The sequence below is a fragment of the Semicossyphus pulcher genome, unplaced genomic scaffold, assembly GCF_022749685.1.
Source record: "Semicossyphus pulcher isolate SPU_LCO1_2020_fin unplaced genomic scaffold, fSemPul1.0.p SCAF_25, whole genome shotgun sequence".
Lineage (NCBI taxonomy): Eukaryota > Metazoa > Chordata > Actinopteri > Labriformes > Labridae > Semicossyphus > Semicossyphus pulcher.
Genome location: NW_027211699.1, coordinates 8,794,877 through 8,916,539, shown reverse-complemented (window position 1 = coordinate 8,916,539; position 121,663 = coordinate 8,794,877). Strand labels below are relative to the sequence as shown.

General features: G+C 42.8%; 5 protein-coding genes across 5 annotated transcripts; 2 read left to right on the top strand and 3 right to left on the bottom strand.

The window, feature by feature from the left end:
* Positions 1–5,950: 5,950 nt before the first annotated feature.
* Positions 5,951–8,093, bottom strand: LOC138603969 (decorin). Its single transcript, XM_069675751.1, has 5 exons — positions 7,788–8,093; positions 7,520–7,665; positions 6,912–7,080; positions 6,662–6,824; positions 5,951–6,482 (listed from the first exon to the last, which is right to left on the bottom strand). Exons 1-5 carry the CDS (start codon positions 8,091–8,093, stop codon positions 6,190–6,192), a joined length of 1,077 nt encoding a protein of 358 aa, XP_069531852.1. The 3' UTR covers positions 5,951–6,189.
* A 3,130-nt stretch (positions 8,094–11,223) lies between these two features.
* pex12 (peroxisomal biogenesis factor 12) lies at positions 11,224–13,770 on the top strand. Its single transcript, XM_069676248.1, has 4 exons — positions 11,224–11,444; positions 11,786–11,913; positions 12,289–12,821; positions 13,091–13,770. The coding sequence occupies exons 2-4, from the start codon at positions 11,791–11,793 to the stop codon at positions 13,509–13,511; spliced, it is 1,077 nt and encodes a 358-aa protein (XP_069532349.1). The 5' UTR covers positions 11,224–11,444; positions 11,786–11,790; the 3' UTR covers positions 13,512–13,770.
* Positions 13,771–20,026: 6,256 nt separating this feature from the next.
* Positions 20,027–72,964, bottom strand: hdac5 (histone deacetylase 5). Its single transcript, XM_069675862.1, has 29 exons — positions 72,750–72,964; positions 62,829–62,980; positions 47,136–47,222; positions 44,693–44,943; positions 44,380–44,524; positions 44,179–44,284; positions 43,113–43,246; positions 39,589–39,720; positions 39,341–39,450; positions 38,830–38,946; positions 38,563–38,674; positions 37,438–37,551; positions 37,142–37,335; positions 36,949–37,067; positions 36,661–36,856; positions 31,545–31,656; positions 29,361–29,494; positions 28,317–28,437; positions 28,052–28,101; positions 27,844–27,951; positions 27,703–27,758; positions 27,498–27,585; positions 25,403–25,522; positions 23,728–23,825; positions 23,018–23,136; positions 22,784–22,917; positions 22,126–22,207; positions 21,857–22,034; positions 20,027–21,334 (listed from the first exon to the last, which is right to left on the bottom strand). The coding sequence occupies exons 2-29, from the start codon at positions 62,848–62,850 to the stop codon at positions 21,295–21,297; spliced, it is 3,279 nt and encodes a 1,092-aa protein (XP_069531963.1). The 5' UTR covers positions 62,851–62,980; positions 72,750–72,964; the 3' UTR covers positions 20,027–21,294.
* Positions 72,965–78,382: 5,418 nt separating this feature from the next.
* cyb561 (cytochrome b561) lies at positions 78,383–87,090 on the top strand. The gene is made up of 6 exons (XM_069675792.1): positions 78,383–78,673; positions 80,211–80,418; positions 83,915–84,013; positions 84,127–84,230; positions 84,332–84,489; positions 85,521–87,090. The coding sequence occupies exons 2-6, from the start codon at positions 80,214–80,216 to the stop codon at positions 85,711–85,713; spliced, it is 759 nt and encodes a 252-aa protein (XP_069531893.1). The 5' UTR covers positions 78,383–78,673; positions 80,211–80,213; the 3' UTR covers positions 85,714–87,090.
* Positions 87,091–88,491: 1,401 nt separating this feature from the next.
* LOC138603996 (protein TANC2-like) lies at positions 88,492–117,038 on the bottom strand. The gene is made up of 29 exons (XM_069675791.1): positions 116,981–117,038; positions 116,773–116,880; positions 108,304–108,341; positions 107,053–107,196; positions 106,377–106,545; positions 105,990–106,301; positions 102,829–102,954; positions 102,476–102,742; positions 101,432–101,571; positions 101,103–101,334; positions 100,825–100,997; positions 99,796–99,876; positions 99,510–99,710; positions 99,260–99,394; positions 98,741–98,937; positions 98,550–98,658; positions 98,329–98,451; positions 98,115–98,252; positions 97,940–98,038; positions 96,264–96,455; positions 96,076–96,169; positions 95,800–95,933; positions 95,573–95,696; positions 95,281–95,456; positions 95,021–95,153; positions 94,184–94,275; positions 93,960–94,094; positions 93,709–93,809; positions 88,492–92,929 (listed from the first exon to the last, which is right to left on the bottom strand). The coding sequence occupies exons 1-29, from the start codon at positions 117,036–117,038 to the stop codon at positions 91,048–91,050; spliced, it is 5,913 nt and encodes a 1,970-aa protein (XP_069531892.1). The 3' UTR covers positions 88,492–91,047.
* Between the last annotated feature and the right edge of the window lie 4,625 nt (positions 117,039–121,663).

The following is a 121,663-nucleotide window of genomic DNA, read 5'->3' as shown; positions in this document are numbered from 1 at the left end:
ATATTTGATTATCCAAAGCTATCATCAGACAACAGCTGACGTGAGTATTCAACCACTTCCTTGCTAACATCACCGTTAGCGCATGAGCCTTTCCTATAATATTGTACAGCACTATTAAGAGGTAACCTTAGCATTGAAGCACTTCCTAGCTAAAAGTAATATTAGCTACAATGCGGCTGAGTGCTAACAATACCTTTTGAAAGTTTTAAATAATAGAAAAGAAAAGACAGGTGTTAGATATGATAAAAAGGCATAAACAGACTTAACTTTGTGAAAACAAAATATTTGATAACCCGTTAGCTTCCATCAGACAACAGCTTAATTTTCAGCCACTTACTTGCTAACATCACTGTTAGTAAATTAATCCTTTCCTATCAAATTGTACAACACAATCAAAAGGTAGCGTGAGCATTGAGGCACTTCGTAGCCAAAAGTAATATTAGCTAGAATGTGGCTAACATTAGCAGTTGTCTGATGGTAGCCAATGGGTTTTCGAATATGTTGTTTTAACTTAAATCATGGCCAAATGTCCCTCTCAATTTTACTATCCATTGTTTTTTAAGTTGCATAACACTCAGGGTAAGATGGAATTATGTATTTGTCTAATTCCAACGACCAAAAGCACAAGGACACAGAACAGAACGAGCTTCCCATTAGCATAATGTTAGAGGAAAATGGCTGGCGTGTGAATATAGTCAAACTCAGCTACAATACTAGTTGGAAATAATAAATGGTGAACAACAGTTACTTTAACTAAAATGACTGCAAAACAGAAAATATGCACAACTAGGCTACCAGTCTGGTCTTAGCTTACTGTGGAAGCTAACAGGAGGAGCTAGCTACAAATTAGCATCAAGCACATTGCACTCTGTTGTAGTTTGGTGCCAGGCTACCATGCAGATCCATCACACTTGTTGAGGTTTGCCCTGCTGCAATGTATAAATACATTTAAGGGATGCACATCAGGCTAAAGCATAGATTCAACATAAGTACAAATCAGGCTAAAGGGTCAAAGGTCAGCTCACTCACCAGCTTTAGAGAGCCTGCTACAGTCAAACACAATACCAACAGAAGAACAGAAACAGAGCACACCTGTAAGAGAAAGAAATATAAAAATGGTCACATCCAACATACCAGATATGACAGACAGAATAACTGACAGACAGACAGACAGACAGACAGACAGACAGGTACCTTCATGGAGCTCATCTTACTGCTGAGAGCTGTACAGCACTGATAAACTCTGCCAGGCTTCTGTTGAAGTGTCTTTGTGCCCAGTAGGCAAAGTCCACCTGCTGCTGCTTTGTTACAAAATCAGTTTGACCAACACAACATAACAAAAACATTAATAAAGTAAAACTGGACATTAGCTGAAGTTTACAAAGTGGTTAGGAGGCCTTATGAACAGGTCAAATGTGTTAAAACAGCTTTATTTATTTTTAGTCTTGAGACCAACCTCCAAACAGGAACGATTAAATTGTTTCATTTAATGCCCCAAAATGACCTTTTTTTACATTAAGTGACTCAGCCCTCTAGTGGCCATTCTGATTATAGTGGGAGCATAGGAAGGATTCAGGTGAGCGAGAAGCTGAGTGAGAAGGTCAAAGAGGTTGGATAGGGCAACAAAACTTTAACATGGGAGACCGCTTTACAAAAGCTTTTCCACATCTTAAACTAAATTACTATTTTCAGCAGGAGTTTTGTTTTGTTTTGGAGAGCACATAGGATCGCAAAGGATCTTTTACTGCCAGTACTGCCTCAGAAAATACATCATGATTTGTTATAATTTAGAGGACTTGTTGGTAAATGTATTAAACGTTACAACATCAAAGTAGAGGCAATATTTATATTACTGTATGAGCATTTTTCTGTCATACTAACACTCTCCGTCTTGTTAATTTTACAGGTTTAAATTAGTCAGATATTGGGCATTTTTATCTACTTAAAGTTTTGATTTGGGTGAAACTGTCCAATGTGGCAGATAACAAATACTATCAAGGGAAGGAAACAAAATACATTGGAATGTAAAACAAACTTATAAAGGGGAACTTGGTTTAAAAAAGCAACCCAGGGAACCACTAGAGTCCAAGTTTCAGAGTTCATATCAGGCACCAAGGGGGATTCACAGAAAGCAATGCTGGATGTGATGCATGTTATGTGATTATATGATGACCTTAAAGAGAGAGCACTGACACAGTTAGCATCCGTTTAGAGAGGAGGTTGAAGGAAATTGGAGTTTGACCTCTGATGAAACAAAAACAGTCTGTCAAAGACCTCCGACCCACTGATGAGCAGCAAACAGAGGAGATTTTTCGTGGATACAGAAGTTCAGATCAGGGAGGTCAGTCCAACATCCAGGAACTAACAGGGATGTGTTTAAAGCAAACAGCAATCTGTGTCCCAACTGTTGTCCCTCCTACCTGTTGTTGTATCAGATACTTAAGCTTTCAGTGACACAGTAATACACTCCCTGGCTGTACAACGGTGGGAGGTCGAGACTGTTAGCTTTGAAAAAAGGAGAAATTACTACTGGTAGTCAAAATGAGTCTAATTCAAATGTGTCATGTTCTAAGCAGATACACCAACATTAAAAAAGTCTGTTCAGTCCTGTTTAGAGTTGTAAACCTTGCACTTGAGGAAGAGATGCTAAGGTTAGCTAGGTGCAGAGGCTTGAGGTGGAAACAGACTGTTAGCATCTACCAAAAAAGGAGAGTAGTTTCAAAGTTGTCCAATTCACATATGTAGCATGTTCTTAGCTGGTACGCATACATTAAAAAGTCACATTAGTTCTTTTTAGAGTTAGGAATATGTTAACCATGCAGCTGAGGAATGGCCTTCTGGGAGATGCTAACATTAGCTTGGCATATTGGCTTGAGGTGGTTGAGGTGGTTGGTGACTGTTAGCATCTACCAAAAAGTGCAAGTTATTTCTGGTAGTTCAAAAGGAGTCTAAATCAAATGTGGCATGTTCTTAGCTGATTCACCAACATTAAAAAAGGTCTGTTCAGTTCAGGTTAGAGTTGTAAACCTTGCAGCTGAGGAAGGGTATTGTGGAAGATGTTAATATTAGCTAGAGACTGTAAGCATCTACCAAAAAAAAAGAGAAAACAACTCCTGGTAGTTCAAAAGATGTCCAAGTAACATTTGACACATTCTTAGCTTTATGCCTACATTAAAACGTCAGTTAATTTATGTCTAGAATTGGAGGTGTGTTAACAATGCAACTGCGAAAGGGACTTCTGGAAGATGCTAACGTTAGCTTGGTGTAGGGGCTTGAGGTGGTTGGAGACTGTTAGCATCTACCAAAATGGAGAAATAACTTCTGGTAGTTTCAACAGTGTCTATGTGGCGTGTTCGTAGCTGTTAAAAACATTCAATTCTGTTCTTTACCATGCAGCTGTACAGTTACCGAGGCTAACGTTGAGCTAGCTAGGTTGACTGACTAATTTTTTGTTTTGTTTTCTCAGATGGTATTTTGAAATTCAAACAGAAGTTAAATAAAAAAACATTAAATAAAATGCGATATTGAAGTCACACATGAAGGACGATTGAATTGCAATCTTCTGTAAGGCCGGTCTGAACTCGTCTCTAACTCTTTAATATCTTTAATATCCCCCAACGCACACACAAATTTAGTAATTGTGTTCCAGTCCAGCAGTAATCATCTTGACATCTGGCCTGTGACCTCAATAGGACAGTTTCTCTCTCTTCCCCTCCACCCATCAGTCCAGCAGTAATCCCAAACATATGGTCCTACCGTCTCTTCTGCTTACTGCCTGTTGGACTGTGAAGTGTTGGCTGAATAGAGAGAGACTTGTTTTAACAATTGAACTCTCATTGATCAAACCAAATGTTAAGGGACTTTACAAAAATGATTACATGAGGCGTATTGTAAAATCTTTTCTCATGGGTAGGACCTTGTATTTTTATATTTTTGTACCAGAGGAAACTGTGTACTACGGCAGAGATCCACTGTATTTGGCCGATCAGCTTTCTCCTTTAGAGTTGCAAATATTAGGAACACAATATGCTCAACCTTCTCTAGTTTCATGGCTAAAATATGACCATGTGACTGTCATGTAATCGTTTAAGTGCAAACTGCTTTTAGTCTTGTATGATGTAATGTTTCTCAGTACCTCTGTCTGCACTAAAGCATCTGATGCCTAATTCTTCTGGGGATTTCCTGGGACTGCTGATGAAATGTAGCGATCTAGCTGAGTGCAGAAGAGATGATCTACTAGATCTACAGATACTAGAAAGAGGTGAAGACAAATCTATAATAAAACCTTAATAAGCTTATTTATTATTTAGAAATAAATAATAAATAAAGATCTGTCCCTCTCAACCGCAATAATTGTGATATTTCCCTAAAGGTATCACACATTAATTGTACAACATGCTCAGGAAAGTCAGCTGCACGATGTCAAATTAAATCTCTCATTGTATATTGTGGAAACAGCTCATAACTGTTATAACTAACTGTTACCTTACGAACCATTACAGGTGCATGTATTTAGCTGACTAGTTAGGTGTATGTGCATGGTTAAATTTTGTTGTATTAAAAGTGAATCAATGAGACTGTATGAACACAAGGCCGAGCTCTTCACACTACATCCCTGCTCTTCCTTAAAGGTGTGTGATCAAACAGCAAGTTGCATTCAAGGACATAACAACAACGTGCTAACTACAGTACAGTCATGCAGCCCCAGAGTTCAACTGAGTCGAACTGAAGTGAATGACTGATGAGTAAATTATTCAAGTACCTGTTCAGTAATTATGCTTATTGGAGCAGTTTATTGCACTGTTGATATCACTGAGGATGACAAGCATAAATGTCATAACATGCAAAAAGTTCTTGAGGTCTCGCCCATCGTTTGTACCGACTAAGAAAAGTGCTCACACAGTTAGTCTGCTACAAGAACTCTTAAAAGAAATGTCATTTTATTGCCTACCTTTCTCTAAAGTTATTGATTTATAATGTATATATTTTGATTGATTTATCTTATTATATTCCTATGCATTATGTCCGGCTAAAATGTTGAATGTATTACACCACTGAGAGAATATGATGCCTTAATGCTTATGTTCTCGTCAATGTTAAAGAATGTAAATGTTGACCTATTCAATAAATTTTTTGTTTTTTTTAAAACAACAGATATTTTTAAAACAAAAGCTTTTCAGATGTAAAAAATTTTAAAGTCGAGCTGAAACGGCATTTCGAGAGTATCTAGCTTCCATATCGTGACGTATTTCCGAGTGAAACAGGACGTGCAGGCGGGACATATCATTAGAGGGATTTGATTTGATCGTTGAGAAGTGGGCGTAGACAGACGTTCTCCACAGCGCAGTAGCTAGCTAACTGACCGAGCGTTCTTGGTGCTCTGCGGCTAAATGTTGCAGATTGATTGGTTGAAACTGTTTGGTGCTAACTTACGTAAGCACGCGAGAAATTTAGTTTTACCGGAAGAAAAAATGATTTTGATATAAGAATACGAATAAATGGATTTTCTGAATTTTTTTTTGCCTATATTGTCAAATAGATGCACAATATTACCGGAGATGTGATCTAAAGGATTAAAATGACATTTTTCATTTCACCTCGACTTTAAGTTGATATAAAATTCTTTTCAATATTTGCTTCCTGGTTTCTTCATTCCGACTCATCATTTTCTTTCTTCATTACAGGTAGTCAACTTGAAGAAGCCTTTTCTTGCTTTCTGTGTTGTTTGGAATTGAATCACATTGTATTAGCTGAAGATGACTTGATGGCTTTATTCAGCTGTTATTATTCTGCATGCACATTAAAAGACCCTTCAATATACACATAAACCAAAAGTGGACACAAAATAATGCATGGACTGCAATCTCTTTCTCTAAAATATTTTAAATATTTCTATATTTTTTTCTTTAAAGACATATTGTTTCATGTATTTTCTTCAAACACATGACAAAAATTAAATGTTTACACACTTTAAAGGTTCAGAAAACAGACCTGAAACTGCACCTGTAGTGTCCTTCAAGTCCTCTAGGCAAAGATTTGCTCTATTGTCTTTTTGAATATAAAATAAAGACCAACCGCATTCAAGGATCAGTCCTTTTGTGGCGGCCATCTTGAATGCTGAGTGCCTCCTTTTCAGTAGAGGAGTTTGAGTTCAGTCTCTACATCGTCAGGACTCGTCTGTCTCAGGTTCTACGTTTGTGCCTGTGACTCAGTGTCCCAGTTCTTCCCTGGGTTCCTCTTCCTGTTCCTCTCCGCCATCACCAACGCCGCCACCACAGTGACCAGCACGGTGACGGTGATGACGAGTACGGTGGCTGTCTCGGCCACGCAGAGCTGGCTGTCCACCCAGGCCAGAGAAGCCCCGGCCAGCTGCGGAGGGTCCTGGCACGTCACGTTGCGGTAGTCGTCTATGTGGAGGTGGCGCACGTGCAAGATCTTACTGAAGACACGGTGCAGCTCGCAGTCACAGCTCCACGGGTTACCTGGGAGAGCAACAAGAAAGGTAAATGTACAGTTAATTAAAAAACTTAATAGAGTAAGAAGTGTACAGACTGGCAGAGAACAGAAAGACTTCAACCAGATTTTACTCAACAGTTAACCATTACGTTTCACTTGACAAAGAAGGATGAACGTGGGAAGCAGAAGAAGTGATGGTGTAAACCTGATAACTGGATGTGTGTAGCTGTCGTATGTAGGCTGATGAAGGTCTTAAACTTGAGGTGTTGCAGGTTGTTTCCCTCCAGGACGAGGACCGCCAGGCTGTAGAGAGGAGCCAGAGCGTCGCTGTCTATCTGAGAGATGTTGTTGTTACCCAGCTGGAGCATCTAGAGGGAGAGAAGATAGACAGGTAATCAGACAGACAGGTCAACAACAGGCACCTTTGTAGACACACAGAGTCATTGAACAGTCACCTCTAGTCCGGGCAGCATATCCAGGCTCCCGTGTTGCACCACAGTCAGTCTGTTGTTGTGCAGGTAGAGCTGTCGGAGCCTGGAGAGGCCCCTGAACACACCAGGGCCGACCGAGGTCAGCTGGTTATGACTGAGGTCCAGCTTCTCCATGTTGTCCAGATACTCCAAGCTGAGAGGAGGGGGGGGGGCAATATTAAATAAAAATGAATGAATGAATTAAGCAGATCAGATTAAACTTAGTGAAAAATATTCACCATATTAACATGGCAGCCATTCTCTGCTTCTTGATTGATCAGCGACTTAACAAACTATAGCTGTAGCATTTAGCTAATTCCTAACTATCAGAAGTGTTACATTCCTCACTTACAGTCATTTTAGCTAGGGCCCAATGTCCCAGATATTTTCATTACCTATAGTGTTTTCAGTTGCTGGTAAATCAGGAAGCTGTTAAATGCTAACAAAAATGGTCAGCTAAAATTTGCAACCTGGAACAAGGCAGTACAACATTATCACAACATTTGAGCTTCCCACCCTGAGCGCAACATCAGGGGAAAATGGCCGCCATGTGAATAGGTTAAACTGGACTTTGAGGGCTAAAGGACAGGTACCTGTATCCAGATATATGATCTAAGCTGTTATGCTCCAGTCGCAGGTCTCTGATAGCAGACAGACTGGTGGAGAAGTCGACTGGTAGAGATGTTAGCTGGTTCCAACTGAGATCCAGTTTCTCCAGGAAGGACAGAGAGAAGAATGCCTGTGGAGACAGAAAGACATTTTATTATTTTTCTTCTTAAAAGGGGCACAAACAAACTCTTTCCTTTTCCTCGCCCCGGCTAACTGTTGACCAGTTTGACCCCGATTGATCCTCTCTCCTACCTGTGGTTGTATTTCTTTAATCTGGCTGTTGGTCAGCACCAGCACCCGCAGGGACCACAGCCCGGTGAACGCTCGGGTGCCAATCTCACTCAGGTTATTCCCCCCCAGCTCCAGCAGCCACGTTCCATGTGGGAGGCCCCTGGGAACGTGTTCAAACCCACGGTTGTGGCAGTCCACCAGGTCAGCATGCTCGTAACAAAGGCAGTTGTGTGGACACAAACGCGAGCCCTCAACGCCGGGAAAAAGGGATGAAGGGGGATAAAAGGAAAGCAGGGAAAAGAGAAATGGCAGAAGGAGGGGACACATATTTCCCTGGATGGTAAGAGGAGTTCAGAGGAGTGTTTGAAGTGTGGAAAGATGACTGAAGCTTTGTAGTTTAATTCTGCCGTTCTCTTTGGCAAGCCTCGAAGCATCTGGAAATAGAAAGGACAGTAAAGAACAGAGTTATAGTTATATTTAGTTCTATATAAATCAGTTTGCATAAGCATATGGCATCATAACAAGCTGACAAAAAGTAACTAAGTGTTTCTGGCAACTAGACTTTTGAGCATCAAATTTTTAGCTCTATTTTGGTCTCTAGTAACTCCTGAAGGACATGTTTAGCTCTTTAGCTGCTAAATGCTACGCTACATCCACCAGGAAGTTTCCAGCTTTGATTGTATACTGTGGTTTAGCCTAGAGAGGGTGTATCAGAGGCTGGAACATTAAGTCCCAGCCTCTGATACACCCCCCATATTAGCTACTCTTTCAAGTGGCTAATATGTGGTACTCTTGGCCCCGTCTGCAGCAATTCTTAGCTTCCATGTAGGAACTCTGGCCTTTAAGGTACCTTGTGGAAGTTTTGACTACAAGTAGTGCTATGCTAGGCTGCATGATGGTGCAGTGGTTAGAGCTGTTGCCTCACAGCTAGCTTGGGCCTTTCTGTGTGGAGTCTGCATGTTCTCCCCGTGCATGCCTGGGTTCCCTCCGAGTACTCCGGCTTCCTCCCACAGTCCAAAAACATTGTTAGGTTCATTGGTGACTCTAAATTGCCCTTATGTGTGATTGTAAGCGTGAAGACTGACTGGCAATCAGTCCAGGTGTAACCCCCCCCCTCGACCCTGAACAGGATAAGCGGTGTAGATAATGGATGGATGGATGGTGCTGTGCTGTAGTTCAATGGAGAAGTACTTTCAACCTCAAACATAAAAACAATGCCTTTTAATAAGAATATAAACATTTCCTGGTTTGATTTAATATTAAATTAATAAAATCTGACACAGCTTTAAAATACTTTTAGATAAGACTGTTTTATCTAACTACATTTTACCTACAGTGACTACATTTCATGAACTTTCTCTCAACCCATAAGTGTTTGAGAAATATACTTTCAACTGTAGTGATCAGACAAATTTCTGCAAAGAAAATATGAAATTTGAAAGAAGAAGAGATCGGAATGAAACACAACAGGAAGGGAACACAGAAACCAGCACACGAGGAAAAGACCAAATCCAACTAAAATTGAATTTCTTGAAATCTTAATGGAATTCCATTTTTCCAAGAGAACTAGTTTCTTAGCGTGCACAGAGCATGAAGCCTAATCAGTATTTATGCACCAAAACTTCCTAACTTATCCCCCCTTTCTTCCTCCAAGCTGTTTCTTTCACCTAGATTGGCCCGAGAAGAGAACACAATCACTAGCCGGCATCCAAAAACAGTTGCTAAATGTTCACGGTTATATAACTGACATACTTAAAGTCTCTCTGATAGTTGCTCAGCTTGTTTTCAACACAGGCCTCGTCTGATTTATCCTCCCTGTCCCATGCGAATGTAATTACATAATCACAGTCACTCAGAGCAGCTCGGCAGGAAGGAGGAGTCACTCAGTCTGTGCAATATAAACAAACATGGTGCAAAAGCCAAACTGGTATTTAACAGTAATTTATTATTTAGCTGTTTGTTATTTCATCAAATGTGTTAACTATTAGGACTAATTAATACAATTTATAATGTTAATCACTGTGAAAAAACAGCATACGGTGATTTCATTTGTGGTATTATTGTTGTTCTTATTGTTGTATTTATCTTACTGTGTATTCCTGAATGTTTACCCTTTAATATAATTAATATATTATATATTCCCTTATTTTATCCATGTTTTTCTGTCTTTATCGTAACTTCAAAAGCCTCTGAAGATTGTATTTGTCTGCTCTATTGTTGTCTCAGTACAACTGGTTTTAAATAAAGGAATAAAAAATTTAAAAAAGATGATAATGATTTTCACACTCACAAAAGTGGAGGAAACAAAAACAGTCACATTTTAAAGACAACAATTAAAATTCTACCCCCCAAAATATATGTAAAATGTGAAACTCACCTCCTCTGATATTGAAGAATCGAGGCGTCTTCACACCGGATCATCATTTATTCGTCCTCTGTCTGCACTGATGATGATGCTGGCCGGACACAGGCGAAGGGGATGCTGCTGCACACGGACGGACACAAACACAGAGGGATGATGCTGATGGAGACTCTCAGTGCAGTCAGCTGTGTCACTAATCCCCTAATCCTCTGCAATCACCAAATGTTTCCTCTCATCCACTGAACTCGTCCATCCAGCTCGTCTGATGATGTAGTTCGGTCTCCGTCTCTGCCCCCCCCTCATTCTGTGTTAATACCACCAGGGAGCCCTGGCCTCCCTCCAGCCGTCTGTTTCACCCACTTTAATATTATATAAAGGCTGTTAACATATTTTGAAGGGTTTGCGTGTGTGTTTCAGAGGGCGAGAGAGAGCAGACACAGAGTCAGAGGGGAGATAGACCAACAAGCATGAGTATGGCCATTCAAAAACATATCAGGATTTAATGTTTGAGCTCAAACGTGCATTTTAATACATAACTCCGAAGACTGTTCAAATGTAATTCATTTAATCTCTAAAATTAGGTATCAACAAGAGCACTCCCTGTGTTTCTAATCATTGTCTTAGTTCTAAAGAGGGGCCTCTGTGTCAAAATCCTTGCTTTAGTCTTTAAATATTTTAGTTTACAATGTGTTTACGTTTTGCATTTCAGTTCAACTTTATATATTTTATAAAAAACACTGTAGGCATGAGCTTGCCTCTTACATCATCAGATGCCACTGTTAATGACATGCATTTAAATTTTATCATTAAAACTCAATTAATTGACTAGTTTATTGATAATTTGTTATTAATCTGGTGTAATTTTCTGCTTCAAATTAGTAAAAAATAATCCGTCCTGTGTTCTGCATTTTCACTGTTTCTTTAAATGTTCAAATAAAAGCAGTTGTAAGCCTCCAAAAGCTCACATTAAATCACGCTAGCTTAAAAAGTTTGATTACTAATTTTACCCGGCTAGGAGCCCGATGGAACTGCCGGAATTACGTACATCTGCGTGATGACGTTTTTGAAATCCGTGCAATCGTCTGAGTGCGGAAGTGGTGGTTGTTTTGGTTTTGTATGGTGTGCATGGCGAATGGCTAGAAATAGAAGATAAATGGCAAATGTCCAGTCTATTTACCTTTGCAGAAATGTTCGGCGTAATATGAGGAGGGTTTCATTGCGCGTGCGATGTTGATGGAGCCGGAGGAGACGTCAGGAAACATCAGCGACGCAGTCCTGCTAACTGACAGCTAACGGCTAACAGCTAGGAGAGGAAGGTACAGTATGTTATTGGAAGTTTAACCACATGGCGGCATAAATAGGCCATTACAACGCCTGGTCACCTTATTTATACACTTTATTTTAATGTATTAGTATTTCCCATAACTTTTTGTTTAAACGAGGTTATTATGTTAAAGCTTAAATGGGTTAAAACGTTACGTGAAGTTACCTGACAGGAAGTTTTGGTGAACTGTAACCCCTTATGCAAAGATTATTGGAACCTATACTCTTTCATAAATTATGGCAGGATCATGAGGATCAAGGCAATGTTTTAAATAGCACATTCATTCATTATTTATTTGTTGTAGTAGTAAGTGTTTGTGTCCTGGTTGTACAGCAGCCATGGCTGAGGCCGGAGCTCACCTGACGTCCACCGCTGTGAACGAGCAGCCTTCCATCTTTGAGGTCCTGGCTCAGGAGTCTCTGATGGAGGCGGTTAAACCGGCACTGAGACATGCTGTCAAGGTGAGGGTCACTCAGTCATGATCATACCTAAATGCTAGAAATCAGCATTTTATGGGTTATAAATGGAACAACAAGCCAGCCATTGGTTTTAATCTGAACCTTGCAAGGCCAAAGTTCACATAAAGTTGACTGGTTGAGATTGAGTAAGTCATGAAGGATAAAGAACAATAATGTCCCCTAATAAATGTCACTGAGCAACTCCTGCTTCACACATCCATTAGCTACTAGAAGAGGACAAAGATAAAATATATCTGCATGAAGGGATGATTAATCAGTCTAAGTCCTGCTGTCGAACATTTGCATGAAGGGAATGAGTAGTGTGTGTTTGAGCTTCCTCACATTGCTGGCTTTCTGTGACCTTTGTAACCTTCTCAGGTTCTCGCCGAGTCCAACCCCTCCCGCTTCGGCTTCCTGTGGCGGCGCTTCGATGAGCTCTACCTGCTGCTGGACCTCCTCCTGCAGAACCACTTCCTGTCCCACTGCAGCGCCTCCTTCTCTGAGAACTTCTACGGCCTGAAGAGAGTCTCTGGACGGGGGTTCCCTGTTTGCCTGGGGCTGAGCAGGAAGTCACACTGGCGCTCTCTTCTCCTTCTGTGCCTCGTGCCATACCTGCGGGCCAAGCTGGAGGTGACGCTGGCGCAGCAGAGGGACGAGGAGGACTTCTCCATCCGGTTGGCACAGAGCAGGAGCCGGAGGCTGTACCGTGCGGCCGTGGCAGCGTATCCCTACGTCAGCTCAGCCTGGCAGGCGTGGGTCTTCTGCCAGCAGTTGCTTTTTGTGTTTGGTGTCGCCAAGACCCATAATCCTCTGCTGTGGCTCGCCAGGGTCAGACTAGCACGGCTTAATGCTCAAGATATCAGAGACTTGGAGCTGAAGCCAAGCAAAACTGGCAACCCAGCTGATGGGAGGTACGTCTGTCTGTGTCTGTCTGTGTTATCAGTGTAAGATTAGTGGTTTATCCAGTCAGCAGTAAGAGTTGTCGGTTAAGTGATTATTTATCCATTTTCCATGTTGAAAGTTGATACTGATAACGATAATGGCCGGTGTTAGCTTGTTGCATGCTTTGGTCGTAGTTTAATTAGGTCGTCAAATAGAAGAGTCACGATTTGTATTCTGAAAGTGAAGCCTTTAAGATATAAAAACCACCACCCACAATGCATTGTTCTTCTGTTTGCAGCCTGGTGCAGAGGGCGTGGTGGGTGATGTCACAGGCAGCGAGGGGTGCAGCCTTGTCCCTCTCCACCTCCCTCTCCATGGGCGTGTTTTTCCTGCAGTTCCTGGAGTGGTGGTACTCCTCAGAAAACCAGAGCACTGTGAAAACCCTCACCTCCCTGCCTGCTCCTCCGCCCCCCCTCCACCTGCGGCAAAACCAGAGCGGCCAGGACCCTCCACCCGTCTCAGCCAATCACAGTGGAGGAACGGAGAACTGTCCGCTGTGCTGGAGGCTGCGCACAAACGCCACGGTGCTGTCCACGTCTGGTTTTGTCTTTTGTTACCGATGCATCTACACGTACGTGAAGGCGAACCGCCGCTGCCCGGTCACCGGATACCCCACCGAACTGCAACACCTGATCAAGATCTACTCGCCGGAGAGCTAGACCGCGTCGCTCTGATCAGGTCGAGCATGTGTGGAGGTTCAGATCGAAAACTAACTTTAACAAACTTTAACTAAACTGTGGCCTTGTTTTGAAAAGTGAAACTCCCGATATTCAGGAGCTGCAGAATAATAACGTCTGCAAATAAATGTCTAATTTTTGTGATTACCCGATTGTGATGTTTAAGAAGTGATGCTGGAATTCTCTTCAAGGACACATCATGTGAATGCCTACAAATGAATGATCAAATAAAACTATTAATTTTTTTAAACTGCAGTGATGTCTTTGTTCTGTCTTCATGAAGTGTAATCTCTTATTGGCAATAAACAGGCTAAAATGTAAGCCGGTAAGTTAGCCAGTGACACGTTGAGAAACAGGTGTTTGAGTTTGTTCCCTCTGTGACAAACAGCAACCTGATACAGATAATTCCTTCTCGGCTAATTCCTGTATTGTAAAGATATAGTTTAACTCCAGCATGATGATGATAGGGAAGTCATCATTTTGGGAAACAGCACTATTTAAAAGCGTTGCAGATTTTCTTTTCTTCTTTCTTCTTTTTCTTTGTCTCTTACGGGTGTTTGAAGGCGACAAATTGGGCATCCTATATGACAGTAGACGAGAAGAATAATAAAGCTCTCATGTCTTTAAATGGGACATATTTTAGCTCTGCTAACAATTTTCCATTATTCTAATGTGTTTTTGAATCACGTTTATAAAGTTTGTTTTAAAAATTGTATACAAATTTAATTGAATGCTGAAACGAACGAGCCGTTTTGCCATTCAAAGGTTAGACCTTAGCCACGATTGGCTGACAGGATTTGTGTGCGATCCCACGTGGGGGAGCAGCCGCACTGCATCACTCCAACGTTGTAGAAAACATGGCTGCTCTAGGATCGGTTATTCGGCCATATATGTACGAGCCAGAATCACCAGGAGGTATCGGAATGGTAAGTTGAAATCTTGACTTTAACGAGGTTAATGACAGTGAATGACGATTGGTCGATTCCAGCAAAGCAAGGTTCTACGTAGAAACCTGCAGCTGTTCTGAATGGCCCGTTTCAGAGGCTACTTTTAAAAAAATATCATTCTGTAAAAACGTGAGAATATCCATTCAAAAGTCATGACCCCTTTAAGGTAAATATGAGGTAGCTTAGCTTAGCACAAAGACAGATATGAATGTAGTTTTACAGGTGCTGGAAGGCAGATTCAGTTAGCTTTGGACAGGTTGTTTAAATACTGGGAGATGCACCAGGAAGTCGGTGAATTGCTTTATTGAGTTTCCAGACAAGTTTAACAACAGGCCCACTTAAAAAAAAACAAACAAACAGATAATCAGGATCAACATCACAACATTACAGTGAGAGTAATAAAAAAGGGCTTCATTAAAATGTCCACAAACCCCTGAAATTAAACAGAGTGAAGAATCACAAGAGTCACCTTCCCTTTTTAAGCTCCTGCAACACAATTCATCAACAGGAAATCAGGACGAGAAGAAAAAAACAAAAAAACGGGCTGAAACTTCAAAAAAGGGACAAGTATCACCATCAATAATAGTCACAGTAATAGATTGCTCGAATAGCGTGTATTGCACGTGTACACATATATGCACTTTATATACATGTGAGTCAGCAAGAACTAGACACATGTTGTATTGTCGCAACAGGAAAGAATCGGGTTAAAACGACAGCACGGACAGAGAATAGTCAGGAATGTGCTTGTGATCAGTTCCAATAAAACAGAGGAGTTTTCCAATTTTTCAGTCACGAGCTGGACGAGAGAAAGGTAACAGAGAGAACGTGTCCCGTCGAAAAACAGAAGGAGGTCAAAGAGGGAGAGAAGGTGACAGTCCAACTGATACTGAACCTCCTCTGTCCCACCAAAAAGTCCAAAAAATACCCCCCTCCCCCACACACACACACACCGCATCATAGCAGGACACTACATTTACACCACAGTATCAAACATAGCAAGAAATATACAGTATTAATTCATGTAGCAAAATAGTGTGTGTGTGTGTGTGTTTGTTTTTCTATCCTGGTGGGGACCATAACCCAATCATGAGGTGGGGACCAATATTTTTTACGGGGACCGGTGCTCATAGGTGTGTGTGCATGTTTGTTTTTCTATCCTTGTGGGGACCATAACCCAATCATGAGGTGGGGATCAATATTTCTTATAGGGACCAGTCCCCATAGGTGTGTGTGCGTGTTTGTTTTTCTATCCTGGTGGGGACCATAACTTAATCCCAAAGTGGGGGCCAATTTTCTCTATGGGGACTGATTCCTTGTGTTTGCGTGTGTTTCACTGTAGTGTGTGAGTGGGTGGTAGCAACAGTAAAGCTGTGTGGCCTTTTGATTTAGGAGGTCCAAACATCCTGATGACATAAACCATCAGAACCGTCAGCACTTTTAGTGTTCAGTTGTTAGCGTTTGAAACATACAGGATATAAAATTGGCTGGAGCACATGGTGTCATTTTTCTTATAGGATTTCTTTGTTGGACAGAGGATGTCTCACTTTACACTAAAAAGAAATAAATTAGCATTGTAGCTAATCGCTAATTTAAAACTGATTGAAAACAAATTCCTTTATTTTTCAACATGGGTCCTATTTTATATGTTTCGGTGCAAGGTGTAAATGACAAGTAGGTTCAAACCGTTTGGGATTTGCCTCAGTAGATTGCATGGCTAGGTTGTAATGGCTACAATGTAATCCTTTGGGGCAATTACAGGCAAGCTTGTCAGGTACTCTCAAAGTGCTAGTTTTTGCAACAGATTATTTTCTTTATACCAGAAAATAGTAAAACCATCAACTCTACATTTGAGAAGCTAGAAGCTGGACGTTTATAGCATTTCTGCTTTAAAAAATGACTCAAAGATTAGTGGATAATCAAAGTATATATGGCTGCAGACCGATTTTAAAAATAAATACATTTGGGAATCAGTATTATCAGAGGGCTTTAAAAGAACAGTGAAACCGTACAAACCACCAGAACTGAGCTGCATAAAAATACTCTCTTAAAGCTTCAGTGAGAAATCTGTGTTTACGTGTGCCAGACCAAACAGCAATCCTCAAACTTAAAGGATCAACGTGTGACAATTCAGGTCTTCTTCTAATAGTTTTGGTTAAATATGATTACGCTGAACTCACCAAGATAATTCTAGAAATCTGGTCGTCATAACATGGGCAACATCATTACGACAATAAAGGACAAAGCGTCTTTGGAATTAATTAAATGTGTTTGTTAACTTGTCTAAAGCGATTGCGTATTCATAGCTGGCCCCACCCAGACTTGAAGACAAAAAAATCCTACTTTCAATGCCGTACTGATAAAAAAAAATCCCTCCAACAAAATCAAAATATTAATATGTAATATGATAATATAATATTTCCATTGAGTACTGTTAATATGAAAATTAAAAGTTGGGTAAAAGTTGGAGATTAACAGATGGTGGTACCAATTCTTATTCTAATACATTTTCCTTAAATGTCCCATGGCTGGGATTAAGGGGAATGACCTGGCTAACATCTGCATTCAGTAGAGATAGGTATCCAAATTTTTAGATGCAAGACGGGTAATAGGTGGCTGGTTGGTTATCCAGCTTTGCTTGCTGGTGAAATGAAGAAAAGAAAATTTGAGGAAAAACTCATCTGCAGAACAACGCACCACAATTTGAAAGTCACTCAATGGGTCAAAGTGATTGTAACTCAGACATATTCATAATAACATTGCTCCTTTTAAAGGGTCATAAACATAAAAATGGTTGGAAACAGCCATTTAAAGCTAAATTAAACATGAAATGTCAGCTTTGATCTCTTAGTGTACAGGAAAACAGTAGTGTCTGACTGCTTGTGTGTCTTTGTCTGTCAAAATGTAAGTTATAAAATTTCCAAATTAAATCGGTGAGTACAGCGCTCTTATTCGCTCTCGGAATGATAGCCAAAACTTCAAAACAATTAAGGCCCACGTTGTTATAAAACAGAATACAGTTTAAAACAATATATTGGCCACTACATGCTGCCCCAGTGCAAGGAAAAACAATAAATTCTCCATTCATGTTGTTGTTGGTCTTTTTAAAAATGTTGGGGAAATATTAAGGCATGTTTCGGGGATATAAATTGCCAGAATGAATTCTCAGTTGCTCATCCCACTACAGCTGTTAGTTTTGTTCCTGCATGAACTCCAGTCGAGCTCAGACGTAAAAACCTCCCAACACAACCATGTTTGACGGCTAATTTTCATCTGACTTCTTCATCTCGAGTTACCGATGACTGGTTTAGTGGACAAATGGCCTTAGTGTTTACATTAGTACAAAAAGCTTACACTGAACCGCCTGGAAAAACAGCTCAATAAATCAATCAATCAATACTCTGTCCATTCCACTTAACAGACAATGCACACAAACAGCACTCAACCACATATGTAAAAGCTAGAGGGAGCTCCACGAATGATGTAAGCTGTGATGCTGTCTGCAGTGTTACCATGAAAAAGCTTAAGCCAGACATTTGTTTTCTCTTTCTCTCTCTATTTCAGTCACTGCTGTCCTGCCAGTGTTATATTGCTTTGAACAGATGAGACCCAGAGGTAGCAGCGTGAGCTACAACACTCTCCACACCACAGTGGGTCCTGGGAAATATACTAAAGTGAGGTGTAAGTTTGTGACCGGGAGAGTTAGCTTACTGACGCCACTCGAAAGTTTCCTCCATTTTCCTCTGACGTCGAGCTCAGGTTGGGTAATGCAAATGCTGTTATGATGTTATAATGCTGACAGGTTGCAAAACATATAGAAGATGATAATCTGACAAACCATTATCATTTCACTGCTTTTTGATTGATCAACAACATCTGGCCTTATTTCAAGTTAAAACAACATATGTCATCATGTATTTGCAACACTTCGGTAACAGCTAACGTTAGCATTAGCTACTTCCTAGTGAACATAACTGATGTCAAGTCCCTGCTTACATTACCGCTACAGGGTCAGCCCATTGCTATAGTAGACTACGGCAACAATTTAGCTTACATTAGCCAATTTAGGCCTTTACTAGCCTTAGCTTTCCATAAAAAATAGCTAATAGGAAACGCATACATTCCTGGCTAACAGCTCTGTTAGCCAGGAATTTAGGCCTTTACTAGCCTTAGCTTTCCAAAAAAATTGCTAATAGGAAAAGCCTAAAATCCTAGCTGACCGCTAGCAAGCAATTTAGGAGTATTGTATTGTATTGTGGAACACTATCTTACTGTAATTTAAGCTAGGTATTGGTATTTTAGCTAGATATTGGTTAAATGCTAGCATTAGCTGTTGTATAATGGTAGCTTTTCAAATATGCTATAAAACTTGAAATATGGCCCAATTTCCGTCTAGATTTTCACTATCTTTGTCTTTTAGCTGCCGATCAATCAAGAAGTGGTGGTAGGATAATGATTGGTCTGATTCCCTGATGTTTATATGACTTATAAACCTGGAACACAGCAGTACGACATTATAACAGCATTTGAGCTTCCCACCCAGAGTGTGACGCCGCAGGAAAATGGCCGCTGTGTGAATATGATCAGTTGAGGTGGACAACAGAATGATCCAGTTCTGAAGCTTCGTTTCCAACGAGCACCTTTGATGAGCTAGCTTACATCTCGATTCTCTAATGTCATTTCTGACACAGGGAAAAGCAACATTTCAGATAATGTTGAGCTGTGCTTTAAAAGAAAAATAAAGTACTAAAAAATAAAGCGATGAGGTGAAGTTCAGAAAAAAAAGGCGAATGAACACGACCTCACTATAGCCAGCGAGTCGGAGCCATAGTCGCCAACCGTGAAGGAGATGTGTGCCGATACTAAATAAAGTTTTGAAACTTGACATTAAATTTCAAAGTTCGAGTGTAACTTAATTTAAGAGTCAGATTATTCTTACAAAGTTGAATTATCTTATTAGTGTTAACCATCTTATTAGTGGCTAAAACATTTGCAGACCATCAGGTGAGTTTAGAAATTTATGAAGTTGCAAAAATGTGATCAAAGTGTCCAAGTAACAGCTGGTGATTCATACAGTAACACGGTGTAACAATGAGTATCATGAGCCATGGATGGGTGAGCTAACTCCCTCTTGGACAACAAAGTATCATCACTGGACCATCCTGTTACCAAGACATGACCTTTGACCTTAATATCCACTATTCTGCAGTTGCTGTTGTTTGCCTGTGGAGGGCAGCGCAGCCCTCCTGGTCCTGCCAGAGGAACCGGAGCTCGCTGTCAACCTCCAACAACCACAACCACAATGACAACAACATCCAGACATACCGAACATCTGTCAACAAACAGATGGCGGCCTGACGACGTCAGACCGTGTGCTTTCTTCCGCTCAAACAACCAAACCGTTAAAACATCAAATCTCCAAATAGGATATATTCATAAATCCAATCTGATTGGATAAAACACTGTTTACATATGTATATGTATATATATATTTATATAGAATAATTTTTGTCTTTTTTTATACAAAAAGAGAAAGTATTTAGTGTTTTTATACATATAAGTATGTACAGATATAGAAAAGTGACCACAATGAGTCTGCTGTGACGTTACAGTGGGCGACAGGACATGAGACAGTATTTACACCAAACAGGAAATATCACAATTTAAAATAAAAAAAGAGAACGACCTGGTGGTTGTTTCAAAAACGACCCGCAGTCCCCCTCAGAGGAGAGGGGGCGGGGCTCAGGTCACATGACTCAACCAAAATGAGTGAAAGAGAGAGAGGCGTGGTCTGAAGTGATGCGGTTACATCCTGTGAAAACAGGCCCCGTCCTGAGACACTCACCAGATCCCATAAAAGTCTGACTGAATATCATCGTTAATATTCAACGGAGATTCTTACTGGAGAGGTCGAGAGTGTAGTGATGGCTTCAGAGGCTTCTTCACCCTGTTCGGATTACCTGCTGTGGATATTGTAAGATTTAAAATAAATACAATTCTTAGCAGTTTTAATACATTTCTGAATATAGAATTATTTTAGCTCTCATGATTCTGTCGCTCGCTGTCTCTCTAAAGGTTCCTAAATCGTGAGATAAGAACAAATTAAGGCATCCAGATGAAGAAACGAAGAGTCAGAAATGAACTGAAACAACAGCAGTATGTGTGTGTGCATCAGTGTGTCTCTTCAGTCCTGATTGGCTGGTTGGTTTGCTGAGGTGCTGTGGCGGTGATGTTTTGTGGTTTCTGATTGGACGGTTTGTTTTTTTAAAAAAGGCACCTAGTTCCTCCTCGTCCTCGGTTCATTTTAAAACATTATTCCATCGTCCGCTCGGGCCGTCTCTCTGCAGACAGACAAGAAGACAAGTCGTCCGCTTGGTGTCTGATATTTTGACCCAAATTCAGCTTTTCCACAGTCAGCATCGTCCCGCTGTGGAAAGTCGGAATAAAGTAGAAAGAAGAGTGACCGGGATGTGGAAGGGAAAAATTCAGTGGTGCTGTGTACAGGTGGTAAAGTATACATGTCACAAGACGGCCCTCTCCTCCTCTGGCTTCCACGGAGGTGCTAACAAGTCGTCTGCTCCTCCTCGGGCTGAACAACCAATAGGAAAGAGATGTGTCCATGTTTTTCACAGGCCCCGCCTTCTCCTGCCTCCATGCTGTTCTCCTCAGCCAATCGGAGTCCTCTGCAACGGCAGAATTACAATCTGCGTGTGTACGCCGACACACACTCTGTGCAGGAAGAGGGAAAGGAAGAGGAAGAGGAGGAGCCACAAAGAGGTGAGTGTGGAGTTTTTGTGCCGTCCGTATTTATGCTCCTCCTACAACACGGGCTCTTCCTCCATTGGTTCCTCTGTTGACCTGCAGGGAGTTTAAAGTCAAACATCACATTAAAGAGCACCTTTAGGAATACAGACGTCACAATGTGATTATAAATAAGCTGCAGGTTTTTCTGAGACAAAAATGGTCTCATTTATTCCACCACTACATACAGCGGTAAAGCTATGTTGAAAGCTGGCTTCACTGAGATGGAGACAGGAAGTGACTTTTCTATTAAAAGCAAAAAATATGTGCAAACAGTAAATTTGAAAATAAAACCTTTCTGCTCATTTATTGGTAATGCCTTCTCACGGCCTACCTGCAGTACCTGTAGGGCCCAACAGGGGGCCGAAGCCCACACTTTGGGCATCACTAATGTCTTAAATACTCCCCTTGGCTGGTGAGAGAACAGCATGTCTACAAGATGTTGATTTACAGCGTTTCGAACCCTATTTATTAATTAAATTCAACAGTTCTACGACGCAACAGCAAATAAACCAGCTACATGTTGTGATGGCTGAACACCTGTGATGCTGCTGCTGTGGAGGAAGCACTAATGCTGACCTGCTGGTTTCCGTGTTGTCAGGAACAGAGCTCGGCTGCTCCACGTCCACGCTGAGGGAGGCCATGGCGCTGACAGTTTCTGCCTCGTCCTCCGATTGGCCCTGAGCCTCAAGGGGGCCGTCCAAAAGCGAGTGTCCGCTGGTCTGAGACAAACACTGGAGGCAAGGCCAGTGTTTACCTGCAGGGACAGAGAGAGGAGTGAGAATCGAACCTTTAAGACATGTTGTAGCTTCTCAGTATGTGTGTGTGTGTGTGTGTGTGTTTCTTACTCTGGATCTCTATTACTCTCTCCAGTGAGGCATAAGCTTTGGGACATGGCTTCTCCTGAGGCCACTGAAACACGGAGTCATCCTGAGAGAGACAGACAGTTCGAGCATTAAATCAGCCGCTGTGCTTTATGTTTGCAGGTCATAAATACATCCAGCAAAGGATGTTCCTGATACAGGCTAGCTGTTTTAACCACAGACAGTATAAAAAGACATGACAGCGCCCCAAAAGGAAAGCTTAAACCTCTCTATCGCCCCCTGCTGACTGGCTGCAGTACAGGTCATAAAGCCCGCCTCCTCCAAATTAAAGGAGCAGGTTGCCCCTGGAAAAAGCCCCTGTCAGTCAAAGCTGGTGTTCTCTGTAATCGACAGAAGCAATAATATTTGAAATTGGCGCCATAGCTGTGGAGAAAGTTGTACAAACAGCTCGTGGTTTTGCCCATTCTACATTCCTACAACACCCAGCGTGCATTGCACCCCTCCCTCTGAAAGGAACGGCCCAGCGAGAGACGCTGGAGTGAAATACTACCTTAACACTACAGTCATTGAATCTTCAATAAGCGTGAATATCTGCTTCAGACCGACACAAGAAGCTGCTCTGCATGTTTGAAATGAAAACATGAATAATAATTGCTCCGTCCTGACTCTCTCGCTCTCTTACCGGGTCTCCCAGAAGCGCAGACACGCAGGCCTCTGAAGCGTCACAGATGGCGGTGAGGTCATGACCCCCCTCCAGCGCCATAACAACGCGCCCCCCTGCCAGTCCCATCAGCAGCTGCGTCAGCTTACCGAAACCTGCACACACACACACACACACAGCCGTCAGAGTCAAGACACATGAATTAAACCGTTTCACGATCACGTTATTGACAGAGCGTGAACGTGTAGCACTTACACTTAGCGGAGACGATGTATCCTCCCAGAGGAGACTGATGACCCTCCACTGCGTCGAAGCCTGCAGACACCAGGACCACATCCGGACTGAACTGCTGCGCGATGGGCATCACCACACTCCTGCGCACACACACACACACACACACACACACACACACGCACACACGCAGAGGGACATTTCAAAGCATGTTGTTGCCCATGCTATCATTGTGTTTACACTGACATGTACAGCTTTTCGCTTTGTCCTCTATTGATTTGACTGTTTTAACCTACATTTACTTATTTAAACCGTCTTTACCATCCTTCTGACTTCTCTCTGCTGTGTTCTTACATCTGTTGTCCTTTGGGTTTAACTTAATCTCATCAGTATCTAAATATTGCAGGAATTTGATTTCTTTAAAACAGTTTTTATTCTCCAATGCACCAAATCCACCTCAGCACTCGGTACCAAACATCCCGGCACGTTTGTGGAATAACTCAGACTCAGAGTTCATTTCTTAGCTCCACTTCTTTCTGTTTTTTCCTCCAAACACTGTTTTTTTCTTGTCTTTTTCATTCATTAAGAAGTCAAACTGCTTCAGGATTTAAGACAAATATTTAGCGAAAAAGGGGAACATTTAAAGTCTGAGCATCATTCTGTATCCAGTGTCCACCTTGGTAATAAACAAATCAATACATTTCATTAATAATACGAACAATAAAAGTGTTTACCTAAAGGCTGTGAGGTACTCCACATCACCCATAGGCGGCTCCACTCCTCCGGTCCACGCAATGTTCACGTTAAAGCCAACACCTGCACCTGATCCCACCTGCAGAGACACAGAGAGAGGGATGTTATTATTGTGCATCTTTGGTTACTTCTGTCCTTGGTCATGAGAATAATAACCAAAGAAAACAGCTGGACTTCAGTTGTTTACCAGTCAATCACAGGGCTGACATATGAAGAAACACATTCAGCAATTCAGAGTCGCTTCTCGACCTAAACTTGCATTTTTTGGACGGTGAAAAGAGGCCCGAGGAAAACCCACACAGTCAGACAGGAAACATGCAAACGCCAAACTATATTTGAAATGAGCACATGATTAAGTTCACCCTCTCTGCCGAGCGAGTGATACGCTGCAGTCCTTGTCCTTGGGGGGGGGGCATTTGTCTTTATTAATAAAGACAGCTGAGTAGAGACAGGAAATGCAGAGAAGAGGGAGTGGGGTAAACATGGAGCAGAAGGCAGACGGTCGGAGTTGAATCAGGGGCCGATGCAGTTCGGACTGAGGCCTACCAACTGAGCTTTTCACTGTAATCAATCTGTTGTTGAAAGCACTCCAAAGGCATGCCTGCTTTTGGCCAATCATGGCAACTTTTTTTCTGCAAACTCACTTTCTTGTTTTTTAAAACATTGATCTCCTGAGATCGCCGATTGGTCGTAGCCGTGCTGATATTTACGACATCACTTTCTCTCTCGTGTGATATCTTTAAACCTTTTTCCATCTAAGGATATTATTATAACAATTAAGTGATATTTACTGCAAAACTGAGCAAACACAGAGGCCATATGATCCATGCAACACACACTTATCTGATACGAGCTGCTACCTGATCCCTCCTCCTCCGTATACAGGTAAAAAGGGTGCAGATAATATCGTACCAATAAAACAGTGAAAGTAAGCTGGGCAGTAAAGAAAGAGACCATACCCTCTTTGTGTTTGGGATGTAAATTTAATGTACCAACATCACAGAAGAAGAACTCTTCAGGTCAATGAGAGCAAAAAACCAAATCCTCAACAGCCATTTTTAGCATCCAACATGAGAACAATCATCTTCCCAGGGTTCAGTCCAATTGCATCGCTTATGTCTCTTTTAGCCATAAGACTCATTTAAATGAAATGGATGCAGCCTGCGTCGCCCTCCTTTAAAAATCAGAGATATGTGACAGTGTCTGAAGCAAAGATAAGACTTTCTCTTTGAGGATCCGAGGTTAAGGCCACCGCCATACACCCCCCCATGTGTCTGACTAACCGTGTTGGAGTGGGTTTGACTGTGTGTGTTGTGTGTGGCTGGGAGAGTCGTGTCTTCCTCCAGGCCGGATATCTCGTTCACCTGTGCCAGCTGGAGAAGTCTGATTGGTGTCGGCCCAGAACAACCCACCAATTCATCATTATAGCTATATTTTTACACGCAAAATATTTCTTTGTAATTGTGAAAAAGCAATAAACTGTTGTGAAGAAATGTGTCTTTTATAAGGAAAGAAATGCATTTTCTAGATGTGAAGGATTCAAGGTGTTTAGGTTAGACATATCTACAGTTACAGACTCTCTGCAGCTACACACTTAACGCTGCTTTTATCAGATAAGTGTTAATCACAGTCAGGGTTTTATGTGTGTGTGCGAACCTCCTCAGGAGCTCCGCTGCCGGGGAAGAAGTTCCCGTCGTCGTAGCGATGGAGGGAGATGTAGAGGACGTTGGGGTCACTGTAGAAGGCCTGCTGGGTGCCGTTTCCATGGTGAATGTCCTGCAGAGACGGGTCACAGCGGCATCAGAGAGAAGGTCAAAGTGATGTTACATACAGACACAGCGTTTGGTCAACATGTTATCACGAGTAGCTCGGCTGGCCTGAATCAAAGCGTGTACAGAGTAACTGCTCTCTGAGACCGGCGCAGATGTGAAACTGGGCCAAACGGGCCAACGAGCCAGCTGGGTGATTTTATTTCACAACAGGCAGCAGTTGTTCGAGAAGCTAAGAATAAAACAAGATCATCAAGAAAACATCCGAGATCTGCCGTGTGAAAATGAACCGGATTTATCGAGGTGGTCAAAAGTAAAATGTAAGAAAGGAGTCGCCTGGACGACTCAGCTTCACTGAGCATCGGCTGGTTTATGTTTGTTTGTATTAAACACATACAGTGCTGCTGTTCATGAGCGAGACATTGTATTTAATCAGATGCAGTTATTAGGACTTTCATTACACTGCAGCTGTGGTGAGATCATGAGCTCAGGGGTGCTTTTAATGCATTTTGCCACTGATGATATCAACAGTTATAACGACTGTTCTCATGTGAACACAGACGGAGGAACAAAACTAGAATCTTCCGTCATAATGCAACAGGTGCAGCAGCCCATCACAGAATTAAAGATAAGCGATTCATACATTTCTACCATAATTTCATCAACAGCAAATTTAATTTCAACACTGTTAAAATTAAATTTGAAGTGAATTACGAAACATTTTTAATTAATATTTAACATTTCCAGTTTGAGACACAAATCCGTCCCTTTAACAATTTAACCCTTTAATCATTTATAAATAAAAGTATAAATAAAGAAATAAAAGTATAAAATACATGTTCAATAATCTTCCAACAGGAGACGTTGGAGACGCAGCCATACAGATTTAACGTCTGCTCAGTTTTCAGTACATTGTTTGATTATTACAACATCATCTTTTTTTATTGGTCGGCTATTTATCCCGATGTGTCTGTTGTTAAACAAAAATACATATTTATTTCAGATTTCCGGATTAAGCAGAGGAGATTTAGAATCAGACTGAATAAAAAATGTTAAATGCAACATTACGTTTATAAAAACAACATCCTCATCAGTTTTTTGTTGTGACATAACGCGTTAGTTTTGCACTTCAAGTAATTCGTCATTTAGTTACTTTTTCATAAAAGTAATCTGTTACTGGAAAATAAATCGCCCTATTTCTCTTTTCTTTTTGTCGCCACAAAAACAGAAACTCCCTGAAGCTCTGTTTCTGTTTCTCTCCTCCTTCTTGGCAGGTCGCTGCGCACCAGCAGAAGGTAAACACAGCTGTGTCAGTGCGCGAGCGTAGCTAGCTAATTCAGCTAGTGAGCTGTCAGAGAGGACAGCGTTTACTTTGTGGACACATTATTGTGAATGTTTGGGTGAAAGGGACGAGAACAACATGACGGTGAAATGTAAGCTGTGTCTGGAGGAGAAGTGCTCATCAGCTGTGAAGAGCTCGACTTCAAATGTGAAGAAGCATCTGCAGCTAAACGCAGCTCCACAACACTGGTGGGACTGAGAGCCTGTGTTGTATTGTTGTCATTGAAACAGCTGTGCCTGATACTGTATGCTTCTGTCAGACTGTTAGCATCATAAAGAGCTGTAAAGGTTATACTGCATCTATCATTCCTGTTATCAGGCTGCAGAGTTACAGATTATGGGCTGTAAACGAGGTGTTGCAATGACGTTAGAGTCGGTACATTAAAAGGCAGACGTACAGTAGGCTACACGCCGTCCTGATGATAAAACACATGTGGAACGAGTCACAAAGGGGGTTTAATCTTTGGTAAATACTTTTAAAAGTAACGTTACCCAACACTGATCCTAACACATTTAAACTCCTTGCTTAAGATGACGGACACAGAGCCTTTCAAATAAAAGTAATTAAAGAGACGTGCCTCAGAGCTTTAAAACAAGGGAACTGACTGTGTTTTTTTTGTGTAGGTGTTAGTGCTGCTCACCCAGTCAACGATGAGGATCTTGCCCACTCCTAGTTTCTGTTGAAGCAGCTTGGCAGTGATGGCGACTGAATTAAAGAAGCAAAACCCCCTGTTCACACACACACGCACGCACAGACAACAGGAAATAGAAAGTGGTACAAACTGTTAGTCATCACCAAAATGAGACACAGTGAAATATGTAGGAAGCTCTTTGGTTTGTACTGACATGGCGGTGGACTCCTCCGCATGGTGACCAGGCGGACGCACGATTGCGAATCCATTCTGAAACAAAAAGCGAGCGACGGGTCAGACAGAGTGTTTCAATGTAATCATCAGAAAGCTGTGTTAATATCTCAGATCGAGTTACTTTGAGCTCTCCTGCGGCCACTCTGAAAGCCAGCTCGATGACTGAGCCCACGGCCATGCGGACGGCCGCCGACGAGTGCATCTCATTCCACACGGTGTCACTGTCCACCTGCAGGGGGCAGCACGGAGAGTAAATCCAGAGCTGAAACACTTATATACAGACAGATGGACAGACACAGATAGGCAGGCGAGCAGAGAGACAGTCTCACCCCGATTCCTCCGCAGGGAAGAACAGCGTACATCTTCTGGCTGATTGGACCTGAAACAACCAATCAGAGACGAGGTTACAGGACAGACTTATCCTTCAATTCATGGTTACAAGCTAAGAAGAACGTCACATGTGAGATTGAAGTCACTGCTAACACGCTAACGAGTCTTAGCTCTACATCTGACAGCACCAGATTTGATTGACTCTCTTAGTTTAAGGTGCAGAAGTGAGACAGCAGTCAGACAGAAAGAGACAGAGATAGTTACCCAGCAGCTTCTTGTGGTCCAGCTTGTGTCGATTCAGCGGGCTGGTTCCATACAGCAGAGTGTGGAACTCTGAATGGACTGACTGGATCTCATCCAGAGACGCTTTACGCCCACGAATCCTCTGCTCACACACAGAGACGGAGAGAGACACTGAGTAAGGAGTGTTACACTCGCACATAAGAAATAAACTATATTAGAATTCATTTTTAGCAGTCGCTAAAGTCAACTAACGATTAAAAAGCTTTTAAACATGAGATTTAAAATGAAAGTTTTGTGTTTAGATGCAGAGAGGATGTGTTTAAATGTGCTGGAAACAGATATTTACAATAAAAGACAATTTGTGCTCCTGTTCTTTGGTAGTAGAGGTGATTGTGTGTATGCAACATCTGACATTGAATAAGGTGTTCCACAAGGCAGCATTCTGGGTCCTATTCTCTTTTCTCTGCATGTGCTTCCTCTGGGTTAAGTAGTTAGTCATTACAATGTCAAATATCGTTGTTATGCTGATGACGCACAACTACACATCTCTGTCTCGCCTGATGACTGATCACCGTTCCTCCTCTACTCTGCTACTCGGGAACAGAACGCTGCAGGAGCCCCATTTGCCAAGAGAGCTGTCAATCATGAAGCCACGCCCCCTTTTTATAGCATCAAATAACTAATTAAAAGTAAAATTGTCAGAAAAATGAACACTTGGACATAAATCAGCATGATAAGAACTAACTATAATGGCAGAAAACATGTTTGAGAAAAATTTATTTGACGCATATTTTGATTTTATAGTTTGACTCATGTCCCATCTGTTAACATGGAGGAGGTGGGCTTTATGACCTATACTGCAGCCAGTCAGCAGGGGGCGATAGAGAGGGTTTGGCTCCACTTTTAGGAAGCTGTCATGTCGTCCATCTTTTTATACAGTCTGTGGCCTTGCCAGACAAACACAGAGCTTTAAATGCTTATTTTTACCTGTCTCACTGATATAAAGTAAAAACCTTGTCAGAACAATGTGTGTGTGTGTGTGTGTGTGTGTGTGTGTGTGTGTACCTCGCAGCGACCCAGCAGGCCCGTCTCCTGCAGTCTGGACCAGATGCTCTGCACTCTCCCAGCATGCTCTGGGTGGATGTGAGCGTTGCCACACACACACTGATGCTTCAACATCAGACTGTCATAAACGAGCCCTGCAGACAGAAGGGTGAGAATACATCGTAACCCTAAACAAAAGCAAAAACTTCAATAATAAATGAGCTACAAAGCAGTACAACAGCTAATACAGTGAATGATCCTCCTCATTATGTAAGTTGTAGTTTTAATGTAGCGCCACAAGGTGTCAGTAGCAACAAGTGAGATAAGTGTGAGACATGCAGGACACTGAATTTGCCACAATAATTCTTGTAACACCTGAGATATGACACAGTTTAAACGCTCTTTCTGAATCAGTTATTAATACCACAAATATACAAGACTCATAATTTACAAGGGTTATATGTGTGTGTGTGTGTGTGTGTGTGTGTGTGTGTGTTTTTTCGTGTGAACCTCTTCCTGCTAAATTCACACATTAACACACATATTGTTTGATTTTAATGTGTTGCTTTTCGTGCAGTAGATGAACAGTATCTTAAAAATAATCAACTTATAGTTGTTTGTGTGTGTGGACTAAATATGTGTGCTCATTATTTACATTTATTTTATTTAGCATTTATTTATTTACATGTTTTATTAATTTATTTTTAATTTTTTTAAACATGTATCTTATTATTGTGTTTATTATTAGCAGTACTTTTTATTATATAATTAAGTTTTATTTGACTCTAAAAAAGGTTTGCTTTGTTTTTAATAATATATCCTTACTACTATTTTAATTTCCCTTTTTTAAATACAAATTTAAGTTGATGGATTATTATAATTATCATTTTATTACAAGTACATTTGAATGTATCTGTGTGTAAAATATGTGTATCTTCACATATTTTCTTATGTGTTTTTATTTTTTTTTATATATATAAATTGTTTGTTTTTTTAAGATACTTTTTTTGGCCTTTTATTTTATTTATTTTATGCCTTTATTTATGGAAAGGACAGTCGATAGTGTTGGAAATGGGGGAGAAGAGAGCGGGGATGGGGTTGAACCCAGAGGCCGCTGCATTGAGGTCTGTAGCCTCTGTATATGGACCAGTGATTTGACTGCTGAGCTAAACCAGCACTAATATATATTTATTTAATCTAATGACAAATGAGCAGTATGCTAATAATAACAAATCTTTAAAAATGAATCCACTTTTAGATTGAAAGGCAGCTGACACTCATGGTACTGTAACACAGCAATTTGTTATATGGGAATTACACACAACTGACACAATTTCTTGGCTTGCTAAATTTGATCATTTTCTTTAACTTTATCAGCCTCATTTTAAATATTTTTAACACATTTTCGTCGTGAAGATTCACAAAGAGAACTTATCACCACGAGTCCTCCTCAAGGCATTAAGAGTTTGTACGTTAAGCTGCAGAGACTTTTATTTTGTTAAGGCTCAGAGGCGACTCCTAAACTAACAGAAGGAGCAACTTGACTCTTTAAATAAACACCACGTCGGCCTGTCTGGAAGAGAATTTCCCCACGTCTATGTGTGCTAAAGCAGTTGTGACTTTATATTCAAGCATGGTCCAAAAAGGTTCATCTTGTCTTCACTGAACTTATCAATACTTTTCTTATTAATAGACAAATGATCAAATCTGACAGGACGACCAAACCTGCATAAACAACAGCTGATAAGACACGTCACAGCAACATCACGTGACTCCTCTGAGGAAGACTGCAGGAAGACAGCAGTCGAAGCACATCAAGGTACAAAACACCTTCAATCATTCGTCTATTGATAAGAAAAGTATCAATATATTAAAGCCTGATCAAGAATCATTTAACTTTAGCTACAAACACATTGTGTAGCCTTTGTGAAATACTTTTATTTTGTCTTTTGTTTCTTTTTTTTATTGACTTCCTGTTTTCTTGCTGTAAATAGTTTCTTTCCTCCTTCTTTTGACGTTAATTGTGACGTCACCGTATTGTTGGTTGTGTTGGGCTTATTTATAACTTGTACTAAATAAAAAAACAAAAAAATGTAACAACAATAGACTGAAAACTGCTTAAGAATTCACAGTGTTTCAGCATGGTGACTGTAAGTAGGCGGTCTGACACACACACACACGCACACACACAAAAGGAGAGCTGACCGGTCGTGAAGAGGTGTTTGATGGGATTGACGGTGGCTGCAGGGGAGGACTGCGCTCTTCCCAGGGGTCTGTGGGGCAGCGAGGACTGGAACACACCCAAGTGCTGCAAGGCCTGATGGGAAGGGGAAGAGAGACGGAGCGAGAGAGGGGGGAGAGAGAAAGTTATGATTCATTGCAGGAGGATGACTCAGAGATTTATTCATTCAAGGAGTGTGTGTGTATTAAACATGACAGAATGCTTAACACCAACACCCTCCTGTCTCATCACGCACACACTGATAATGTCACAAAGATGTGTGTAAAACATGCTAAAAGTCCGAGTTACATACTGACTGATGCTTTCATTGATAAAAACAGACAGTCGGTCGGACTGTCCAAAAACTGTCTTTGTGTGTGTGTGTGCACTGCAGACACACACACATTCAGAAGTGTCTATATATAGGGGGTGTTGCTGTGCTCCCTGCTGCGATCGGTGTGACTCATCATGTGTGGGTGGACACTAACACACACACACACACACACTTGAAGATATACAGACATACAGGGACACACACACACACCCAGCGATGAGTCCAGTGGTTGAGTCACCAACCGGTGATGTCACTGCAGCGTCAACAATTGTGTGTGTGTGATTTCTCAGGTTCTCGCGCTTTGTGTCTTCAAGGAGTCTTTCCAAAATGTTTCCTTCCTTTCACAATAAGAGCGCGGGTATAGTATTTACAGTAAATAAGGGACGTGTGCGTCAAAAAACGCAGAAAAGTGTTACATTCAAATCCGACCTTTTCCTGTTTCTGTAAAATGTCAAAGCTTTCTTCCGATGACTCATCCTGTACTTGTGTGCTTACAAAAAAAATGTGACAATACATTTTGGATTGATTCATTCAACCCTCCCCGAACTTAAAGCTGCAGCATCCGGAAGAAAAAAACACCTCCGACAGAGAACGAAGGTCAGAGGTGCGTCCGGCTGCGATGACGATAAAACACGACGACGATGCGTCGGTCAGGATTCGAGGACATCATTTTTTCTTATCATTCATTTGCATTTTTAATTTTGTCATCCATCCCCCATGACTGCACCTGCTTTTTTCTCTATTGTTGCATTTGTTTTGGTCACTATCTCCTTCTATTATTCTGGCACGCTCTGGGGTCGACCGCTTATCTTGTACCAAAAACAAAAAGGATGGAAAGACGACATGTGACTCTCCTGTTCATGTTTGAAAGACTCACATGATGTACTCTTTTCAAAGTAAAGATTGAAACTGCAACTGCAAGAACAAGAAATTTCATGTCTTTTATTTAAGCTATTCTTATTTAATTATTGCCTACATTACCCACAATGCAAACTGACTTAATGCATTTGAAGGCACAAGCAAGAGTTGACCTCTAAAGTTGTTCCCAATGCATGTTCTCTGTATGTATAGCTTATTTCTCCTCTAAAGCCAACTGCAGGTAAGGTCACAGCTAGAAGGTTCCTGGTTCGAATCCCGGTTCAGATGTAGTTGGCCTTTCTGTGTACAGTCTGTATGTTTCCCCGTGCATGCGTGGGTTCCCTCCGGGCACTCCGGCTTCCTCCCACAGTCCAAAGACATGCTCGTTAGGTCCATTGGTGACTAAAATTGCCCGTAGGTGTGAATGTGAGAGTGAATTCACAGCCTGAGTAGATCGATAAAGCCGAACTGAAATGAGACGGTCTGGTCTGCGGAGGATTTCCTGTTTGCGTCACCAGATGTTCCCTTACCCACCAAACGCTGCTGCTGTCGCCTAGCAACAGGTAGCAAGTGGGTTAACTAGCTATAATAACTAACGTCAAGTAACTATTATTTTCAAGATAATTTGTTTCAAGGCCCCTTTTTTTATTGTATCTCTAGCTATTCGATTGAGCTATTGATTATTTCTCGGCCGTTAAAGAGTCCGCCATCTCGTTTTAATTGGCGCACAATGAATCTTGGGATATGATGGGCCGCAAAGGATGCACCCGATGGAGCCTTCGTGGCCTGGGACGCATTTGTCGGCTGCCTCTGAACGAGCCTTCAAACTGGGACAGCCGCTATGACGCAATCAGCCTTCAGATACGGCCACAGCCTATGTGGCAGCCCTGTGCTCTGCCCTCTTGTCTAATCATGGTCAGGTCTGGCTCACAAAAACAAAGATGGCTACCACAATAAAGCCAAACTCTAGGATTCAAACGGAACTCCTCAGCCCCAGAATTTTCTTTACTTTTCAAACTTGTCGTCTGATAAGTTTAGGTGGTAACTGCCCGTTAGTTTGTCTCTGCAAACAACCCCTTCCTCTTCTCTATTAGTCATATAAAACATCCGGTTTTCTCGTGATAAAGCACAGACATTTCCTTTGAAAATCTTTCGTCCTTTGCTCAGTTTTAGAACAGAAATCTGTCAAAATCTGATCAACAGGCAGACTTTTAAGTTCCTTATTCTCTGCGTCATGACTGAAGAAAGTATCTGTACAGTAACCCTGTGGATTTTTGTCTAACACAGACAATCACAAGATTTCAATTTCATTGTGTCTGAAATCTATTGTCGTGATCGTGACTCGAGTCAGACAGCAGAAGAAGAAGAAGCACAAGTCCTGTGCTAACAATACAGAAGGACATAGGCTCGGCAGCAGGGTTAATACAATAGAAATGTAAGCACTTTTCAGTGAGAGAAGATAACATACAGTACATGCTTTCTAATGAGCACACAGAGGACACAAAAAGAACACTCAGTTGTGCTTCCCAAACGAGCAGCAGCTCAGGATTTCTACGAGTTAAAACGATCACACAAGGGTGAAAAACTCCTGAAGCTGTGTCAGGTTTGGAGTGAGGTAAGAGGCCAACAGATAGCAGTGATGAATCAGATAACACAGAGCAACATCTGTAAGAGAGCAAACACAGTGAGAAAACAGCTAGAGGTCGGCCGATGATTCATCTGTGTGAATCATCCCTCTGTGGGATGATGCTGCTGCGTAACCAACACGCCCCGAGTTTAAGACGCAGACCTGAGAGCAGAACTTCACCACCTTTTTAATCCCCCACATCCCCATCACGAGACCCTTCACTCATCCAACCCATCATGTTGTAAATGTGCTTTTAATGGGATGTTAAGTACACTACAAAAAAGGGGATATTGTTCCAATCAGGGAACACGAGAACTTAAATATACATTTATACAGCCACTGTTCAAACATCCAGAGATGGACAGGCGGAGACGGACAATGGCACAGTGCGACCCATCATTTGTATCCCGAGCTCGGGCAGGTGCACTGCTGCTGCTGCTGCATGCTCCCCGACCCCCCATCCCCTCAAGAGGCTTTGCCTTTTGCCAGGCCGCCGTTGCAAATAAGAAGTTGTTCTTAATGACTTGCCTGGTTAAATACAGGTTAAATAAAAAAACAAAATCAATGCAGTGCCGATGATGACGGGTTGAAATTCCACACGGCCTGTGAAACTATCATCCGAGATCTCAGGGGAAATCTTCTCCGACCGGGCAAACACAATTCCCGTGTGGAGTGTGGCTGCAGAGCGTGGATTCTCGCTCCAGAACCGGATAAAAACCGGTTCAACTTTGCAAAAGCAGCGGAGCAGTTCTGTTCAATGAAGCCGCAAACTGACCTTAACAGCAATTTGACAAACGTGAATTTGTACCAACAAGGCTGTTTGTTTTTCTTTCTTAGACCTGTATTGGCTTCTTCATGTAGCTTAGTGTAAAGTTATTTTATTTCATTTGTTATTTTATTTTATTCAACGTAAATTAAGTGCAAAAACACACATTTAGGATGATGTCATGTATTCATTCATGTTGAATTAATCTCTATTTATAGATTCTACTATGTGGGCAGGGACGTGGATTTCCGGGAAGGCAAGTGTTCTGGTTTACGTTTGAACTAAGCTTGTAGTCTGAGTAAAACTGACCAATCACGTATCAGCAGGCTGCGGCGTATGCAGGAAAAACAGTCCGTGAGGAGAGCAAAAGCAGGCGGAACATTATCCGCCGTAATGCCATCCCGGCTCCCGTCATCGATTTACCTTCTTATTAATCTCTATAAACAGACGTCTGCATGCTAACAGCTAACAATCTGCTCAAGATGTAAAATTCAACTTGAGATGAATTCCCTTCACACTGTATCATGAAAGCCGCTCAGCGTTCAGATTTCCCGACTTCCTCGAATGCATCAGATCAATCCGACCTCCGTTCAACAAACAAGCTTTTTAAAAGTTTTTTCCTCTTGAGGACAGACCTGACAAAGCTTGAATTTTTACTTCTTACTAATCTGCATCTTGATGTTGACATTTGGGCGAAAGTGAGACCCGTTAATAATGAGTGAATCACAAGAGAACGTTTTCTCTTTCTGTAACAATGTAGCACACGGGAAAGGAAGTCTTGACGGAAAGTCGCTTACCTCGCGGCACGTTCACCGGTGACCCCAGAGGCGATAACGTCTCAGACTATAGCCTATGGGATCTGAGATTGATGTCGAATTACTTAGGCATATATGACTATTCAAAGCACATGGCCGTTTTTCTAAATGGCCGTCAAATAAAGTCTAGCGTAAACTCTGGTTCCATTATATAAACTAATTCAGACAATTCAGACAAAGGTGGTTTGTTTGTTTTGTAGTCATACGACTAAAACTTTAAGCTGATATTTAAAACAGTTTATCTCTTACTGTAGGAGCCAAAATGTGCATTATGCGTTGTGTGTTTTGGCCTGTGTCTCAGTTAAGAAGGCCTCTTAGCGACAGTTGCTACAATAACTTTTAGCTAACTTCAACTTCTCTGTCTGCTTGCTAACTTCACGCTCTTCCAATGGCAACACCTGGCTGGATTGTGTTTCGGCTGACTCATTTTAGCAGCAGGTGCCCCGGTGGAGTCAGCCCATTGTAGCTGTGAGCTTAATAGATACTGTGACAAAAAATGCACTTAAGATTAGCATCACAGCAATCTGTTATCCCATCTGGCTGCTTTTCTCCTCCCAAACATGGATGAATGTTCTAAATTAAATCATAATGTCTATTTTTCCTAATGAATTGAGCTACACAAACACACTGACACCTTTTCATGTACAAACTGCGGCACATTAAGTCTCCAAACAGAGGAACACTGCGTTCACACACAAACCTGCGTGTAGCTCCCCCTCTCGTCTTCGTCGCCCTCCCTCAGCTGGATGATGTCTTCATCCTCTTCCTCCTCGTCCAGCTCGCTCTCTGTGCTCTCTCCTTTCACGTGCACATCCCCGTGCTCCTCTTCGCCCTTTACCTGCACACAAAGTCGCTCAGAGGAGTGCGTGCTGTCGTCGGATCCCTCCTTCTGAAGCCTGATTGGTCAGAACAAACACAATATTCAGGTGACGTAGATATTTATACAGATTGATCAGTCACTGACTGATTGGTTGATGAATTGACTCACCTGTGTAGGGTTGCTCCTGAGTCGTCCTCCTGCATGTCATTGGTCTCTGTCAGCTCCTCCTCTGTCTCCTCTGGATGTGTGGGTGGCGGCCTAGGCAGCTCCGCCCCCTTCGATAGCATCTACACACAGCGTAATGTTAGTGTGTGAAAGTGTGCACCTGTGAGTTTGTGAATGTGTGTATGACTGTGTGTACCTTGTAGTGTTTCTCCAGGAAGTGCTGGTGTTGCTGTTGGACCACCAGCTGCTGCAGGGCCTGGGGGGACTGGGGCAGAGGTGCACTCTGGGTCCTCGCTAACGGGCGATGGCGAGGCAGCTTGTTGACCGACCGCATGCCGCTGGACACGCCTCTTTCTGCTGTAACCAAGGGCGACTGGCTGTACATGGGGACTGCAGCAGAAAGACAATGAGTTGAACGCCATGGGTGGACATTACTGTGGATGCTAGCATTGACTTTAGCCCGCTGGTGCATGTCTGTGTGTGTGCGCGCACCTGCTAGCATGGCAGTCTGTTGCCTGGCCTGCTCCAGCAGTAACACGTGTTGCAGTAACGAGGAATGTGCAGAATGAGAGCTGGGGGGCGGAGTCTCCACATCATGCCCCACCCCTGCAAAGAAGGATTACTTAATCCTTACTAGTTCAAAATAAAACAACACAAAATAAATTATTTTAAGTAGCATCTAATAAATATTTTCCCGTATACATAAGTAACCACGTCCAGAGAGTCGGTGGACAGACAGGGTTTCTCTCTGACCAGGAAGTATTGAATGTAGATGGATCCCTGCAGTCACCAAGTTTATCCTCATCTTTCGAGCCATTGCAAACATAATCCTTATCCAACATCCTTCTTCCTCCATGCGAGCAAAGGCTGATGTTCCGGCTGCTTGTCTGAACTGCTTGTTTCCTTTTGGGGATTTTAGAGGTGAAATGTGCGATATTCTTCTCTGTGCTATTGATTAGCTCCCGCTAGCAGGTGACGTTGTCCATCAGATCAGAGGCAAAACTTCAATTAGCACGTTTTAAACATCTGTTTTTCCTTTTCATGTTCTTTAAGGCAACTCATGACATGTTGTCCAAGACTGTTAGCATCTGTTAGCTAAGACTGTTCTACAATCTTTCTGGCCACATTAAGCTCTGTGACACCGTATTTCTTTACTGCTTGACAGTTGTTTAATAACTCTGCTGCATTAATAACCATTATCTTAAAATTGACATCATCACTCCGCCTCAGTTGTTGGTTAACTTGGCCGACTTTTAAGCCAGTTGTTCCGGACGATCACCGTGTCTGTCCATCTTTCATCCCCCTGGTGCTGTAGAGGGGTTCACTCACTCTACAGATAAGTGGCGCCGTCTACTGTTGTGAACGTATTTAAAAGTCTATACCCCGTATGTAAGACAATCCCACTTTTTCAGATGTATGTCAAGGGAAAAAATTAACAATACGGTAGTTGTAAATGTAAAAAAATTGTCAAATAACAGCAATTATAATTATATTTTTATGTCTTTTTATCTAGCACAGTGTTGAATTGAAGGAGGGCTGTGTATTGTACATGCATATATACAGTTTATATGATAAATAAAGTATACTAAGTCATTATTTTAATTATGGTAAACTTACCTGCAGGTAGGGAGGATGTAGAGAGAAACTTCCCTGTTAGAGCCCCGCCCCCTCGCAGTGATTGGATGGCTTGACGCTCAGCCTCTTGCTGGGTGGACAGTTTCTGGGGGGCCTAGAGGGGAAACAAATCAGATGTAAACAACTGATGAGTTTTAGCATCATTGAACTAAACTAGAAAGACACCACATTAGCACTATAAATAATAAAGTTATAATTATTATATTTATTGTACTACTGTATGTGTTAGTGTTCGTCTTTTTGACCCACCGTGATGTGCGTGTTAGCAGGGAGGCCCAGGGAGATATTTGGCAAAGAGGGCGAGGTGTAGAGATTCAGAGGACTCAATGTCCCATCAGCCCCCAGCGTCTGATGGAGAGACCTCAGCTGCAGACAGGAAGAAGAACACAAATCATGCAGGAAAAGTGAGTCATGTTTGATGACATTTGACGAATTAAACAAAGAAAAAAGAACAAATAAGGGAAACAATTTGAAAAGAAGACGAAATACAGAAACGCTGCAAGTTGCACAGAACAAAATGAGAGTTTTAAACCCCTCAGATCCTCCGCTCAAGACCGCATGCATTTTCTATTATCTTAACTCTCTCTGTCAGCATCCACACCTATCTCTACCTTCAAATTCCATCTTAAGACCCACCTTAAACCCCATTTTGCTGTTAATATGACTTTAAAATGGCTTTAATTTGATCTGTTACAAGTTTTAAACTCTTAATTCTCTTCCTGTTTTGACGTATTTTAAGTGTGTGTTTCTGTGTGCGTACCTCTGTCTGTATGTTGGGGACCGATCCCGTGTTCCCATTGGCGATAGCTGAATTGGAACTGTTGGGGCTGCTGGGACCTGAACCTGGAGCGCTATTACAGAGGGAGGACACTGGGCGAGAGACACAGACACACAGAGAGAGAGAGAGAGGAATCAATGTTCAAGTTAAGTCAAGGATGTTTAATGTTTTATTAAAGATGAAGATAGATTTAAACACCTTTAAATGACAGCATGTGCGTGTGTGTTCACCTGATATCTCTATGGCTCTCTTCTTAAAGGTGCTGATAACGGTCCCATCCTTCCTGCGGAGGAGTGGGGAGCTCCGCCTCTCCGCCACCTTCTGCTTCAACCGCGAACGCACCTTCAGGTTCGGCTCAGAGACTGGACGAGAGACCAGACAGGGAGAGAGAGAGGGAATGAACACTGCTCATAGTGATGGAACAAATAAACTATCACATCAGAAAAAGCAGCCAGTTTGCAGTTTTTTGATTGCACATGAAGTACACGCAAACATTGTTTGAGCTGCAGGTGGGAAAAGAATTTCTGTTAAATAGAAAACAAAATAAATGAAACGTAAAGAAAGAGCTCTACTGTCGTCCACAAATGATGATTAAATATTTGACAAAAACTGGTCACATGACTTGAATTATGTGGGAGTTAGTGGCAGCTCGGCTAGCAGCCTCCGACACGGAGATTCTGTATCCACCAAATACTGTTACAGAAACAGTGAATTTTCACCTGAGATCGCTTTATTTAGAGTTTCCCCCATTTTTTTATCACCTTGTCTGTTTGTTTTAAAGAGGAGGAAACATGTCTGGATAATTTGGCTCATGTTAGAAACCTTGTAAATGGTCAACACTAAAAATAAGATGAGATGAGATGAGATAGAACTTTATTAATCCTGAAGGAAATTATAGTGCCAGACAGCTCCAAAACATACCGTACAAAATTAGAAAAATACAAACTCAAATATAAGTCAAATATATTAAATGTAAAGTGTATGGGTTAAAGGAATCCTGAACTAAAAACAAGCTGAGCCCTTAGAGACGAGCTAATTCACGGCTTGCAGCTTATCATAACGTCCTGCGTCTGCTGAAGAGCATGAGAAAAACACTGATTTTTAACGTTTAACAGCTTTATTCAGTGATTTCACTGGTTTAATTATCGGGACCGTTTGTTTTTGATAAGAGGAGACCTCTGTGGATTATTCAGCTCCAGTTAAAAACCCTGAGAACGTTGAACACTGAAGGAATGCTAACTTAAACCAGCTGAGCTTCTAGTCACAAGATGTGCTGTGTCCACAGAAGAGCCTCAGAGACACACTGATATTTGACAATTTTATAAAGAGTTTACATTTTCTTTTTATACTTTAAAAAAAGAATAAAGGCTTTAAAATGTGTGATAGACAAACAAAGTTCAACCAATGAATCATCTGGGGCCGTTTCACAAAGATAGACTTTGACTTTGGATTAGATACAACAAATATTCAGACTTCAGACAAACGTCTAAATTCATCCGTGTCACAAAGCAGTTTAGTCCTTGACGATCGTAAGCAGGACTATGGTGCATTGAATTCTGGGTAAATTAAGGCTGAGTAACCGCATCTAACCGCTCAAGCCGGTTTATCCCAGCAGACAATGTTTGTCTACTGGAGGAATTCAACAGTTTTAACGACTGAAGAGTGAAACAACAACAACAACAAACTTGATATGGAAACACATTGCAGCAACAGTAAACTGTGTTGGTCCATCAAAGACGTTTGATGGTCAGCAGGTCTAACTGATTGTTACCATGGTAACATGGGTCTTAAGGCCAGTTCAGATCAATGACTCGCAGCGAGACTGGATGCAACTGGCAAAAGAATCCCCTGACATCTGATTGTAAGCGCTCTAAAACTGGGCCGTTTACATCAAAGCAACGGAAAACGCACAGCCACAGCTGACCGTCTCCATAGCAACGACGCACATAGCCCACTACTTCTGCATTAATACTATAACGTTAGTATTAGGCCCAGGTTACATGAATTATCTAGCTGGATTTCTGTTATCGTTATAAAAAGAAGTGGATGACAGTGACAGTGACGTGCTCACAATGTTAGCTGTAACACTGATTAATAAACGGTGAAGACAGAGTGCTTGGAAAGAGACGATCTGGAGCCGTCTTTGGCTGCTGCAGCGCCAGAGACAGGGTGCGTACGCTGATATATGCCGTTTCCTGATTGGCTGAAGTGAAACAGGTACATCATTCAGTTCTAAAACTGCATTTAAAGATTTGACAAGTCAAATCTTTTGCAACTCCACGCAGCGGCTTGAGACGCTCTGCAACTGACCAGGTCACACCGCTGCAAATTTTCTCTGCAACACTCTAAAACTGTTTTGTTGTGTTGCGAATCACTGATATGAACTGGGCTTTAGAGCTGAGTTAGGCTGGGGCTAAGGTGTCTAATTTTTTTGGTTTTAAATGAGTCAGTCTTTATTTTTTTGACTAATCTATGAGCAACATTCAGACTGGCCTAACACTAAAGACCAGTCTAAAACATCTTTGTGAAACCGGCCCCTGGTTTCTTCGGGCTTCCTTCAGTATCAGGATACACCTCAAACTGGCTGCATCATCAAATAACAGATCGTATAAATTTAAGACATCCTTCGATATAGAAACAGTTGACCATTCGCTAAGTCCCGCCCCCCCTTAGTTACTGTTGCTACGCCTGTCAAGCTTTCGCACCGGCATGTAAACAGTGAGAGATGTTCCGAGGGAAACAACAGGACATTTATGGAAAAATAGTTCCTAAATATCAGAGAGAGGTCGACAGAAAGGACGACAACACGCATCTGAAGGATCCATCCAGAATATAATCTGTCAGCGGAGTGTGGAGAACGAAGAGGACATAAAGCTATATAACTTTCATTGTCTAATATGTTTCAGCACATTGCTCGCAAAACTAAATTATGCCACTTTTTCATTTTGTTCAAAGCACGTCAGGATGTTGCTCGCATATCGTGGGCTTGATCCAAACAGTGGATCTCCTAAAGGCAGGACAGGAAAGCTCAACAAAATCCAGCACAAGTTTGCAAAAACACAACACCAAGCAGGGGCTGGTAAAATAAAGGCTGTGCCGATATCATCACTGGTGGTAGCGAAGGCCAGACAGGACCGCAAGCAGAGACAATTTGGCTTCCCCCCTCTAAACTTAATTTCTCCTTGTTCTGAAAGCTTGACAGGCCTCCCGCGCCTAGTTACGGTTGCTAGCATAGGATTGGACAGTGGCTGTTCAAGGGAGGGGCTTAGCGGAGGGTCAATTATCATCATCATGTTTCACTGTTAAGTGCAGTGTCCTGTTGAGTGTTTCACAGGGGTGGTTTAAGGTGACTGGTGTTGTGCCAACAGGAGACTAGCGGGACAATTCAGGATCACCAGCTGCTTACTAATCCTACATTACACTTTGGCTAGCTTGATTAGCAGCTACAGGTTGAGGGCATGAGCAGGAAGAGGAAAACACATCCAGGTTTTATTGGTTTAAGCCGCCTGAGGGGTGTCCAACAGTCCTAAATCCAGAACCAGGAAGTTTTGTGTCTGTTTACCTTTCCACTGTGTGGAATCAGGCCAACGACAGACCTGACTAAACAAGACCTGTGCACGGTCTAACAGCTCTTCAACATATTTCAGATCTTATATATTCCTTATTATACTGCATGTAAATATAGGACCATAGCAGCCTTTCTGCGTGGATCAGCAGCAGCTTCAGACTCTCTAGATTTCACACTCTCTCCTACCTGTCTTGCGGAGCGGGAAGTCGTCTTTGCCCTCGTAGTTGCCCAGCAGTGGGGGCAGTTTGTAGGAGGGGGGAGTTCCTGGGGTGTTACTTTGCGGAGGAGAGCCTTGATCCAGAGAGGTGTGCGGGACTCCCCTGCAGCCACACACACACACACAATCACATGGAGAAATCTTGTTAGCTGGCTGCTAAAATGGTTGCATAATATTAAGTGTTCCAGCATTTTCTAGAATGTCCTTCCTTTTATTTCCTGTGAGTGCGTTAATGTCTCTCTGTGTCCCTTCTCTTCAAACGCTCTCACCCAGTGTTATTACAGAATATTGTTTGGAGTCAAACATGTTTCAATAAGATGTGGAGATCGAAAAACAACTTGTGTGCATGTGAAAAAAGAAAGCACTCCGTATCTGGATGTGTGAAAAGTGTTGAGGCTGTGTTAAAAAGGTTTTTCTGCACAAATGTTTGATTTGATTTGTTTGTCATTTTGAGCAAAGTCTGAGCCGTGCGTTGGAGTCCATGGGCCGACGTAAACAACATGAAAATAACACCAAGAAGTTTTGTTGAAGAAAACCGATCGAATGAAACGACCTACGGTCATATCGCCGCTGCGTTCTGCACTCAGTGACACTTGAGCAGTGTGATAACTGATTACAGACGCTGCAGACCTTGTTGAATTTGCTTGCACTCTTTGTGCAGTTAAATTCAGCATTTTAGGATGAAAGCACTGACAACATGCTCAAGAGGAAAGCTGAGCGAGTGCCCCGACATAGAGTGTTGCTGTTTTGGGAAGGAGAACCAGTTACAAAGTCACATGGATAAAAGCTTATGTGAATGGTAATGTGAAAGTTCTGAAAAGCTCGTATGCATGGACATCGTTTTTAAAGTTGGGAGGACATCGACTAAATCAGGTGAGGTAACGGCTTCAAACATTACAGACTACAGCAGCAACTTTTGGTCCTAAACAGCTGAACAGAAGCTGCAGCTCACATTCACATTCACACACAAAAAGCACCATCACATGCACGATGTAAAGGTCTTGTTACAGTGATGTGACTGATCGGAGCTCTCACCAGCACTTTGGGGAGAAGGAATGGTTCAGCCCACCAAGACCCGGCTCTTTCTTACTGAGGAGGAACTCCTGCAGCTTCAGCTTCACCTCTGTGCTGGCAATGGCACCTTTAAAACACATTAAAGACAGAGGACACATGACTGACTGATCGTAAACAGAGCGAACATGTTTATATCATGGCAGAAGCAGCAGCGTGACCTACTCTCTTTGCCTTTCTCCTTGTTCCTCAGCAGCAGCAGTTGCTGCTCCAGTCGATGTTTCTCCTGCTCCTCGTGTCGCTGCTGCTCCAGTTTCCTCTTCTGCTCCAGCTCCTGCTGCCGCTTCGCTGCCAACAGCTCCTGTTGTTGCTAAAACACACAAACACACATTTAACTGAGTGTCAGGCAAACCAACTGACTGTTGCAGAAGCAGCATTTATCTGTAAAAACAACATGACACAGATGTAAAACAGTATTAAATGTATCTGTCGTGTGCAATAGCCAGCGTATAGGCCTGTCTAATTGAGTGAATAATACCTGACAGGCTACCTTCAGGTGTTCCTGCAGCTGCACTTCATGTTGTCTCGTGAGCACTTCGTGTTTTTTCTGGAACTCTGCAAACAGCAGCTGTTTCTGGAGCTCCTGCTGCTGTTTGAGAAGAACCAGTTCCTGCTGGAGCTGCTGCTCTCTTATGGCCGTGTCCACCCCGGCACCCCCGGACAGAGACCCCACCCTGGGCTCTGTCCGCAGGTCCACTGGGCCTCCTCCTCCTCCTCCTGGACCCCCGCCTGGAGAAGAAGAAACACAAACAAGGTCAGTTTAAATCCTTTAAAAATAATTTGCTCTAACTTTCATCACTGTATTTTGTACATACACTACAATTCCCTCCATGCACCTTGTTTGGTTGGGGACTCACGCGTTACGCTAACAGCCTGCTCACTTAGCCTGCAGTCTTAGGCAGAGACGAGGAGCGAACACAGAGGTCTTACAAGCTTACGTCTTCCTACAACCACAGAAATGTCTCACTTTTAAACCTGTAGTGTTAGCCGAAGCCTACTCTGACTTAAGTGACATCACTCGAGTCCTTTTACACAGCTTCTTCTGGAGACTCAAAGGGCTTAATGAGGCTCTGCTGCATGTCATCCCCTCTCTCTCTCCTCTACCTTCACTGACCTCTCTGCCTTTAACTATCAAATAAAGGCCAAAAAAGAGACTCTTATGGCAGCTTTGAAACATCCTTTCAAGTGACACAATGGCACTGTCGCAGACAAATTCACAGGACCTTATCTGGATTTGTTTTGCGTAATCTGATAATAAAACTCGGCTCAGCTGTCGGTCTTTCCTTGTCTCAACGTTCCTTTGAAATCAAACATGATAAAACATCACAATTTGAAGTCTTGGAAATAATGTCTCATGCAAGTAATGAAGTTCAGTGACTCGAACATTGTCAACAACTAGAATGTGCACTTGTTCCAAAGCCAAACAGGAAGCCAGGTACACACCAAACACTGAGCAGACTCCTTGGAGTCGACACTGAACAGAAGCACTGCTTGCACACTTGCTAGCTGCTTGGCTGCAGCAGCAGAACGCTCCAGTGAACCTTTGATTAAAGTTTGGAGGAGAATCTGCATTGCGCGTATCATTACTGCCTCAATCATCCAAGATAATACTAATGACTGCACACACACAGGGAGGAGGATGTGAATCTAGTTGTGATCGTGTAAATAGTGACCCTGCAAGATACTCAGTCCTTTCAAGATCTAGTCTGGGAAGAAAATGTCTTTCGAGGTGAGAGGGTGACGGACTTCAGCTTTTCAGAGCCTTCTAGTTTAAAAATACTTAAAGGTATAATAAGTAGGACTTTCCTAGAAAAATAAAATATAGACTTTTACAAAAATAAATCATCCCTTATGGGCCTCTATACATGTGTGTAGGTGAGTGTGTGTGCAGACCCTTGTGAGACCCTTCCCTCTGCATCTATTCTGTTTTCAAGAGGGGCGCTGTTGTGGTTCCCTGAGCCAATCACAGCGTAGAGGTGAGTGTGGGAGTGGTTCAAATTAGCAACTGGGCCCCATTCAGACCGGCGAACATGGTGAAAGAGCGATGCAGAGTTGGCCTTCTTTCTGTTGGACAGGTAGGTGCCTCAAACCGGGTAGGGCAAGCTAGCCAGCGGTTAGCATGCTAAGGCAAAGCTAACCGGCGGTTAGCCTGCTAGCGCAACGGTAACTGGCGGTTAGCATGCTAGCGCAAAGCTAACCGGGATGCTGTCTGTGTTAGCTCGGCGGGGTGCCCGTGTTCTTGCACGAGAGTGAGAGTGAGCTTCTGGTGCCGAAGAGCCCAGGAGGAGGGGCCCAGTTTGAATGTGTTGTTGACAAAATGCAAGGAAAATCCTCCTTATTAAACCTGTAAGGTGAGTTCACGCTTAAAGCAAAGCGAATCTTCATACACAGCTCAGTTAATTTTACCGCCTTCTCCAGGACGTGTGTCTGGATTAACTGTTCTGCTGCTTCCAGCTCCTTGAGGCTGACCAGTGCCTGGTTGGATGACCTATTAGCTCTGTTTCAGCTGCTTTGGGCCTGTCCATCTGTATCCTGTGAGTTTCACTGTAACTAGCGAGTCACAGAGAGGCTGCACCCTGGCTTACTACAGCAGAATGAAGCTCAAACAAACAGATTTTCTTGTGATTTATTCGTAGTAAACGTGTCAAAGGGAAGCCAAAATAACAACATCATGATGTAGATTTTGAAAGAAGTCAAGAGGACAAGCTAACAACTTTTAAAATGCTTGTTTTTTGACTGGGCTTTGGTTCTACAATTTGTAATGCAACCTCAGGACGTCGCTGAGGGCATATTCGCCCATGTGAATTTACCTCTCACCAGCGAACTTGTGTGAAAAACATGCTTCACTTTTACACAACACACTAAATCAACCCCCCTTTTGGAGACATGGAACCCCCCTGAAGGACTCTTAGAGGACTCACCGCCTTCACCTCCTCCTCCTCGCTGCTCGTTTGCTGCTCCTACTGGGCTCTGCATGCCCGACGGGAGGCTGCTCTTCACCTCCACCACTGCAGGACAGAGAAAGAGAGATTGATTAGTCTGGAAAACGCTATCAGACTATTACATCATTTATTGCACACTTGCGCACACACACACACACACACACACACACACACACACACACACACACACACACACACACACACACGCACACACAGTTCTCATTTCATCCAGATGAGTTGTGATGTGTTGTAAGAAGTGAGGGACACGGCGTCCTGACACCTAAAAATAACTACAACCCTAGCGTTAGCCTAGCTTTCGATAGCATTGATTTAGAATTCCCCCAGTGTTGCCTTAGCATTAGCCTAGCTAACATTCGGAGAGGCTGGGCGCAAGGACACTGAACAAAATGCTAACGTGCCACATATGTTAGGAAACCAGAGGAAAAGAGGAAAGACAGAAGGAAGGAGGGTTGCAGGAACATTCAGGACTCGGTTGCTTCACAGAAATTTAAGTAAATATGTCTGCTGTTTGGCGATGCTAATCCTCCAGTCAGGTTACAATAAACAATCACAGAGAGGGACGGAACAAGATGAAGAAAACATCACAAAGCGTGAAGCTGTAACTTATGCAGCTGATACATGAGGCCAGTGAGGAACAAACTGCAGTCGGTCCTCGGTCTCTATAGCGAATTTCTCCATTCATGACAACTGAACTGCTGAACTTCACCTCTCAGCTGTGTTTGTGGTGTTGGCTTTTTTCATGCAAATATTGGACAAATATTATGGCTTGGTCTGCCGTTAATTATAACAGGTATAGAATGTATAACAGTATATCAGGGGCCAGGAGCTGCTTGCATTACATCGCTGTAACTGCTGGTGGCGCCCCGTGTTGATTCTTCTGTCGACTGAAGCACTGGTACCACAGACGGGGCACACACACTCGTCCTTCACATTTATGAATAGAAACTAGCTCTTCCACTCGCCGAGCAGCTTTCAAGGTGCATTTATTGTCTGTGAACTTCTTGGCGAGCTACTAAAATCCAGGCCGCTCAGGAGCTACCTGTTGGAGACCCCCTCTGTATACATTTGCCATCTCCCAACTCCACTAAAGCTCCACCCTGATGTCCAAATATGGTCACTTCTGGCACCAAAACTCAAACATGGCTATGGCCATAATGCTGAACTCGAGGTTTCAAGATGGCCAAACCAGTGGGTGACATAATCCCTCCAGCGGGCTCTGGGTCTGCCCCGGGGTCTCCTCCCAGGTGGACGTGCCTGAAAAACCTCCACAGGGAGGCATCCTCATCAGACACCCGAACCACCTCAACTGGCTCCTTTGGATGTGAAGGAGTAGCGGCTCTACTCCGAGCTGGATGTCCGAACTTCTCACCCTCTCCCTAAGGCTGAGCCCAGACATCCTGAGGAGAAAACTCATTTCGGAAGCTTGTATATGCGACCTCATTCTTTCTGTCACTTCCAAAAGCTCATGACCACAGGTGAGGGCTGGAACGTAGATCGGCTGGTAAATCAAAAGCTTTACTAAAACACTGGAAGATTAAACGAGTCCAGAACTGAAAGAATGGGTGGAAACAGCATCTTATAAACGTATGCTTCGTAGATTTCTAATTTGGCGGCTTCAGCTCCTTGTCCCCGACTCTTCCTCGCATCTTTTTCCAAATTTGCGCCGGGAGGAACTAAGACACTAAAGTAAGGATAATTTGACTTTAAAAAACGTTGTCCTATTTTATGCAAAAAACAAGTAAAGTGCGTAAAAATAGAGGTGGATGGAAGGCAGATAATTAGGTCTTTACAGTATCCATGTATAAGCTAAGACTCGTCAGCGCTCACATCGGAAGCTTCCTATCAGCTTAGCGTCTCCAATCAGCTTACACTGATCACCTGTGTGTGTGTGAGACAGACAGAGAGAGAGTGAGACAGTGAGTGTGTATGACGTCATTTGGACTATTTCCTTACGTTGCGCTGTGCCAAAGAGGAAATACAATTAGCGTTTATCGACTGTGTAGTCTGACCTGTGATCTGTTTATACCCAGGTGCTCCGATTGGTCACCTCGGTCTTTGGCGCTCGCTCGCTGCTTCTGCGTCACGTGGTTTCTAAGATAATCAAACGGCAACTTCCACAATAAGGGCAAGCTCATTAGCCCTGTCCTCCTGGATTGGGACTCGTGGAGGAAGGAAGGTTTCATCATTACAATCTTTACTGTTTCAGTGACATTTAGCTGACCTCTGAGGACCTGTGGAATCTGTTCACAAAATTCAGTGTTCCCGTAAATCCTCCTGCTGTCATCGCTAACTGAGAAACTTTTCTGCATGTGTGACGTCCACGGTTGGCTCCGGTTGTAACTCTTGATTTTCCTGGCTGACGGTCGCTTTCCTTTTCAAACTGTTTGCTTCATCTGAGCGTCGAGTTTGTTTCTTCTTCTTTGGATTTTCACTTCTTGTATCTGTAGTCATCCATCTTTTCTTTGTTTGTTCAGCCATAGTAGATTACTGTTTACTCGCAACACTTGCAGAGACCGGAAAAGCAGCCGCTTAGATCCGCCTACCCTCTCTGGCAGACCAACCACTGCTGGCTGATGGAAAACGTGTCACTAACTGGGCGCTGCTTGTGATTTTTTCCGCTAAAGTCACCACAGACAGCCAGTCAAAGGCTTTCATCAGCGGGCCATAGGCTCAATCACCATTGTGTTACCTCATTCGGCGATAGAGACTTAACAGACATTTATTTACATGAAAATCTCTCACGCAGCGTTGCAAACACATTAAAGAAACAGTAAAACCTGTCCTCAGATGTTTAGATAACATCGCAGACCTCAGGAGATCAAAATGCTGAATATCAAAGAAGCGTTTGGCGACGTAAACGACTTCACACGTGCGGAGAAATCGGACGAGTGGTCAAATTTGTAGAAAAGTTTACTTTAGTGTCCCTCAACCTCGACACAGAGGAGGGAAAGTTCTGCGTCTTAGGAAAAGGGTCGCTTTAGACTTTACAGCTTAGATTTTATGTTTCACTAATTATTGTTGAATGAAGAGATTATTTTCCCCTACACACACACACACACACACACACACACACACACACACACACACACACACGCAAAGAAGCTGTCCAGTTCAGGTTTGCTGGTTAAGAAGCTCAGTCACTGTGAAGAAACTGAGGGCCGTGTGTGTGTGTGTGTGTGTGTGTGTCCGCACATGTGTGAAGCCACTCACATCTAAATCACCTAAACAAATATTCTGGCGTTTTACTGTGACGCACGTGTCTCCCCTTCCACTACAACACACACACTGTCCCTGTGCGAGTGTGTGTGTGAGAGGCCGGCCTGTGAGTGTGTGCGCAACCGTCCGTTTGGCAAGAGAGCAGCATTCCACAGCAGCCAGCGTCTGACGTCAAACCCAAGACATTTATAGCCTGGTAAACACACACACACACACACACACACACACACACACACACACACACACACACACACACACACACTAACGTACAGTCTGACAAAGAGGCAACATTTCGATCACATCGGCCTCTAACTGACGACGACGTTTCAGTGAATCCAGCAGAAACGAGCACAGAGTGGTGATTAAAGGTCTTTGAATGCATCACACTGATGCAGAAACACTTAAAATCACACGTCTCCACAGAGTCGACTAAAACTGTTTGTGTATAAATTATAAATACAGCATACAGTTAACGTCCATGCTTGCACAGGTTGACTCTAAGTAGCACTCTGGTCTTTCCCCACACAGATACTGCCTAAAATGCAGCATCAGTGTTGGTATTGGTCACTGCACCAATCAGATACCATCGTTTCTTAGCAGCTCCACCAAAGACCAACACGTTTAAAGGGAAATCATCATGAGACAACAAACAGAAACACTGCAGCACTAGCTTTCTTAGCGCGCTGGTATTGGAGGTTTTTCAGAAAGGAAAAAAATGTTATCAGAACATTTCTATCTTCAAAATAAACATTTTAAACCAACTATGAAGACCTTTCAACAGGTTACAGAGCTTCATTTGAAACTGATGCGTCAATATGAGCGAGAAAAACAAGCGAGACAATCAGCTACAAAACTATCTCTCTAAACTTGAATGAAAGCCGTGAATCTACTTTAAAATCCAAGAAATAATCTGGTGCAAAACAAAACCTCCAATCAAACAACTCTGATCAACACTTGAGACTCAGGTGGGGGACGCACTGGGGCGGCTTCACGCCGGCGTCGCTTGGTCTGGAAAGGCTGCATGACGGCGGAGCTTCGTTAGACTGCTGAGGAGGAACCGCCGTGCAAAAAGGGTTCGCCTATTCCTAATGTCTGTCACAGGACCGATCCCAACATCGGTTACATTTTGCAGGTAGTGGTATGTTCGACAGTTAAAAGGAAGCGAGAGGAGATTTTGACATGATTAGAAAAGTGGTAAACGTAGAGAACTGACGACGAACAAAGAAGATAAATCCACGGTTCATCTGTGGTTCGTTGTTCAGAAGAATTACAGTCTGACCCTGATGTGCGCTGTTCCTGCTACTTTTTTAACTTTTGTTCGGATGTACATTTGGTGTTTCTGTCATTCATCAAATCGCACTGAAAGTGATCCCAACGATATCCGCTGTCTAATTTCTACAACTTATTTATCGTTATCGTTCCTGCTGTGGGCGGCAGTTAGCTGTGCAAACTGGAACAGAGCTAGCTAGCTATCTCATTCTGGATGCTAATGCTACGCTCCTGAAACAGCAGTTGCACATGCATGTTTGGTGCGTTATTTGGTGGGAGGGGCTTAGCGGAGGGATACGAGGCAGCAGAGGGAGTTTCCTTTTGATTACATTTACCATTTATGGTCGTAACCAGAGGATGTTTAACGAAAGACAAAATTTGCTGATGGTGATTGTGCGATTGTTTCATCAGACACAAAGACGGAGGACAGAGGTGTGTAGTTTCTGCTTCAGTAGCTCGTGTGTTGGATTTCTGCTGCTGCTGGAGGTGTTTCTGGATAGCAATATTCCTCTTCTCTCTCTGTCTCTCTCCGTCTTTCTCTCCCCCATCTTGTTCGTTCTGCATTGCTAAAAGAAAATAGGCACTATGACATCAGCCCTGCAAAACACTAAAAAAAGCCCGGAGAGAGAGCGAGCGAGCGAGAGAGAGAGAGGGGGGAGAACGAGAAGACAGAGCGAGCGAGAGAGAGAGAGAGGGAGGTAAAAATAGTATAATGGCTGTGTGTACTTTAGACAAATTAGAAGCTTACAGAGAGAGGGGAGTCACATGTGTAGCGTTGCCATAGAGACCGAGGGTGGGTCAGGAGTATTATGGGCTGGCAGACTGTAGGTCATCCACAGAGGATGCTGTCTGTTGTGTTCCAGCAGAGTTTGTGTCTTTGAAAACACCTGGTTCAGGTGTTTTATAGGAAGGCTTAAACGATCAGCTGTTTTTTTATCTTTTAACTCACGTTTTTATCTTTTATTTGTCTTGTTTTTATCTGTTTCTTTTACTATCTGTATCTTTTGTGAAGCAGTTTGTAACAGGAGACGTGCTCCACAGATAAATGTGTTTTTATAATTAAATCCGTTAAATGGAAAGACGACATTTTGAATCAGATGTTTATAACAAAAAGAATAAAATAAAGCAGCTTTAAAGAATAAATGTGATCAATATCAGTAAAGAGAAAACACGAGGCTAATCAGAGGAAACACGCCAGCACGTTGCAACACAAATATTTAACTGTGTGTGAGGCTGCTGAACACACACACACACACACACACACACTCATACACTGACCCCGGGTCGACACTGAGCCAAAGCTTTAATTGCACCCGAAAAGAAGATTAGACTGAATTTACGTCCTGCTTGTACCTCCTAACGACCTGCTGGCATTGAGACGTGGCATCGGGCCACACTCAAAACTTAGCTCACCTCGCTCTGGCTGCAGAAGGAAACGTCACAGAGACAAAAAGCTCCAGGTAAACGGTTAAATTAGAGTCTCCTGGAAGGTGCAGCACTCAACAGTCGAGGCTCTGCAGAACAACAGTTTACAATATGTTCTTCAAGGTCTGAAAATGCTCACAGACAAAAGTTATTCACACTTCTGCTAAGAGTTCTTGTCCAGTATCTAATGGGAGTATTTGCGGTGAAATAAAAATAAGAAATACAGCAAAAGACGTAACAGGAAGTCACGAGAGGGTTTATGGAAAAAGCTCCCTGGGGCGTCGATGCCCTTTCCCTCTGAGCAAGTAAAGAGGAAACGTTGAGCCTGAAGGATCTACTTTCTTCAAGACTGCAGAATTAAATATCTTTTTATTTCATCAGCACCTGTCACACTTTAACTTAGAGATGATTTTGATTCTTTTTTTGGTTTAAAAATGTCTGAAGAGGAGCGGGTAATGTCTCTGTCTCAAAGTCTCTGTATTTTAACATCTCTGTCTGTAGGCCTGTGCACAGTGCTTCCATGTGCATGTTACTTTTGACAAGCTTGTTGTCGTCTCTGAAGCGTATGTTTGTGTGTTTGTACCATGACGATTTAAAACCAGTCCTTGTATGCTTTTGTACACAAACCTGCCATTAAAGCTGATTCTGAATCTGAATGTTAGTTGGTAACATCGTCTCGTGTTGTTCATGCTGTGCGCGGACCTAACATTGTTTTCTGGAGCTTCACATCCTTACTTTCTCTGCTGAGAGTTGCACATGCAAAACATGCAAAGCGACCAGGAAGTGACAAAACATAGCAAAATGGCGGCGGTCAATGCAACACCATCGTGTCCTAAAACAAGTCAAGTCTTAAAAAGGATCGCGTGCAGGGTCTGTGAAACACACCTTGTTTATCACGGGAGCACGTCAGTGATGCACGAGCATTTGGATGATGCAGACTCGCCCAGTCTGATGATTAGCTTCTGACCTAGCTAACGTTAGCTATCTATAGACAGAGTTGTATTGGCTTTTAACATTAATATAACACTGTAGTGCTACAGTAAGAACCTGACACATCTCTTAAACATCAACTTAACAGTCCAAAGTTTCAGCCACGCTGTGTGATGTTTCTCTCTTTACATTTTCAGGTATAATCTGGAAGATTTTTATCTAAATTAATATTAAGTCTCTATCTATCGCCCAATGAGGTAACACAATAGTGACTGAGCCTGTGGCCCACTGATGAAAGCCTTTGTATTTGCAGTATATAGTATTATTACAGACTGGGTGTCTGTGGCGACATTCGTGGAAACAAGCGGCGCCCAGTTAGTGATGCGTTTCCCATCAGCCAGCAGTGGTTGGTCTGCCAGAGAGGGTAGGCGGAGCTAAGCGGCTGCTTTTCCGCTCTCTGCAAGTGTTGCGAGTAAACAGTAATCTACTATGGCTGAACAAACAAAGAAAAGATGGATGACTACAGATACAACTTCAACAAGAAGTGAAAATCCAGAGAAGAAGAAACAAACTCGACGCTCAGATAAAGGCAAACAAAAATGGACGTCACAGATGCAACACTATCTGTGCTCCCGCTCGTACCGTTAATCGCCGCGGGTGAAACTGCCAAAGAGAACGAAACTGAGATCTTCGAGATTACAACTTTAATCACCTTAAACACTTCCTCTTTTCTCTCCTTCACATCTCGACCAGTCGACGAGCCACTTTAGTTGCAGCTCAAACAAGAACCATGTTGATGGGTCACTTTGAGCCTGATTTAAGTCCGACAAGTACTGATAATGCTTCATTAACACAGCCAGCATTAGTTAGTTTGTCATTATTGTTGTTTAGCATAATCATGCTTTAAGCTTTAGGACCACAGCTGCTGTGATTAAAGGACTTTGGGGGACGTAAACAGGAAGTATAACGCTGCTGTGGATTCAGCGAGTAAGCATGGAGCTACGACAAAAAGCCCCGTCTTCTTTGAGTTTACGTTTTGATAAACTGGCAGCTTTAAAAGAAAGCTAAATCATCTATTAGAAGTCAACATTTGTAATTTATTAATCAATCAAACAGTTGTTTAATCCTGTAGCGCCAAATGACAACGCTAGAGCCGGTGGAGACGGTACTCTGTGTTCAGACACCTAATAAAACTTCAAATGAATGAATTTGGACATAAAATGCAGCAGTTTGTTTTTAACTTCTGTAAAGCACACAGAGTTAATGAAATGTGCTGAAACGTACAAATAAAATTGAGTTTAAGTGACTTAAAGGTTTTAAAATAACCTTAAATGTGGCTCCTGTGTCGGATGAGCCACTTCTGCAGCTGCTGCTCGCTTTATAAAGCCAGCACGACAACAATGAGCGAACTTCTGTTTGTTTTTATAACTCCTGCATGCACCCGTCTCTTTCACCTCACATCTCAGGTGTCTCCTCACGAGACCCCCACGTGTTGACAGTTTGAAACCCCCGACCCAAACACACCGTCTGTCCCTCTTTCCCTTTCTATCAACACAACCTGCGAGCTCGCACACACACACACTTCTGAGCTTCAGTGAAAGTCCAAAACTCTCTCGCCTGCCTCCCCCTCTCCCTCTCCCCGTCTCTGCTGTCCCAGAGATGACTCACCGGCGGTGGGCATGGCGGTGCTGGAGCCCCTGTTGTCACTCAGGAGCTCCAGAGGCTGGTGGTGGCTGTCTGTGCTGGCGGAGGAAAAACACGACTCAGTCTCATAGATGGTCTGCAACATGGCGCACAATCCTGACACCGGAGGATGTAACAGCATGCCAAGACAAGAGGCAGCTCTCTGTTTGTCACAAAAACAGCAGTCAGTTCCTTTTCCGAGACTCTGGCATGGCTCGGTTTAGGATTCAAGATGCCGAGGAAGGAAACAAACACAGATGATGCTTTAGAAAATATTAAATCACAGTTTAATCATCTGGAAGTGAAAAGTTAAAAGCTGTCCTTTGGTTGGTTTAAATTCCTTAAAATATCCTCGGGAAGTCCATGAAAAATTCAGGAGCAAACTCCTCCGTGCTTTTATGTAATCCAACAAAGGTGTCCCGATCAGGATGCAGATTTCTGCAGGTGGACTCCTGCTCTTCAGTTCGTGTTGTGGTGACCAGTTTACACTTACACTAAAAAAATCTGTCTCAGATTCAGGATATCTTCCTGTTTGTCGTCTTAAAGAATATAGCAAGACAACAGAGACAGATGTAAAGCTTCAACAGTCAAATGTAGAACGAAACAATGCGACTTTCTGGTCTGTTAATCTCGTCGACATCACCTGGAGTCCTGCTCCGTGCAGGACACTCTGCTGGCTACTACAACAGTGACATCGGCTGGTACACTGCAGACGGAAGAAGAAAGTTTGCGTCCTCTCCGAGTCTTTACCAAACAAATGAATGAAGCAAAAACAAGACGTGGTTTCTCTGCTTGAGCTGAGAAGTGATGGAGGGGATCGGTCGGAGAGCGGAGCTGCTGCAGCCTCTTCACCACGTCCCGCAGCTCAAACAGCACATCAAAAATACAGAGACGAGGAGAAGCCGAATTCCCCCGCTCGGGTGCATCAAAGGATCCTCATGCTGTTCTCCTCCTGGACGACGAGAGGGAGACGAGAGGAGGAGGAGGTGGAGGAGGAGGAGGAGGAGGAGAGGCTAGGACGTAAATAGCTTTGGGAGAGCGCTCCCCGAGGTTCCATGCTTCCAAAATTAGAACGAAGCGCTGAGAGAATGACAGAGAGAGAGGGAAATGGAAGAAAGGAGAGAGAGGAGGAGGGATAAAGCGGTAAAAAAAAAAAAGAGGAGATGTTGAGAGGAAGACGAGCGGCGAGTTAGAATCCTCCCAGAAAAATGAGCAGCAGGAGATCACACGCTGCCCTCTTATCCCCTCGCTTGAGAACACACAAATAGAGGCGGGCGGCTGCAGAGCACAGCTTTGTACAGCGAGCAGAAACAGCTGCTGGTCAGACGGCTAATATTCACTGTCTGAGAGTCCTTGGTGTGTGTGCGTGTGTGTGTGCGAGTGCGAGTGTGTGGTGAGCGTCTGAATGAAGGCTAAGAGAGAGAGGAGACAGAGGGAGGAGGGTGAGAAAGAGAGAGAGAGAGGCTGGAAGTGGATCACTGGGTGGAAAAGAAGTTAGACGGATGAAGGGAGAGTCGACAGCAGCTTATTTCATTTCACAACAAACGGAGGCAGAAAGAGAGGAGGAGGAGGAGGAGGACGGTCCTTCATCGCCCGTCCCGTCCCTCCATTCACCTTCACTCGCTCCTCTCCCTGCTGCATGTTTCTGGAGTCAGATTGGCCGACTGTTTAAAAGATTAAAGAACAGGCAGGGGGAGAGGAGCGAGGAGAAGAGAGGCATTTACTAACACAGGAGATTGGGGGTTGATGGAGGGACTATAGCTGAAAATAGCCTGCCAGGGAGGAGGAGGAGCGAGGGATAAAAATAGATGGAGAGAGAGAGAGAGAGAGAGAAAAGAGAGCGGTAAGCCTACAGTGGTGGGGTGGGGCGGAGGGGAGAGGAGGGGGAGGCGTTCAGTGCTGTCATGTTTCTGCACCGCACTGCCTAGAGATCACCTGTCAATCAAATCTAGTGTGGGCGGGACTGTGACCTCGTCCTTCCTGTTTTGTGTTGATGCAGGCTGAGCTTTTGGAGGCGGAGAAAGTCCGTCTCCTAAACATGGTGGTGAAAACTGCAACACATTCATCAGCACTTAAAACAACTCCAGGGTGGACTGAAGGGTGCTGCAGCGTCGCAAAGGTTTCATTTATCAAGCAAATATGGCAACATCGATCGATGCATTGCACCAAATGTTGTCACCAACCAAGTGGATGAATCTTGATTTAAGAGAGGATCCTTAATGTTTCATGTAGCAGGGGCGTATCCAGATTTATTTAGGCTGGGGGGGCCCAACTGGTGCACTGACTTATGCAGGGGTGGCCTGATGTAGTGTGCACACAAACATATGTTTTATTAGCATTTATTTACCACTTTAGTACTTTTAGACATGTAGCTCCAAAAGTTAAAGTAAAGGTACCAACAAAAGAGGCTGTGGGAAGCAAAAGGAGTGTGCATTTAAATGCCACAAAAGAGCCTGTTGCAACACAGCCCAATTAAGATTTAAGTCCCGCCTCTGACTGGGCAGAGAGCCAATCATAAGCCCCTTTTACAGTGCCGGTGCAGCGCCGGAACAATAGGGTAAAGACACACATTGGGGCGGCTTCACGTCTCCGTTGCACTGTTCAAAGTAAAATGGCAAAGGCAGCGTAACGGCAGAGCTTCATTACAGCGCTGCTGCGCAAACGCAACGTGAACAAGACGAGGTCAAAACCTCGTGTGTGGCTGACCGCATCAGGTCAGTGTGCACTTTTGTGGGCAATGTGTTACAAGGACTGTCCTTATGAGGCTGATGACGTGTTTGAAAGCAGGTGCGCGCTGCGGACGTAGGTGAGGACAGCGGAGGAGCAGTGGAGGAGCAGCCCCGAACAAAGTATCCAGAGCCGTATAGACAGAGAGTCGCGTCAGTGAAGGTCCAATATGCTCCATGATCCACCATTGCGATGTCACAACTCTCTCTCTCTATGGCTCTCAAAGTACCGTCACTCACTCACTCACTCACTCAGTCACATACAGACCTGTGTGTAGGGCTGACCCTGGCGGTCAGCCAAAAGGCAAATGTTTATGCACCTGGGCTCAAACCACCCGAGGCCACACCCCAAAAAACGCCCCTGTGTGCAGCAGCATCAGATACAATGTTTATTTCTTCAATAGTTGGTTGTTTACGACCTGATGCGTACAAAACTGGTGAGACTCCCATCAGCCTCAGCTGCACGGTGCCTTGCATAAGTATTCACGGCCCCTTTGACTTTTTGCAGTTTATAACCTGGACATCAGATTTATTCAGGTGTGTTATCATTTGATTGACAAATAAGATAAATGCAAAAAGCAGACATCTGTTGGATGCACAAGTCAGGTTGTATTGTTCGTCTAATAAAGACACTAATACGGGCGTCAGTCTCTGACACAGCCTAAAACAGGTTGTGGAAATATAACCAATCAGCCCACAAAAATGGTTCCAGGTAAATGATCACGTGACAATAACAAACAACAGCAGTGTGGTGCGAGCAGAGAGTTAGTCAAAGCTAAAACAGATATGTCTGCAATCTTGTTGGTTCAGGGGTGCACACCCTGACTGGACAACCCGAAGTGGAAAATCTTGTGGCTCAAATTCACAAACAGTTTCTGCAGCCACAAAAACTTTTTACACATTTGCAAATCAGCTGCAAAACCTGAATGTGTGAGGACAGTCTTTTTTACACATTCACACATTTACAGAGATGCATGCGACTTTTTTTCACATGCAGAAAACATGAAATACACTGCAGGCTGCGAAATTATTTTCTTTTTGATCCTTATCTGACTCCATACAGACGCCAATCTTTAAGCACTGGCCACACGGGCCACCGTGTTGTAAAGTGAAGAAGGAAGTCTATTTAATAAAACTTTTTACAGCCTTCCTTTGCTGTGATAGGTCAGTTATTGAGACATTAACAAAAAAGAGAGTCCAGTAATTCGAGGAGTTGTTTTTACACTCTTCGTATGATCAAACCCAAAAACATGTTTTCATCCACCGGCAGACTTTCAGAGTCGTGTAACACCTAGAAAATGTCATCGCAGAAATGTGGCTTTCTACCTAAAAGCTGCTCCGCTCACTTCTGGCACTTTGCAGCTGTGTGGATATGATTAATTGAAACTGCTGGCTTCTATTTTTAGTGTTTGTTTGTTATATTCAGCAGCTCTGTCCTGATCTGAGCTGTGGTGTGAGGAAGCGCATTGCGATGGGAGTGCATGGATTATAAAAACAAAGGATGTGAATGAATCCGTCTTCATGTGACAGATGCTGAGACATGAAATGTCTCTGATACAATGCACTTTAAATAAAGGTGGACGATTCTGACTGCTGTGTATTCATTAGCGTCTCTGGGCTGATGACAGTTTCCATAAATGATAATATTTCATTGAATCATCTCATCATCACCTCCATCCCACCTCCTCCTCGTCACCTTCATCTCCCTCCTCATCCTCCCCTCCTGTGTAAACAGCTCTGTTTGTCCTCCAGCACATTTAGGGCCGCCTCGCTATGACTCACAGCTACAGAGACTAAATACACAGAAGAAGAGGAGAGGTATAAACGGAGCGCTCATTTGTAACGTCCTGTGTTCCTGCGATGCTTCCATCATGCAGCATGTGATGACTTATTTAACGTCTCTTATCTAACATCCTCCTTTTAAATCTCTCTGGCAGCGAGGCGGAGAGAGGGATGTGACTGACCAGACAACATGTCTGACATCGGAGTGCTCTCACATGCTAAACACATCTGCTAAAGGTGTGTGTGTGTGTGTGTGTGTGTGTGTGTGTGTGTGTGTGTGTGTGTACTGCAGTAGCTGAGAGGATGACTCATCTCTGCGTTTCTATTTGAGGCGCATGAACCCCTGGAGTCACACTGCTGTCTGTGTGTCTGTGTGTGTGTGTGTGCGTTATGTACTATATCTGTATCCATGACAACCAAATTACAGTCAGTCAAGCAGTCCGAGACAAAGCTGTCAAAAAATACCTGAGGAGGACTTACAGGTGTCTTGACTGCGTGCTTAAATTAATCTTTCACCCACAGATCGTCACTCTCGGTTCGGTAAATAATAAATGTGTTACATGCTGGAAAACAACATGGAGGACCGTCTGCGAATGCACAAAGAAACTCCACACAAGTCAATCCGATTTTCTGTTTATACCTTCAGCTGTTTGCAGGATGCAGAGCGACGAGGTCGTGTGTTACTCTGTGCTGATGTCAGATGAATAACTGCTGAATTAATCGCAAATAAATCCTGATCACGATGTTGTCTTCCCACGATTAAACAAGCATGATTGACGGCGATATTGACGTTCAAAATGCTCCGCCCGCAGAAAACTCTGCTGCACATCGAATGAAGCGCTCCCTAAACTAACAGCAACTCCCCCAGGGGGTGATGGAGAGGTTTGGCAATTCATTCCTGTGACTGGGAAACCCTCGGTGTGTCCGAAACCGCACACTATCATACTAATCATACTAACTGTGACGCAAAATTGAGTATGTCATGCGTTCCCATCTCATAGTATGCAATGTTGTGTATGCGAGAAATGCCCGAATGTATACGAGATCAGCCCGGATGTTTGAGTATGAGACGGGAGCTCACTGGTTGTACTCATCTGCCCCAAAATGCATTGCTGCTATTCAGCTTCTACAATGGCGGGGATGGACCAGAGATCAGACCGGGCATACGTAAATGATTAAGTCACGTGATGCGGAGAAGACGGCTCTGAGTATGATGCCAACAGCATCCTAATAGTCAGGTTAGGAGGCAGTATGCAGTACATACTGTTTGAGTATGTAGTAGGCAGTACGTTAGTATGCAGTTTCGGACACAGCAACTGTTTGGGACAACAGGTGTCACCAAGGTGGTTATGAACTTCTCCTCTTAACTCAGGCTTCAGGCTCTGTGCGCACTCACAGAAAAAGGGGCATGTTACGCGTCTTTTGATGTTTCTTCTGCACAAAAAGGAGCAATCATCGTCTGTCTGCTTCAGTCAGACTGTTTAAATAAGAAGTGATGATGAATTTATAAAAAGCGTTTACGGAAAAAACCAACACTGCTGCTGCAAGTAGAGAGGAATGTGCAGCATGTGCTGCTGTGACTGCACGGCTTCGTTCTGTGTCTTTACATGTGTAACGTTACGTTACAGAAGTTTCCACTAACACATATAACTTCAGCTGAGGATCTGTGATACCCGTGGAGAACATCGTCTGGACATAATTAATGACAGGGCGACGCTTTACAGCAGATTGAACCTGTATTAGGCTGATTGAATAAGTTTAAAGAGAGAAAACGTGATGACTTTTTGTTGACTACAATGTTTGGAGTTTTCGTCGACTAAAACTATAAAGGGTAAAATGTGACTAAATCTAAAATAGCTGACAACATTAACACTGAGTGACCGTGTTATTGGCGACTTTCAGCTGAATGCGTCTGTGGTTGTCACGGTTACAGCAGCTGTTGAAAACGGGGGGAGAATATGTCGCTGTCCTCACGAATGCCTCCTCATAACACCTTCATTACGATCTCAACATGCTCTTACCCGTTACGTCTCAGAAGTGTTGTTTGTGTCATTTGAACACTGCTGGTTGTTGAGCTCAAACAGGAAGAGAGCAAATCTCTCGTTAAAGCGAAACACCGGTGCACTGAAACGGCTCGTCATCAGGTGTTTGGAGGTATTTCAGGGTAAGTGATGTTAAGCAAGACAAAATAATATGCAAAGAGGTCATGAAACCTGCGTCTGCGCTGCAAAGCAACAACTAACTTGTTCAACCAGCTGAAGAAACAGCACAAAGTGATCAGGATTAATATCCGATTAATTGCGCAGCCACACTTAGAATCAACTGAGCTGACGAAGTGCAACAACAATCATCACAACTGAGTGATCCGACCTCGAGAACTAAAGGCCAAAGATTGCTTTTCTCACTTTAAAGGTCTAAAGTTTGAAAGAAGAGTTTCCTGCACACCATCTCTGGATAAAACCAAGATACAGAAGAAACAAACAATCAAAGTAACAACTTCTAGTCACTAACTCGTCTCCACCGCTACTCATGTCAACACCAGCCGACCAATCAGATACTCTCTCACTCCAGTGCCTCCAGTTTGAACAGCAGCAGATCTTTAAGACAGACAGAGACTTACCTGATGTGTGTGATGAATTCATGAACCTGGAATTCCCTCCTCAACCCTCCCGCTGTGTGTTTGTGTGCGTTAAAGTGGGTCCTCGGAGTCAGCCATGTGTATGAGGACAGACGATGGACGGGCGGAGGAGTCACGCTTTCTTCTCAATGTTTCTGCAAAAGAGAAAAATAACTTCTTAAGCACCTTGGAAAATATCAGACTGTAGAAAAAGATGGCCGACATGACAGCGCCCTAAACCCTCTCTATCGCTCCCTGCTGACTGGCTGCAGTACAGCTCATAAAGCCCACCTCCTCCATGTTAACAGATGGGACATGAGTCAAACTATAAAATCAAAATACTTTCATTATGGTTATTATTTCTGTCATTATAGTTAGTTCTTATCATGCTGATTTACGTCCAAGTGTTCATTTTTCTACAAGTTTACTTTTAATTAGTTATTTGATGCTATAAAAAGGGGGTGTGGCCTCATGATTGACAGCTCTGTTAACAAATGGGGCTCCTGCAGCGTTCTGTTCCCGAGTAGCAGAGTAGAGGAGGAACGGCGAGAGGAGACGTAACTAACACTAACACTACAGTCATTGAACTTTCCGTCAGCGTGAATATCTGCTTCAGACCGACACAAGAAGCTGCTCTGCTGCAGACTGAGCCCACCTGAGGGCTCCAACACGCCAAGGACACCTGAGGGCTCCAACACGGTAAGGACACAAGGTAAAGGTGTGTTTAGGGTAGAGGAAGGGGCGGGACTGCACACACTCTGGATACAAATCACTTTTGTACAACGAGAGGAGGTGGAACATAAACTACTTTATACTTTGTTGTTTAGCTTGTTGAATATTTTTTTACTAACAGGAAAAGTACTTTTGACAGTAGTCTTCTTAGTCTTCTTATCGTCTACATGTTTATGTATTTAATAGGTTAAACGTCTCCTGTGAAATGAAGTCTGTTAACTTAAATAATAAAAATCATAATTCAAACACTGCACGTGACTTATCTTGATTTGACTGTGTAAGAAAACAACGGTACTTCTTACTGCAGCTGTAACAGATCAGAGACATGCAGTCAATAAAGAAAAATCAACCTTGCCTCTGCTTCTTGTTAAGAGTTTTCCCAGTTTTATATTTTACTTTTTAATATTTTATTTTACAAATTTTACCTTAAAACACCTCCAAAGTCCAGAGTGAGGTCTTAAAACATCTTATTTTGTCCTATTAACAAACCAAACGTAAACAACAACGTTAAAAATAAACAGTTGAACAGATTTTATGTTTTAATTTTTGTATTTAATATAAAATATATATTTATGATTGTGTTTTTAATTAATTATGTCCTAGAAGATGTATTTTGTATCCACGTAGAAACCTGTAATTACACTGTATTATTTATATTACAATACACACACACCCTGCAGGGGTGGCAGGACTGCATTTTGGGACTGTTTTTCGCACTGCTATTTGCACAATGTACTTAAATATAGTGTTCATTTTATCATATAGCTTTAAATTTAATTTATTCCAGTTTCTCTTCAACATAATTTTTCTGTTTTCTTATATTTTAGTTTGTAAACGTCCGCTGTGGGAATCAATGAAGTCTGATCTCATATAATCTTATGTTTTGTACATCTTTAGATGCTTTTTCTGACTATATTACGGTCTTAAATTAAATCATAACACCTGACCTCACCTGGAGTCGCTCTGGTCTACTTGTCTGAATGATTCCTGTTTATTTTGAGCTTGAAACAAACGTTAAAACAGGAATCACACATTTAGGAAACAAGCTGCACCCTCTTTCTTACTGCAGCTTCCTGGTCCTCTGGCGCCACCTACTGGTCTATTACAGTACAACGTGTGTGTGTGTGTGTGTGTATGCGTGTAGGTGCTTTCATAGTTTATTTTTAGTGGTGTAATATTGATCATTTATATGTATTTGTGTGTAGCTCAAATATTTGATCATTTAGTTGAAAGTAGTTTGAGTGTGTGTGTGTCTGTGTGCGTGTGTGTGTGCGTGTGTGTGTGTGTGTGTGTCAGAGGTGAGGCTCAGGCTACTTAGCTGTAATGTGATTTAAAGGAACATGTTTAGCTTCCCATTCCACTCAACCGACAGCACACACTGTGAGTGGAAAGGGAGCACACATCATCATCATCATCATCATCATGTCACCTGGCCTTAAACTGCAGGTGAGCAGGTCTGCAGGAGCTCACAATACACTGGTTTACATTACCAGTTTAATGACCCGTGTGCAGAGAGAACTGCACCTGTTCTAATGTAATTCATACCAAAAACCCACCTGGTATTAAACCTATAACAAACAGACTCATCGATAGGGTTATTGATTATTAGTTTCAGACCTAACATCGTTAGTTGATGTGAATTCAAATCAAAGAGCTTCACAGCTCAGTAGCCAGTCCTTCTGTGTCCAGCTAACGCTTTCTTTGCTGCTTGTGGCTCTTTAACTCGACTTCGTCCAAGTCCGAGTCATTACAGAGACTCAGCGGGGTGCCGATGTAACAGTGTCAGGCCCGAGATAATGAGATGAAGAGTGTGTGTGTGTGTGTGTGTGTGTGTGTGTGTGTGTGTTTAGAGAGCTAACTAGCTGTGGCAGACTGACCTGCTGGCCAACTATTCCATTAGCCTAATGACATGCAGATCAACAGAGAGAGAGAGAGGGAAGGAAAGAGAGGGAGAGAGAGAAAGAAGATAGCGAAAGAAAGACAACGAGAGGATGACAGGAAGAAAGAAAATGAGGGAGTGAGACATAAGAAAGAAAGTAAAAGAGGAAGAAAAGAAACAGAAAGGAAGAGAGAGAGAAAAAGAGAAAGAACAGAAAGCAAGAAAAGGAGTGATGGCGAAGAAAGAAAGACAGGACATGAGAAAGAAAGAGAGACAAAAGATGGAAAAAAGTAAGAAAGACAGACAGACAGAAAAAAGGACAAAAAGAAAAGGAAAGATAGTGATGAAAGAAAAGAGGGAAAGAAAGATAGAGAGATAGAGAGAGGCCTGTTTGAAAATGTGTCTCAATGCTGCCAAAGCATCAATAAATATAAACCTCTCTCTCTCTCTCTCTCTTTCTCTCCCTCTCTCCTCCTCCTCTTCACACCATCACTTCCTAAAATACCTGGCCCCTCCCACTCTGGAGAGGAGTCGGAAGTGCTGCCTGGCAACCCGTGAGCTGGCTGCCGTGGTAACGGTTCACCTGAGCACCTCTTCCCTAAACAAACAGCGAAAAACGGGCGAGCGAGCGGACAGGAAGTAGAGTCAGAGAGGTAGTCGGTCTCTCTCCAAGTGTTTGTTTATAGTCACACACACACACACACACACACACACACACACACACACACACACACACACTCAACCATGACTATTTACAACATCAGCCTTCTCTCTCTCTCTTCTTCTTTCTTTCTCTTTCTCTCATTTTCTGTTAGATTTCTCTCTCTCTCTCTCTCTCTTACTATGCCATCTCTCTCTTTCACAGTCTCTTTCTTCCTCTCTCGCTTTCTTTCTCTTTTCCTTTCTTTATTCATCTCTCTATCTTTTCATCTATTACCTCATCTATCTCATTTCTTTCTTTTTTCTTTGCTCTATTTCTATCTTTCTTTCTGTTTTCCTTTTTTCTCTCTCTCTCACTCTCTGTTTCTTCCTCTTGTCTTTCTCCCCCTCTCTTTTCCTTTCTTTTTTCCCTCTATCTTTCTATCGTCCCCTCTCTCTCTTTTTCTTTTCTTTCCTTCTTTCTTTCTCTCTTTCTTCCTTTTTCTTATCTATCTCTCTTTTCTTTCTATCTTTATCAATCTCTTCTCTTGTTCTCTTTCCTTTTTCTTTCTCTCCCTCTTTCTCATCCACAAGGAGGCTCAAGGAGACAAGTACACATATTTTAACTCTCTCTCTCTCTCACACACGCACACACACGCATACAGTAGCTGCTCTTCCATATTAAAGTGGGCTGTTACACGTGGAGCTGAGAGTCTCAGGTGTGCTGCAGGGTAGTGAAGGTCACGGCCACACTAAGGTCCATCTGAAGCAAGCCGATCTACAGTGAAGACGTTCTGGTACCTTTTTATCCTTCAGGATTCTGACCTCAATATACTTTATTTAACTAACATTCAGCCAGAAGGGAAAAAGAACATAAATAAATAAACTAAAAATAAATAATTTTGTTGGAGAAGATTTTCTGTCACATCTTTTGCTCTCTCTCGTGTCAGCTGAAGCCCGTCAGAGGGACACTGACTTTTCTCCAGAAACTTCCTCATCCAGAGTTTTTATTTACCTGTTTGTTTTGGAAAAGAGGAGACTTTTCTGTTCCTGTTAAAAATGTTCTAAAGGATAAACCATGAAGAAACCCTCGCCTTCAAACAAGCAGAGAACCTAGAAACAAGCTAGGCTAATGTTAGCAACAGCTATGTGTAAAGGTTATGTATTAGGGGGAGCGTTATTTTACTGCTCCAGCTCAATAAAGTTAGTTTAGTACACAGTACACATTTAAGTACTGAGTATACTTTTAGATTACATTCTTTCTACGTACTGCTAGCTACCATACTTTAGCTTAGCCGTTAGCGATGGCCTCCCACTTCTTTTTCTCTCTCTTGCTTGCAATACATTTAATCTCTTTCTCTACCACCCTTTTTGACTTTTAAGCATGTAATAAAAATTGTTTATTTGCTGTATCGGTGTAAAACCTAACAGTTTTATCTTTATAAAGAAGTAAGTCAACCGGTGCAGTAGCTAGCGGTAGCTGACAGCCTACGGTAACGTTGATTGTTTTAAGGGTGGCGGCTGCAATGGCGATCATGACGTTGCATGTCCATTTAAAAAAATTGGAAAAAAAACCCATAAAATTTTACATAAAAATATTTATATGAAATATTAGCAGCAACATCTGACATTGATTTGAGGACACTGGGTCACATAACAAAAAAAACAATAAGGGGGGGAATTAACTGAGAACAAATTGCGCTGATTGCTCCATAAATTGCGCATCATTTGCACCCGATATCTGCCCCGGCTCAGGGTCTGATTCACATAGCAAATTGCACTGATGATATTCAAGAGCAAACACGGCCATAAAGTTTCGCAGGTCGGTGTAGTTTGCTCTTGTTTTGCATCTGATTGTGGAGAGAAGCTGTCTGCACCTGCACTCTCTGCTGCGCCGTTCTGCGCTCTCAGGCATCAGTTGTTCAAGTTCACCACTTGAGGTGTAACGAAATGTTAGCGTAGAACAGGAGATTTTTTGTCTCTCCAAACCAACAAGCTGGACAGAATACAGAATAAAGCCTCGTATAAAGAGTGGACACTGGAGGTAAAAGTTGCATGGCCTTTAAAGCTCTTATATAACTAATGGAGTGACCCTTGAACCTCAGGGCTTTAGTAAAAAAAAAACAACAACCAGTTCATGATGGAGCTGCAAATCCCCCTCCACCATCCATCCGAGCAGACTATCACCAGCTGGTTTAATGTGGGGTCAGGCCCTTAAAGGAGCTGGATGCTATCAGCTCAGGCATTAGCTGACAGACAGAACATGTTGGTTCGGGGGGTTTGGATGCTGTTATAACTTTGATTACTGATTCAGAAACTTACACTTGAGACACGACCGATACAGAGCACCCTTTTGATAATAGTGCGATAAAATAATAAAATATTTTTGGTGGGAAATAAAATGATTTCTAACATGTTGCTAGCTTTGACTAACCTTCTCTCAAGCTAGCAGTGCACTGTTGTTGTTATTGTCACATGTTAATTTACCTACTTTTAGGGGGGCTAATAAATAATAATATTATATCAGTGCATTGACTGTCACACTCAATGATACTGCATGTATAGGCTGTAACAGAGGCCGATATTGATGCTAGTATCAGGATTGGAACAACTTCAAAATTGGTAAAGTTTGCAAAATTGTTTTTAGCAAACTGGCTAAAAAAAAGAAAAATAATACATGCTAACATCTACTATGATCAGACCCTGAGGTAAACATAGGAGGTGCTAAATCTCCAGTTAAGTAGATGAAAAGATGCGTGTATCAAAACAACGCCTTATCCAACTTCTCAGGGCCCGATCAGGCGGGCGCACCGCACTGCCTTTTCTGGTGAAGCCTACGTCCTGATCAAAAAGAGCGCGTTTTAGCAGCTGAGGGCAGCTTTTTTTCTGTTGTTAAGGCAACTACTGAATCATTAGCTGTCAGTCAAACCATTACTGTTCCCATTTATTTTGGCTAGCTAAAGTACTTTACTTTGTGTTCAATAGATTAGTTATATTTCGTTAAAGGCGAAGGCACTTGCTCTGGCTTTGATGGAGGGTAAGAGGCGGTTCCCAAACACGTTAAACAAAGGTTAAACAGAGATCCGTGTGGGTACATGAGACCATCAGAAAGAGGAAAGATCACAGCGATCACTCGATGTCATCACCCCCACAGAAGGCCCGCCTCTCCATCCGTCCGATTGGACAATGAGAAAAAACTTTGATGTTTTTTAAACTCGAGGCGCTCAGCAACGCAAAAAGCTTCCCTCTCATTAAAAACAAATACAAAAAAGCCCCCAGCTGCTGAAGCGCGTTCTGTCTCTCCAGTGTTCCAGTTTTTTTTAAGGCTTAAATTGAAAATTGCATGAAAAAAGGTGGATCAAAACTATCGGCAGGCACTGCATGCACTGACGCACATGATAAAAGATCACAGACAGATGCAAGACGGGGGCAGCGCAATGGATTATAAACGCTGCTAATAATGGTAAGAACTGCTAAATAAAAGCAGTAGTAGACAGTAACCTGAGGTCACATTTCAGAGGGAATTTTTTTGGTTTTGTTTTAAAGCAGGAGGAATTTGAATTTTCTGCAAACATGATTCACAAACTGCTGCAAAGAATAAAAAACACCAGCAGCAAGAAAAGTCTGCAGAAAACATCAGAATACATTTACACTAATGCACAGACCGATCTTCAACGGAAGCCTCGAGGCAGAAAAGCAACATTTCTTCCACTAAATATGATGTCGTCTCAGCAGGAACAACAGCGACTTAAAGTAGAATTAAAGCTATAGAGGGTTGCGCTTGTGTGGAAAACCAAATTAGTGGCCTTGACCTGGTGTAGTAGGCTAGTAATAGTTATTTTTGGACGTGTCAGGCACAAAAAGGTGTTCAGCCCACATGGACTCACAAGACACGATAAACAAAACAGGCGAGAGCAGCAACAGAGTGAGAGTGAAAGAACGAATACACCTCCATACATGTCCAACAATAACAAATATGAGCCCAATCCTTCTCTTGAGACAACTTAAACATATCTAACATAGTGTTAACACACCAAACATCCTCCTTTGTCGCTGTCTGTACACAGGCACTGAAGTCGACGTTCATCAGACACAGAAAATAAATCAGGACATTCTAGAGACATTTTGCAGAAAAGCTGACATCTCAGATTGTGATAGAAGCCTAAAAGTATTTATCAACAAAGTTAGCGCTGACTGCTTTCACTGAAAGACTCTTTAGAACTTTTTGTTAGCTTGTCAGACTGCAAAACACAACATCTCCAACACAGACAGAAGGACGAGGCGTTTAGATGCTCAGTCCTATTTTAGAGCAGGATTTATAAAATAATATCTCAATCATCTGTGGACATTTTTATAAAGACACATATTTCTGGCTGGTTCAACATCAACTTCCACTACACAGCCTGCTGCATGTTTGCCATTCAAGCTGGAATGACAGTTGCAATAGGTGAACAGCAACATCCCATGCATTCCCTCTTTACATAGTTGCGAGTAACTAACAGTCCCATAGTGTGGCTGCAAGTTGGGCTACTCTTTTACCTACAGTATACCTGTATTACCTATTTCTGGGCCCATTCGTTCACGCTACAAAAGCTCAATCTCCAGCACCTTTCATTTGTGGCATGTTGTCTTTTGATGGCCACTAGCAGTCCATGTAGGATTCATGTGAAAGAAATAAGCTGCAAATACAGAAATGATGCAAATTCGAAAACACAAACAAACGTCAAAAACAAACACAACAATGAAGGCATACTACAAAACAGAAACAGCTAACCTGCAGCAAACACCTGAATGATGCAAAGTCAAAAACACACAAACCCAGAAAGAAAATACGACTGAAAAACGCTCCATATCCATTCATCATACCGAGGTGCTCCTGGCCTGTAGGGGGCGCTAAGTGGGTGGTTTTTGGTGAAACATATTTTAAGTAGAAAATTAATTTAAAGGAGATTTGGGAGGAGAAGAGGAGGAGTGTTAAAGACCCTCGAGGGGGACAGGCGGCTTGGTTAGTACAAACACAGCCCCCAAGACTGACGGAGGGCCTTGATGCATGGAGGGCCACAATGCATCCTGGGGCTGAACCTGCAGAATCTCCAGCTACTGCCTCCAGCTACTGGCAATAATTGATGCTCCACATCCTTTTCAGTCCGTCCCCAACCACTCCGTTGTACTCGTCATCCCTGGTGTCAGAGTCCTGGTCGAAACGCTCTGATGCTCAGAGTTTGCATAGCAGGCAGTCAGCTATTAGTACTGCTAGCTGCACGGCTAATTAGCTAATGGCAGCTACACTTAGCAGAAGCAGTTACTGTAGCATAGCTGGATGTCCTTAAAAAAACATTTCTCCATGAAATATGGTCCAGTTTCACTAAAATCAGACACAATAAATGTGTGTTGTGTTTTTTTTAACAAGTTTGTACAACTGGTGTTTTTGCAGCAGTCAGTAAAGCCATGCACTAAGACACATTGCTCTCTGGAAGCATCTGTTTGTCTGATATTCAGAATAGTCGGTGCACGGTCTCTCGTTCTCTCTCTATCCTGTTAAAAATAAAGCTGTTCCACTTAGCGCCCCCCTAGAGTCCTGGAGCACTTCCGCTACTATGAGTGCATATGCATTTTGAGTTGCAAATGTGGTTAGGGTTTTTGTCTTTGCACAGATTATATATTTGCAGCACGTATCCTATTAATCAATTTCTTTCTACCTTTGTGAACACTGTTTTTGTCTGCATGTTGCATTTACATGTTTCTGTTGTGTTTATGACTTTGCATTGTTTCTGCAGCCTGCTCCTTATGAGGGAATCTTTTGGGCCGTTGCGGCATGTTTGCCCTTGGTGGCCACCGTACGTTTGACAGCAAAAATTAATAACACTGTGCAAAATATTTGTTAAGCTGGCAGATGACATGGAGAATAATGTAAAATAAAAGGTAACCATATTTCATGCTGGGAATAACCTTATCATTAAATAAAAGCTGCTGTCCTAACTACAAATGAAATCATCAGAAGATTTAGGAACCTGGAGGGGTACAAATGAGGGACCTCATGCATAAATGTACGTGCAGGCTGGACAATAACATAATAATTCATTGGTTTATAACTACCTTTCACACCTACAGAGGATGAATTATGGTTCTAACTCTCTAATGATATTAGCCTCAGTGTTATTAGATTATTTGGTTGCACTGTTAGCCATTAGCAAGACCACTTACTATAAATGTAGAGGGATAACCACAGTCCTTTTTCTAGCTTTAGGCTAATACTGTAAACTGTGGCTGTTAAACTTTTGGGTGCTAACCGTTGACTAAGTTTTGCCCTCGTTAGCTGCTAGCTATTAAGTTAACTCCTGGCCAATAAATGGTGGCACATAGTTAACTATTGATACCTGAGAGCAGAGATTAGCAGTTAGCTGTAAATTGTTACCTGTTTGGTTTGGTAGCTAGAAAGGTGCATCTGTCAGGCGTCAGCTATGTCCTCTAGCTAGCTACAGTAGTAACGTTATGGTAACAGTTTTTAAGTTAGCAACGATGTTAACTGCAGATTACAGGAGTTTTCACCTCTGCAACCCTTCTACAAGGAGCCTTGAAGTGCCTGTCGGTAGGTGTATCGTTGATTTACTGTCACGCACACACGTACACATACATGCACGCACGCACACAGTCTCTCATAAACCGCACCGTACCGTGGATGTCGGCGGGTCCTCCTGGAACGCGTATTAGCGCAGAGGTCGCTTCCTCCCGGCTTAGATCTCCGCGGAGGCTCGGTGTCCGTTCAGCTCCGCCGCGCTTTGATTTCACACGAAAAGCGAATAATTTAAGAAGCAGGACGTGTATCACCTCCCACCGTTTCACTTCCTCCGTATTTACAGTTTGCCTCTCTCCCCCCCTCTCTCTCTCTTTCTCCCTCTCTCACCCACCACCAACAACAACATTATTGACGTCCTCCTCTTGCCACGTGACCAGTCTGCTGGGGCTAAAAATAGACTCAATAGAACCCAATGGAGGCAGACAGACATGGCTGAGAGAGACAGGGAGGCAGACAGATACACAGCGAAGCTGGTCGTCTGTGCTTATTTCACCGTATTTAACGTTTCCAACCCATAATCACGATTCACCACATTCAGATGGCAGCCATTTTCCTTTAATGTCACTCTAAGGCGGGGAAGCTAACATGCTGTTATACTGTATTGCTGGGTTTTAAGTTGTAAGTCGTATAAACTCTGGGAATTTGACAAATCGTTTTCATTTAATGCGAAGGGGAAATCTGGCAATAAATTGTGGTATATTTGTTGTTTAAAGCTCTTGTGAGGAACTTTTGGTTTGTGTTGATTTTGGCGCCCCCTGTGGACAAAGCCATACCTCTTATCTCTTTGCAGATGTTGTGCTGTACATGCTTAAGTGGTGTTTTTTCACAATAAAATCTCATCCTGCTGTCTTTAACAGCCATATCTATCACTCACTTGAAATCTTTGCCCTGAAAAATGTAACAAAGGCAGCGTGCAGTTAATCGCTTCGTCTGACACCTACCCCCCCCCCCCCCCCGTCAGTGGGTTCAGGCATTAAAAATAACTACATAGAAGTAATCAATCTTGTCGCTGATGGTCTGGTTTGCTTTTGTAGCTCATATAGAGTAATCACAATTAATTTCAGTCAGTTTCAGAACCAGCGAAAAACTCCTCAGCGGAGCTTTAAGCAACATATTTGATCACACTTTAGCCGCCTTCAGCCAACAGTTGATGTTAGCATTCAATCACTTCCTAGCACACATCACCAGTGGCTACAAATCCATGTAGGATTCATGTGCAAGAAATGCAAATGATGCAAATTCGTCAAAAACAAATACAACAATGAAGGCATACTACGAAACACAAAAAGTGCAGCGACAGAAACAGCAAACCTGCAGCAAACACTTGAATGATGCAAACCCAGAAAACAAATACAACTGAAAAACGCTCCATATCCATTCATCATAACAAGGTGCTCCTGGCCTGTAGGGGGCGCTAAGTGGGTGGTTTTTGGTGAAACATATTTTAGGTAGAAAATTAATTTAATTTACAGATTGTTGTCAGACTGATACGTTTACCAACCTGGAAGACAATTGTATGACATCATAACGGCATTTGTACTTCCCAACGGAGCATAACAATATAGGAAAATGGCCGCCTTGTAAATACGGGTTTAATGTCCAAGCTGAAGTCAAGGACTGCACACTGACAGACTTTTAAGACTATTCCCAATCGGTTGAGCAATACAAGCCTGGAATAATCAATCAATAATATAAAACCAAAATATTTTAAAACAGTCAGAATAATCAGTTCAATTTTGTATATTAAGCAAAAACTGTAACATCACACTTTTCAGCCTCTGAATTGCGACAGTCCTTCTCTTCTCAATGCAGGTTTACTACCCTCCTGTTTGTTACTCTCATGTGTTATCTTTACATTTGAGTCACAGAGGTAAGAAACTGATTTAACAAAATATAAATATACTCCTGCGATTTTGGAAAAACCCAGAAGCTTGTTTGACAACACCAGTTTTGTGAGGCTATTTTCAGAATGGTCACAGACTTATCTAACCATCTGGATGAACACATATTTAATCAGATGCTATTTGCTAAGCTTTTTGACAAAAATGCAATTGTATTATGTGTGAGAGACAAACTGGTGCTTTAACTGCCTCAGCAGCACTTTATCTAAGCGCATTATAACAGCAGCATAGACTGTTAATCGTGTAAGAATCATAAATTCGTAACATATGCAACACTAAGGTTTGTATATTTTAACTGTGGTGGCTCCACTGTGGCTCCATCCCTGTGAGGTTTGTCAAATTTGATTTAAAAATACCTTTAATTATGATGCATAAGGAAATAAATGGCCCAGTTAAACAAGATTTAATTTGGAAAAGGGTAAAATCTCACTCTCATTCATCACAGTATAAGGAGAGTAAAAAGAAAAGCGACGAGAAGAGGAGGCAAAGCTGAATCTATAAATATCTTTGCACATTGTGACTGCAAAACAGATAGATGAGGAGGAGGAGGTGGAGGGAACAGAAAAGAAGGAGAATATCGGGAATAATGAGGGAGTGGAGGAGGTGGGAGAATGCGACAGAGCAGGGAGGAGAGGAAAGATGAAGGAGAGATGAAGGAAGGAAGGGATGAGGAAAGGGAAACAGGAAAAGAGGGTGAATATTCTGCACGCACAGAGAAGAAGAAGAAGAAGAAGAAGGGAGGGAGGGCGAGCGGGGGAGGTATGAAAAGACAGCGAGAGTGAGAGACAGAAATAGAGAGAAAGAAAGAGCTATTCTGGTAATGATATTGTTGCCATGGAGAAGCTGTCCTCAGTCAGACTACTCCACAGGTGCCTTGTGGCTATTTTTTTTAAAAGACTTCTCTGATTGGTGGAGGTCTTTGGAAGAGGGAAATATTGATTGGCTGACATGGGTGAAGGTTAGAGGTCATCAAATTAAGCTCCAAACGCTTTCTCATATCCTCCTCCTTTCCTACCTCCCCTGCTCGTTCATGTCTTAATGGTTGGATATTAATTCAATGTAACTAAAATAATACACAGTTTACTGCCTAATCTAAAATACACGCTGGACATGTTACATCTAAAATCCCCATATTGACACTATTTTGACGGCCATCTTCCTCAAACGTGAGGCTATATTTCAAAGGAAAACAACAAATTTTGTAACCCATTTGTTACCAGAAGACGACAGCTAATGTTAGCATTCTGCTAATCCCTAGCTAACACATAAGAGCTTGCTAGAATACACTTAGCAGCTCCGGTTACTTTGGCAAATCTATCTTTCCATCAGAAACTAAAATATGATCGACTTAAAATCAGAGACGGACGTTGTGTGGGTTTTTTGTTAAAGGTATAGAGCTGTGTTTTTGACTCATTCTGTTCCGGCGCCGTCAGTTGTTTTAAAGGTCTGATAATGGATCAAATCTTTGTCTCTTTAAAGTTAAGCTGTTCGACTTAACGCCCCCTACAGGCCTGGAGCACTTCCGTTGTTATATCTGGATTTGTTGCATTTTCTTCTGCATTTTATTTAGGGTTAAGTTTATTTGCAGCACGTTTGTCTTTTTCTATTTGTTTTGCATTATGGGAAAGAGTTTTAAATTCACATCATTTCTGAAGTTTCTGTTCGTTTCCCCTAATTGAAACCTTTTGGGCTGTTGCAGCTTTTTTGCCTTCGCCTGCCGTCGTAGAATAAGCTCTAAAAACACACTGTTTATCACCATTCCAGCACCTAACCAAGTCTCACTTTTCCTTTTGATGTCTGGCCCGTCGACTCTTCCAGATAGAGCTTCAAGAGGATTTTGTTTCTGGGAAATAGAAAGGTAACTGGTTAATTTGATATCGAGGACAAATGTGAATTCACAAAATTACACTTCAGGCCTGTTCCATCCTAAATCGGTGTTTCTAAAATTGCGACCTCATGAGTGGGTGGATATAAAATCTCTGTCTAATAGAAGCACAGGTTCAAACCCACACAGGTAGAAATGTGTCCAGTCACACTGATGAAGGGCCAAGGTCTTCATCATCATGCTGGAAGAGTGCTGGGAAAAAATTACCTACTGCTGCCGTTAAAGGTCGTTAAAGGTGGTTAAAAAATGGAGAGAAAGAGGCAGAGAATCAGATGGAAGAACATGTCAATATGTAGCACACGCACACACACACACACACATACAAACACACACACGCAGCAAAAGGAGCAGTGGTGAGTCAGCCTGTGAGTCACAGGAGAAATCAGAAATGTCAGACAGAAAAAGAACACACACACGCAAAACACACTCACACACACACACACACACACACACACACACACACACACACAGCTGCAGCCACCAGTTTCTGACATTAATGAAGACAGCTTTGACAACTGTTCCTTTCTCACCTTCTGCGTTAAGGTAAGAGAGGAAGGCTGCCTGACACACACACACACACACACACACACACACACACAATCCTAACAAACACGTGAGCCCCCTTCCTGCCTTGTTTTTAAACCTGCAACACAAATTAATGCTGCAAACAAACTGCCCGATATTTAAGAACACATCTTATATAATTACTAACAGGAAAATGCAGCTCATCCATAATTCTCCATCTTCCTGTTACCCTCTGAGACCCCTTCCAGTGCCCCAGACCACAGGTTGAACACCCCTCATCCCCTGCAAAAAGAAACGCTGCACCTTTTCTCATTGGCTGCAGGATCATCAAGGCCTGCAGCGCCCTCTAGAGAACAGGAAGGGACATGCACGGATGTTTAATGACAGTTTTTGCAGCGAGGGCTTCAACTTCAGGAAATATTAGTTGTTAATGGATTTGTATGCAAATCAAACAATGTCAGTCAAAAAATATGAGGTGTCATTACATTTGATGACATCCTCTCGTTGTCTATTAATCAAAATCAGAACCAGAAATACTTTATTTAAACCTAGGGGGAAATGTGGGCGTTACAGTTGCTCTTGTACAGAAGAAGCATGAGGAAATTTAGGGAATAAAGAAATATAGGAAATATAAACACAAGTAAAAGATATGTAAAATAGGTGAATTATATATACAATGAAATAAGAAATAAAGATAAAACATAAAATGCTGAGAAATAGGATCTATGCTGATTTAAATATAAATGCCAGAATTGTAATATGAATAAGAGTTAAATACAACATTGGTAAACGAACAGTGTAAATGCCAAAGCATTGCACGATTAACGATTAGAAACAAGTAATTTGAGTAATGTCAGCGAACGTACCAGTCCTTAGAGTAGTAGTATTCATAGTATTGTAGTATCAGTTAAGTAGTGATAAAAGCATTAGCAGTGTTAGCTTAAATGCTACAAATGCTTCGTACATTAATCTCGTGTCTGATTGTTCACATTTACCTGATCCTCGTCTAATGAGCCGCAGTGATGCACGGACAGACATTCCGTCCCCCTCCTCTTCATCTCCTCCATGTCCTCTCCTCCCCCCCGTACCCAGGGTTGTCAAGGCAACAAACCTTTACACTAAGGCTATTAGTCATCCATCCACTCCGCTCTCTCTCTCTCTTTTCTGATGTTATTGAGACGTTTGTGACGTCATTGTGACGAGCCAAATTTTATGAATCCAGTTTATTATTAAATTTAATGCAGTACGATTTAAAGTCTTTATTAATTAATGTATTTATTTATGTTATGAATGTTATTTTAACGTCTTTGACGTAGGCTAATTGTCACGAGACAAATTATCTGGCTCCTGTTATTACTACATGTAGGTAGGTAGTGTTTATTCATTTATTTATTTACTAACCATGTGCCTGATTTTACTTAACAACACAATCAAAAGCCTAAAATAATATTATCAATAACAATAATACGAAGAAGAAAAAGAAAAAGAAGATAGAAGAAGAAGAATTTGGCCAGTGGTAGTATTACGCTGCTTTTTTGCTTTTCTCCTCGTCACAGCTGTCACATGGGTTGGGCTTGTTTAGGAGCACATCCAAAACACACACACACACACCCACGCACACGCATTTTCACAGACAGCAGGAGGAGAAGGCGGATCTGTAAGTAGACTCCAGGACTTCATCGGGGGGAGCAGAAAAGAGACTAAAACGCAGTAAGTATTTCACATTGTTAGCTCGCTCTAACGCCTTTCAATTTCACCGGAAGTTAAACACCTTTAAAGTAAAAGCTCGTGTTCGGTCATGTAGATCCTCACAGGTAACAAGTGCCTGTAATTTTGTGTAACAGCCTGTAGTTGTGGCAGTGTGTCTGTGAGGTATGGGCTCTATGATGTGTCTGCACCGGGAGTGATAATTGACTAAAATGAGGTTATAATAAAACACTTTCAACGCGCTGTGAGTGTGCACGAGCTGCGATAACCAGGCGCTAAGAAATACGTTTGATTTTCGCTCATTTCTGCTCGTGTCCTCATGTAACTCCCGTCAGCTCGCTGCGACACTTCCTGCCTAACGTCATTTTAATGAAGTGTTTATGTTGTATGACTCGGCTGATAGAAAGCACGACAAAAGCAGCAAGTCCAGAGTCCATTTCCTGTGTTTTATCTCCAGTTGTTTTATTCTGAAGGAGCCGCGTGCTGCAGGCACGATCTCTTTCTTAGAACTCATTAGTCAATGACTTTATTGTGAAATTATCTGCTCCACCTGAGTGGTCTTAAGAACAGGTGTAGCCTGCTTATAGCTGCATTTTTTAATCAGTTACTTTGATTATATCCCTTAGCTAGTTTTGAGGTACATGTACTATACGCTCAAGTGTTTTCATCATATAAAACTGTCTATTTCAAATCACTAGTAAACTACTTTTCCTGCAGTACTTCACCATATGTTGTCACGCTACAACTGCTAATTAATTTTTTGACTGCTGTTAATCAAATGGTGACAAACTCTAGGTTGTAACACTGTAAAATGTTGAGTGGATGGCACTGTGTTTATATTGTATATAAATAAAATAATGTAAATTAATAAAAATATGATTCTATTTTCAATTTGACCTTTAGTTAATCAGCTTTGTCCCAGTTAGATCAGAGATCTGTGAGGGAGATCTGGGCAATAGTGTTGGGAATTATTGTTCTTCGAAGGGAGCCGGATCTTTTGGTTCCATTCCTTTCTGGGAACCGTTCAAAAGAGCGGCGCACCATTCGCAAACGTCACAACACTACTGGGCAAGAACAGCACAGCATTTCCAACAATAAACAAGAAAACACATGGAGTACACTAACGTAACATTTCAATGTGCAGATGAAACCTATGACCTAAACGTATGAGGCTATTTCCTTATCAAGATTAAGAGAGGATAAGTAGGCAGGAATTTTGCCCAGAATGTTTTTTTTTAAATACATAAAAAATACAAATATTCAAGTCTTTGTACTTGAATCACTGTGATACACTCTGTCCAGTAAATGAAGGCTTCAAATATCTAACAAATATATTAAGAGCTATGATGGTAGCAGCAGATACACCCAAATTTCCAGTCACCATATGTAAATGAGTGCTCACAGACAGGGTTACTGGGCCCTGGCTGGCTCTGTGTTTGTCTTCCTCCCTCAGCTTTCTGATTTATTTCATTTTAATTGAATAATTACAGCCCGAGGCATCACTCGTACTCTGAAAAACCTTCTGCTTTTTCCTTCCCAGATAATGGAGGATCCTGCTCCGCGTCCAGGAAGCTCTTCGTTTGTGTGGCTGGTGGGGGCGTCGCAGGTTGTGGGTTTGGCGTCGGTGGTGCTGACCGGTGTGTGGATGGGTCACTACCGCGGCGGTTTCGCCTGGGACGGCTCAGCGCAGGAGTTCAACGTGCACCCTCTGTGCATGGTGCTGGGGATGGTCTTCCTGCAGGGCGATGGTGAGTCTCAACACTGACCTTAGACCTAGCTTAAACTCACTGGATTAGCTTGGTCTGCTATGAACACTGATGCAGCAGTGAGGGATGATATTAATACTAGAGGTGGGACGAAATATCGTTACGGCAATATGTTGTCGTCCTGACTCGTGTGATACAGCTATCTATAAGCTCTAAACAAATGTTCCTGCAATTTTGACTCCTCACAGCGGCACTATTGACTTATGACTTTTCACTTCAAAACTAAAGAGGCCTTTCGGATGAGAGGTGAAACGTCTTCAAGAAGTCCAGTTGCCTTTTGGATTACACTTTGAATGAACTTCCCAGACTTATATCTATGAAGCAACACACATTTGTGCAGCATACCGTCTCTAAAAGTTACAGCCTAATATTTGTGACGCCAAAAATGTCAACATGTATCAGATTTTGTCAACAAAATGCCACCCTAACTGGTATGTTTTGGTTTAGCTCGGCCTAACATTTAGTAAGCAACATGCTAATGCTATGTTAGTGTTAAGCTAAGCTTAATTCTGCGAGGTTGAGGCTGAAAGGAATTCTGTCATTACACTTTATGAAACCCCCTTGTCATGTACGGGTGCTGCTTTTTGCAAACTAATTGTTGTTGCCCTTAGAGACAGCATTTTAGCTAATTGCTAATTTGTGAGTGCTGACACGTCCACAGTAACAAGCAAGGTGTGATGGAGGCAGAGCACAATTTAGTATTAATTTGGTATTTGCGATTAAGCGGTTAAGGAGAATCCAGACTAAGAATCTGCAGCTCTGATTTGATCTGATTGAATGCTCTTTTTCTTTTCCACCAAAGGTTCAGCCTCTAGTGTCTCTACCAAATGACAAAGATCTCCATCTCATTGTAATTGAGATATTTCAGTCCCTATCACAGCAGTGGGCTGTAACATTAACCATCATGCATCACTAATATGGATTAAAATTATGTAAAAAGATCAAAGTCGTTGCAGGAAGTGACACCAGTGACATCTTAAGATTAACCCAGCTGGTCTTACGTCTGTAAGTTGTCATGGTAACGCTACGTCAGGTTCTGATAAATTTCTGTAAATTGGGTAAAACTGGAAGCAAAGGTCAGCAGAGCCTGGAGGCTGTGTTTTAGTCGGCCTGTTGGTGTCTGTCTTTGGATACGCGTGTGCGCATACAGTCTGTGCTTTAGCCTCAAGCTCTGCCATCCTGACCTGTTGCATTAAGCTAACACTGCCCAGGCACCCATCAGTCCCCCCCTCATCCCCGCCCAGCATGTCTGAATTATTCAGAGAGATAGACAATGTTCGAATCATCAGACAGGCCAGTTAGTTTGTACATTTTTAGGATGAATCTGTGACAGTGTGGCCCGGCAGGGAAAAGAACCAACAACACAGGATTTAGTTAATAAACTACTGTATTAGCTACATGCTCCTCTGTGGATCGAGAAAATCCCACCCTCAAGACCGTTTGGACCACTTTAGGTTTGTGGTCAATGTGACAAAAGCCTCATAGTATTTGTAAAAGGAACAGGTATTCTTAAAAGCAGAATACAAGAATAAAAGGGGTCAATAGGCTTCAAAAGAAACATATAAACCAATAGTAGTTGAGTGTTGATGTCAGAGACACAACAATCACAGCTTAGTAGCTTTGTTGCACCACCTAATTTAAAACCACTCTCTCTTGTCTCTTGTCGTCATTTTACACCGCAAAAGATACAGTATGAACTTCATGATCTCCTGAGTGACTGAGTCAACAAGCTTGCTACCTGCCAATTAGCACGATTGTTAGTAGTGTGCATTTGGGTGTGTGAGCATGATGTAATGGGAGGTGTTGGGGAGTGAACTAACATAAAAGGCTTAATCAAACAAAACGCTGGTCAGGCAGAGAAAGAGATGTCTAGCAGGATGCTGAGCTTTTATATCACGTGGAGCAATGGGCCCAGGTGCTCCAGATCTGGGAAGGTATGACAATCAGCTCCTCTGGCACCTCAAGAGCAAACATATGCACATAAGTACCTTTATCTGAACCTAAGCAGGGGCTGTCACTGTGCTGTTTTAGCAGTTGGAGTTGGTAAAGGGAGCACAGTCTGACACCAAGTGGGTTACAGTTGTCTAGCTTGGGGGAACAAGTTAGGACAACTCACTAGGAGAGAGGAACAATCTGATTTTTGAATTTTTTAAGCCATAAGAAGCAAGACTGGAAAATGTTCTTCAAGGTCTTGGGACATCCAGCATCCATATCACTAAGATTAATAGAAATAGAATCTAAACTGCCTCAGTTATAAGATTAAAGAGAAACATAGAGCTGTGTGTCTTCTGCTTATCAGTGGTGAGAAACACCACGTTTCTAGAGTATCTGGCTAAGAGGGGAGCCTGAATATTGAGAACAATAGAGGACCAAGAGTGGAGCCCTGAGGGACTCCACACTTCGAATCGGCAACAGAATCATGACAGAAGGCAGCTGTCCGTGTTACAACCACTGACAGTTTTTACAGAGTGAATGTTGCCGCTAGCTAGGAATAGGTTGAATCCTGCATTAACGGTTGTCTAACAGCAGTGTACCGCTTAATAAATATGTTGTTTAACGTAAAATATGGCAGATTTGATGATGATTTGTCAGATTCCCTGTGTTCATACGATTCGAACACAGCAGTACATTCTTACAGCATTTGAGCTTCCCATCCTGAGTTTGACGTCAGAGAAAATCAGTTTTTTTTGGTGACTGACTGTCCAAATTTGTTCCGTCCAAGTTCTCCTTAATCCATTCATGCTGTTTGTCCTCACAGCAGCAAATCCGGGTCACGTCTGTGGTCTCAAGAATAAAGACAAAGTGAGATATTGCTGTTTTTCTCCCTCTTTGTTTCACCCCTGCAGCCCTTGTTACTTTAGCTAATGAGAATAAGCAGATTAGTTGAACTGGTTCCTGTTTTCTCAGAGCTAGATTGAATCATGGCAATAAAAGCAAAGGGCAGCTGGGCATTAGACGGGGTCTGACGAACACCTCGAAGCTGATTCATTGTGATTAAGCTCCCTTTTTGTTGCCACACACACTATTGAGGACACATTTGACGGGGAATCTCCGAATCTTTGCTTATAATGCATTTCACACCTGAATCATGTGGAGTGGGCGTGAAAAACATAACCTTTCTAAGTTTAATGTATGAGCATCATATGATACATTTTTGAGGAATCAGAAACACTGCAGTCCTTATGCTCACTCTGTAAACAACAAACAGTGTGAAATGTGTGAAGCTGCTTAGTGGAGCTGGTGTAAAGATGCACAAACAAAGGATTTAAACTGAAAACAATTAGCAGTCGTGTAGTTCAAACTTTTTCCCCGATGAGGAAAAACATGAACAGGATCAGTTTCTGCACACCATGCATGAATGTTCTCTGTAGGCCTGGAGGTCCATGTGCTGTTCTGTATGTTGACCTTAGATGGTCACGTCTCAGTATTACATTTTAGTTAATTGGATTACTAGTTAATTCAACTTTCTCTCCTCCAGCCATCCTGGTCTACAGGATATTTCGAAATGAGGCCAAGAGGAACGTAAAGGTGCTTCACGGCATCATTCACCTGCTGGCCCTTATCCTCAGCATCATAGGTGAGAGAGAGAGAAGTGGATGTGTGAAAGTCCAGATATTAATTTATACAACTATAATATTATTATATATTGTGTGTGTGTGTGTGTGTGTGTGTGTGTGTGCGCGCGCGCAGGTTTCGTAGCGGTGTTTGACTTCCACAGAGCAGCAAAGATTCCAGACATGTATTCTCTACACAGCTGGTGTGGCATGGCTACACTGGTCTTATTCTGCATACAGGTACACACAAGCGCACACACTTTAAGTAAACTACATTCAGCTCAAGTGTAATGTGGATTAAAACAGTAATTAAATTTTTTTTTAACCCCTGATTTTCCCAGTGGGTGATGGGCCTGGCATTCTTCCTGTTTCCTGTGGCATCATCATGGTTACGCGCCTTGTACCTACCCGTCCACGTGTTCTGCGGTCTGGCTCTGCTGGTCATGGCCGTAGGGAGCAGCCTGCTGGGCATCACGGAGAAACTCCTCTTTAGCATCATGTACGTCAGTTTGTTTAACTTTATCTGCCTGTGTCTACATTCACTTTACTTAAGCAAGTGGAAGTGCACAAATTATGGTCCCATTGGGAGTAAAATTGATGATTCAGCAGGTTATACTTTAACGCGTGGCTACCATGTCATGAAAAATGCCTTTTTTAGTTTTCAGTTATATTAAGAGACTCTAAAAAAGTTACACTAAAAGACACCCTACAAAGAACCTTCTCTTTACAGTCAAGCAAAATTTGCATCCTGCTTTGTACCACAACAGTAGTGAATTACAGAGGCTCCCTGCTCACCAATATGGGGGCCGCCAATAGACTAATATTAAAGTAACTTTGATTTACAGATGCAATTTGCCTACTAGGCTAGCATTAGCTGCTAAATGAGCATTTACTAACCCCTCACTTCCCTTGAGCTCCACCCTCTGGTCCAAATATATCACTTCTTGCTCCAACAAAACAATATGGTTAAATCCAATGACTTAATCACAGTTACAGCAATTTACAGATGCGCCTAGCTTACCAGGCTAGCGCTAGCATTAGCTGATAACTTGGCATTTGCTCACCCCTCTCTCCTCCCGCTCCACCCTCTCATCCAAAGATGGAAAGAAGAATGAAAAAACAAGATGGCGACAGCCAAAATGCAAAATTCCATTCGTCCATTTCCTATATACAGTCTATGTTAAAAAAAAAACATTCTCAGCAACCTTAAGTGTAATCTAACATTTCAAAAGTTTTTATCACATATTTTGTTTATTTCAGATGTCTTTACAGCCCCTTATAAAACAAATGAAGGAAATGCATGTTTCATGTTAGCTAGCAGCAGTAGCTAATGTTGTGTTAGCATTAGCATCGAGTGAATCCAGCTCTGATAAGGCTGTAGGAGACTTAACAATAAACAGTAAGGCTAATTTTAATGCGATAAAATTACAAACAATAACACTGGAAAATAAGCACAATTTCCTGATATACATCCAAAATAAATATTTTCTTGTATTTTCTTGTGTCTTACTTACGTCTCTCTGGGTTCAGGCCGACCTACTCTAAGTTCGACCCAGAGGGGATCCTGGCCAACACCTTGGGGATCCTGCTGATAACTTTCGGAGTGCTGTTAGGCTACTTGATCACCAGGGAGGAGTACAGACGTCCACCAAACCCAGAGGAAGAGGCTCTGTCCGTCCACTTTAAGACCCTAACTGAAGGGGGGTCACCCTCCACACCCTGACCTCATACGGATACAAGCAGCGTCCTGCTGACAGACTCACTGTGCTACAAGTCTCTGTTAATACCTATTTAATATTAGTCTAAACACAAATTGCCATGAATGTAGTCGGCTAAGTGACTGCGGCCATTTTCTTCGACGTCGCGCTCAGGGTGGGAAGCTAAACAACAGGTTATAGGTTGTTTAAATGTGGGGATCCTGACAAATCATTGTATTTAACAACTTCTAGATTGATCAGCACGGAAAAGACAATGGATAGGAGAAAACAGGAGGGTCATGGTGCCATATTCGAAGGTAAAACAAGATATTTGATAGCCCATTAGCTAGAACTAGAAAACAGCTAATGTTAGCAAACCTCCTAGCTAACATTACCATTAGCTGGAAAGTAGCTGAATGCTAATGTTGCTACTTGATTGTAGTGTTACACGATACAACAGGAAAGCCATACATTCCTAGCTAACATTAATGTTAGCTAACGAATGGTTGTATGCTAACATTAGCAGTTGTCAGATGGTAGCAAATGTGTTATCAAATATTGTTTTACTTTCACATCAAAATTTGTCCCACCATATTTTCACTATCCAAATCTACAGCTTGTATTTCAGTGTGCTCGATATGTATCTAATCATAACCGCATATTTTCTGCTGCTATGTTTATTTATTACTTTTGCTATGCATGTGTATATGGAGAATTTTTTTTTCAGTTGTAATGAGGTTAAGCTTTAGCATTCACATGGTCGCTGTTTAATTAAGGAAAAAGTTTAAGTTTATTTAAATATTTTTTGATGAGGAAAAACAGTCTAAAAGATTAATTTGCACATCAAAAGTAAAGCTGCAACTGGACCTGTCTCATGTGTTCATCCGAGTTGAATCAATCTTTATTAAACTGACAAAAAAAGTTCTCGGAACTTTAGCTTACTTTTGTATTTAACAGTACTGTTAATTGCACTCTCATGAAGTCTGCCTTTATATCTAATGTCCCACATTACCTCCCTATCCCAGATAGGTGGTGAGAAACCCAGTCAGTAGTCTGTCACAATAACTGTACTCCATTTGTTTGTTTGTTTTTGCATTTAAATGGACTGTCATATAAAATATCTGTTCAGTGTATATTAATGTATGTAAGCGGGTGTATTTAATAGTTCCATTACTTTATATATTTTTACTTACAGCTATTAAATTCATGTCTTTGAATGTGTCAAACCAAATTACAAAGATAGCTACAGTTCGTTTGCCTGACTCAGCACTAGTGCCTATACACAGCTTTAACTGAAATGTGGCAAATTAACATGGATGTTTAGTGGATGCTGTTTGTTTATGTCTATCAAAGAAAAGTTCTCACCTCAACGGGACAACTTGAAATAAATATTATTGTGTTAATTTTCTGTTGGTGCAGTTGAATTTTTCCCCTCACTTAAACGTAGGATATGATTCCAGATATTAAGCCTTGTTTACAACCTGGTAATTTTTTACACTAAAGGAGCAGTTTGTCCCTGGAAAAAGCCACTGTCAGTCAAAGCTGGTGTTCTCTGTAATCGATAGAAGCAATAATATTTGAAACTGGCGCCATAGCTGTGGAGAAAGTTAGATTGGTACTTTTTTGATCCCGAGGGAAATTTAGGACTCCTGCAATGCTCAGTGTGCATTGCGCCCCTCCCTCTTAAAGGAACGGCCCAGTGAGAGACGCTGAAGTGAAATACCACCGTTTTCCAGTCACGGACATTGATCGCTGCAGGCAGTGGCTCAGAGCGGTACAAACTCCGAAATATGACAAGAATATACCAGTGGATCGTCTAAAAAATCTTCAGGTCTGCAGTGTACATTTCAAACCTGACGATTCTGAACGAGACACGACATCGGAGGCAGGCGTCCTAGATTGAGGAAGTGTAGTTTAGCGAGCTCCCTGGCCTCCAACAGATGACACGTTTTACATAGCCTGGCGGAGGTTTTCCAGGGCCCATTGGAGAAGCAGATAGCTTCCTCTAAAGGCACAGAGACAAATTGCATTTTTTTCCTACCGTAATAGCATTAGCTCCCAATAATAGCATGATAGAACTAAGGTAAAGTTGTGCAGAATTGGGTGTGGTTGTTTGGAATGGCAATTGGATTCTGCTCACTTTCGCTAACTCACTGACTGTTTGTTCAGTTTGTTTTTCAGGCAAATATTTGTGCTAAAGCATTTTCAGTGAGTTAAATCTACTACTTTATTATTTATACATTAGCACAAATTAGCAGGTATCAGTATCTGTCCTCACCTTGCCTGGCTTGTTAGCTTGTTTAGTGTTTGTCTTAAATTGATTTATTTGTGGCCGCCATTGCATAATAGTTCTGACTGTTGTTGGCTTTTCCCTGCAAAGGTGAAGGCAGGCTGTATTGATGTGACAATGGTTATTTTCAGTTACCTGCTAGTGCCATTTCGCTTGCTTATTTGGGATACCAACAAGCAAGCTTCAAGTTCGCGACGTTTTACAAGCTCCTGATTAATAAACAACTCTGGGCAGCAACCAACACAAATATGACCTCATTCTGGTAGCTAGCTTATTAGCCAGCTAACGAAGTAACTACAGAGCAAACTGTGTAGCTTTGATAACTTGGCACTTGCTAACCACTCCTCTCTAGTGCCAATCTCTCAAAGCTCTGGCTCCAAAAAAACATCATGGCAACAGCAAGTACCGAACTTCATGCTTCAAAAAGGTGAAAGGTGGTCACTGTGGCTTTGTCCATTATTTATAGAAACGCTAGAAATGCTGAAAGACAGAGAGATAGACTAACACATCAGGCTTTCATTCATCTTTATTCCTCTTAGTAATGTTATTTCAGCAGTCAGTAATTTCACGAGCTGACACATTCATGTTGTGTAAAATGACGCTTTTCTTCTTGTACATCCGTTCTGGGTTTTAAATATTAACTTATTATAAACACAGTGGAAAAAGCCAACAGTTAATCCAATAACAGGGAACACACACACACACACACTCACACTCAACATCAGCTCCAACAGATCGGAAGAGGCGGTAGTAATGCTGGTTTACCTGGGGTGTCTCGAACCTGTGGCTCAGGGCCCATAAGCAGGTCAGGGGTTACTTCATGTACATGTACAGCACAACACATCTGTCAAGCAGCTCACAAGGGATTTAAAGCAACACTGAAGCTCTATGAAATGCTGTTCCAAGCTTGTCTTCAACATCTTCATATTGTAACTGGTCAGAATCACATATTTAGCAGTCTGAGAGTGAAAATGGCTTTTGAACCAGAGATGTTCACTATTAGATCACAGCACAATATCCTGAGCACTAAGAAATAAGGGCACAGAGACTATACAGCAGCTCTGAAACCAACCTGCTGTCTAATTAGAGACGTAAAAGAAATGTACAAAAATTAGGCAAAGCTAAGTCCCACTTGCTAACCACTGTCTGTCAGCTAGCCCTGGAATTGATGTTAGCTAACCTGTCATGCGCCATTCTTACACGGCTATTGAGCCTTGGGGGTAAAGACTAACAACTGACAAATTTACACCAAAACAGGTTTCTTTTTTCAATATCCTTCAGCTGTATCATTTGCCTTCTGAATTGAAAACTTCTGCCGGCTAATTTAGCTAGCAAGCTAATCAAGCTAACACAAGCACCATGATTGGTTTTGAAAATGCCGTCTCTATCTGACCTTCTCACGTTTTCAGTTAAAGTATTTCACAGAAATATTTAATATTCTCTTGATGGCTACATTTATAAAACTTGGCGGAAAAAATGGTATGGTTGTTATGTGAGCTAATCAAGCTAACATAGGAACCAGAGATCTTATAAAAGGGTTTTTTTATGCTCTCCATGACCACCGCAAAAACAAGGTTTGACGCTTACATTAGCTCATCAAGCTAACGCACCACGAGTTGGGTTGAAAACGCCGTCTCTGTCAAAAACAAAAAGTTGAATTGTTTCATTGGGACTTTTTTAAAAGGAATCAATTCTTGCTTCTTTGCTACAAAAAAAAGTATGGTGCTTATGTTAGCTAATCAAGCTAACATAAGAAGGTCATGTAATCACTACGCTTCCATGGCAAAGAGTGTAAAGGGCTCTGGTATATCAGTGAGGATCCTTGTGGTTTGCATAATTTAGGATCTTCAGGACTACATACAAAATGAGTTCCCAGAAAAAACTACAACAACCCTTTCTGAAGCAAAAGATCCAATGCCTTTTAAAAGAAAGGTTTTCTTTTTGATATGAAACAAAATGAACATATAAAAAGCAAATCAAAAAGCCGTGTACAGTTTGAAGAGAAACTATTCTTATACAGTTTAATACAGATATAACTTTAAAAAGATAAATATCACTTATTTTTGTTCTATATACAGAAAGTCAGTGCCTTTCAATGACAGCATCTTCCTAGTTTCTCAAACTATGGCTTGGGACCAGGTCACTGGTTTTAGAGACTGGATCTAGCAGTAACCACATCCAGTTTTCCAGTCATTGTAACACTTAAGCAAACTTCAAATGAAAATCTTCCTTAAAGGCGTCAGCAGCAGTCAAAGGTGGTAGTGGTGCTTTTGTGTCTTTCTTGTCTCACTGAATGTCACTGGTCCGGACTCACATTCATGAACTTGGCAGAAAAACTAGAACAGTTGAAAATCTACTGTAAGCCAGAGATTTGTGTCTTGTTTGTGTTTACTTCAGATATCCCCCAAATCTTGAACTTCTCCATTTTGCATTCTCGTCCTTCCCTCATGTCCTTTGTCCTTGTTGTCTTTTCCTTGTCCCTGGCATACTTGACAGACGCTTCATATCAAACTTCTGTGTTTGAATTGAACTTTCCCCTCCCTCCTCTGAACAATAAAGGATGCAGAGTGCTTCATGTGCTTGCTCTCTTTTTTTTCTTCACACAAGTACTTTAATTGCTTCTCACCATGCACCAAGAATACCTTCGAGAAGGGAGTGTGTGCTGTTATCTCCATTTGAACATTTATTGCGTCTAGCACATCTGAAAGTCATACAAGCGACACTTATTACAAACTACAAGTCGTATGAACTTCCAGTCGTGCAAACTTCCAGTCATTCCAACTATAAGACGTACAAACTTCCAGTCGTACCTTCTACAAGTACAAACTTCCAGTCGTGTGAACTCCCAGTTGAACAAACTCCCAGTTGTACAGACTACCAGTCGTACAAATAACAATTCATGCAAACTCCCAGACTTTCAAACTACTACACCAACGGATGCTGAACAGACTACAAGTCGTAGGAACTTGAGTGTTTCAAGCAGAATTCCGTTGGCCCGGTGGATCTTGAAATATAAGTGCACTAGTTTCTAACCATTCTTTGACCTTTGTCCTTTACAATCAAACAATCTTCATACATTGGATTCTACAAAGGGTCTTTTTGGTTTGACAGGAGAGGTAGGGCCTTTCTGTCGATCAATTGGTCTGTCTGAGTAACTATGGATAACCGGCAGTGTTCGAGCCAACTTCACATCCAGGTAGGAGGGATTCTGACTAGCAACCTGCGCTGAGCCTTTACCCTGAGGACCACCTCTTTGTTGCACTTCATGGCAGTCCAGCTGGTTGTCATGAAGAAGGTGACCATTGTGGGCATTGTTGTTGCTGCGGTTGTAGTAGGCAAAAGAGGATGGCTGGGGTTTGCTTAAGCCTCCTTGATTGGTGGGGGTTTTGCTTGGTGAGCTGACGACCGTGTCCACTGAAGACACGGCCCAGGAGCGAGACGGGCTGAGACAAGATGCAGAACTGGATGGAGCTTGTGGTTGATACTGCGGTTGGACTCTTGCAGTTCTGTCATTAATCCCCATAAAAGGAGTGTTCCTTGATAAACGTCCTGCCTCTCCAGGATAAGTGCCACCTCCCATGCTTATATCATTCTGGGGAGAGGAGATCAGAAAGAGGTCATCGTGGTAACCAGTAAACCCTCCCATAGAGGCCAGATCTGAAGGTAGATCCATATGCTGGGCAGAGGCAGAGGTCCTGAAGCCTGGGCCATGATTAGCTGGCTGCCCACCCGCCAGGCTGACGCTGCTGCTGGAGAAACGGACGCTGGAACTCTGGGAGTGGACAAGAGGCTTTGGGGGAGGAACTGAAGGAGGGATTGGGTGTGCACTGACCGGGCGTCTTAGTCCTCCCTGGTGATGGTATTGATAATCATGTGATGCCAAAAGATTATCAGGAGGCCCTGTGGTTGCCTCTGTAACTTCCATGGGGTAATAGGCTGCCTTAGATTGGTTGCGGCTGAACTGAAGGGCCTGGCCAAAACGATTGATCCCCGCCTTGCCCCCTTCTTCTTCTCTAACGTAAGCAGGCGCAGGTCTGGTCTGGCAAACAAAGTCAACGTCATCTAGTGGATATGAAGCTCCAGAGCTCAGACCTGCCTGGACCTGCAGATTAGGCCTGATATCCAGAGCGCTTGGGCAAATGCCTTCCGCCAGCTTGGCCAGTTCTTGGGGCAATTGGCCAAACTGGGTGTAGGCAGAACCTCCAAAAATTGTACTGGAGTGGGCTGAGGAACTGGGCTGACTGGTTCTGACAACCTGGACTTTGGCTGGTTGAAGCCACTGGCCTTGACCAGGGTTCTGCTTTTGGAAGGATCTTTGACTGGACGGATATTGGTGGTGTTGCAGCCCCTGGTTCTGGTCCGAGTGGTGGAGGGATGGGATAGACTGCGGATGGTGGTGAAGACCACCTCCATTTCCTGGCATACTTTTTGAGATCTCTTGATGCTGCATCAGGGACTGAGGAGGGCTGAAATGGTGATAGGAGGCGGATGGAGGAGGAGGCACAGAGTGACAGGGAGAAGAGGCAGGGGATTGGGTGGAGCTCTGGAGGTGACGATACAGGTGTGTGGGGGAGAGTGAAGAAGGTTGTGGCACTCCAGTGCGGCAATGAGTGTCAAGACTTTGAGCCACATTTGGAGGATGAAAGGAGAATGACTGAGGGGGGGCATCTTCTTCCCCGTAACCCCCTTCATCCTCTTCTTCCCCTTCCTCCTCTTCCTCGGTAAGCCCGTCCCTGTCCTGCACCTGCAGACAGCCTGAATCCCTGCTCCTGACTTCGCTGATGCCAACATTTTGTTGATAAGCATGATGTGATGAAGGTGGAGGAGAGTCTTGTTGTTGTGCAGCCTGCCGACACTCGTCCTTGACCCTGGACAGCAGTCGCTGGATCTCCCGGTTCGATGGGCAGAGGCGGCTGGCCTCAATGAGGTCTTCAAGAGCTGCATGGAACAGCCTGAATGATGAGACAGAGCACAAGTTAAGACAGGATTTCAGGAGATAATATTAAACAACAAACCTAAGAACCCATCGGCTATCGTGTGACAACGACCAACCCTCTGGGGGCACCTGCTGATATTTTGAGAATTCTGGTGTAGCCAGACGATATCCGAATAATGAGTAATGTATATCTGGGCCAAGACTTTGGCGCAGATATCCAAGCATTTAGGTCTTGTGGGGTTAATTTAGCCCAAGGACAGGAGTCACATGTTGACACTCCCTTGTTCCAGTGACATCAACCCATACCTGCTGTCAGAGAGCAGATTTAGATCAGCAGAGTGACAAATAAAGCCCCTACAGAAAACCCAGAACTGTACGTTTCTTACACTGGCAGATCCTGCTTCCTGCATCATCTCCAATTTTCTGGAGGGAGTGAGTCTTATTCAGTACAACCTTGCTTTTTAAAAAACTTCATTTCATCAATGAAATACACCTTGATGCCTGTGGTCGTCATTGTTCATGATGGACAAGACTATGTTACGTTTCATAGGAAGTAAGAGAGGGAATGATAGGAAACTGTGAAGGCTACATAGCTCCCCAAGTCCCAAAATAACAAAGACCCTATACTAGGGTGGCTCATGTTTTTACCCCACTGACATTACCTGTCACCTGTAAAAAGGTCAGTCTTTGCATGTTGGTGGTGGTCCAAACATAGTGAAGACTTGCTGCTGGATTTAAGCTTAAAAAAATTAAAATGATCAGTTTAATGACTTGTCTTCAAGTTGCTCTTGTTACCTGCGGCTGCGTTTGGCTCGAGCTCTGGCATAAAAGGCTTCGTAGGATTTGGGTTTCAGCTCTAGCGCCTTGGTGGCAAACTCCTCTGCGAGTCCAAAATCCTGCATGCAAAGGAACAGAATTCATGGTAGGATGTCGAGACAGAGGACAGAAGATTGTGAGAGATGAAATTAAAATTCATTTTACGACCATGGATTACAAAATATCTACATTTACTTCAATGCGTGTTTAAGAGCGAGGCGGAGACTCACATTCATCTTGCGGTGGCAGCGTGACAGGTTTAGCAGCACACACACCCTCAGCTGTCTTAACGCGTTCAGCTCGTCTCCTGGAAACTTCTGGAGTGCCGACTGATAGGAGTGAGCAGCTTCCCTCACTTTACCTTGCTACAATTGCACAGGACAAACAAAACACTCACATTATCAAAGAAACGTGTGTTATTTTGAGATGCGTTTCGGCAGAGCTTGTGCTTTACCTTGTACAGTTTGTCTCCCTCCTGCATCAATTTGCTCAGAAGAACCATTAAGATGTCTGGTTTAGAGGTCGCCATGGCCCAGGTTGCTGGTCCTACACGCAAACACACACACCAGAGACAAAGAAAACACAAACTGTAGGACCAGCAAGCATCTGACAAATGTTTTATTATCTATGCAAAGAGGTTTCCCGTATGTCTTGACTCCTGTTGTTTGAGGTTCTAAATCCTGTCATTGAAAACATGTTTCAAAGGCATTTAGTGGACAAGTAATTGGTTTGGGTAGATCCATCATATGCCCATTTATAAGCACTATATTTTTTGTATAATAACTATATAAGCTGGAAACCAAAATTTGATTCCTTGGCTGCACAGAAATCGACATACGCAACTCTCTTTACTCTTTTTTCTTACACACAGTTTTATAGAGGAGTCCCACAGGGTTCGGTTCTCGGTCCTCTTCAGTTCAGTTTATACCTAAATTACTAACAACAATCAAGTTTTCAGATATATGCAGATGATACAGTCCTATATCTATCTAGTGGAACGATTTAATACGTTTCTACACAGCCTTCATGTCTTCTAGAGTCCACAGCAGCTTGGTTTGAGAACTCATGTCGCGAGAAAACTGTGTCTGTTTGATTTTCTCCCAGGGTTTGGAAGAAGTGCTTTTTGGCTTCCTTTCTAAAATAGTGGGATGCGAATATTGATACCACTTTAATGTCTGAACACTAAATATGTAGTAACCACTCACTGCTGGTTAGCTTAGCTTTAGGTCAACTAAAAGCCTTTGGTACTGGGAATGTATCATAGGAGGAGCATAACTGAGTCGTGTTTTACCTATTTTAGCTCCCTTCCTGAGCAGAGCAATGACGGCTGAAGTGTTTCTGCAGCCGACTGCTCGGTCCAGAGGACGCATCCCGCTGCAATCCACATGCTCCACGGATGCACCATGATCCACCAGGTACTGCACCTGATGCAGAAAAGGACACAAGCAAGGGCATCTTTAGCATGTATGGACTACAGTTTGACACTTTAATCATATAATACTGTCCTCGTTCAACTCTGAATATAACAATGGCTGTATCTATTTTACACACCACTTCTGGATCACCGCAGAAGGCAGCCAGATCCAGAGGAGTCCGAACGCTCCGGTCAGCGTGTGTCGTGGCCGCTCCTCTCTCCACGAGCTCTCTGACCAATGGGAGCCTGCCTTTCAGACATGCCCAGCTCAGCGCCGTTAACCCTTCCCTGTCCGTGTGGTCGAGAGAGGCTCCTGGAAACAAAGAGAGGGATTGATGTCAGTGTACACGAGGGTCAGGGATAAAAAGGTTGCTTCTGTTGTTGCCTTTGTTTCTGTGGTTGTTACAATCGGCAACGCAAAGTTGTTACCATGATCGAGTAGCAGCTGGGCGGTGGTCAAATGTCCCTCTGAGGCTGCCGTCATCAGAGCAGTTCGTCCATTTTGGTCCACCATGTTCACGTCCAGCCCGTGATTCAGCAACAGCTCCACCACCTGACAGAGAAACACAGGTGTGGACACGCACTCAGCGACACTTGATCTAAGGCACGCTTGTGTGTGTGTGTGTGTGTGTGTGTGTGTGTGTGCTCCCCTGTACCTGCCAGTGGCCACGTCTCACAGCACTGAAGAGCGGAGCAACACCTCGTCTGTTGACTTGCTTTATGTCAGCCTCCTGATCCAACAACAGCCTGCAGACAGACAGCCGTCCACTTCCTGCTGCTGCAGTCAGAGCTGACACACAGAGACACACAGACAGACAGACAGACAGACAGACACAGAGAGACAGATGAAACATGTTTTTTAATATGTAAACATTGAAGTCCACACTGTTAAAAATATGTTCTGGCATAAAATAACACAGCTTTTGTTGTACCTGTCTCCCCCCACAGACTGTCAGGTGTGTTGATCTCAGGTCTCTCCTCTTCCTCGTCGTCTTCTTCTGGAAGATCCAGCAGATATGACACCATCTACAGACACACACGATACAAGAACACATGTTAGAAACAGATCTTGTTTCATATTCACTTACACACATGATACCGGTGTGTGTGTGTGTTTGACCTCTGTGTGGCCCTTGCTGGCAGCTCCGATCAGAGCCTGCTGCACTGCCTGGCACCTGCTTGCCCCCTTCTGGCCACAGCAGGAAGTGCAGCTCCAGTCCGCACGCCTCAGCAGGAAGCGCAGCACCTGGAGGTGCCCCCTCTGAGCCGCATGCACCAACACACATCGACCTGAGCTGTCCACATGACCCACCTGAGCACAGGCAGAGAGAGACATAAACACACACATCCACTGCTTTATCTTTACCTTTTTAAGGTTATACAATCATTAAATTCTATTTATAACTTAACTTTGAAACACTTTGGATCTCAGACATCACGAAAAGGGTGCGAGCTAATCTTTAACCTTTAATTGGAAACACTGAGTCCCTTTTACATGATTGGAGGAAATTCAATGTATCTTTATTGAAAGGGAACAACTTAATAAAAACATTTAAACTTATCGAAGTTTCCACTCACTGTTCCTGCTCCTTAAAGCTTGTATTTTGTAATTTTTTATTTTCAGCTTTATTTTACCAGGAATATACCACAGCACATTAAATGTAAAAAAGAAAAAAAGGAGCCGGAGAAGAAGAGTAATATTCAGAGAAAAAAATCTGAGATTAAAGTCGGAAATTTTCCCGAGAAAAATGGCAAATTTGTGAGAAAATAACTAGCAAGTTTATGAGATTATAAAGTCATGAATTTGCTAGAAATTTAAAGTCATTAAGTCACAAATTTAGAGAAAAACTTTTGTCAAGGAACCACATGTCCTCTCACTGTCGCACATCAGACGCTGCTGCCTGCTGTGCATCATGCCTGACGTGCACAACCTCATCAAATTAAACTTTTCAATTAGATTAAACAATGAGGACAAACTTGGGATTTTAGCCCAGAGTCGCACATTTCTAACTCTATTATGTCATAAATCTGTCTGCCATTCTTTTCTGGCAAATTTACAATTTTAATCTTTGAATTTTCGAGTATTTTCTCTGAATATTACTCTTCTCCTCTGGTTCCAATTATTTCTTTTACAATGGCTCTACTGTCGTAGGAACGTGATTAAAATCCTGGCCAAAACAGCAGCATAAAAAGGTTTCACATAAAAAACAGACTACTACAAACTAAATGTACATAACACATGTGTACATGTGTTCTCACTGGTCAAATGATCCTTAATCCTGTTTTTATCATCTTCCATGCTTATAAAATACTCGAGTCTAAGGCGACTCTGTAGCTGAGACTGAGAGTACTTTCACCAAAGACAGAGCGACTTTGAGGATGTGTGTCTAAAGCTGGACACTATAGCTAAGATAGTGGCCACTCTACCTTCCTAAGAAACATGTAATAAGCAATCTTTGTCTTTCATTCATCTATATGCCTTTTTGAATTTTGAATTTTTTGTTTAATTTAATCTCTTGTTGAAGCTTCTGTATGGTAGATTTCTGAGACTCAAGAAGCTGAATCTCTCCCCCAAACAAAGAACAAAATCTCATATTATTTTAATAGCAAATGTTTTTGTTTTCTGACGTGTAATCCAACAAAATCTGACTAATCCCACCTTTAAATGAGTGGACACGTGGGGGTAGGGCTTTCTACCACAGTGTCATTCTTACTACTACCACTAGGCGGCACTAAAGAGCACAGTTTGAAACAACCCACATTATGACTCTGACAGGCAGACAGGTTCACAGCTACCTTTGCTCTGTGCTGACTCAGCATGGAGACGCCGTCAAGATGTCCGGCTGCAGCAGCGAATCCCAGCGCCGTCATACCATCATGTGACTGGGCATCCACCTGGAAATACATCACATTTAAAGGACACGATCTAAATGTTTACATAAAGTTTAATCTTCAAATGAAGGTGAGTTACCTGAGCTCCGTGGTCGAGCAGCAGAGCCACAGCGTCCGTGTGGCCCAGGTGAGCGTGGACACACAGCAGGGGGGCGCTGTTGAGGACATCGCTGCGGACATCCACTTCAGCCCCGCCCAGAATCAGCAACCTGCTCACCTGCACAGGTGGAGAGAAAAGTTACAGCCCACCTGTATCAGGAAGTATGTGAGGATTTAATTATGCGCAGTGTTACCTTGATGTTCGGGGTGTAGAGGTTACGCAGCGACGAGAGAGTCGAGCTCAGGCTCTCTGTGCTGTAGGACAGCCACAGCCCCTGCAGCACTGAGGAGGAAACCCCGAGCTTCTTACTCAGACCCTGGAGACGAGGATTGTGTGAAAACAAACAGTTAGATAACAGACGTTCATGGTATCCTCACAGCTTTATTACTACATCACGTCTGTGTGTGAGCTCACCTTGTAGATGTGAGCCTTCAGGATGTGATGTCCCAGCTCCAGTGTCTGCTGTTTGTTCAGCTTCCCTTCCTGCCTGCAGAGCCAGAAGGCCAGCAGAGTGTGGCCGCTCCTGCAGAAACAGACAGCTCACTTTAAACCTCTCTCTGGTGTTATTCTTACTCTCTGTGGTCTTACTCTGCGGGTTAGTTTACCTGGGGTCGCAGAGGAACCTGTCGTCCTGACCGTCCTCCCTCCACACCAGCCACTCCCTGAAGGAGGCGTGGTTTATCATCCAGGTGCCGTCGCTCCGCCGCAGCAGGAAGGAGGAGAGCTGCTCCAGACGCTGCACGAACTCCCCCCAGGGCAGAGCGCCACCTGTCAGAGCGCTGGCGTTCACCGCCTCAAACAGCTGAAAAAGACAGAAGAAGGTCACATTCAGACTGTTTAGTGTGTGCAAAAGAAATTCATTCTGCAGAGTCTGCAGAAATGCTAACAGCTATTTGAGGCTGTAATTAGTTAAATAAACGAAAGCATGCAAACAGTGACAATGCTAACATGCTTATCTTTAGCAGGTGTAATGTTTACAATGTTCCGCATCTTGGCATGTTAACATTAGTTACTTAGTACAAAGAATTGAGGAGCTCAGGCTGCAAGTTTTTGCTAATAAACAAAGTGGAAGATTTACACTTTGAACTGGATGAAAAGTTTAGGTTTGCACAAGAACAGAGTACCTGCTGGTCCGTCAGTGGGTGCAGTGACGCCACAGTGATGTTAAGCAGTGGCAGAACTCTCTGGAAAGACGACTGGGTGGGAAACCGGATGTTTAGCTGCAGCAGGTAGACCTCTGCGAGACTCACAGGAACCACCTGCACAACACACGCAAACACACACAGTCATGAAGTGTGCCAATGTATCTCCACAACTACAAAGCTTCTCTTAGATCCACTTCACTTTCACCCTCCTCTGCCTCCCCTTCCTCACCTTGAAGCTGGAGCTCTTCAGCACCAGGTATCCTCTCTCTATCAGGTCCAGGGTCAGCTTTAAGTACAGGTACGAGCCTTTGCTCAGGCTCTTCAGGTGGCCGATCAGCTTGGCCAGAGCCATGTTGTCGAGGCGGCCGTTACTCAGCGACACGTTGCTCTGGATCTCAGCGCTGCTGTGAATACGCTGCATTAGATACCCCTAAGGAGAAAAAGACAGACATGTACTGTAAGTAAAGATAGATAGGTAGTGAGAGAGACAGATAAACAGACTGTGTGCATGTTACCTGCAGATCTTTGTCTATGGCGCTGTTCTCTTCCATCCGGTCCAGAGAGATGCGGTGAAACGGTAGAGAACCAGTGATGTTCTGAGAAAGAGAAAGAGTTCAAAACAAGTTTAAAATATTATTCTTTGGCCCTTTATTTGATAGGACAGAGGATGGAGCCAGGAAATATGGGGAAAAAGAGTGGCAATTTCATGCACCAAAGGGAAGAGGGCCGGAGTAGAAGTTTTAATGTGAACAAAGCCACCCACAAGACGTCAGGCCGCACCGCCGCTTTAGAGAGAAGTCATTCTAAAACATGTCGTCTGGGGCTGACTGACAGTGAGGTAAAGCAGCAAATATATTAAAAAATCTAACGCACACTTAAACATATATATATTTTATCAGGTGAGGCTTCTTTTAAGAGGCTAAAGTAGGTTTTGCAACAACCTGTTTACAGCGGTATTGATGCTATATAGCAAAGTTTCAGGAGCAGGACCCACGAATTCAGACCTCTCCCTCCCACCCCTGCACTTTGTCTGCATCATAATGTCATTCATCAATAAATTGTTATCCTGTTGATGGTGCGGCCCTTGCTAGTGAAACAGGTGCCAACCAGCATCTACTGTAGGAACTTCCCCTTTAAGATAGCTCCCTGGTGATGACGCTAATGTTTATAGCATTCATACAGCAGGTAAAGAAACAAAAATGGTTTTAAATACTCCCTAAAGTTTTGCTCTTTGACTTGTCTTTCATTCTTTGCTCTTCGTGCTTTTACTTTGAAAAGTATTTTAAAAACTCCATCCAAACTTTTTATATTGCTCTAACTACAGCCTTGTTCATGCCACTTTCAGAGGAGGAAACATTTTATTGATTTTCATATTGTTAAAACCAGACAAAAAATTAGATCTTGTTATCATGGACGCTGCTTGGTTGAACATAAAAGCTTACATTTGATTTAAACCTGGGGCTGCTTTTATACTTTTATGTACCATAACATCCAAAAGATAAATAAACAGAGTCCATATTGTCTTCTTGTGTGAGTGTGTGTACCTGCTGACTGGTCCTGACTGTGGTGATGACCTTCAACCAGGAAGGAAACTTCTGAGCGTTTCGGGACAGGAAGGAAGTCAGTGTGTTGCCGTAGTCCGGCCGGTGGAACTCGGCCTCGTTCAGCCCGTCAATCAAAATGATAAGCCCCGCCCCCTCCACATGCAACTTCCTCTCTGGAAAAAAACAACACAGAACAGATTCGGGACTGTTCCTGCAGCAGAACACCGTGCCTGGAGGGAAACACAGGATTATTTTAAAGAAGAGTTTGAGCGTTGTACCTCTGTAGAGAGCATCCAGTGGTTCCAGTATTCCTCTCTGGAGAGCGGAGCTTGGATCCTGGATGCAGGAGCGCAGAGTTAGCGTGCTCTGCAGCTGCGGGGACTGATGCAGCAGCTCCCGATAGGCCGACAGCTGAGGAGCGTCACTGAGCATCGCCGCCATGTTGTAAACAAACTCAGGAACCAGACATGTGTGGCAGTTATCGGCCTGACAGAAATGATACGAGACGACCTGCAAAGAAAGACAGGAGGAAGATTTGCATGATCAGTATCTCTAAAGTCTCTGCATGCCCTTACATACTTTCATACCTGCTTTCTAGTTATCCTACCTGTCCTGCGAGCCTCCTCAGTGCCTCCTCCTGTCTCCTCATCATCTCTGGAGTCCCTGGACAGCTTCCTCCTCCTCCTCCTTCATCTCCTCCTCCCCCTCGTCCCAGGGAATCGTGGGAGAAAGACACAGCGTCCACATCTGGAAAAGAACACCAGGAAACATTTTAAATCATGGTAAAGATGTAAAGACACAAACTACTTCCATCTTTACTTCTTCTGCTTTTGTGCATTCCTTCCACTACGTGATGTAATGGGTTTTTCTGGTGGTTGGCTCGGCTGCGAGTCTGGTTGATTTTATTGGGTTCTGCATGATGACTCAGCTGTATCTTACAGACTGAATAAGATTGTCGCCGTGGCTGGAATAACTCACTGGGGGTCCTTTTGGAAGAATGTGAAACTGGCTCCTGCCAAGAGTTTGCTACGTCCCCCTCAAGCGCCTACCAAGCACCATATAGACTGTATTAAACTAAGACAACAGTCAAACAGCATTGGGCCTTTATATTTGTCTTTCTTGTATTCTTGACATAAACTGTCCAAACAAGTAGAAAGGAAAGACCCAGTCACTATGAAATAACAGTGTAATATAAAGCTTCTATCTGTATATTTGTTTGTTCATTCCACAGACAGACCTGCAGCTGGTGAAAATCATCTCATGCATATGTGAAAGATAACTTTACATGTTAACCATTTTGCTGAATTTACATAGAGAAAGACGAAAGTAAGTCGTAACTGAGTGTAAATAAAAGCTATCGATCTGTTAACAAAATGTGGAAATAAAATAACGAATCTCTCTACAGGCTGTGGCAAATTCATATCATGGCCAACATTTATATATTTGACAAGATCTACAGTTACTGAAAGATACGATACTGAAAGATACGATACTGAACGATACGATACGATATAAATATTTTGGCATGAAATAAATTTGAGTCTACTAAGATTTTAAAAAATATTACAAAATGCTGCATAAAGAATGTGTTGCTTTGTATTGCTGATTCAACAGTATAATACAGAAGGACATATAAAGTGTCTCTGCTTACATTTAGCCGTGGTCTGGTCACTGGCAGCCGTTGGAAACATGCGTTTTCCATGACAGCTGAGGGACACCAGACGGGCGATGATGGCAGTTTTCCCAAAGCCCATGTTGCCAACGATCACCACACCCCGACTGGTGACTGGATCATCACTGCGCAGACAAGCGTCCACTTCCTGGAAGAGCCACTCCCTGCCGGTGAACAGCCAATCAGACGAAAGACCGGGTACCTCAAAATGGAGGGGCTTCAGGTTGAGAGAGGGGGTGAAACGAACTGCAGGAAAAGAGAGTAGGAGAGGACAACGTCAGCACTTTTTGTAAATATGTGTGTGTTTGACAGTATATTGCGAGTGTGTTAACCTCTATGGTCCTGTTGACTACGGCTCCCAGAATTCTGTCTGGGCATTCTGAGGGACGTCCTCGAAGGGATGTGTCTCTGCTGCTCATCCAGGTAGGCCAGATCTTCAAGGTGGGCAGAACAGGTGGCTAGAGAACGAGAGAGAGACAGTTAAACACTTCTTACTGTGGTGTTCCGCAGGGATCAATCCTCGGCCCCGTTTTTATTTTCAATTAACATGTCATCCCCCATTGGTCACATCATTTTTTTTAAGTACAACATCCAACTCCACTGTTATGCAGAGCTTTATGTTCCACTCAGAACTCCTTCACCTGTTGCCTTGCTTCCCTTTAAGCCTGTCTAGCCAATATACATAGAAGGATGTCTCTGTAAATCCCTCAACCTACACAGATATATTTATTTCAGAAATAATTACCAAGGTCAAGACCTCAAAGACCCCACCTCGCTAAGGCCATGTTAACTAACTTCTTATACTTTTTCCTTAGCATCAAAGCTGTGTTGATAGTTAGCGGCTAACGACCACTTGTCTTCCTCCCTTGTCCATTTGTTTTTTTATTTGCAAGATTGACAGAGGTAGAAATGTGTGGTTGTAAAATCTGAAATTCTGTAAAAATCTGGAAAGAAATCGTCATCTTGAAAAATAGCATTTATTTGCTAACCTAAGATAGAAGTGGTAAGTCCCTTTGGAGAGAGACAGGTTAGCTGTTTTCTGCCTGCTACTTGCCCTTATGCTAAGCTAGGCTAAAGCTCATCTCTCTACTTAATATAGTTTAACTTTTTGTGAAATTTGTTTATTAGATTTCTTGATTTCTCATGTCCCTACAATAAATAAAAATGTACAGCCTGGACATGGTTAGCTTAGCTTAGCATAAAGACTGGAAACAGGGGGGAAACAGCTAGCCTGGTTCTGTCCAAAGGTAACACATTCCATCCATTAACCATTATTTGCTTAACTTTACAATCTGTGAATTAAGTCAGGCTGTCCCCAGGGATCGTCAGCAACAAATATATCCACAAATACATCCACAACATGTAGGAACCACAGGATGAACACATGATGTATACAAGCTAATATGAACTGTAAATACAACTGCAAAAAAGGGTCGAAGCATGTCTTTCTTTTCCTAGGAGGAACAGGCACACTTTGTAGGATACTGTAGGATACTGAACACTTCCACTACAGCCGCTACAGAGCTGATATGAAAGCCAACAACGCTCCGATACATGTTGGAAACTTTGAGTTGTCTGGACTTCCCCTAAAATCAAAACAGAAAACAGAAACCAAACAGAAACCTACCGAAAGTCTGATCGAATCACTCCAGCTACGATCCTCACCAGTGCTCTCTGTGCCCTGTGTCCTGTGAGTATGTGTCTGTCTGTGTTTTCAGAAACGTCATACATGTCACTTCCTTCCTTTTTGTTTTTCAGTTTTTATGAGACACAGAGAGGAAAAGAGGAAAGGGAGGACGAGATGTGATGTTTGTCATTGTTCCTCAGCCTGGTTGTTTTGTACTGTTTCTAACTACAGACATAAAACTCAATATGAACTCGCTTTTACGAATATGTTGCTGTGCAGATTAAACAAATGAGATCCATGTGTTATTTTGTAACCATTTCACTGTTGGTAACCATGAACACAGCCACTGCTTCTGCTTGTTTGCAGTCCTAGTGCTAAGCTAGGCTAACCCGGACCACCTTCTAACCTAACAGACACACAAAAGCTCGGTGGCAATCTTCTTATCCCACTCTTGGGTAGTAAAAAAGCATCATCTGAGCGTCAGGGATTTTTAAATATGTATTTAAGATGTTTTTTCAATATAGAGTTACATTGTTGCAGCTAAGTTGGAAACAAAAACAGCAAAACTGGAAAAAAGCAGGTCTGACATTAGTGATCTGTAGCATCATTTGTGTAGAGGGACCTTCAACACTTGACATTTCCAACGTTCATTAGCTAACATCACGTAGCACGTTAGCAAGCGAGCCCTACAGTCAGTTAAACAGCCAAAACCGTCCTAACTTCGGTCACATCAGAATACAGGAGATAATGAGGATTAGGATCAATCAAATACACCCTGCCCTGGGTTGACAGAGTAGCGGAAGAGCAGCTAGCAAACAACTTGTCCCAATACTGCCTTGAGAACATGAACAGCCGATTATCAATGGCGTACAAAAAGGGCACCATTCCATTAATGTTACAGCAGCTTGTGTCCTCTCCTTTACGAAATCTGAATTTACAGACGATTACAGAACCAAGTTTGGTTTTACTCCGCTGCAAATGAAGGAGAGGACACAAGTATTGTGAGGACGGGGACACGCTGATGAACATGTGTGTGTGTGTGTGCATTCTGAAATAACTAAGAAAATATATTGTAAGTATATTTTACAGTTATACATCTGTCAACAAATCTGGGTTCAATTTATACGTTACACCCAACATTCAGAGAACCATAGTTATAAAGTAACCTTGCTATTAAACTAGTGCTCCTCGTGGCGCAACAATAATTAACCAAACAGAAACGGGACAATACACAAAGGTGTCCACACTAATTGAAAATGGCTTTTAAGTCAAAGAAGCAAAAGCAATTTCTCACCTTATTCATTCACACAGACAAAAGAAGGATGTTAAAGGATGTTAAAGGATGTTAAAGGAGGTTAACTGTCCGTGCTGATGAACTTAACTGCAACGCTACTGAACTGGAACGGATGCCAGCGATGTTCGTAATCCGTGCGCACCTCTGCGCTCACACCAGTCATCCAGGAGCGTGCAAAGGGGTTAAAAAAGTTTGTTGTGCTAGCGTCCAAATATCTTGAAATAACGTGAAAAAGCAACAAACTTCTTATTAAAAAAACAAAACTTTGGTGGCAAAAAGATGCTTTGATGCTGGGGCAATGATCGTTTGGAATCATGTTGGTAATAAACGTGAAATAAGCATTACTTTGCAACTTCTGCATAACCTTCATTCAAAAGGCTGCTTGTGTGACCCTGTTTATAAACCCACAGCAGACACTGCAGTCATGATAGAAGCAGGGCTTTGTTTGCTCTCTCTCACTGTAGCTGAGAAACAGTGACGTGTTTTCCTTCCTCACAGGAAAGACTGTGTGGAACTGGAAATCCCTTCAATCACTCACACAGACGCACCCTGACACACGTCATACATCTTACCGGCTACTGAATTAGGGCGGGGCATGAGGTAGAGTGGGATGGAGTGGGTGGAGCCTGACGAGCCGGGGCCTCGGTCTGGGTGGAGTTTGTTGAGGCTGTAAGTGGAAGCGGACATGTTGTCTTCCATCCTGTACAGGAAGCCATCGTTCACTCTTCCTGCTGCGACCATGCAGGAGGAGGAGTTGGAGGAAACCACCGGCCGGCCCCCCTGCTGCCACAGGTTCAGGCTGCTGCCGTGGTAACCGTCCCCGGGGTACTTGTTGCCGTCTTCCCGCTCTGCTGCCGAGTCAGCAGAATAGCTTGTCAACGTGGCTGAAAGAGAAAACCAGACGTTAATAATTAGCAGAGTAAAGGTTTGTTTTTTAAGATGTAAGTTCAGTATGTTACCGATGATGCCGCTGTCTCTGCTCTCCAGCGTGGAGGACGGGGAGGTGACGGAGGCGTGGTAGGAGGAGGCGTGCTTGTTGTTGTTGTTGCCCTCCCCTCCAGCAGGGGGCTGCAGAGTGGAGCAGGGGGAGGTGCCGCTACTGGCCAGACTGGAGGACGGAGAGATCCTCTGTGGGGAAAAGAAGAGATGGTATAAATGTGAGGATGTTTATGACTGAATTACATTTACAGATCAATTCAGGATAATGTGCAGTGAGCGTTATAGTATACAAACAATATGTTTGAGTCTTTAAAGGGGAATGAAACCCCTGTAGGGTGAGACAAGGGTCCTGAACAACAACCTGCACACTGTCTTAATAACAAACTAAAATAACAATCAAATATGAAAAGTAAACCCGTACAACAACTTATACTGCAAAACTGAACACAAAGCAAAGTGCATGTTCGAGAAGGAGAAGGATCAAGTATCAAAGCTTCACCGCAGAAGTCTGTTATAAGGAAATAGCAGACCTGCCATGCCGTAATTAACCAATCAGAATCGAGTATTTAAGACAGCCGTGTGATAAGTCAATACAACTAAACCAAACAATATAGTCACCATCACTTCTGAGACTTGAATAAGCTACACTTAAGTGTCTCTGCCTACAAATGACCTTTAACCTCCTGAATGGTTTACCTGTCCATCATCCTGGGCGTGGTAAGGGGTCCCCGGCTCTCCGCTGACGATCTTGTCACCCAGCAGGAAGCCCAGCCTGGTCATCAGAGCATCAGCCGCCTCGTCGACTGAAGGAGGAGGTCCCAGCTCCTCATCCTCACCTGGAGGGAAAGAGGAGGAAGGAAGGAGAAGATGAGGCTTTCATTGTTCGTAAACAGATCAGTGAAACACATCTCAAACACTCGAGTGCTGTAATGACAGCAGCAAATGTTAGCATGCTAACAGGCTAAAATAAGATGATGATGGTTGAACATCTGCAAAACAACATGTTAGTGGTTAGTGGCTTTTTCTGAAAACAGCTGTTTGCTGCAGTTTGGAGCTTGAAGAAAAAACCTGAACTGTAGGATATTATAAAGCACAAGTGAAGCTGAAAGAGCTGCAGGAAGGGCGATCAGTCTGTGGTCATTTTCACAAACATGCACACACACACAGCAGGAGATGTTCCCTGTCAGAGGGGGGTGTTGTTCGGTCTCATGAGGTAGGACATGACGTAGAAAGTACGCTGCGGTCCCCTCAACTGTCGGACTATGTCGGCGTCAGCCCTCACAGCCTCAATCTCTTCCTCTCTCCAGTCTGCAGACATCTTCGCTGTCGTCTTGTAAACGATCCTTCTTCTTCAACCTCGGATGTTTTTAATCATCCTGTTACGTGTCACTCATCTGGTTTTACACCGATCACATGATGCAAACGTCGTCACTCTGCACAACCACTCGCAGTGAATGTTCCTGCGTTCACACATGCAGCCCACACGGACAATGTCGGGTGAAGTGCGTATGTGTGAAAGAGGCTTCTGTGAGTTTAGGACACATGATCTGTTTGATCAGGATGAAGGACGGGTATAAATCTGTTCAATCAGGAGAGATTATGAAGACTGTACGAGCTGTAACAGAACTTCAAACACACACACACACACACACACACACACACACACACACACACACACACACACACACACACACACACACACACACACACATACACACACACACACACACACACACACACACACACTCGAGCATGAACTCCAATGCAAAGCCCACTGGGAGGACCGCGCGTGGAACAAACTGCAATTGAACTTCATATTAATAGATGCACTATAACAGCCTAGTTATGCCAAGAGTAAACACACACACACACACACACACACGTATTGTACACACACACACATATATACACACTGTAAGCCACAGCAGGAAAGCTCATAGTCTCTGTCTGTTTCTCCGACAGTCTGTAATTACAGCTATAAATTGCTGACTGTTGGACTAAATACCAGAGAGGCATCGCGCACACACACACACACACACACACACACACACACACAAAATAAAACCAACCAAACTCAAAGCATGCTGGGAAGGCTGTGTGTGCATGCACGCACATACTTGCATGCGTGTGTGGTCGCTCAATGACAGGGTGTGTGAGTCGTTTTTAGAAGAAGAAAAATAAAATGGAAACATCAGAAACGCAGACTTTTCCATTCCTGCAGCTTCTGTCCCAGAATCACCAGGACCTGCTTCCCTTCTTGATGTCTTTACTGGAGAGCTCTCCTTTTATTCTTTACACACCACTTTTTATGTGTACAACACTTTGAACTCCTCTGAGGAAACACTGCTCACGGTTGTCACCGTATCTGCATGGTTATCACACCTCGTCCTTCTCTATGACGGCCTCTTGCCTTTGACTGCGGCGATTCTGAACGTCTATCTACACTTTGGTTTTCAGACGTTGCTGGACAACATGTTGCGCAACCTAGTAGAAGATAGTTGAGTGACGATGAGCTTGAACTCTGGCTGAGATGAAGGTTAATGACAAAGAAAACAGACGTAGTCGCCACAAAAGCCACGTCTATTAAACCCTGGAAAAACCAATAAAATAGAGTTGCTCTGTTACCGATGTCAGCATCCAAATCGGCTTACAATATCGCCTAAAATGCACCAAGTCAATCCACCAATCTGATACCATCATTTACTGGCCCGTAAATTAGCTGGTTTCAGGTAAATGATTGTGTAACAATAAGAAACAACACCAGTGTGGTGCTAGCACTGAGTGAAATATTACTCAAAGCTGGTACAAATATTAGAAATCAGTGATTTCCAACTAAATTATGCATATCATTTTATCAGAGAGGTATTCGTATCGGACTATACTCAAGTCTAGGTATCGAAACGGTATCGTGAAGTTAAAAAACAAACATAAGACCACAAAAACCGTTTCTTTCTGGTGTGAGCAGGCCTTCAAAATGACACGACAGCTCCCTGAAAGTGAAGCCAAACCCTCTCTATCGCCCCCTGCTGACTGGCTGCAGTATAGCTCATAAAGCCCGCCTCCTCCATGTTAACAGATGGGACATGAGTCAAACTATAAAATCAAAATACACACCAGATACATTTTTCTCAAACATGGTTTCTGTCATTATAGTTAGTTCTTATCATGCTGATTTATGTCCAAGTGTTCATTTTTCTGACAAGTTTACTTTTAGTTAGTTATTTGATGCTATAAAAAGGGGGTGTGGCCTCATGATTGACAGCTCTGTTGACAAATGGGGCTCCTGCAGCGTTCTGTTCCCGAGTAGCAGAGTAGAGGAGGAACGGGGAGAGGAGACGTAACTAACACTAACACTACAGTCATTGAACTTTGCATAAGCGTGAATATCTGCTTCAGACCGACACAAGAAGCTGTTCTGCTGTTAAACACGCCGACGTGCCGGATCTTTGTCATGTTTTCGGTAAGTCAAGTGTGTGTTTTGAAGTGGCTATGGCGTCTCCACCTGCCGACTGTGCTACTCTGGCTCCAAATAACATCACCAGTGCAAGATGGCAGCGGCCGCCTCGGGGGTGTTTTGGCTTCAAATAAGTACAATGAAAATAGATGGAGACGCGTTGTCCATCTTTATATGCAGTCTATGGTTGGGACGTTTCAGAGAACTTAAGTGACTAAGTTACTACTCAAGAAGCAGCACATTCCTCCTCGAGCATTTAAGAGGAAAATTAGGTAAAAGAAGAAGTGTGTATAGCTGTTAGCTTTATGGCTTTAAAGTTGGCTATCTTTTGGTTTTCTTGCCAGCTAGCTAGCCAAAGAATTCATGCTGCTTAAAGTCGAGGTGAAATGAAAAATGTCATTTTAATCCTTTTAGATCACATCTCCGGTAATATTGTGCATCTGTTTGACAATATAGGCCCAAAAAAATACAGAAAATCCATTTCTTCGTATTCTTATATCAAAATCTGATCATTTTTTCTTCCTGTAAAACTAAATTTCACGCGTGCTTACGTAAGTTAGCACCAAACAACTTCAACCAATCAATCTGCAACATTTAGCCGCAGAGCACCAAGAACGCTCGGTCAGTTAGCTAGCTACTGCGCTGTGGAGAACGTCTGTCTACGCCCACTTCTCAACGATCAAATCAAATCCCTCTAATGATATGTCCCGCCTGCACGTCCTGTTTCACTCGGAAATACGTCACGATACGGAAGCTAGATACTCTCGAAATGCCGTTTCAGCTCGACTTTAAAAGCTGCTCGTTCCTCCTCGGGCATTTTATGAGGAAATGAAGTAAAAGAAAAGATCTTTGTACACTTATTCACATTTTTAGGTCACATACGAGCAAAAATCACACAATCTACATAATGTTAGTTAACCTAACCATGTTGCTTCAGGGCCAAAGTGATGTAATGTTAGCTTGATAGCTAGTTTTCCGGCCAGCTAGCTATCCAAAGAATTCACGCTGTGTAGCAGAGAAACAGAAATAATGTCGGATATTAGCTTTCTTTACAGAATGTTAAAGGCAGATACACATCATGAATGGACTGCTACAGCATTCTTAGGGTGTTTATAGGTTTTACTGGAGTGTTGTATATATATTTATGAAAGAAGGAGGAGTTTAAGGAGCAAATGCTAATGAGGTGCAACTGGGAACATGCAAAATCCATCATATTTTAGCTCGACCCGTGAACCAAAACTCCCAAAAGTCAGGGGTTTTATATCAGGGAAAATATACCAAACTTGGGAAACATCTTCAGAAAGAGGGATGAGTCCTTCACTCTCACCTTCATCCTCACTTCTTCTTCTCCTCTCTTCATCCGTCCACTCCTGACACAGCTCGGAGCTGTCCTCCGGGGACAGACAGCAGCAGGTGTAAAACAGCAGACACTGCAGGACGGAGGAGGCGCGGTTAGAGACCCCCGCCGCCACGACACCTCTGCCACATCTGCAGCGGACCGGCTGGCTCTGCAGGCGGCAGGAGGAGGGCCGCTTGAGCCGACACAGCTTGGTCCTGGAGCTGGCGCATGCTTTCAAAATAGCCGCCGTGCAGTCCATAGCTAGTTTGTTTCTGATTGGTTCAGAGGGGTTCCATGCAGGGGGCGGAGTCAACAGCTCAAAGGGCAGCTAATGCTACAGAAAACAACAGTTACAGTGATGAATGAGAGCGAGGGTCTGTAACTCAGGTAGTTTGTTCAATCGCTGTTGTGATCTTCGTCCTCTCCATGAAGCTTTTCCTGAAAGTTTAAATGCACATGATGACATCACTGTCCAATCCTTTTCATTTTGCTCCTGAGCTCCTCCTTCTTCTCCAGAGTGCACAAAGGAGAGAGGGAAAGAATGATAAAGGAGGAAAACAGAGATAACAGGAGGAAGAGACTCTCCAGGAAAAACACCAGAGGTTTTCCAGATGATGAGGAAAAAGGACGGCAGTGAACAAGCAGGAGAGTCAGGAGTGAATAATGAGGTAAAAGTCAGACTCCTCAGTCGTTCAGTGAAGGTGAAACCAGAATCCAGATGCTTTCAAAGCCAAAATCTGGACAAGTAATCCGCTGGTTTTTGTCCTTTCTTTGCTGAAAAAAAGCAATGTCTTCATTCACAGGTAGAGCCTCCTCAAAGCCAAGAAAAGAGGAGAAAGCAGCGACTGAAGCAGGAGGTGGAAAGTTTAAATCTTCTTTGTTCAGAGAAAAAGAAGCAAAGTTTCCAAGTGCAGGAGGAGTTTTTCTTTCTACAGCAGAGCCTCCATATCTGGACTGAAAGACGACCTCCCTCGTCTGACTGCACCGAAAATCAAAAGCTCCCCTCCTCCAACCCAAAACAACACACACACACACACACACACACACACACACACACACACACACACACACACACACACACACACACACACACACACACACACACACACACACACACTCTGAAACACACTCAGGAGAGAGAGGGAAGGACTGCAGGAGGCACCGAGCAGAGAGAGTAATCTGTTACACGTCGAGGAGAAGTTTAGAAAGACGATTTGTCTTCTTTCTTCAGGCACAGAAAGAAAGACTGAAGAACTTTGAAATGCTACAATTAAAGTGAAACTCTTTTTCCGAGAACAGACGAGCGTCTGACCACAAATCACAGAGCAGATGGAAACTGTAATCCACTTTAGCCCATAAAATGTGAAAAATGTGGAAAGAAAAGAACCGAATAAAGAGTTGAATTTAATTAAAAGTCAAATGATGTTGAGCTGATGTTCTTGATAAGTTGTGTTCGACCAAAAGAAAAACTTTTTTCAATGACTAGAAGAAACGGATAGAGACAGAGTTAGAAGACTTGAAGAAAAAAGTTGACTAAAAATGAAAACGTTTAAAGTCGTTTGTTTTTAGCGTTGTCTGCTTAAAGTGCTAATATTGAAGATTTCAGTTTCGTTCTCTTTGGCGCCACCTATGGAGATAAACGGTAATCACAGGAGCAGACTTCCCAGATATCCAGTCAGTGCTGCATGTGTGACGTCCACGGTCAGCTCCGGTTGTAACTCTTGATTTTCCTGGCTGACGGTCGCTTTCCTTTTCAGACTGTTTGCTTCATCTGAGCGTCGAGTTTGTTTCTTCTTCTTTGGATTTTCACTTCTTGTTGAAGTTGTATCTGTAGTCATCCATCTTTTCTTTGTTTGTTCAGCCATAGTAGATTACTGTTTACTCGCAACACTTGCAGAGACCGGAGAGGCAGCCGCTTAGCTCCGCCTACCCTCTCTGGCAGACCAACCACTGCTGGCTGATGGAAAACGCGTCACTAACTGGGCGCCACAGTCTGTAATTCTGCAAATGCAAAGGCTTTCATCAGTGGGCCATCGGCTCAGTCACCATTGTGTTACCTCATTCGGCGATAGAGACTTAACATTTATTTAAAAAGAAAATCTTACTTATAACTTTAACTACCATCAAACTACTGAGAAACAAAGCCAAAGTCTCAAAACCTGCAGTTCCTAAAGTGGCCACTAGAGGCTGGCTCCAAAAGCGAGTCAACTCCCATTAGGCCCCATGTTAAACACGTCTACAGCTACAAAAACAGTTTAAGTTATATTAAGACTTAAAGTGATGCATGTTCAGGGGGGTGGTGGCTTTGAGTGACACGTGCATCTATAACCTCCCAATCGCTTGTTCAGTGTTTGTTCACATTGATTTATTTGTGCATGGGAGTCAGGATTGTTTGTTTTTCCCTGCAGAGAAGATTGCAGGCTGGAGTGATGAGAGGACGGTTATTTTAAGTTAAGTGGTACTTGTTGTTCTCCCGCCGCTCTCTTGGAGCTTCTTTCGCCAAATAAATAAACAACTTACGTCGGCGACCACAAAAGAATCTCATTCTGTGGGAACATAATGTTTAAGAGGCTCATTTGCTAGCTAATGAATTAGCCACAGGCACAAACTGTCCCTCCTCTCCAGCTCCTCCCTCTCATCCAAATATGGTCACTTCTGGCTCCAGAAAACCAACATGGCGGCGGGCAAAATGTCAAACTTAAGGCTTTAAAATGGCAGTCAATAAACCAATGAGTGATGTCACAGTGGCTACGCCCACTTTTTATTCAATCTGTGGTAAATAAGCAACTGTTTGCTAATCAGCCTCAATTACTACTATCGGGTGGTCAAAATGTTTGATGGTTTTCGATACCACGTTTTAAAATGATACACTCTGCTTTATTATTTTTACGTTCGATAGTACCCAATGGTTCAAAAGCTTTAAAAAACAACAGATTTTCAACCCAAAAAAGACAGGAAGTGAAGAGAGCGAGCGCCGTTAATGCAAATAAAGCAGTGAAACAGAGAAATAAGACACGTCTACACCTCCGTACGACCCGCAGGAAGGGACAGGGTTTAGTTTTTATAGGCCGAAGTCGGCTCCGCCCTCGGTCACACCTGGAGCTCTGACAGCGGATTCATATAACAGCACATGAAGTCGTTTGTGAAGTCCCTTTCATGTCTCATAAGGATGCAAAAGTTACGATAAGGTCTGTTGCAGACAGTGAGCAGAGAGACAGCCATGTTTTCCTGCCGACTGCTGGCTGAGCTCCACATCACTGCTCAGCGATGGACGTCCAGAAACGTCCCAAACAGCAGAAGAAGAAGAAGAATAGAAACACAGACGAAGAGCAGATCCTCTGCAGACAGCAGCTCACGCTTCTCCTGGATGATGATTAAGAGGGAATATTTCAACATGGAAAATCCTGCTCATTAAGCCTTTCATTACTATCAGCAGGATGTCAAATGAGCTGTGGTGACTTTTTTCTGTACAGCACTGAGGGAAAGTGAGAAATGAAAACTTAAAAGGACTTCTATTTTTGTTGTTGCCGTGGTAACTAGTATTGTACCGAAGTTTTAAATTCTGGTATCGTGACAACCCTAACTTAAGATATGTCAATGTTGTGTTCACGCGTTCATTCTGCTGCCCCCATGTGGCCAAAGAAGAAAAAACAACTGTTTTTCTGTTTTATAAAAAAGTCCGATTCAGGTCTTAACCCAGTTTTGACCACAAGGTTTGGTTGCTTTTTTGTCTCTGCAGAGCAGAAAGGAGTCAGTGGGACGAGAAGGGTGAGGAAGGAGACGAGGGAGGGGATCCAGAGACAAAGAGAAGAGCTAAAGGAGGGCAGAGAAACAAACTGGCGCTCTGACTTTAAGATGTTTTGTCTCATGATGTTTGTGTTTGGACAGAGAGTCAGCAGCAGAGAGAAAACACGCACACACTCCACATGGTAATGTTTAGGAGAAGTGTGTCAAATCATCCCCGAGGAGGAGGAAGAGGACGAGCAGCAGGAGAGGAGGAGACGAGAGAGAGGGGGGGAGTCGGGTTACAATTATGTGATTTCTCTCTCACTAAGGCACAGAGGGACGATCAAATGCAGGGTCAGAGGTCAACCCCCCTGTGCTGCCAGATACAGTGCAACAGGTCACAGCTGTGTGTTTGTATAAGAGGGGATAGAGAACGAGGAAAGAACGAAGGAAGGGAAAAGGAAATAGTTCTGGTTGTGGTTTTTAGACTCCGGGGGGGATGTTCCTGTTAGTCTGCAGAGCGATGACATCACACAGGGGGCTGTCCTCTTTCTATTACTCTAGTATGTCTGTGTTCTGTGGACTGGGTAAGTTAAAAGTCGTCTCTGCTTGATGCAAAAGGGAAGAAAAGCTCCATGACATAAGAAACGACAAATATGTAGGGCAGTAGGGCTGTGCAGTTAATCGCAATATCATCGTTATAGCAATGAACGCAAAAGTCTGAATTCATCACAATGAATACAAATAGAATTTTTTTATCATATGTGATAAATACGACCACATGAGCATCAGAACTGGACCACGGAGCGATGGAAGAAGGCGGCCTGGTCTGATGAATCACGTTTTCTTCACGTGGATGGTCAGGTGCGTGTGCGTCTCTTCCCTGGGGAAGACGTGGCACCAGGATGCACTATGGGAAGACAGCGAGCCGGCAGAGGCTCTGCTGGGAAACCTTGGGTCCTGCCATTCATGTGGACTTGACACCACCTACCTAAACATAGTTACAGACCAAGCTCATGGAAACAGTATTCCCTAATGGCAGTGGCCTCTCTCAGCAGGATGATGCGCCCTGCCACACTGCAGACACGGTTCAGGAATGGTTTGAGGAACACGACGAGTTCAAGGTGTTGACTCGGCCTCCAATTTCCCCAGATCTCGATCCAATCCAGCATCTGGGATGTGCTGGACAAACAAGTCCGATCCATGGAGGCCCCACCTCGCATCTTACAGGACTTAAAGGATCTGCTGCTTACTTCGTGGTGCCAGATACCTCAGCACACCTTCAGAGGTCTAGAGGAGTCCACGCCTCGACGGGTCAGGGCTGTTTGGGCGGCAAAAGAAGGACCTACACAATACCAGGCAGGTGGTCATAATGTTATGGCTGATTGGTGTATTCTATCTTTACATCTCCTTAGCATAAAGATAAATATGCCTGAAAATGTATTAAGACACGTGTCGTTTTTCCGTAATCTCTATCGATCCGCCACCTGCTGGTGTGAGCGTCACTTAAAGGGGATTGAACCAAGCGTGGTAGAAGGAGGAGGGAATGTTTGTTAGATGTGGAAATACTTGGATTTAAAAAAATCAATTAAATGTTTCTAAATCCTGATTGGTGCACAGAAAAGGTGTTTTTTTCCCCCACCTGTGATCCACTCAGACAGCAGACAGTCCAGCTGACAGCAACAGATGAAGTGGTGAGAAATGTCTCCAGTCATAGAAGATGGAGGGAGACAGCCATGTTTGTTTTGCCTCTGTTGGCCCTGTGATCGCCATCTGCTTCACTCCCTGTGTGACCAGTGTGTGTGTGTGTGTGTGTGTGTGTGTGTGAATGTGCACACACACACTGTGTGAATGTTTTAGGCTGATAGAAGATAAAGAGGTTGAGATTTTGTCCTACCAGATCTTTTTCCCAAACGGAGGTTGAGGAGGGGCGAAGAGGGAAGCGAACGAGTGAACCCCTCCATCATCCTGACCTCTGACCCCTCTGACTCGACGCAACCTCCACCTGAAAGATAAAATAAACAGATATAGCGCTTATGAATCATTCTGAAGACAAGATGATGACAAGATACATAATGATGTAATAAAAAAGAGGAACTGACCGCTGTTGTTGTTCTTGCGGCCTTTTCCTCCCAGCAGCATCTTCAGGCTGTTTCGGAACATGATCGCTCACGACGTCAGGGCACACACGCGCGCACCTGCTGTCAACACCTGGAGAAAGAAAAAGAAAAGAAAAGTGAAATATTAGGATTAGGATTAGGAGGCACCAAAACTGCACAGAGCTCAGAGCATGTTTATCTGGAGGCGTTTGAAGAGTGTGATGTGACTGAGACAGAGTTAGAACCACCGCCATGTTTTCTCCTTTAAAGTCTGCTGAGCTCTGTCCCCCTCTGTCGACCAGCAGTGGTTACATCAGCTCTGTTATTCGACCCTCTCCGGTCTCTGCCGCTGCTTCAGAGATCTCTTTAGCAGACATACACATGCTGCCTGTAATCATTACACCTTTCATGGTCTAAAGAATTTTATGATAATTGATTTTAACAACTTGAACACACACCAGTTAGTATCTTTATGTGCACATTAGTTAGTTAGCTTTTGGCATCTTTGCATTTTCAGTCCTGAGGTGCAGGTTTCTGTATCTGGCTTTTATTTAGAGGCACCTTTTACAATATATTTTCCTATTATATATGTATGAATATTCATTCTATGCACTTTTAACAGCTTTTAGGAGGTGCATACTGAGCATACAATCTTGAATCACATTAATAAAGCCGTCTAGATTTCTTTGGCAGGTGTAAAACTCTGCATTAAGAAAATACAAATCAGCTGCATCAATTTTCCTCTGATTGTTTTGTAAAGAGTTCTGTTGTATTTTGTATCTATACATTATATATACATATACACAGATCATGTTTTGGCCTTTTTACTGTTGTTCAGCTGAAGAGAGACAGGAAGCAAGGGGAGTAGAGAGCGGGAGTCAAACCTGCGGCTGCTGCTTCGAGGACTGTAGTCTCTGGAAACGAGGCGCCTGCTCGGCCCACTGAGCTGAACCAGCACCCCATATTGAGAATTGTAGAGTGAGATAGCATTCCCCTTATTCTCTCACTAATGGTTTTATACAAACACAGCACCTGAAATATCTAGTAGAGCAGCTTGACTGTCGTAAATAACATGTAGATTTTCCTTTGCACCTTTGGATAGTATTGTAAAGTGCATGCACAGTGCAAATGAGCATCCCTATATTCCTATATACTGTAGTTTATTCAGCTGTTTGACACAGAAACGGACTGGAAATGATGTCAGAAGAAAGAGCGTATCATGCTTTGAGGAATAGCAGTTCTTTATCTAAACATAAAGCATATTATGTGAGAACTTTCAGATCCAAAAAACTGATGAGAAATCGTTCATTATCGGCTGCAAATATCCCCCAAAAAAGGCTGAGAAAACCAGGACAGACTGACGCACAGCAAACATGAAGCTACAGGAAGGACGAGGGTCCCTCTCAGTGGATCGTCATTACAATGTCTCCTACTCTCCACCTGTTTACTCGCTCTCTTTCCACTGTTTGTTGCATTTCCTCATGGGGGAAACAATCTAGTGTGTGTGTGTGTTTGTATCCACAGGAGAGTAAATCAGGTGATCTATCGCCAGGTGCAGAGAGAGGAAGAGAGATGGGGTGACTCCACAAGGACAAACCCCACTGTGCCGAGATCTTGCTGCTATGTTTGTGTGTGTAAAGAGGAGGGAGATCAACGAAGCATAAAGGCTCTGTTAAATCTGTATATAAACTAACTCTTTGGGAAACACACGATACAAGCAAGCTCAACTAAATCTATCTGCGTGATGAGTCCGGGAAACAGCTTCATTTCTGTCTGAGAACGCGTCCCACACACGCTTCTTGTTGCAGCAGTTTGGTGTCACACAGGGCAGCCGCTAGCTTAGCTTTGCATGTGTGCTTAATGTGTGTCAGTGTGCAAATCCTCCATGACAAGTGAGCAGGAATGATGGGATTGAGCCTAAAATCAAGACACACACACACACGGACACACACACGGACACACGCATGACTGAACATTAGCACGTACGGTAATACGACAGGGCGTGTGTCTGGGGAGGAAAAGTTGGCCTTTTATGCAAATGCACTAAAAACAAATGAGACAATGGTCGGGGAAAGAGACTCCTTTGTGTCTGCCGGATGTGGAGAGACAGATCTATTAAACTATGAATATATATAAAAGTTAATATAAAACTATAAAACTTTAATACTCACAGACTTTTAATATATTCCCTAAAGGCTTACTGCAAACTCTGGGACCTATTAATTCTACAGTCTCACTTTTACATGCACAGTTTCAATGAACATAATATCCACTAGATATTTAATTAAAATAAGGCAATTTTATCACAGCAGTTTTTTTTTGCCACCTTGAGGCTGAGGAATTATAATCACAGAGAAGCTGCGCAGTAAAGGTCGGCGGCTGGAGCCGCGGTAACGATGTCCCGCCCCCTCCTTCTTCTTGTGTCGGTCTGAAGCAGATATTCACACTTATGGAAAGTTCACTGACTGTAGTGTTAGTGTTAGTTACGTCTCCTCTCGCCGTTCCTCCTCTACTCTGCTACTCATAATTGGAACAGAACGCTGCAGGAGCCCCATTTGTCAACAGAGCTGTCAATCATAAGGCCACGCCCCCTTTTTACAGCATCAACTGATTAAAAGTGTCGGAAAAATGAACACTTGGACGTAAATCAGCATGATAACAACTAACTATAATGACAGAAACCGTGTTTGACGTGTATTTTGATTTTATAGTTTGACTCATGTCCCATCTGTTAACATGGAGGAGGCGGGGCTTATGAGCTATATTGCAGCCAGTCAGCAGGGGGCGACAGAGAGGGTTTGGCTTCACTTTTAGGGAGCTGTCATGTCGGCCATCTTTTTACACACAAAAGAAGGTGAAACACAGAATTACAGAGATGTGGGAAGAAACTGATCTGAGTCACTGTTTGCGGTCTGCAGCCAGTAAATGTGACTCAGCACGGACATGGTGAGAAGCTCATTCATGTTTGTTTGGATCTCTCTCTCTCTCTCCTTTACACACACCACACCACACACACGCACACACACACACACACACACACACACACACACCATCTGTCGTCAGTTACTGCCCATTCTGACCTCCTCTAACTTTCTGTGTCGTAAACACACAAACACAAAAATGCTCAGTCCAAATTTAAGAGAACAATGAAAGTTACAGAAGGGTAAGTTCCCACATCCACTGCTTAGCGTCAAACACCTTTTTTATCTCCAAATTACACAGAATATTCCTTTATATAAATTCTCTACTAGCTGTTCCTGAATTCAAAGTGTTACTGTGAAGCTCTCACGTCTGTCCACTAAAACACAACGTTTCGGTACGGTAGCCATGTTTGAAGTTCTTTATTGACCTAAACTCACTAAATCTGTAAAGACAAATCAAATAGGAAAGTATCACTGCTGACACGGTCCTTCAGCTTATTTGTCCTCTGTTCATCTCATTATTCAGGAGGTGAAAAGGCCATGAAACAACATGAGCACATTTACATATAGAAAAGAGGCCCCACATGTATAGACAGCACAGATGGACGACCCAATTAGCGCCATCCAACACACCCTATTATTAGGAAACAACTGTCATTACATTTATCAATAATAATTAAAACTAAGTTATATAATCACTTAAAACATCTCCTGTTACACATCATTGCACAAATAATGATCAATAACTCCTTCTACAGAAAATATGTTGGTTATTTAAATCGACCAAAAACATTTTGGCTTCATTCACTGTCAAACATACAGAAAAACTTATTTTTCTCTTTATTGATTTTCCCACAAATAACCCAACTTTTGTCTTTATGTCCCCATGCAAGTAGATAATGAGCACTATACTGACCACTAAACAAACGTTCCCTTGCATGGCTGAGCCAAAATTAGTGAAATGTGGACGGCCCCTAAACGTAGCACAGACAGTATTCTGTATGTGGTTCCCAAATGTTGAATCCCGTTGACTCTCTAAATATTTCTGTAGCACCGCCACAGGTGAGGCTGACATCTGAGTTTATGTTTATGTGCTCTCTGTTCACATGTCCATTGTTTTTTAAGTTGTATTATTTGTTTAACACCGTGGAGGCGGCTTCATGTGTACAAGACTGAGTCCAAGATTCTAAGATAGTATACAGCCTCTTATGCTATCTTAAACATTGTGGTATTATTATATATACATGTGTGATTTACTGACTGTAAGCGAAGCCCCATGGTGAAAAGCAGGAAATTAAAATAAAGATAATTATAAAAAGAGAAAAGACTGAGTCCAGGATAAATTCCCTACCGGGACAATAAAGGGTGCAGTATTGTATCATACTGCACCGCATCGTGTCATATTGTATCTTATCGTATTGTATCATATAGTGCCATATTGTATCGTAACATCATATCGTATCGTATCGGGACAATAAAGGTAAAGGCATAGATAAAGATAAATTAACTATGGTATCATATCGTATCATATTGTATCGTATAGTGTCATACTGGATCTTATCGTGTCATATTGTATTGTATTGCATGGTATCGGGACAGTAAAGGGTGCGGTATTGCATCATAACGTACTGTATGATATCGCATCGTATCGTATTATATCGTATCGCACTCATCGAATCAAATTGTATGTTATCGTATCATATCGTAGCGTATCGTATCACATTGTGTCATATTGTATCGTATTGCATCGTATTGTATCATATTGTCA

Excerpts from the sequence above, each read along its gene's own strand:
- LOC138603996 (XM_069675791.1), bottom strand. The coding sequence starts at position 117,038 with ATGTTCCGAAACAGCCTGAAGATGCTGCTGGGAGGAAAAGGCCGCAAG. Across the intron at positions 100,998-101,102 it reads ACTGGATGCTCTCTACAGAG|AGAGGAAGTTGCATGTGGAG; the intron begins GTACAACGCTCA and ends GTTTTTTTCCAG. Across the intron at positions 95,457-95,572 it reads CCAGCTGCTACTCGATCATG|GAGCCTCTCTCGACCACACG; the intron begins GTAACAACTTTG and ends CTTTGTTTCCAG.
- LOC138603969 (XM_069675751.1), bottom strand. The coding sequence starts at position 8,093 with ATGTGTCCCCTCCTTCTGCCATTTCTCTTTTCCCTGCTTTCCTTTTAT. Across the intron at positions 7,666-7,787 it reads TTAAAGAAATACAACCACAG|GCATTCTTCTCTCTGTCCTT; the intron begins GTAGGAGAGAGG and ends CTGTCTCCACAG. Across the intron at positions 6,483-6,661 it reads TACACACATCCAGTTATCAG|GTAACCCGTGGAGCTGTGAC; the intron begins GTTTACACCATC and ends TTGCTCTCCCAG.
- cyb561 (XM_069675792.1), top strand. The coding sequence starts at position 80,214 with ATGGAGGATCCTGCTCCGCGTCCAGGAAGCTCTTCGTTTGTGTGGCTG. Across the intron at positions 84,231-84,331 it reads TGGTCTTATTCTGCATACAG|TGGGTGATGGGCCTGGCATT; the intron begins GTACACACAAGC and ends TGATTTTCCCAG. Across the intron at positions 84,490-85,520 it reads AAACTCCTCTTTAGCATCAT|GCCGACCTACTCTAAGTTCG; the intron begins GTACGTCAGTTT and ends CTCTGGGTTCAG.
- pex12 (XM_069676248.1), top strand. The coding sequence starts at position 11,791 with ATGGCTGAGGCCGGAGCTCACCTGACGTCCACCGCTGTGAACGAGCAG. Across the intron at positions 11,914-12,288 it reads CACTGAGACATGCTGTCAAG|GTTCTCGCCGAGTCCAACCC; the intron begins GTGAGGGTCACT and ends TAACCTTCTCAG. Across the intron at positions 12,822-13,090 it reads GGCAACCCAGCTGATGGGAG|CCTGGTGCAGAGGGCGTGGT; the intron begins GTACGTCTGTCT and ends TTCTGTTTGCAG.
- hdac5 (XM_069675862.1), bottom strand. The coding sequence starts at position 62,850 with ATGAATTCATCACACACATCAG. Across the intron at positions 44,944-47,135 it reads AGGAGGAGGAGGTGAAGGCG|GCGGGGGTCCAGGAGGAGGA; the intron begins GTGAGTCCTCTA and ends CTTCTTCTCCAG. Across the intron at positions 43,247-44,178 it reads TCCTTCTCCCCAAAGTGCTG|GGGAGTCCCGCACACCTCTC; the intron begins GTGAGAGCTCCG and ends GTGTGGCTGCAG.